Source organism: Coregonus clupeaformis, chromosome 10, assembly GCF_020615455.1.
Source record: "Coregonus clupeaformis isolate EN_2021a chromosome 10, ASM2061545v1, whole genome shotgun sequence".
Taxonomy (NCBI): Eukaryota; Metazoa; Chordata; class Actinopteri; order Salmoniformes; family Salmonidae; genus Coregonus; species Coregonus clupeaformis.
The window spans coordinates 56,204,085-56,348,263 of NC_059201.1; the positions used below are offsets into that span (position 1 = coordinate 56,204,085).

The 144,179-nt window shown below is 43.9% G+C and overlaps 3 protein-coding genes and 2 long non-coding RNA genes across 9 annotated transcripts in view; 2 read left to right on the forward strand and 3 right to left on the reverse strand.

The window, feature by feature from the left end:
* The first annotated feature begins 10,232 nt into the window (after positions 1 to 10,232).
* Positions 10,233 to 34,287, forward strand: LOC121575586 (phospholipid transfer protein-like). The gene is made up of 16 exons (XM_041888773.2): positions 10,233 to 10,396; positions 11,233 to 11,353; positions 11,609 to 11,708; positions 12,222 to 12,350; positions 23,820 to 23,975; positions 24,306 to 24,369; positions 24,697 to 24,760; positions 24,900 to 24,991; positions 25,335 to 25,511; positions 25,925 to 25,984; positions 26,149 to 26,313; positions 26,643 to 26,710; positions 26,840 to 26,882; positions 32,700 to 32,763; positions 32,912 to 32,988; positions 33,358 to 34,287. Exons 2-16 carry the CDS (start codon positions 11,242 to 11,244, stop codon positions 33,451 to 33,453), a joined length of 1,467 nt encoding a protein of 488 aa, XP_041744707.1. The 5' UTR covers positions 10,233 to 10,396; positions 11,233 to 11,241; the 3' UTR covers positions 33,454 to 34,287.
* A 37-nt stretch (positions 34,288 to 34,324) lies between these two features.
* LOC121575587 (lysosomal protective protein) lies at positions 34,325 to 62,224 on the reverse strand. Of its 3 annotated transcripts, none has more exons than XM_041888774.1 (15): positions 62,142 to 62,224; positions 60,711 to 60,871; positions 59,064 to 59,175; positions 57,915 to 57,965; positions 57,314 to 57,400; positions 47,367 to 47,522; positions 45,925 to 46,016; positions 45,522 to 45,606; positions 43,606 to 43,697; positions 40,650 to 40,728; positions 38,859 to 39,007; positions 38,429 to 38,504; positions 38,084 to 38,173; positions 37,718 to 37,819; positions 34,325 to 35,238 (listed from the first exon to the last, which is right to left on the reverse strand). In XM_041888774.1, the coding sequence occupies exons 2-15, from the start codon at positions 60,869 to 60,871 to the stop codon at positions 35,155 to 35,157; spliced, it is 1,416 nt and encodes a 471-aa protein (XP_041744708.1). In that variant the 5' UTR covers positions 62,142 to 62,224; the 3' UTR covers positions 34,325 to 35,154. The 3 variants fall into 3 exon arrangements, with proteins under 3 accessions (XP_041744708.1, XP_041744710.1, XP_041744711.1); XM_041888776.2 differs by lacking the exon at positions 62,142 to 62,224 and adding an exon at positions 61,077 to 62,106; XM_041888777.1 differs by lacking the exons at positions 34,325 to 35,238; positions 37,718 to 37,819 and having other exon boundaries at positions 38,096 to 38,185.
* Positions 62,225 to 66,917: 4,693 nt separating this feature from the next.
* Positions 66,918 to 79,808, forward strand: LOC121575588. Its single transcript, XR_006002363.2, has 3 exons — positions 66,918 to 66,956; positions 79,112 to 79,193; positions 79,360 to 79,808. It is a non-coding gene; the product is annotated as an uncharacterized LOC121575588 (long non-coding RNA).
* Positions 79,809 to 90,311: 10,503 nt separating this feature from the next.
* On the reverse strand, positions 90,312 to 94,418 carry LOC121575589. Its single transcript, XR_006002364.2, has 2 exons — positions 93,892 to 94,418; positions 90,312 to 93,620 (listed from the first exon to the last, which is right to left on the reverse strand). It is a non-coding gene; the product is annotated as an uncharacterized LOC121575589 (long non-coding RNA).
* Positions 94,419 to 94,424: 6 nt separating this feature from the next.
* Positions 94,425 to 144,179, reverse strand: part of LOC121574663 (solute carrier family 12 member 5-like) — a 292,183-nt gene continuing 242,428 nt past the window's right edge. For all 3 annotated transcript variants that reach the window (XM_041887202.2, XM_045223089.1, XM_045223090.1), the window contains 21 exons: positions 142,602 to 142,732; positions 137,215 to 137,462; positions 136,338 to 136,549; positions 135,574 to 135,741; positions 134,993 to 135,091; positions 134,481 to 134,538; positions 134,063 to 134,237; positions 133,471 to 133,589; positions 124,129 to 124,227; positions 123,550 to 123,669; positions 122,787 to 122,891; positions 119,968 to 120,136; positions 119,311 to 119,506; positions 118,736 to 118,905; positions 117,979 to 118,110; positions 117,561 to 117,668; positions 107,791 to 107,922; positions 103,463 to 103,665; positions 103,044 to 103,058; positions 102,556 to 102,689; positions 94,425 to 94,528 (listed from right to left, as the gene is read on the reverse strand). In XM_041887202.2, the coding sequence (XP_041743136.2) occupies positions 94,437 to 94,528; positions 102,556 to 102,689; positions 103,044 to 103,058; positions 103,463 to 103,665; positions 107,791 to 107,922; positions 117,561 to 117,668; positions 117,979 to 118,110; positions 118,736 to 118,905; positions 119,311 to 119,506; positions 119,968 to 120,136; positions 122,787 to 122,891; positions 123,550 to 123,669; positions 124,129 to 124,227; positions 133,471 to 133,589; positions 134,063 to 134,237; positions 134,481 to 134,538; positions 134,993 to 135,091; positions 135,574 to 135,741; positions 136,338 to 136,549; positions 137,215 to 137,462; positions 142,602 to 142,732 (2,885 nt within the window). In that variant the 3' untranslated portion in view covers positions 94,425 to 94,436. The remainder of the gene's footprint in view (positions 94,529 to 102,555; positions 102,690 to 103,043; positions 103,059 to 103,462; positions 103,666 to 107,790; positions 107,923 to 117,560; positions 117,669 to 117,978; positions 118,111 to 118,735; positions 118,906 to 119,310; positions 119,507 to 119,967; positions 120,137 to 122,786; positions 122,892 to 123,549; positions 123,670 to 124,128; positions 124,228 to 133,470; positions 133,590 to 134,062; positions 134,238 to 134,480; positions 134,539 to 134,992; positions 135,092 to 135,573; positions 135,742 to 136,337; positions 136,550 to 137,214; positions 137,463 to 142,601; positions 142,733 to 144,179) is intronic.

Genomic DNA, 144,179 nt, shown 5'->3' on the forward strand with positions numbered 1-144,179 from the left:
GAACCAACCCTGCCCCTGTGGATCCCGATTTGTTCAGCATTCCTGAACAGTTCAGTTGTCTGTGCAACAGAACATGTGAGGCAAAAAGTGACCTAAATCGACATGGCATACACAAAACTTACCTAACATTGCACCAGGTCAATACAACTGGTAAAAATATATGATATAGGCCTACAGTAGCAACCTTATTGGGAAATTCTCACTGTCTTAAGAGTATGCTACAACTATAGCATACCACTGGTTTAGCTCAATCTATCCAAGGGTTGGTACTAGCAAATTTTTGGCTACTGTTATTTAATGAACCTCGTGGCATGGAGTACCTCAAATTACCTTTGAATCATCATACTTTTAAAAAGCAAAAATGTAATTCTCAGAAGAGAAGACAGGTTCTCTCACAAATTAATGGACAGCCTTGCAAAAAAAAAGAAGCTATCTGCAAAATGGGTCCCTCAAGGATGTTTCAGGTCATGAAAATGGATCATAATTTGGGATTTTGCATATACACTTATATGTATTCTAAAATTGGTATGATGTCTGATTATGATTCACTACTCAAGCAAAATAAGGGATGGGAGGGATGTAAGTAAAAAATAAAATAAAATAAAAAAGATTAAAATGGTAAGATAATGTAGACAGACCAGGCAGCTCAGAATTCAATATACCCAGGATTTGATGAGTTGAGAGGACAAAGATTTCTCTGTGCCATCTCCACAATGGCACAAGCAAAGGTGAGTGTGGGTGTATGGCTTTCAGGTATTGTTGAATGTGTTTATTAAATGACTTTAATCAAAGTTAGAAACTAATATCCTGCTAAGATTCATGCTTAGACGCTGCACAGAATTTCTTTTTCCAGACTGGTTTGGATTTGTGTTTTATGATGTGGGATGATACAACAGAGTGAACTATAGCAAGGCTTCACACAATTAGGGGTTTACAAATTGTTACCATTGTCATTTCAAAAGGTATAATTAAGTGGATGTGGAAAATACTGTTTATGTTCACAGTTTAAGCGGTCTGTATTTAAATCCCGTGTTTACTGTAATTATGTTAGAGTAAATCACTTATTGGATGAATTCCAACACTGAGATTAGAGATGTTTGATAAAATGTCAATACATTCTTCTGTTTCAAATTGGTGTGGTGACTGTGTAAATTAAAGCTTAATTGAAAAGGACACCTTTCAGTGGAATTTAAGGTGCTGTGTTTTAGTAATGATAAAATGCTAACTTTGAGATAGATGTTGAAAGAGGAAAAAAAAGACTGATAACTTGAAAAGAATGAAACGATACCCCCTAACCAAAGAAGGCAGTATTGCAGCTCATCTTCGCTCAATTAAAGTAATAATTTGACCAGCAAATTCAGGCCCTGGGGTCCTATAATTAAGCCATAGGCCTATTGAAATAGGACCTGAGGCTATGACAAATCTTTATATAGTGATGTAGCAGGTGCTGAATCAGTCAACTCTGACTTGCTCTGCATAATATCTTATTTCTTAGAGCAAGTGAGGAAACTTGTTACTTGACTGGTATCTAGCAGGGTTGGGGTCAATTCGGAATTTCTCAATTTAATTCAATCCATGAATTTGATTGAATTTGAGTTGGCCACACCTTACAGGAAGCAGAATTTGAATCGAATTTGAATGGAAGGAAATATAATTTAATTCAACGCAATTTAAACCAATTCAACTGAGACATGAAACATGTCATTCGACAAATATTTTATCAAAAGGATCTGCCACTTATTAATGCAAAGCATACACATACCATTACAAATATTAGTTTGATTATAAATCAAAGACCACTTCAAATATCAAAGATTTCAAACAGTATTTTTCATTGTCATGAGATCATTGTTCCCTTTCATACTCCAGTGTTTGATCTAATGCATTCTGGGATATATATATTTTTTACTAATATTTAAAACATTAAGGGAATTATAAATTATTATAGACAACCCACAACATGTTCTTAGAATAGGCCACTGTTGAACAGGCCACTTTGATGATTTAATATAGTTTTAGGACAAGGTTTTTAAAATGAAATGTTTCAACCATATGTTACATGGAATTGGTATCCATACATGATATCAAAATAAACATTTGTATAGTGATGCGTAGAATAAATAAGCCATTTGAATTTCATTGAATTAAATTGTACCTCCTTTAATTCAAATTTAGTTAAAATTCTGCCTCCTGTGGGGTGTGGCCAATTCAAATTCAATTCAAATTCAAGAATTGAATTGGAATTAAAGAGCAATTCGCAACTCAATTCAAAATTGACCCCAACCCTGGTATCTAGCAAGTTTGTTGTTAAGTTTTTTTGGGTGCTCTTTTTTGGGGGGCTGCTCTTGCCTATGTGTCTCCTGAGAGGTTTGTTATTTAAAATCGAAAATTATTTGGCAAACACATAATAATTCAACCTTGTGTGCCACTGCTAATTACCTGTATTACAGTGAGGGAAGAAAGTATTTGATCCCCTGCTGATTTTGTACGTTTGCCCACTGACAAAGAAATGATCAGTCTATAATTTTAATGGTAGGTTTATTTGAACAGTGGGAGACAGAATAACAACAACAAAAAATCCAGAAAAAAGCATGTCAATAATGTTATAAATTGATTTGCATTTTAATGAGGGAAATAAGTATTTGATCCCCTCTCAATCAGAAAGATTTCTGGCTCCCAGTTGTCTTTTATACAGAGATTAGGAGCATACTCTTAAAGGGAGTGCTCCTAATCTCAGCTTGTTACCTGTATAAAAGACACCTGTCCACAGAAGCAATCAATCAATCAGATTCCAAACTCTCCACCATGGCCAAGACCAAAGAGCTCTCCAAGGACATCAGGGACAAGATTGTAGACCTACACAAGGCTGGAATGGGCTACAAGACCATCGCCAAGCAGCTTGGTGAGAAGGTGACAACAGTTGGTGCGATTATTCGCAAATGGAAGAAACACAAAAGAACTGTCAATCTCCCTCGGCCTGGGGCTCTATGCAAGATCTCACCTCGTGGAGTTGCAATGATCATGACAACGGTGAGGAATCAGCCCAGAACTACACGGGAGGATCTTGTCAATGATCTCAAGGCAGCTGGGACCATAGTCACCAAGAAAACTACGCAGTGAAGGACTAAAATCCTGCAGCGCCCGCAAGGTCCCCCTGCTCAAGAAAGCACATATACAGGGCCGTCTGAAGTTTGCCAATGAACATCTGAATGATTCAGAGGAGAACTGGGTGAAAGTGTTGTGGTCAGATGAGACCAAAATGGAGCTCTTTGGCATCAACTCAACTCGCTGTGTTTGGAGGAGGAGGAATGCTGCCTATGACCCCACTGTCAAACATGGAGGTGGAAACATTATGCTAAGGTTGTGTTTTTCTGCTAAGGGGACAGGACAACTTCACCGCATCAAAGGGACGATGGACGTGGCCATGTGCCGTCAAATCTTGGGTGAGAACCTCCTTCCCTCAGCCAGGGCATTGAAAATGGGTCGTGGATGGGTATTCCAGCATGACAATGACCCAAAACACACGGCCAAGGCAACAAAGGAGTGGCTCAAGAAGAAGCACATTAAGGTCCTGGAGTGGCCTAGCCAGTCTCCAGACCTTAATCGCATAGAAAATCTGTGGAGGGAGCTGAAGGTTCGAGTTGCCAAACGTCAGCCTCGAAACCTTAATGACTTGGAGAAGATCTGCAAAAAGGAGTGGAACAAAATCCCTCCTGAGATGTGTGCAAACCTGGTGGCCAACTACAAGAAACGTCTGACCACTGTGATTGCCACCAAGTACTACATTTACATTTTAGTCATTTAGCAGACGCTCTTATCCAGAGCGACTTACAGTTAGTGAGTGCATACATTATTTTTTATTTTTTTTCATACTGGCCCCCCGTGGGAATCAAACCCACAACCCTGGCGTTGCAAACGCCATGCTCTACCAACTGAGCTACATCCCTGCCGGCCATTCCCTCCCCTACCCTGGACGAATTGTGCGCCGCCCCATGGGTCTCCCGGTCGCGGCCGGCTACGACAGAGCCTGGATTCGAACCAGGATCTCTAGTGGCACAGCTAGCACTGCGATGCAGTGCCTTAAAGCACTGCGCCACTCGGGAGTAAGTCATGTTTTGCAGAGGGGTCAAATACAGTGAGGGAAAAAAGTATTTGATCCCCTGCTGATTTTGTACGTTTGCCCACTGACAAAGACATGATCAGTCTATAATTTTAATGATAGGTTTATTTGAACAGTGAGAGACAGAATAACAAAAAAAAAATCCAGAAAAACGCATGTAAAAAATGTTATAAATTGATTTGCATTTTAATGAGGGAAATAAGTATTTAACCCCTCTGCAAAACATAACTTAATACTTGGTGGCAAAACCCTTGTTGGCAATCACAGAGGTCAGACGTTTCTTGTAGTCTCAGGAGATATTTGTCCCACTCCTCTTTGCAGATCTTCTCCAATTCATTAAGGTTTCGAGGCTGACATTTGGCAACTCAAACCTTCAGCTCCCTCCACAGATTTTCTATGGGATTAAGGTCTGGAGACTGGCTAGGCCACTCCAGGACCTTAATGTGCTTCTTCTTGAGCCACTCCTTTGTTGCCTTGGCCGTGTGTTTTGGGTCATTGTCATGCTGGAATACCCATCCAAGACCCATTTTCAATGTCCTGGCTGAGGGAAGGAGGTTCTCACCCAAGATTTGACGGTACATGGCCCGTCCATCGTCCCTTTGATGCGGTGAAGTTGTCCTGTCCCCTTAGCAGAAAAACACCCCCAAAGCATAATGTTTGATCTTTCTTGAATAAGTTTCTCCATTTCTTTTGGTTTTTCTTCTCATTTATTCTGAGCCTCTATGTTACAGTTTTTATTGCTATCTATCTGTTCTGTTAGACCTTCTATTTCCTTTGTTAGTATGGACTCCTTTTACCTAAATTGCTTTTGTTTTCGAACATGAGTACTGAATTGCATGGCCTCTAAAGGCACATTTAAAAGTGTCCCATACAATAAGGGGATTTGCTGTACCTATGTTATGTTGGAAAAAATCTGTTATAAATTCCTCTGCCTAGTTAAAAACAAGTTATCATCCAATATGTTTTGATTACATTTCCAATATCCTTGCAAAACACTTGTTTCCTATCAGCCAAAATAGTTGTCTTGAGACAGATTCCCATAACTGGGGGATGGAGGATGATATACAATAGTTTAGTTTATTAGGATCCCCATTAGCTACTGCACATGAAGCAGCTACTCTTCCTGGGGTCCACATAAAACATACAAATACATGACAAAGTACAGAACAGTAAGAGACAAGAACAACATAAGATATTTCATTAAATATATAAATATAATAATAATAATAATAATAATAATAATAATAATAATAATAATAATAATATTAATACAAGTTATACACTACCGGTCAAAAGTTTTAGAACACCTACTCATTGAAGGGTTTTCCTTTATTTTTACTATTTTCTACATTGTAACACATATGGAATCATGTAGTAACCAAAAAAGTGTTAAACAAATCCAAATATATTTTATATTTGAGATTCTTCAAATAGCCACCCTTTGGCCTTACTGAAGAGCTCAGTGACTTTCAACATGGCACAGTCATAGGATGCCACCTTTCCAACAAGTCAGTTCGTAAAACTGAGCTGGCCTGGTCAACTTTGTCCTGTTATTGTGAAGTGGAAACATCTAGGAGCAACAACGGCTCAGCCGCCGAAATCGTAGGCCACACAAGCGCACAGAACGGGACCGCCGAGTGCTGAAGCGCGCAGCGCTTAAAAAATTGTCTGTTCTCGGTTGCAACACTCACTACTGAGTTCCAAACTTCCTCTGGAAGCAACATCAGCACAATAACTGTTTTCGTGAGCTTCATGAAATGGGTTTCCATGGCCAAGTGGAGGAATAATGGTCTGGGGCTGTTTTTCATGGTTTGGGCAAGGCCCATTAGTTCCAGTGAAGGGAAATCTTAATGGTACAGCACACAATGACATTCTAGATGATTCTGTGCTTCCAACTTTGTTGCAACAGTTTGGGGAAGGCCCTTTCCTGTTTCAACATGACAACTTCCCTGTGCACAAAGCGAGGTCCATACAGAAATGGTTTGTCGAGATCAGTGTGGAAGAACTTGACCGGCCTGCACAGAGCCCTGACCTCAAAAAATTACCTTGGCCTTAGCAAGTCCTTTGCCCTTCTCTTACTCCTATACTAGCTAGCTAGCTGGCTAATAACATTACTGGGATGGCCCCTTGATTGTCGAGAGCTATGGCTATGAAGGTGTGTATTGATTGTAGAAGTGTAATTTTGACTATCATAGCTCTGCATACATGGAAAATAACCTTGGCTTTGGCATGCATTCAATCCTTTGCCCTTCTGACTCCTAGCTATACTAGTTAGCTAATAACAGTACTGGGATGGTCCCTTGTTTCTCGGGAGCTATGACTGAAGATGTTGTGTATGGATTGTAGAAGTGTTATACTCAACTCTTCTGCATGAAAACCCTTTTGGGTTATACATAAAAGACCATGCAGTGAACATTACAATACAATCTTAATAAGTGTTGTGTACATATTTTTTTCTGTAGGATTCTAGTTTTGAAGAGCTGCAGACCATCAAGGGGCACAGGCAGGACTACAGAAAGAATTGGACAGGAAGACCTTGAAAGGCCTGCCCGACTGCAAGAAAAGAGGCTGGCCGAGATGGTTAGTACCATCTACCTGGAGTGATTTCTGACATCATTGAGTACCGGAGAGCTATCCCACGGTCTCCGGACAACCTCGCTGGTGCACCTGCATGAATTACAGGGAGACTCCTGCACATTAAAACACACAACTGCTGCCATTTCACCACTGCAATAGTCAATAAAAAAAAGTATTACCAAGTATGTTTACATAACAGGCTAACACTACACTGTACTTTATTCTTCATTTGGATCTCAATTAGGGAAAATACAAGTCATTTTCTGTGTGAGTTTTGCCTTGGTCTGGTTGATATCAGTTCAGTACTTTATCAGAAGGTTTCCTTTACACTGTGCTTTCCTTATTTTGAGGAAGGTTACAGAGACTACCATGGAGTCTTGTTTATCTCCCTAATAAAACTATTTGACCTGATCTGTGTAATCGGACCGACTTGTTTTGTACTGTATTTACACCAGGGTAGTCAATCCATCTTTCTGGTTATCTACCCACCTGTAGATCTGCTAATTTGAAGTGTAAACCGTCAAGAGCATAGATATCCAGGAAAAGAGAACAGTTTAGTAAATTATTCTAAAACCATTACAAAAGTACAATACTGACGACTATATGCTAGATAAAACGTGCACAAGTATTGTCTCTCACACAAACCTCCCTTATTTATATGCTATATATGTTTGGTTGTAGGCCCACCTCTTTCAACAACAATTCTGAGTACTCTGTAGGTTTTCACACTTCCCGGGAACCACCAAGTCTGACAACAGGGAAAGTGCCAGTCCTTCCCAGCTCAAATGTGTGCTTACTGCACACTGTGTTGCGTGGCAACGTCTCCTCGAAGTTGTAGCAGCTCAGCTGTTGTTTATGGTGGCACTTCAGGGAGTCTTGGGTCATCTGATCTCAGGATCATTCTCCTTGGTAGCCCCAATTGAGAGTCCAGTCTTCTCAACACTGCTCTCTGAAGTTCTGGAATGTCGGTGTAGTTTTCATTGTGTAGACACTTCACCTTCGATACTTGTTATTGTAGAGTCTCCTTTAGCTGAAAGATAGAATAAGATTTAGAATGTTGTGTTGTACAGTAGCTGACTAAAGACAGGGCATTCAGATCAAGAACTTACCTTTCCAGCAGAAAAAAATCAAATTCAGGGTCGATTTTGAATCACTTCAACTCCCTTAGTTCTCTCCACTGTGTGAACGCAAATCCAAGGTTTACTCTTGTCTTGGCCCGGGTTCTATCACTTTCCCTTTTTGCCTGTCTGCTCTCCAAATTTCTCTCTCCAAACACTCATTGTGTGCCCCCCAAAATCTGGCGGAAAAATCGGACCAGACAGGGAAAATGAAAACCAATGAATACAGCGGTTCTCAGGCAGGCTAGAGGCACAATATTGTTACTGTTGCATCACATTGGATGACCACTATTGGAGCTTTTGAACATAAAAACAAATACAAAAAGTGACATATTGCAGCTTTAAACACTTGGTGGTTTACAGTGCCTTCGAAAAGTATTCAGACTCCTTGACTTTGTCCACATTTTGTTACGTTACAGCCTTGTTCTAAAATGGATTAAATAAATACAACTTTTTAGAAATTTTGGCAAATTTATTACAAATTAAAAAACAGAAAACCTTATTTACATAAGTATTCAGACCCTTTGCTATGAGACTCGAAATTGAGCTCAGGTGCATCCTGTTTCCATTGATCATCCTTGAGATGTTTCTACAACTTTATTGGAGTCCACCTGTGGTAAATTCAATTGATTGGGCATGATTTAGAAAGGCACACACCATTCTATATAATGTCCCATAGTTGACAGTGCATGTCAGAGCAAAATCCAATCCATGAGGTCGAAGGAATTGTCCGTAGAGCTCCGAGACAGGATTGTGTCGAGGCACAGATCTGGGGAAGGGCACCAAAAAATGTCTGCAGCATTGAAGGTCCCCAAGAACACAGTGGCCGCCATCATTCTTAAATGGAAGAAGTTTGGAACCACCAAGACTCTTCCTAGAGCTGGCCGCCCGGCCAAACTGAGCAATCGGGGGAGAAGGGCATTGGTCAGGGAGGTGACCAAGAACCCGCTGGTCACTCTGACAGAGCTCTAGAGTTCCTCTGTGGAGATGGGAGAACCTTCCAGAAGGACAACCATCTCTGCAGCACTCCACCAATCAGGCCTTTATGGTAGAGTGGCCAGATGGAAGTCACTCCTCAGTAAAAGGCACATGACAGCCCGCTTGGAGTTTGCCAGAGGCACCTAAAGACTCTCAGACCATGAGAAACAAGAATCTCTGGTCTGATGAAACCAAGATTGAACTCTTTGGCCTGAATGCCAAGCGTCACATCTGGAGGAAACCTGGCTCCATCCCTACGGTGAAGCATGGGGGTGGCAGCATCATACTGTAGGGATGTTTTTCAGCGGCAGGGACTGGAAGACTAGTCAGGATCGAGGCAAAGATGAACGGAGCAAAGTCAGAGAGATCCTTGATCAGAACCTGCTCCAGAGCGCTCAGGACCTCAGACTGGGGCGAAGGTTCACCTTCCAACAGGACAACGACACTAAGCACACAGCCAAGACAACACAGGAGTGGCTTCGGGACAAGTCTCTGAATGTCCTTGAGTGGCCCAGCTAGAACCCGATTGAACATCTCTGGAGAGACCTGAAAATATCTGTGCAGCAACGCTCCCCATTCAACCTGGCAGAGCTTGAGAGGATCTGCAGGGAAGAATGGGAGAAACTCCCCAAATACAGGTGTGCCAAACTTGTAGTGTCATACCCAAGAAGACTCGATGCTGTAATCGCTGCTTTAACACAGTACTGAGTAAAGGGTCTGAATACTTAAGTAAATGTGATATTTCCGTTTTTGCTTTGTCATTATGGGGTATTGTGTGTAGATTGATGAGGGAAAAAAACTATTTAATCAATTTTAGAATAAGGCTGTAACGTAACAAAATGTGGAAAAGGTCAAGGGATCTGAATACTTTCCGAAGGCACTGTATATGTCTGAGGTGAGACACATGCAGCTGCACATGCATATATCCTTGTGTGGTGGTCACTGTTGTTATGCAGAAGACACTGTTTACAATTTCCCCCCAGAAGCAGTTCCTTCTGGGAACCCTCAATCTTTCACCCCATAGAGAGTCTAAATGAAACGGGGTTGGCGGGGGGTTGTTCAGCAGTCCCTCCTAAAACCTTATGGGTCAAGGAACATCCTGCTTTCCTTCAAGCCTTTTAGTTCCTCACCGTGGGGAGCTAGAGCTGCTGCCCCTGCTGTTGAATGAGACAAAGAGCTGTGCAGCTTTACACACATACACACACACATGCTCTCTCTGTCTCACTCTCTCTCTCTCTCTCTCTCTCTCTCTCTCTCTCTCTCTCTCTCTCTCTCTCTCTCTCTCTCTCTCTCTCTCTCTCTCTCTCTCTCTCTCTCTCTCTCTCTCTCTCTCTCTCTCTCTCTCTCTCTCTCTCTCTCTCTCTCTCTCTCTCTCTGTCTCTCTCTCTCTCTCTCTCTCTCTCTCTCTCTCTCTCTCTCTCTCTCTCTCTCTCTCTCTCTCTCGCTGACTCACTTACTCAGCAACCGTACATGCTACAGCAGGGCAGAGAAACTGCAGCATTTGAATTTCACACTGTGGAGATAGCTTAAAGAATACAAACATTTAGGGATTTTCTTTGTTTTTCTCTTTTGTTTGGCCTTCCACAGACCCTCCATCGTTGAGGTAAGAGATTTTGGTGCAGGATTTTTTCAGGGAAGAGAAGTCTTTGAATTCTAACTTGTGATGGAGGTGGGGGGCATGAGAGTGGTGTACAGGACAAGAAGGAATAACTCCATTGACGTTGCTGTTGCGCATGATATCTAGGGACTCTTTTCAAAACATCTGTAAGCAAGGTTGATAATATGAATGCACAGATTAGCCTACAATAACATTTGTTATTGTAACTTTATCACTTGATAATTTCGACACTGCCATAGTATATCTAAATTGCCTATCTTTGTGATAATGAAAGTGGGACAATATACATGTTTGTAAGCGGTTAATAATCATGTCTCTACATTCAGTTTTTGATTCTGTTAACTGTCCCTGGAAAATGGTAATAGAGGAACATTGAGATAGGCAGTGCACAAAGTTTCTCCAAAAGGCATTCATAACCTTTGACTTTAATATGACATTGTGTTTGAAATTAATACCCATTTATTTTTTGATATAAACCTTGATGACCTGACTTTTGGGTCATATTGTGTAATTCAATCTCATGGAATAAAGCGTCAATAAGGTTCATAAGAATTGGATGAATCATGTTATCACCCTAGTTTCGAGGAAGAGTAAAGCAACCCCAGAAAGCTAGTCACCAATGATAAACTGCTCATTTTATGACCGAGAGTGACCGGTGGGAGGTCTAGTATTGAGTAGTTCTACAAGTAAGGCAATACTTACTCTGTTTGGGCTCTTTAGGTCCTGAAAATCGTAAATCAAGTCGGACTTGTTAGTGTTTGAGCTTTGAGGTGGCTGGGTCGTTATCCACTGTCCTTTTCTCTGTTTTGACCCCCCTTCAGGCAGTCGTGATGGCTTCCTGCACGGTGTCTATCCTCTTCCTGTTCCCTCTAATCGCCGCCATGTCAGCAGAAGAACCACCAGGCTGCAAGATCCGGATCACCAACAGGGGGCTCGAAATGTGTAAGAAATTCACCCCAAAAACGCTCTTGTTACATGTGTTCTTAATAGTTTTCAACAGTCTACAATGGTCCCAGACAGTCTTCAATGGTCAGTCTTGACCAAAGGAAGACGTCATCTCCGCTGCATTGCCACTATCAGCATTTTGCTCTACCAAAGCACCGTCATCCATTTAGCCCCTCTCAGTTGTCTGGGTTGTCTGCTTAAGGTATTCACTAGGTAGCTCTAAACTCAAACTCCTTCAAACCTGTCTTTCAGTGAAGTATGAGACCCAGAAGTTTGTGGTTGAGGAACTGAGCAACATCACCATGCCAGAGATGAAGGGCAAAGAGGGCCACTTCCAGTACACCATCAAAGAGTAAGCCCTGGGATCCATCCACGTTATTGCTCAGAAGTTGCTGCCATCCAATTGCTCCAGATCCCTTTTATATGAGTGCCTATCATGGAACTGTGAGCAGAGTCTGCATTGGTTGATGTTCCAAGAATCTGGATTTCTAAAAGACGACCTATAAAGTTTAGCAACTGGACATGATCTTTTAAGAGATAAAGACGCTCTAGCCTCGTAAACCAGACAGATGGCTTAGCTCACTACATGAAATGAAAAAGGATCATAATAATATAATATGCCATGCGCATGGCGATCTGTCTGGTTGAAGAGGCTAGAACTGCTTTATCTTCTAGAAATATGGGTTCTTGGAAAATCAACCCATGTAGAAAGTATTTCTACCTACTCACTGTTTCTGTATTGGCCAACTTCAACCAATTGGCAACCAGGCTACAGGATTCACTAGTACATTTCAAGACACATATCTAGTGACTTTCAAGTATCAGCCCAAGCACTGATCCGAGTCTCTTCCTTCCTGTGGGTCAGGGTGAAGATAAATGAGCTGAACCTGACCTACGCTGACCTGGCCTTCCAGCCTGGCCTAGGACTGCTCTTCGCGGTGCAGAACTCTTCCATCGCTCTCAGCTTCCAGAGACACATCTTATATTGGTTCTTGTGAGTCCTTCTCGCTATCCACTACTGTCTCTCTTTCTAGCCTAGTGCATTTAAGTCCCCCCTCTACCTCAGCTCACTCCTCAACATCTCCAATACCAATAGCAACCTGCTATTAGATATACAGTGCCTTTAGAAAGTATTCACACCCCTTGACCTTTTCCACATTTTGTTGTGTTACCGCCTGAATTTAAAATTGATTAAATTTAGATTTTTTGTCAATGGCCTACACACAATACCCCATAATGTCAAAGTGGAATTATGTTTTTAGAAATGTATACAAATCAGATCAAAAATGAAAAGCTGAAATGTCTTGAGTCAATAAATATTGAACCCCTTTGTTATGGCAAGCCTAAATAAGTTCAGGAGTAAACATTTGCTTAACAAGTCACATAATAAGTTGCATGGACTCACTCTGTGTGCAATAATAGTGTTTAACATTATATTTTAATGACTACCTCATCTCTGTACCCATCACATACAATCATCTGTAAGGTCCCTCAGTCGAGCAGTTAATTTCAAACACAGATTCAACCACAAAGACCAGAGAGGTTTTTCAATGCCTCACAAAGAAGGGCAACTATTGGTAGATGGGTAAAATTAAAACAAAGCAGACATTGAATATCCCTTTGAGCATGGTGAAGTTATTAATTAAACTTTGGATGGTGGATCAATACAACCAGTCACTACAAAGATACAGGCATCGTGCCTAACCCAGTTGCCGGAGAGGAAGGAAACCACTTTGGTATTTCACCATGAGGCCAATGGTGACTAAAACAGTTACAGAGTTAATAATAATAATAATAATAATAAATTGGTCATTTAGCAGACGCTCTTATCCAGAGCGACTTACAGGAGCAATTAGGGTTAAGTGCCTTGCTCAAGGGCACATCGACAGGTTTTTCACCTAGTCGGCTCGGGGATTAGAACCAGCGACCTTTCGGTTACTGGCACAACGCTCTTAACCACTAAGCTACCTGCCGCCCCATAATGGCTGTGATACGAGAAAACTGAGGATGGATCAACAACATTGTAGTTACTCCACAATACTAACCTAATTGGCAGAGTGAAAAGAAGGAAGCCTGTACAGAATACAAATATTCCAAAACATGCATCCTGTTTGCAACAAGGCACTTAAGTAATACTGCAAAAAATGAGGCAAAGCAATTCACATATTCTTATTTACAATGACGGCCTACAACGTGTTATGTTTGGGGAAAATCCCATACAACACATCACTGTGTACCACTCTCCATATTTTCAAGCATAGTGGTGGCTGCATCATGTTATGGGTATGCTTGTAGTCGTTAAGGATCGTTAAGGACTTTTTTCAGGATAAAAAAGAAACAGAATGGAGCTAAGCACAGGCAAAACCCTAGAGGAAAACCTAGATCAGTCTGCTTTCCACTAGACACTGGGTGATGAATTCACCTTTCAGCAGGACAATAACCTAAAACACAAGGCCAAATCTACACTGGAGTTGCTTACCAAGAAGACAGTGAATGGCTGAGTGGCTGAGTTACAGTATTTACTTAAATCTACTTGAAAATCTATGGCAAGAACTGAAATGGGTTGTCTAGCAATGATCAACATCCTATTTGACAGAGCTTGAAGAATTTTGAAAAGAATAATGGGCAAATGTTGCACAATCCAGGTGTGGAAAGCTCTTAGAGACTTGCCCAGAAAGACTCACAGCTGTAATCGCTGCCATAGGTGCTTCAACTAAGTATTGACTCAGGGGTGTGAATACTTATGCAAATGAGATATTTCTATATTTAATTTTCAATGCATTTATAAACATTTATAAAAACATGTTTTCACTTTCTATGGGGTATTGTGTGTAGATGGGTGAGAAAAAAACTGCAATTTAATCAATTTTGAATTCAGGCTGTAACACAACAAAATGTGGAATAAGTCAAGGGGTATGAATTCTTTCCGAAGGCATTGTATCACACTGGTCATTCCCAAAGCATGCACTTCCTTTAGCCGTCATTTATTTCAGTTTTCCGCCTCCAACGACTGGAACAAGCTGCAAAAGCTCCTCAAACTTGACACATTCGTCCCATCATACTCCTTCAAAAACATGAACTGAGCTGCTATCTGATCAAAGTACCTGCTGATAATTAAGTCTGCTGTGTTGCTTTGGACTTTTCTGCTCTAACAAATTGTGAATATTTCTGTATAGTGTGTTTTATTTTTAGTGGTATTGTGTGTTGTCCTGTTCACTGTTGCAATGTTATGCCTCTTGGCCATGTCGTTATTGTAAATGAGAATTGGTTCTCAATTAACTTATCTGGTTAAATAAAGATGAAAAAAAAAAATATATATCAAGAAAAGAATGCAAAATAATGCCTGTGGTTAAATACTGACAATGGTATCTGTAGAGCCTTGAGGAGTTCAGTCATGCAGAGGTACGCTAGATTGATGAGTCATCTTCCATCTTCTTTGACATCAAACTTCAAAGAGGATGTCCAAGGAGAGTGTCTTGGTGTCACGGATTCTGCCGAGGCTGCTCCTCCTCCTTGCTCGGGCAGGCTTCGGCGTTCGTCGTCCCCGGAGTACTAGCTACTGCCGTTCGATGTTATCGGTGTTTGTTTAGTTTTGTCTGTATTGTTTACACCTGTTCGTCATTATGTTAATTGTTTCCCTTATAATTACCCCTGTCTCTCATCTGTACTTTGTGTGTGATTGTTTTCCCCTTCACGGTTGTCTATTTTGTGAGCGGGTTATTTCCTCCCTGCGTTGAGTTATTTTCTGTGTCCTTTTGGATCTATTTCGTATTATAAGTACGTATCCGAGAGTTCTGTGTCCTGCGCCTGACTTCGTTTACCGCATCTCACAGACAGTCGTGACTGAATCACACACCTTACCATGGAGTCAGCAGGAGCGACGGCACCGACTGGATCACCCGAGGAGCGCGTCCTACAACAGGCAGCGATGCTCCAAAATCTTGGTGCCGCTATGGATAACGTTATGAACACTTTGGGACGATGGGAGAGAGGAGGTTTGCCCACACCTCCTCCAACGATACCACCACCATCGGCTACTCCTATCGTCTCACATCCGGAGTCCAGTGGGATTCGGCTCTCGCTCCCGAGGGCTTATGATGGCACTGCAGCCGGGTGTCAGGGTTTCCTGCTCCAGGTGGAACTTTACCTGGCAACCATTCACCCGGCACCCTCGGGATACGAGAGCGTGTCCGCCCTCATCTCCTGTCTGTCCGACAAGGCACTGGAGTGGGCCAACGCCGAGTGGGGAGGGATAGACGCCGCTACTGTGAACTATGCGGAGTTCACCCGCCGCTTCAGGGCAGTGTTCGATCATCCCCCGGAGGGGAAGGCGGCGGGTGAGCGTCTATTCCACATCAGACAGGGGAGGAGGAGCGCGCAGGAATTCGCACTGGACTTCCGGACTCTGGCTGCCAATTCGGGATGGAATGAGAGGGCCCTCAATGCACATTCCTCCTGAGTATGCCGATTTGGCAAGCGCCTTCTGTAAGAAGAAGGCGACTCAATTACCACCTCATCGACAGGGGGATTGTGCGATAGACCTCCAGGTTGGCGCGGCGCTCCCTCGCAGCCATGTGTATCCTCTGTCTCAGGAGGAGACGGCTGCTATGGAGACATACGTCGCCGAATCCTTGAGACAGGGATACATACGGCCTTCCACTTCTCCTGCGTCCTCAAGTTTCTTTTTTGTGAAGAAGAATGATGGGGGTTTACGCCCGTGTATTGATTACCGTGGTCTCAATCAGATCACTATTAAATACAGCTATCCTCTCCCTCTGATTGCTAGTATGACGGAGTCATTACACGGGGCGCACTTCTTCACAAAATTGGATCTCAGGTGCGCTTACAACCTGGTGCGCATTCCGGAGGGAGATGAGTGGAAAACAGCCTTCAGTACCACCTCGGGTCACTATGAATACCTCGTCATGCCATACGGTCTAATGAATGCTCCTTCAGTCTTCCAATCATTTGTAGACGAGATTTTCCGGGATTTGCATGGACAGGGGGTAGTGGTGTATATTGATGACATTCTGATATACTCCGCTACACGTACCTGTCACGGTTTCGGCCGAGGCTGCTCCTCCTCCTTGCTCGGGCAGGCTTCGGCGGTCGTCGTCCCCGGAGTACTAGCTGCCACCGTTGTATGTTTCATGTTCGTTTGGTTTTGTCTTGATGTTGTACACCTGTTTCTAGTTAGTGTTCATTAGTGTCCTATTTAGTTCTCGTTGTGTGTGTCAGGTGTTGTGTGTGATTGCGCTTCTGTTTGGTGTTCTGTGCTACGTGTTTCCCTCCGTGGTTTGGAGAGGTTTTTCGCACATGTTAGTGCGCCTTTTGTTTGACGCCTGTGTGCGCCTTTATTTCGCCTCCGGGCTTGTTGAGCTCGTGTACTACGTGAATATTTCACTAAAGTCTTTTGGACTTAGTTTCTGCGTCCTGCGCTTGATTCCTGCACCACACCCACCTTCAGCACCCGTGACAGAATCACACACCTTATATAATGGAATCAGCAGGAGCAACAGCCGCACCTGAGTCGCTGGAGGAGCATGTCCGCGGCCAGGATGACCAGATCAGACAACTGGGGACCGCTCTACAGGATGTCATCAACACCCTGCACCGATGGGAGTCCAGAGGGGTACCCACACCTCCAACTACCTTGCCACCCCCATCGGTCGGTCCACCAGTCCCAGGTCCGGAACCCAGTGAGATTCGGCTCTCGCTCCCGAGGGCGTATGACGGCACAGCTGCCGGGTGTCAGGGGTTCCTCCTGCAGGTGGAGCTCTACCTGGCCACTGTACACCCGGTGCCCTCGGGACACGAGAGCGTTTCCGCCCTCATCTCCTGTCTCACGGGTAAGGCGTTGGAATGGGCCAACGCCGAGTGGAGGAGGATAGACGCCACCACCATCTCCTACGCAGAGTTCTCCCGTCGCTTCAAGGCCGTGTTCGACCATCCACCTGAGGGCAAAGCGGCGGGGGAGCGTCTATTCTACCTTAGACAGGGGAGGAGGAGCGCACAGGCGTTCGCACTGGAGTTCCGGACTCTAGCGGCAGACGCAGGGTGGAATGAACGGGCCCTCATCGATCATTTTCGATGTAGCCTACGGGAGGACGTTCAACGTGAGTTGGCCTGCAGGGACACCAATTTCACCTTCGACCAGTTGGTCGACATGTCCATCCGTCTGGACACCCTGCTGGCCACCCGTGGACGTCCCGAGTGGGGTCCGTCCATTCCACCCTCCAGCACCTCCGAGCCGAGCCCTATGGAGCTCGGGGGTGCTGGCATTAGAGAAAGGAGGAGAAGGAGCCCGAGGGGGCCTGTCCCCTGCACCAATTGCGGTCGTGGAGGGCACACTGCGGCCAGGTGCTGGGGAGGGTCTCCAGAAGGAGGAGACAACAGGCCACGCACTGGGGAGCCTTCCCAGGTGAGTAGACGCCCCACTTACCCAGAGCTCTCTGTTGTGCACTTTTGTATACCTGTTCGTTTTCCACAAGTTGCACCTCATTCCCAGCATAAGGCGCTAGTAGATTCAGGCGCAGCTGGGAATTTTGTTGATCGGAAGTTCTGTTTAGATTTAGGGATTCCCCTCCTGCCTGTTGCCAAGCCTTTTCCCGTTCATGCTTTAGATAGCCGCCCGTTGGGATCGGGGTTGATTAGGGAAATCACAGCGCCACTTAGGATGTGTGCGCAGGGGGGTCATGAGGAGACTATACAGCTATATCTGATCGACTCTCCTGCGTACCCGGTGGTGCTGGGAATTCCCTGGTTAAGTACCCATAACCCTGCCATTTCGTGGCAACAGAGAGCTCTCAATGGGTGGTCTGCTCAGTGTGAGGGGCGATGTCTGGGTGTTTCCGTGGGGGCGACTTCGGTGGAAAGTCCAAACCAAGTGCCCGCACTGCACATTCCGCCTGAATATGGGGATTTGGCTATTGTGTTTAGTAAAGCTAGGGCGACGCAGTTGCCTCCTCACAGACAGGGGGATTGTGCGATAGACCTTCAGGCAGGAGCAGCGCTCCCACGGAGCCACGTGTATCCTTTGTCTCAAGAGGAGAGAAAAGCTATGGAGACTTACATAGCCAAATCTTTGAGACAAGGATACATACGGCCCTTCACTTCTCCTGCGTCCTCTAGCTTCTTTTTTGTGAAGAAAAAAGATGGAGGGTTACGCCCGTGCATTGATTACCGGGGTCTCAATCAGATTACTGTGAAATACAGTTATCCACTCCCTCTGATTGCGACCATGACGGAGTCATTGCACGGAGCGCGGTTTTTCACAAAACTGGATCTCAGGAGCGCGTATAACTTGGTGCGCATTAGGGAGGGCGACGAATGGAAAACAGCGTTTAGTACCACTTCGGGTCATTTCGAGTATCTCGTCATGCCATACGGGTTGATGAATGCTCCATCAGTCTTCCAATCCTTCGTGGATGAGATTTTCCGGGATATGCAGGGGCAAGGGGTGGTCGTGTACATTGATGACATTCTAGTGTACTCGTCTACCCGAGCCGAGCATGTAGCCCTGGTGCGTCGTATATTGAGGAGGCTGTTGGAGCACGACCTGTATGTCAAGGCAGAGAAATGCCTGTTTTTCCAGGAGTCGGTCTCCTTTTTGGGTTATCGGTTGTCCGCGTCAGGGGTGAAAATGGAGGTGGACCGTGTGTCAGCCGTGCGTAATTGGCAAACCCCAACCACTGTCAAAGAGGTGCAGCAGTTCTTGGGCTTTGCGAATTACTACCGGAGGTTTATCCGGGGTTTTGGACAGGTGGCAGCTCCCATCACGTCCCTTCTGAAAGGGGGTCCGGTGCGCCTGCAGTGGTCAGCTGAGGCGGACAGGGCCTTTGGGAGACTGAAGGACCTGTTTACGTCGGCTCCGGTGCTAGCGCATCCGGATCCCGCATTACCCTTTCAGGTCGAGGTGGACGCGTCTGAGGCCGGTATAGGGGCCGTACTCTCTCAACGGTCCGGCACGCCACCTAAACTCCGCCCCTGTGCTTTTTACTCTAAAAAGCTCAGCCCGGCGGAGCGAAATTATGACGTCGGGGACAGGGAGCTGTTAGCTGTAGTTCAGGCCCTTAAGGTGTGGAGGCATTGGCTTTCCTCATTTTGACTGACTATCGGAACCTGGAGTACATCCGGGCAGCGAGGAGACTGAACCCTCGCCAGGCTCGATGGAGTATGTTTCTCGCCAGGTTCGTATTTAAAATCACGTACATCCCTGGGTCCCAGAACGGTAAGGCAGATGCGCTGTCCCGGCGGTATGACACGGAGGAGAGGTCCGTTGAGCCTACTCCCATACTACCGGCGTCTTGTCTAGTGGCACCGGTTGTGTGGGAGGTCGATGCTGAAATCGAGCGGGCGTTGCGTGCCGACCCTAGCCCTCCACAGTGTCCTGTGGGTCGGAAGTACATTCCGCTCGAGGTTCGGGATCGACTCATTTACTGGGCTCACACGTCACCCTCCTCTGGACATCCGGGTATTGGCCGGACAGTGCATTGTCTTAGCACTAAGTACTGGTGGCCCACGTTAGCCAGGGATTTGAGGGTTTATGTCTCCTCCTGCTCGGTGTGCGCCCAGTGTAAGGCGCCCAGACACTTGCCCAGGGGTAAGTTACAACCCCCTGCCCGTTCCACAACGACCCTGGTCCCACCTCTCAGTGGATTTTGTGACAGACCTTCCCCCTCGCAGGGGAATACCACCATCCTGGTCGTTGTGGACCGGTTCTCTAAGGCCTGTCGTCTTCTCCCTATGTCGGGTCTTCCTACTGCCCTACAGACCGCAGAGGCACTATTTACCCACGTCTTCCGGCATTACGGGGTACCCGAGGATATAGTGTCTGATCGAGGCCCCCAGTTTACCTCCCGAGTCTGGAGAGCGTTCATGGAGCGTTTGGGGGTCTCGGTGAGCCTTACCTCGGGGTACCACCCGGAGAGCAATGGGCAGGTAGAACGAGTCAACCAGGATGTGGGTAGGTTTCTGAGGTCGTATTGCCAGGACCGGCCGGAGGAGTGGGCTCGGTATATTCCCTGGGCGGAGATGGCCCAAAACTCTCTCCGAATATTAACCCCTCGTTCCATGTGTCTCTTCTCAGGCCGGTGGTAGCTGGTCCACTCCAGGAAGGTGAGATAGGAGAGACTCCTCCGCCCCCACTGGACATCGAGGGGGCTCCGGCGTACACCGTTCGGTCCATCTTGGACTCAAGACGCCGGATGGGGGGTCTCCAGTATCTCGTGGAGTGGGAGGGGTACGGCCCGGAGGAACGGTGCTGGGTGCCGCTGAGGGACATCCTAGACCCGTCTCTCCTGTCGGAGTTCCACCGGGGGCATCCCGCGCGCCCTGCTCTGCGTCCTCCTGGTCGTCCCCGAGGCCGGGGTCGGCGCACGGCTGGAGCCGCGCGTCAAGGGGGGGGTACTGTCACGGTTTCGGCCGAGGCTGCTCCTCCTCCTTGCTCGGGCAGGCTTCGGCGGTCGTCGTCCCCGGAGTACTAGCTGCCACCGTTGTATGTTTCATGTTCGTTTGGTTTTGTCTTGTACACCTGTTTCTAGTTAGTGTTCATTAGTGTCCTATTTAGTTCTCGTTGTGTGTGTCAGGTGTTGTGTGTGATTGCGCTTCTGTTTGGTATTCTGTGCTACGTGTTTCCCTCCGTGGTTTGGAGAGGTTTTTCGCACATGTTAGTGCGCCTTTTGTTTGACGCCTGTGTGCGCCTTTATTTCGCCTCCGGGCTTGTTGAGCTCGTGTACTACGTGAATATTTCACTAAAGTCTTTTGGACTTAGTTTCTGCGTCCTGCGCTTGATTCCTGCACCACACCCACCTTCAGCACCCGTGACAGTACCGAGCATGTGTCCCTGGTACGTCGGGTGCTGGGTAGACTGTTGGAGCATGATCTGTATGTGAAGGCAGAGAAATGTCTGTTTTTCCAGGAGTCCATTGACCGCGTTTCAGCCGTGCGTAATTGGCAGACTCCAACTACAGTAAAGGAGGTGCAGCGGTTTTTGGGTTTTGCCAATTACTACCGGAGGTTTTGGACAGGTAGCGGCTCCCATTACCTCCCTGCTAAAGGGGGGCCCGGTGCGTTTGCAGTGGTCGGCTGAGGCGGACAGGGCGTTTAGTCATTTGAAAGACCTGTTCACCTCAGCTCCGGTGCTGGCACATCCGGATCCCTCTTTGGCGTTCCAAGTCGAGGTGGATGCGTCCGAGGCGGGGATCGGTGCTATATTGTCTCAGCGCTCGGGCACGCCTCCAAAACTCCGCCCCTGTGCTTTCTATTCTAAGAAGCTCAGTCCGGCGGAGCGCAATTATGACGTGGGGGACAGGGAGCTGCTAGCTGTGGTCCAGGCCCTGAAGGTGTGGAGACATTGGCTTGAGGGGGCTAACCACCCTTTTCTCATTCTGACTGACCATCGTAACCTGGAGTACATCCGGGCAACGAAGAGACTGAACCCTCGTCAGGCTAGGTGGGCCATGTTTCTGGCCCGGTTTGTCTTTAAGATCACGTATATCCCCGGGTCACAGAACGTTAAGGCAGACGCCCTGTCCCGACGATATGACACAGAGGAGAGGTCCATTGAGCCCACTCCCATACTACCGGAGTCTTGTCTCGTGGCACCGGTGGTGTGGGAGGTCGACACGGAAATCGAGCGGGCATTACGTACAGACCCTTCTCCCCCAGAGTGTCCAGAGGGACGGAGGTACGTGCCGCTCGAGGTCCGTGACCGACTGATTTATTGGGCTCACACGTCACCCTCCTCTGGTCATCCTGTTATTGGTCGGACGGTGCACTGTCTTAGCGGGAAGTACTGGTGGCCCACCTTAGCTAAGGACGTGAGAGTTTACGTTTCTTCCTGCTCGGTGTGCGCCCAGTGTAAGGCGCATAGACACCTGCCCAGGGGGAAGTTACAACCTCTCCCCGTTCCACAACGGCCATGGTCTCACCTGTCGGTGGATTTTGTCACGGACCTTCCCCCCTCCCAAGGGAATACCACGATCTTGGTCGTTGTGGATCGGTTTTCTAAGGCCTGCCGTCTCATCCCTATGCCAGGTCTTCCTACAGCCCTACAAACGGCCGAAGCCTGAGGATATAGTGTCTGATCGGGGTCCCCAGTTCACCTCTAGAGTGTGGAGGGCGTTCATGGAACGTTTGGGGGTCTCGATCAGCCTTACCTCGGGTTTTCACCCTGAGAGTAATGGGCAGGTGGAGAGAGTAAACCAAGATGTGGGTAGGTTTCTGAGGTCCTACTGCCAGGACCGGCAGGAGGAGTGGTCGGGGTATATTCCCTGGGCAGAGATAGCCCAAAACTCACTCCGCCACTCCTCCACTAATCTCACTCCTTTCCAGTGTGTGTTGGGCTATCAGCCGGTTTTGGCACCCTGGCATCAGAGCCAGATCGAGGCTCCTGCAGTGGATGAATGGTTTCGGCGCTCGGAGGAGACATGGAACGCTGCGCACATCCATCTGCAGCGGGCCATCAGACGGCAAAAGGCGAGCGCCGATCGCCACCGCAGTGAGGGTCCGGTTTATGCACCGGGAGATCGGGTCTGGCTCTCGACCAGAAACCTGCCCCTTCACCTGCCCTGCCGGAAGCTGGGCCGGCGGTTTGTGGGGCCATTTAAAGTCCTGAGGAGATTGAACGAGGTATGTTATAGGTTACAGCTGCCTGTTAATTATCGCATTAACCCCTCTTTCCATGTGTCTCTCAGGCCGGTGGTAGCTGGTCCACACCAGGAGAATGAGGTACGAGAGGCCCCTCCGCCCCCACTAGACATCAAAGGGGCTCCGGCGTACTCAGTCCGTTCCATCGTGGATTCGAGGCGTCGGATGGGGGGTCTGCAGTATCTCGTGGAGTGGGAGGGGTACGGTCCGGAGGAACGGTGCTGGGTCCCTAGGAGGGACATCCTAGATCCCTCCCTGTTGACAGAGTTCCACCGGAGTCACCCAACTCGCCCTGCTCCGCGTCCTCCTGGCCGTCCCCGAGGCCGGGGTCAAGGGGGGGGGTACTGTCACGGATTCTGCCGAGGCTGCTCCTCCTCCTTGCTCGGGCAGGCTTCGGCGTTCGTCGTCCCCGGAGTACTAGCTACTGCCGTTCGATGTTATCGGTGTTTGTTTAGTTTTGTCTGTATTGTTTACACCTGTTCGTCATTATGTTAATTGTTTCCCTTATAATTACCCCTGTCTCTCATCTGTACTTTGTGTGTGATTGTTTTCCCCTTCACGGTTGTCTATTTTGTGAACGGGTTATTTCCTCCCTGCGTGGAGTTATTTTCTGTGTCCTTTTGGATCCTTTTCGTATTATAAGTACGTATCTGAGAGTTCTGTGTCCTGCGCCTGACTTCGTTTACCGCATCTCACAGACAGTCGTGACACTTGGAAGTTCAAACCTTTTGATGCTATTTTATGTGGTTGAGATTATGATTATGACGTATGTATGATGGTGATCTGAAAATATTTATTTTCTGTGGTCTCATAGCTATGACTCCGGAACCATCAACGCCTCTGCAGAAGGCGTGAACATCCTCACTGTCCTGCACATGACCAGAGATGAGTTGGGGCGCCTCAAGATCTCCAACATCACCTGCGATGCCTCCATTGCCAAAATGAAAATGAAGTTCACTGGCACCTTGGGGTAAATCCTGTTGATAGTCTTTTTAAAACACTTAAGCTGCTTTCTTGACCAGTGACCACGTATCAAGTGTCTCAGAGTAGGAGTGCTGATCTAAGATCAGGTCCTCCCTGTCTATAATAATCATATTCATTATTATTTAAAAGGCAAAACTGATCCTGAGTCAGGTCTCCCTTGACAAATAGGTTTTTTAATGTTAATCTTGTGTGCAATGGAGACTAATTGCAGTATAATGTGGCTATTGGCAATATTGGAGCATTTTTCAGCTTTTGAATTTTTGAACATGAGTGGGTGTAATTCAATGATTTACAACTCTGGTTTGCTCCGTTTCAGGAGGGTGTATGACTTCCTGGCGACATTCTTGACCACAGGAATGCGCTTCCTTCTGAACCAACAGGTGCTGACAGATCAGTTGATTTCATTCTAGAACACTGGTTACACTTACAACATATGAACACGTATTATTAAATATTCATTGGCTGAGCTGGCAAATCAGCTGTTCACTCGTCATGAATATTTATGATGACCGTGTTAAGCCCACATCGTTCTTTTCAGAATGAACAGGGCAAGTAGGGGTACACATAAAAGCTACTTTTTAACATACTGGATTATAATTTTTGGAAGAAAATCTATTTCGCTCATATTGTACTTCATTATAGGCTATATTTCATTGAAATCTGGGGCACTGGACAGTTACTTTAACATGTGTCTGTTCTTTTCATAGATCTGCCCTGTCATGAACCACGCTGGTTTGGTTCTAATCAACTCTTTGTTGGAGACAATTCCAGGTAAGATAGTACAGTGGTTCATTGGAAAATGCCTTGAGAGATTGGTTATAACATAACTAACGTTTAAAAAAGTTAGTTTTTTGACCGTTTTGCACACAGAAAGATAATTTTGTGTTTGTTTTAATTTGGACCCATCCAGTGCGAACAGAAGTGGACAAGTATGTGGGGATCGACTACTCTCTCCTAAGTGACCCAGTGGTGACTTCAAGGAGTCTTGACATGGATTTCAGGGTGAGTGAGATAGTCTAGCTAGCTGTGCATTAGTCTCATGCATCGTGCTCATACTGTGTGTATATTATGGATGTGTGTTTGGGTAACACATTATTTGAAGGGTACATACATAAGCACTTCATAACACATCCAGAACCATACATTATGCATTCATAAGTCACAGTAATATCACTGATACTGCCTATTATCAACATGCAATTGTTGACATAAACAAAATGCTTATAGATTATAATTGTAATATGAAGCCCTTAGGTACCCCTAAAATAAAGTGTTACCTATTTTTGTATCTCACTCTCATCTCTACAGTATTTCATCTTCCTCTCTCTCTCACTGTGCCACACAGGGCATGTTCTTTGAGCTCGGAAACGAGAGCAACACCTTGGTCAACTATGCCATCAACCCAATTGTGAGAGAGTACGACCGCATGGTGTACCTGGCTCTGTCCGAGTACTTCTTTGACAGTGGGTTGTACTCCTATTATAAAGCTGGCATATTACAAATTAATATCGCCAACGAGCATGTAAGTATGAGGCCTGAGTCCCCCATTTTGTCTTGCAACCGTACTCTCTCCCCTGCATTTTAGCCTACACATGACATGACGCAAGTAATTCTTAGCTCCAAGGTGTAAATTATTCCATATTGTCTGATAAGGCCTTTAAGAATTGGTGTCTGCATCAGAGGTGCTGCCAGACATGTTGACACAGATTTTAATAAGCAGCTGAGTCATGCTTGGTACTGCACCTCTTTACATAATGAGGTGATCTGCCCAATCATTAGGCTGAAAATATATACTAGTGAAAAAGGAGTCTCTGCATACTTAAATCAGATGCAATTTCAGAGTTCTTATTTTTTATTTTTCACAGCATACCAATATTGTTCTGGTAGTAATATGACATGAATATAGTAATTTCTATATTAATACTATGTTTTCAGATGCCAAAGGATCTGGAGATGCTCCTCAGGACGACCTATTTTGGCACCATTATGATGATTGTGAGTATGTATGTCGGGATTGTGACCTAATGCCCCCACAAATAGGGTCAAGACATTGAATTCCACTTTTGCATTCCACTCACTCACTCCTGTGTGTGTGTGAGTGTGTGCGCGCGTGCGTGTGTGTGTGTATGTGTGTGCATGCATTTGTGTGTGTATGTCAGAACCCAGCCCTAGTGGAGTACCCCATCTCCCTGCAACTGGAGTTGAACTCTGCCCCCAAGACAACCATCAAGACCTCCGGGGCCACCGTGGCCATCACCGCCATCGTCACGGTGATGGTGCTACCTCCCGACAAGGCGCCTGTTCAGCTCAGCAGCATGACCATGGTGAGAAAGAAGACGTCTTGTCTTTGTCAGCTACTGATATTTACCAAAAAATAAGAAAGGAAAAAAAGGTGGGAAAATGGTATTGTTTTTTTATCTATTGTATTGCCTTTGACGTGATCCAATAAAAACAACTGTTCACAAAAAAAAGCTTTCTTCCTTTCGTTGAGGTAATCACTGATCCGTAAGTGAGAGGATGGGTGAAAACGTGGTTTCCACCCATTGCTCTCACCAGTTTTACCATGTCAGATCAGTGATTTCCTCAAGGTAAGCAGGAAGGAAAAGTGTAGAGACCAGTGCACTGATAAAGTTTATCTTTCTGTTCCTTGCAGGAGGCCAAATTCAATGCCAAGGTGTCCATGAAGGGCAAGAGACTGGCTGTTCAAGCAGACTTGAGGAGGTAGGCATGCATGTATTCACACACACGCACGCATACATACACATACAAACACACCCCCACACATACACACACAATATCACTGTAGCGACACAGGCAAATTCATTAAGTGTATTCTGTTTTTATTGACAGGTTGAAAATCTACTCCAACCAGTCTGCTTTGGAATCACTGGCGGTAAGATTCTGTGCTCTCTCTCGCTCTTTCTAACAATTCTGACCCTATATAATTTCACTTGCACTACATTCAACCTAATGCCTTAACCAAAATCAAGAATAATAATGAAGACCAATGAAACAACACCTGTTTTCACAAGAGAAAAGTAAAGAGCAAATATTTAATTTTGAGGGGATTTATAAAGAAATGAATTCAGAGAACATTGCTTGATAATGCAAAATATGTTGTCTCTGTCCAGAATCAAAATGTGTATCTTTTGACAGGCATTTCCATGTCAGAATCATCACGTTTTCGTTTGGATGAACTTACAGATCCCTTTGGGGATCTCTTATGGCATATAGGCCTACCCTTAACGTTTTTCTGAGGAAAGCACACATTCTCAGGGAACATTGAGGAATTAAACTCTTTGTAGGAATAATAAAACTCAGAAATGAACCTTTGGATATCTGGGCAGCAGTCATAATCAGATGAAAAAAGGCCATCCGGCAAGCCAAGGTCTATCTCTCTAGCTTGATAGGTGACATAGTTGGACCATGATTTAGTATTGGTCTGAAGAAAGATGTTATTTTCTTTATTAGCACATTACATAGCAGTGGTCTGTTGCATGGTTGTCTTCTCCCCCGGGATCGATAGGATGGCTGTACATTAAACAGGAACTTTACTGACCTCAACAGTTCCGTTATACTCCTTGCTTCTCTCAATTATCAATGCATCAGAAATGGATCCAGCAGAATAGATGCCCTGACTGGTAGAATGAGGTTGTTCCACTGCGCTGGACTCATAAACCATAACAGTCTCAATCTCAAAGGGAGTGTTTTGCCAAGTCCTTCTCATTCCTTACGGAGTCATGGACTTTTCAGGGGCAGTCCGAGTTTGATGGGTGATCCCTTCTTGAATCGGTGTTAATCACAACTGGTTTATAAAACTTCATATTCAAGGTTACATTTCAAATAGACATCATACACATCGGGGTTGTCCACATTGATGCGTTTTAGAATGTAGTCCTTTACACTCCTTGTAAATCAGAGGACTGCCAGAACTGTGAACGTTTTCATCCACCTTGATGCAATGAGGTAGCTTCTGGTTGAAGTGGTTTGGAGGCACAGCATCGTGTGATGGGCCTGCATGGAGATCAACATAGTAAGATATACTACACAAGGAAGTGTATCATTTGAAAAATACGTAAAAGTAGATTTATCTTTGAAATAACATTCATACCTTGACACTTTGCTGGTTTTATGTCTCTTTCCATTCTTGGAACGCCACAACAGCAAATAATCTGGAATTCAACAGAACATCATTCACCATTATCGTTGAACAGTCACAAAGTGTAGAAAATAGAAAGGTCATTCCACGAAATGAGTGCATTTTGTGTCCCTTTTATATTTTAAGTAGAAATTGTGCACCAATATAGATTTTTTAAAGCCTGTTATATTTAATGAAATGCCCTTCAATGTAGACCACATGGATAATTCAATACATCTGAATGAATAAAGACTTGCTAAAGTGACAAAATTCAGCATTTTGACATGTCCCTCCGTGCACCCTCTGTGACTTCTAGGAAGGTTTTAACTCACTTAACCCAAACATTCCTCCACGTTTTCACCTTCATTGTAAAGCCCTATATTTATTTGTTGCTTTGACAAAGTCATTTCAGAAGATTATTATTTATTTATTGTGATTAGTGATTAATTTACAGTGCCTTCAGAAAGTATTCATACCCCTTGACTTATTCCACATTTTGTTGTTACAGCTTGAATTAAAAATGGATTCAATTGTTGTTGTTTTTTCTCACCCATCTACACACAATACCCCATAATGACAAAGTGAAAACATGTTTCTAGAAAATGTTTGCAAATTTATTGAAAATGATATACAGAAATATCTAATTTACATACGTTTTCACACCCCTGAGTCAATCCACGTTAGAATCACCTTTGGCAGCGATTACAGCTGTGAGTCTTTCTGGGTAAGTCTCTAAGAGCTTTGCACACCTGGATTGTACAATATTTGCCCATTATTCTTTATAAAATTCTTCAAGCTCTGTCAAATTGTTTGTTGATCATGGCTGGACAACCATGTTCAGGTCTTGCCATAGATTTTCAAGTAGATTTAAGTCAAAACTGTAACTCAGCCACTCAGGAACATTCACTGTCTTCTTGGTAAGCAACTCCAGTGCAGAGTTGGCCTTGTGTTTTAGGTTATTGCCCTGCTGAAAGGTGAATTCATCTCCCAGTGTCTGGTGGAAAGCAGATTGAACTAGATTTTCCTCTAGGTTTTTGCCTGTGCTTGGCTCCTTTCCATTTCTTTTTTATTCTGAAAAACTCCCCAGTCCTTAACGATTACAAGCATACCCATAACATGATGCAGCCACCACTATGCTTGAAATATGGAGAGTGGTACTCAGTAATGTGTTGTATTGGATTTGCCCCAAACATAACACTTTGTATTCAGGACAAAAACGTAATTGCTTTGTCAATTTTTTTTTGCAGTATTACTTTAGTGCCTTATTTCAAACAGGATGCATGTTTTGGAATATTTGTATTATGTACAGGCTTCCTTCTTTTTATTCTGTCAATTACAGTGGCTTGTGAAAATATTCACCCCCCTTGGCATTTTTCCTATTTTGTTGCATTACAACCTGGAATTAAAATTTATTTTGGGGGGATTTGTATCATTTGATTTACGCAACATGCCTACCACTTTGAAGATGCAAAATACTTTTTGGGGTGAAAAAAACAAGAAATATTACAAAAAAACTGAACTTAAGCGTGCATAACTATTCACCCCCCCCAAAGTCAATACTTTGTAGAGCCACTTTTTGCAGCAATTACAGCTGCCCATTCTTCAAGGCAAAACTGCTCCAGCTCCTTCAAGTTAGATGGGTTCCGCTGGTGTACATCAATCTTTAAGTCATACCACAGATTTTCAATTGGGTTGAGGTCTGGGCTTTGACTAGGCCATTCCAAGACATTTAAATGTTTCCCCTTAAACCACTGGTCAATTTTAGTCTAATCTGACCAGAGTACCTTCTTCCATATGTTTGGGGAGTCTCCCACATGCCTTTTGGCGAACACCAAACGTGTTTGCTTATTTTTTTCTTTAAGCAATGGCTTTTTTCTGGCCACTCTTCCGTAAAGCCCAGCTCTGTGGAGTGTACGGCTTAAAGTGGTCCTATGGACAGATACTCCAATCTCCGCTGTGGAGCTTTGCAGCTCCTTCAGGGTTATCTTTGGTCTCTTTGTTGCCTCTCTGATTAATGCCATCCTTGCCTGGTCCGTGAGTTTTGGTGGGCGGCCCTCTCTTGGCAGGTTTCTTGTGGTGCCATATTCTTTCTATTTTTAAAAAATGGATTTAATGGTGCTCCGTGTGATATTCAAAGTTTCTGATTTTAAAAAATTATAACCCAACCCTGATCTGTACTTCTCCACAACTTTGTCCCTGACCTGTTTGTAGAGCTCGTTGGTCTTCATGGTGCCGCTTGCTTGGTGGTGCCCCTTGCTTAGTGTTGTTGCAGACTCTGGGGCCTTTCAGAACAGGTGTATATATACTGAGATCATGTGACAGATCACGTGACATTTAGATTGCACACAGGTGGACTTTATTTAACTAATTATGTGACTTCTGAAGGTAATTGGTTGCACCATATCTTATTTAGGGGCTTCATAGCAAAGGGGGTGAATACATATGCACGCACCACTTTCCCATTATTTATTATTTAGAATTTTTTGAAACAAGTAATTTTTTTCATTTCACTTCACCAATTTTGACTATTTTGTGTATGTCCATTACATGAAATCCAAATAAAAATCTATTTAAATTACAGGTTGTAATGCAACAAAATAGGAAAAATGCCAAGGGGGATGAATACTTTGCAAGGCACTGTATACTGAACAAAAATATAAATGCAACATGCAACAATTTCAAAGATTTTACTGAGTTAGTTCATATAAATTCATTAGGCCATAATCTATGGATTTCCCATGACTGGGAATACAGATATGCATCTGTTGGTCACAGACACTGTAAACAAAAAAAAGTAGGGGCGTGACCACCATTTGCCTCATGCAGCGCAACACATCTCTTTTGCGAGTTGATCAGGCTGTTGATTGTGGCCTGTGGAATGTTGTCCCACTCCTCTTCAATGGCTGTGCGAAGTTGCTGAATATTGGCGGGCACTGGAACACGCTGTCGTACACGTCGATCCAGAACATCCCAAACATGCTCAATGAGTGACATGTCTGGTGAGTATGCAGGCCATGGAAGAACTGGGACATTTTCAGCTTCCAGGAATTGGGTACAGATCCTTGCGACATGGGGCCATGCATTATCATGCTGAAACATGAGGTGATGGCGGCAGATGAATGGCATGACAATGGGCCTCAAGATCTCGTCATGGTATCTCTGTGCATTCAAATTGCAATTGATCAAATATAATTGTGTTCGTTGTCCGTAGCTTATGCTTATGACAACTCCAGTAGTCAATTGAACTCTAAATTTTTTTACTCTGTGATTTCAACTCTCCTTGATTTACTGTGTAACTATGTCTATGGGTGATGCTGGGACCATGGGGCACTCTGTTCACATCGTTGACATCAGCAAACCGCTCGCCCACATGACGCCATACACATGGTCTGCGGTTGTGAGGCCAGTTGGACATACTGCCAAATTCTCTAAAACGATGTTGGAGGCAGCTTATGGTAGAGAAATGAACATTAAATTCTCTGGCAACAGCTCTGGTCGACATTCCCGCAGTCAGCATGCCAATTGCACGCTCCCTCAAAACTTGATACATATGTGGTATTGTGTTGTGTGACAAAACTGCACATTTTAAAGTGGCCTTTTATTGTACCCAGCACAAGGTGCACCTGTGTAATGTTCATGCAGTTTATTCAGCTTCTTGATATGCCACACCTGTCAAATGGATGGATTATCTTGGCAAAATGCTCACTAAAAGGGATGTAAACAAATTTGTGCACAACATTTTAGAGAAATAAGCTTTTTGTGTTTATGGGAAATGTCTGAGATCTTGTATTTCAGCTCATGAAACATGGGACCAACACTTTACATGTTGCGTTTATATTTTTGTTCAGTGTATTGTGTGACTTGTTAAGCACATTTTTACTCCTGAATTTATTTAGGCTGGCCATAACAAAGGGGTTGAATACGTATTGACTCAAGAAATTTCAGCTTTTCATTTTTAATTAATTTGTAAAAAATTCAAAAAACATAATTCCACTTTGAAATGATGGGGTATTGTGTGTAGGCCAGTGGCATGTTTTCTCTCTCAATTGAATCCATTTGAAATTCAGGCTGTAACACAACAAAATGTGGAAAAAGTCAAGGGGTGTGAATACTTTCTGAAGGCACTGTATCCCTGTCCCTCATTTTAAGGTCAACCCTATTACGTGAACTGAACTCTCGTTTTAATTTGGTGAAACAATTCATAAAAAAAATCAAAAAAAATTCTAAAAGAAACATTTAACATCTAATAGCCAAATCAGTGTAAAAGCAGTTGAGCTGGTTCTACTATTTTTCGCCATTTTCTGTTGTTTTGTGTTGGAAGACTGATGTCGAGCATAACACGCCAACCCTGTTACCTATAGATACACAGGCTATAATGTTTTAACTATTTCACATTTTTGGTGAAGCTTGCATTCAATTGCCACTCCATGCTTCCATTCCCCCTGTCACAAGGGGGCTGATTTTAGATGAACTCAACATGCGAGACAGCCATCCACGGTCTCCCCTACCATTAACCCTTCCAAAGCTTACAGTAATATATCACAGGTATGTCTCTTTGTTCTGTCTCTATAGCTTATTCCCCTACAAGGCCCCCTCAAGACTATGCTGCAGATATCAATAGTACCTATCATCAATAGTGAGTATCCTTTTAAAGCAGATCAGTTTAACCCCACAATAAATACTCAATGTCCATAAAACATGTAACTCAGATAACAAAAACATGTATTTTTTCAATTGATTGTTGACTTTGTATTTTCAAGCCTTCATCCGTAATTCAATTTCAGACTGGACCAAGAGAGGCGTCGCTATCCCTCTTGCAGATGGTATGGACTTCATAGCGGAAGTGGTGGAGTATCATAACGTAAGTCTCAAGGCTTCTGTTACTTCTACTATGCGAGAAGGACACATTTGATATACTAATCAAATTCTAGCTTGTTCAGTATTATCTGAAAGTGGCAATTGTCAGGAATAATTTTGGACAATCATAGCCACCTACATCATCATCTTGACATCTTGGCCAATCAGCAGGGCACAACATTGAGGAACGTTCAGATAGAAATAGGCTATATTATGTAGAACAAACACACCTCTCTGCCATATTGAAATCGGAATCACTTCACCTCTATTCATATTCCTATCCAGTACATTCCATAACATTTGCCTTCTGAATGTGGCCCTGTTGATGAACCGCAGCTAAGCAGCTTCTCCCACCTTTCACTTGACCTTTCAGGGTTACCTCATCATTGGGGCAAACCTACATTTCAGCAAGGGCCTGAGGGAGGTGATTGAGAGGAAGATCCAGGCTGATGCCGAGAACGCCATCTAAAAGAGAATTCTCCACCAGCAATAACCAAGGATAGATATCTTCGATACAAACACACAGCCAATCCGGTGTCTCTATGTCTTCAAGGCACATTCCTTATCTACAACATGTAGCAGGCTCTACCTTAACGAATTCACCAAATCATGCAGATTCAAAATCTTTTAAGGATCCAAGATAATACACTAGGCTGCAACGTTCCAATTTCTATGAGAGCGAATTGGACAATACAAATCATGCTTATGTATAAAGATCACCGTAATAGTACCACAACTTTAGTATTTTTTTCCCCATTTATTGCTATTTTGAAAAGTGCTTTAAAGATACTTTTATACTGCTGCCTATTTTTATAGTGTATAGAGATAATCAACAAAATTCTTGCCTCAGAAGGGCGCATCCTGTATTTGTGAGGGCACTACTCAAAACACTACCTGACCCATGGTCATGTCAATGCCCATGTTAATGTCATGAGAATTAATTGTGTGCTCTTCACCATCCTCTTAAAAATGACAATGCTTAACTGTATAATATATGCTAAACTTAACTCATTTCACGTGTTTCTACAAACAAAAATGCCTTCTTTACTTTACCATTAGTCAAATGAGAGCTAGCTGGTGAGAAATAAAATGTACTGTATGAGATATGAAATGTTTAATGAATGTTAACTGAAAACCTAAAAACCTTACTTTTGTAATATGGCTTCATACCTGCAAAGAGTTTTCAATGATCAAAAGGCTTTCCTTACATGTGTAACTAAGGCATAACTGAACAACATTCAGTATGACAAAATGTTTAATAAATCAGTATTTTTTTTGTTGTAAAAAGACAAAAACAACTACATTTACTTGTAATCTCTGACAAATCACTCACAAGTGAATTATTGGTAAAGAACCGTTTTATTATAAAATCATGACAGAATCAATGTGAATACAGCTGAAGCAAAGACAAGTTCCCTTTTTATCAAAGTGATTCCAAGTATTCATTTCTGTGATGAGGCACATCGATATATCTACTATTATATCGTTGAATTACTGTACATCTAGAGGCGTTTGTTCCTTTTCAAAAGACAATTCCTGACAGTGAACAGATCCCCTTGACTACATAGACTGCGATTTAAGGCAATTACTTAGGGGCAAATTCTAACTTACACTTAAGTTGAATTTCCACGTAGTTATGCATTGATGTCAATGGGAGACTAATGGAAAATTTGACTTAAGAGCAAGTTAGGATTCATCCCATAGTGGATGAACCACACCATTGCCTTGTGTACCATCGAATGCTGAATACATACAATCAACAAGTGCAAACAGCTGAAATCAATGCGATGGTGAATGACAAATCTTGATCGTATTTCTAATCACACAATGGCCTTTATACCTCAAATTCATTTGGCAGGGTACAGCAGCATCTTATCACAGCATGATCAAACACCCAAAGCAGACGCCATACAAAACTCATAGGCTAGGACAACAAAACACTAAACCTGGTCCCAGATCAGTTGGTGCTGTATAGATAGGAGTAGGCTATGGTTGACAAAATGGCATAAACAGATCTGGGATCAGGCTAACGAAATGCTTGGAGGATATGTCAGTGGTCTTTGGATACGAACCAGTGCTTTTCACCATGAGCTAGTGCAAATCAAATGAGATAAACAGTGGAGAGAGAGAGAGTGGGCCATTCCTGTAGGCTTTTTTCACAGGCCCCAGATCAGTAGGGCTGTTTCTTGATGAAGCGAGTGAACATGGTGAAGGCAGCGACGGGCTTGTCTGTGGGGACCATGTGGCCTGAACCCTGTTGATAAACAAAAGTAGAAGATGACTAGCGATCTGCCGGTGAACTGAGTCATGTTCACTAGGGAAGGCAAAGGAAAAATATGAAAAAATAAATTTGCTACAGATTTTTTTGTTTTGTTTTTTTACTTATTGAACAAGTCAAAGAAGTCCCTCCCCATTTCAGTCCGTTTTCATTTTTTGGTGTCTAATGAACACAACCCTGGTTTAAAGCATTTACTTTTATTTTTCGGATAGGAATGTGCTACTAATCTAGATGTTTAGCATCAAGCCACAGATTACATGTTAAGAAAATGGGTGTGTTCTAATCACAGTACCTGCTTCCCAAGAGAGGAATGTTGGGAGCTTTTTACTGCAGTGATTGGGATGTAGGCTACTGCTATAATGTACAGTGAGCTCCAAAGGTATTGGGACTGTGACAAAGGTGTTATTTTTTTTTGGGGGGGGGTTCCAAGCTGACATACATCATTGTTTTAAGATGGTCATACTATGGATAATTTAGCTATTTGATTTATAATTTTTGTATCCCTTTTGGTGTGTGTGTGTGTACATGTGTGTATATATATATATATATATATATATATATACAGTGAGGGAAAAAAAGTATTTGATCCCCTGCTGATTTTGTACGTTTGCCCACTGACAAAGACATGTTCAGTCTATAATTTTAATGGTAGGTTTATTTGAACAGTGAGAGACAGAATAACAACAAAAAAATCAAGAAAAACGCTTGTCAAAAATGTTATAAATTGATTTGCATTTAAATGAGGGAAATAAGTATATTTTACACATATTTAACCCCTTTTCTGGGTAGGCACAAAACGACTTCCAGTTAAAACAAATTTTAACCAGTACCGTTACCTTCAAACGAGTCCTGTGACACTTGTGGAGGTCATAGAGCAAACCCCATAGTGTTTGCGAGAGTCTCATCTTTCCATAGAGGGGTCATATTAGTTTGCTGGCCAAACAGTTCGACGCTGCAGACGTTTTCTTGAGAAGACCGATTTTTGGGATTGTCTCATGGTCTGACAAACACAGCTGTAGCTCGGCCACCTTCCACCGCAAATGCGGAAGGCCGCCATAGCCGGATGTTGTGGATTGAGACGCAGCCCATGCAAAACAATATATCTCTAGCTTAAACTGATGGATTTTTATGGGGATTTTTTTGTTATGTTACTTAGATTGATGCACTGGTGTATCAATAGACTATGTTTATTAAAGTGCAGATATTCAGCTTTAATTTGACGGCATCTTCAATCATATCGAGTGAACCGTTTAGAAATTACAGCACTTCTTGTACATAGTCCCCCCATTTTAGGGGACCAAAAGTATTGGGACAAATTCACTTATATGAGTATTAAAGTAGTCAAAAGTTTTGTATTTGATCCCATATTCCTAGCACGCAATGATTATATCAAGCTTGTGACTCTACACACTTACGGATAGTCCTGAATGAATCATGAATAATGATGAGTGAGAAAGTTAGATGCACAAATATCATACCCCAAGACAATCTCTCACCATTCCAATAACAGGGGAGGTTAGCATTTTTGGGGGTATGATATTTATGCGTCTAACTTTGTCTCTCATCATTATTTAGGATTCATTCAGGATTATGCGTAATCATTGTGTGCTAGAAATATGGGACCAAATACAACACTTTTGACTACTTTAATACACATAAGTGAATTTGTCCCAATAGTTTTGGTCCCCTAAAATGGGTGGACTATGTACAAAAAGTGATGTAATTTCTAAAACGGTTCACCCGATATGGATGAAAAGACCCTCAAATTAAAGCTGACAGTCTGCATTTTAATCTCATTGTCATTGTATCATTTCAAATCCAAAGAGCTGGAGTACAGAGCCAAAACAACAGCAAAAAATTGTCACCATCACAATACTTTTTGAGCTCACTGTATATCTGGCAGCAAAACATAGTGTCTGGTCTAGCAATAATCTCCCCCTACAATCCCCTATTCCTTTGTGGTCTAATGTCTAGGGACGGGATGGGTGGAAGCAACTGTTCAGTGAACCGACGTCTTGCCTGAGATCTGAAGACTTGCATTAGCCCCCCAATTAGCTCAGTGAGCTTATCCAAAGTCTTGTCGTGTGCATGTAAAACAAAGTCTGTTACAATGGCTCCACCTAGTGGGGTTTAGGGGAGCTTACCCAATCTGCCAAGCCATTTACAGGATGGATATGCTAGGGGCTAGTGGAGAGGGCAAGGGGTTCTCTATTCTGACCAGACATTTCAGTACTTGGCTCTGCAATACTAGAAATTAACTCCATTTAAAATTTTTCTTCATACATGTTCTGTCATGTTAATGGGTTTAGGGTGTTTGTTCAGCGTGTTAATGGAATATATGTTCCAAAAGATAGTCCTTGCAGCCATAAATCTGTATATCCACAGATTAACAGGTAATTCTAATAATGGAATACAGATTCCAATTCTATTTCGATGGTTTGAAATGCGTCCTTACCTTGACGGTGAGGAAGGCCAGGTTGGAGAACTCCTTGACGAAGCCGCCCACCTGCTGACTCTCGCCGGTGTAGTAGGTCCATGGCCTCCTCTTCACCTGGACCTGGGGACGGACAGACACAGCCAGGGCTCAAGCCACAGCATAGAATGGTGTGGGGTGAAGCATTTTCCCCAATAATGGTTAAGGTTAGGATTGTGGGAGGGGAATCAGATCCTAGATCTGTACCCAAGGGAAACTTCTCTACGGAGTGCATAGAACCAGACATGACACCAGCAGCCTCATTTCTGTTTAGTTCTGTTCAGTGTTCTCTTTTTCTGTCCTTTGTCACGTAGGGTCTTGTGCAAAAGGTAAAAACAGTTAATGTACCTCTTGCTGGAGTGACTCCACAAACCACTCGTCCCCAAGGAAGTTGCAGGCCATGTCCACGTCTCCGTTGTACACCAGCACTCGGTACTTCTACAGGAGAGACTGACAGACATTTCTAGCACTACTGCCAAGACCACTAATCATCAATCACGTTCAGACCTGGGATCAAATATTATGTTTTCTTTCAAATACGTTGAGCGTTTGATTGAGCCTGCCTGGAGTGCCAGATGGGCAGGGTTTGCACTTTTGGGACTATACTATTGATTTATTTTGCCAGGCAAGCCGAGTCAAGCACAGAATTTGGAAGAAAATGTCTTTGAAATCAGGTCTATTAAACAAACTCACCAGAGCTCCCAAAAGCTTCAGGTACTGCTTCCTCACGTCCATGTACAGACGGTTGTAGTTCAGATTCACCTCAGCACTGTAACAGCATGGATTAACACAATTAAACTGTGGTCAAGATAGTTCAAGATATGTATACACCTACAGGTTGTAAAAGACTGAGTTATTTACTTTGATACAGTGATGGGGGAAATAAGTCCTGTCTGTACCTCACAAACAGCAAGATGACAAAATGTTGTCAATTATACACAATGTTACCCATGACGTTGTACAAACACCTCCTGTCCCGTAAAGGGGTAATCCATATTGGTCAATGTCAAGACCCAGATGTATGACCCGTATCTTGGCCATATAATCTACCCACTAAAAATGTTAACTTGACTCACGTCTCTCTGCCTCATCCTTGTAGCTAAAAATACAATACCTCACTCACCTGCATATCACCCAGGGCAGAGCGGAGGGGGAGATGTGGAGGGCTGCTTTGACATAGGGGTTGTTCAGGTACAGGGTGGACGGAGTGGAGTTGGTGCAGGGAGGGTCCAGCCTCACTCGCTTGTACTGAGACGCCATGGCCTTCAGCTTCTACAAGACCAACAGAGAGGTACACAACTAAGGCTGGATTTATGCTCCACTAGACCAGGGTTGAGGTCAATTCAAATTGAAGTCAGTCAATTCAGGAAGTGATTTAAAATTAAACATTTTATATAAATAGTTTCTCCATTTTAGTTTGTAAAGTCATTGAAAATGTATGCCCTTTTTCAATTATTGAATTGGAATTTCAGTTTACTTCGTGAATCGACTGACTTCAATTCGTATTGACCTCAATCCTGCACTACTTATACTCTGTAAGCATATTGTGACTTACCATGCACCGTACAGAGGGCTCCTCGCAGACATTTTGGTGCATGCCGTAGGTTGAAAGTCTATGCATGCTCTGGTAACGTTTCGCTACAGAGACCGCTTGGTGAAGTACAGTGCCTTCGGGAAGTATTCAGACCCCTTGACTTTTTCCACATTTCGTTACGTTACAGCCTTATTCTAAAATGGACGTAAAAAATAAAATACTAAATCCTCAAGCTACACACAATACCCCATAATGACAAAGCGAAGTTTAGAAAATGTTGCACATTTATTAAAAATAAAAACCTGAAATACCTTATTTACATAAGTATTCATTCCCTTTGTTATGAGACTCGAAATTGAGCTCAAGTGCATCTTGTTTCCATTGATCATCAACATTGAGATGTTTCTACAACTTGATTGGAGTCCAACTAAGGTCAATTCAATTGATTAGACATGATTTGGAAAGGCACACACCTGTCTATATAAGGTCCCACAGTTGACAGTGCATTTCAGAGCAAAAACCATGAGGTCGAAGGAATTGTCCATAGAGCTCTGAGACAGGATTGTGTCGAGGCACAGATCTGGGGAAGGGTACCAAAATATTTCTGCAGCATTGAAGGCAAAGGTTCACCTTCCAACAGGAAAACGACCCTAAGCACACAGCCAAGACAACGCAGGAGTGGCTTCGGGACAAGTCTCTGAATGTCCTTGAGTGGCCCAGCCAGAGCCCAGACTTGAACCCAATCGAACATCTCTGGAGAGACCTGAAAATAGCTGTGCAGCAACACTCCCCATCTAACCTGACAGAGCTTGAGAGAATCTGCAGAGAAGAATGGGAGAAAGATACAGGTGTGCCAAGCTTGTAGCGTCACACTAAAGAAGACTTGAGGCTGTAATCGCTGCCAAAGGTGCTTCAACAAAGTACTGAGTAAAGGGTCTGAATACTTTTGTAAATGTGATATTTCCGTTTAAATTTTTTATAAATTAGCAAAAATTTATAAAATCCTGTTTTTGCTTTGTCATTATGGGGTATTGTGTGTAGATTGATGAGGGGAAAAAACAATTTAATCAATTTCCGAATACGGCTGTAACGTAACAAAATGTGGAAAAAGGCAAGGGGTCTGAATACTTTCCGAATGCACTGTATATACCCAGCCTTACTGATGAGATTTCCAACACAGAAATTCTAACTAAATGGACTGATCGAATAACCAAAACTAGAAATTACCATCATGTACAGCTAATAAATTATTATAACAATCAGCTAGAAGGTGAACATTCAAAGATACATAAAAAATATGTAAAAGTCACAATTGACACATATGTCCTCAGCCGAATGCATCACTTAACAATAAAAAAAGGGAATGTCATTCATATTTACCTGGTTCCACAGCCGAGTCCATTCATGGTTGATGAAACTGTTCCCCAGATCTCGAATCACCACGTGCCCATTGTCAATGCTACAGTGAAAACACAGAGCAAGAGGACATTTACAAATCTGGAGAGACACCTACTGGCTTTACCTGTGCAGGTCTGAGATATTGGTCAGTTAGATTACCATGGCTCTTGTGCGTTAACTAAGGTAGGGGGTCAATTCGATTTATATTTAGTCAATGCAGGACGTAAACTGAAATTCCAATAAAAAAAAATCTCTGTGGAACTTCAGTTTGCTTACTGAATAGAAATTCTATTGACCCAACTTTGGCGTTAACTCTTTGTTGGTGCATTTTCAAAACTACTTTTTGTGTGTATTTACAGTGCATTCGGAAAGTATTCAGACCCCTTGACTTTTTCCACTTTGTTACGTTACAGCCGTATTCTAAAATGGATTAAATGAAAAAAAAATGTCCTCAATCTACACACAATACCCCATAATGACAAAGTGAAAACAGGTTTTTATAATTATTTTGCAAATGTATTAAAAATAAACAGAAATACCTTATTTACATAAGTATTCAGACCCTTTGCTATGAGACTCGCAATTGAGCTCAGGTGCATCCTGTTTCCATTGATCATCCTTGAGATGTTTCTACAACCTGTGGTAAATTCAATTGATTGGACATGATTTGGAAAGGCACACACCTGTCTATATAAGGTCCCACAGTTGACAGTGCACGTCTGAGCAAAAACCAAGCCATGAGGTGGAAGGAATTGTCCGTAGAGCTCGGAGACAGGATTGTGTCGAGGCACAGATCTGGGGAAGGGTACCAAAAAATGTCTGCGGCATTGAAGGTCCCCAAGAACACAGTGGCCCCCATCATCCTTAAAATGGAAGAAGTTTGGAACCACCAAGACTCTTCCAAGAGCTGTCCGCCTGGCCAAACTGAGCAATCGGGGGAGAAGGGCATTGGTCAGGGAGGTGACCAAGAATGGTGACCACTCTGACAGAGCTCCAGAGTTCCTCTGTGGAGACGGGAGAATCTTCCAGAAGGACAACCATCTCTGCAGCACTCCACCAATCAGGCCTTTATGGTAGAGGGCCCAGACGGAAGCCACTCCCCAGTAAAAGGCACATGACAGCCCACTTGGAGTTTGCCAAAAGGCACCTAAAGGACATTCAGACCATGAGAAACAAGATTCTCTGGTCTGATGAAACCAAGATTGAACTATTTTGCCTGAATGCCAAGCATCACGTCTGGAGGAAACCTGGCACCATGCCTATGGTGATGCATGGTGGTGGCACCATCATGCTGTGGGGATGTTTTTCAGCAGCAGGGACTGGGAGACTAGTCAGGATCGAGGGAAAGATGAACGGTGCAAAGTACAGAGAGATCTTTGATGAAAACCTCCTACAGAGGGCTCAGGACCTCGACCCTAAGCACACGGCCAAGACAACGTAGGAGTGGCTTCGGGACAAGTCTCTGAATGTCCTTGAGTGGCCCAGCTAGAGCCCGGACTTGTACCCGATCGAACATCTCTGGAGAGACCTGAAAATAGCTGTGCAGCGACGCTCCCCATCCAACCTGACAGAGCTTGAGAGGATCTGCAGAGAAGAATGGGAGAAACTCCCCAAATACAGGTGTGCCAAGCTTGTAGCGTCATACCCAAGAAGCGGCTGTAATCGCTGCCAAAGGTGCTTCAACAAAGTACTGAGTAAAGGGTCTTATGTAAATGTCATATTTCAGTTTAATTTTTTATACATTTGTAAAAATTTATAAAAACCTGTTTTTGTTTTATCATTATGGGGTATTGTGTGTAGATTGATTAGCAAAAAAAACGATTTAAATCAATTTTAGAATGTGGAAAAAGTCAAGGGGTCTGAATACTTTCCGAATGCACTGTATTGACATGTTTGTGTAACTGACACACACACAAACACAGTTAATGTTTTTAAAAATACATTACCGTTCAAAAGTTTGGGGTCACTTACACATTTCCTGCTTTTCAAAAGAAAATTAAAATAACATCAAATTGATCAGAAATACAGTGAATTGTTAATGTTGTAAATGGCTATTGTAGCTGGAAACGGCTGATTTTTAATGGAATATCTACATAGACGTACAGAGGCCCATTATCAGCAACCATCAGTCCTGTGTTCCAATGGCACGTTGTGTTGGCTAATCCAAGTTTATAATTTAAAAGACTAATTGATCATTAGAAAACAATTATGTTTGCACAGCTGAAAACTGTTGTGCTGATTAAAGAAGCAATAAAACTGGCCTTCTTGAGACTCGTTGAGTATCTGGAGCATCAGCAATTGTGGGTTCGATTACAGGATCAAAATGTCCAGAAACAAACAACTTTCTTCTGAAACTTGTCAGTCTATTCTTGTTCTGAGAAATAAAGGCTATTCCATGTGAGAAATTGCCAAGAAACTGAAGATCTCGTACAACGCTGTGTACTACTCCCTTCACAGAACAGCGCAAACTGGCTCTATTCAGAATAGAAAGGGGAGTGGGAGGCGCCGGTGCACAACTGAGCAAGATGACAAATACATTAGAGTGTCTAGTTTGAGAAACAGGCACCTCACAGGTCCTCAACTGGCAGCTTCATTAAATAGTACCTACAAAACACCAGTCTCAACGTCAACAGTGAAGAGGCAACTTTGGGATGCTGACGACCTAGGCAGAGTTGCAAAGAAAAAGCCATATCTCAGACTGCCCATCTTCATATTTTCTTTTTATTGGCCAGTCTGAGATATGGCTTTTTCTTTGCAACTCTGCCTTGAAGGTCAGCATCCCGGAGTCGCCTCTTCACAGTAAATTTCTAAGTGACCCCAAACTTTTGAACAGTAGTGTATGTAAATTATGAAGTATTTTGTCTGCAATGTATTTTTCGTTATGTGTCGGACCCCAGTAAGACTAGCTGTCGCCATTGGTGTCGGCTAATGGTCTTACCTGACTCTCTGGCCAACCCCTCCAGGACAGGAGGCATAGAGGTTGTACATGTTCAGTCCAGAGCTGTAGACAATATATTGCACCTCAGCAATCTATGGGTAAAAGAAAACAAAAAAACAAAAAGGTACAGTGCCTTCAGAAAGTATTCATATCCCTTCAACTATTCCACATTTTGTTGTGTTACAGCCTGAATTCAAAATGAATTAAATAGATCCCCCCCCCCACCCATCTACACACAATACCCCATAATGACTAAATGAAAACATGTTTTTTTTAATGTTCGCACATTTATTGAAAATGAAATACAGAAATATATAATTTACATAAGTATTCACACCCGAGTCAATACTTTGTAGAAGCACCTACGGCAGCGATTAATGCGGGGTTGAGTCTCTAAGAGCATTCCACACCTGGATTGTGCATCAATTGTCTATTATTATTATTATTATTATTCTACAAATTCTTAAAGCGCTGTCAAATTGGTTGTTGATCATTGCTAGACAACCATTTTCAGGTCTTGCCATAGATTTTCAAGTAGATTTAAGTCAAAACTGTAACTCGGCCAATCAGAAACATTCACTGTCTTCTTGGTAAGCAACTCCAGTGTAGATTTGGCCTTCTGTTATAGGTTATTGTGAAATCATCTCCCAGTGTCTGGTGGAAAGCACACTGAACCAGGTTTTCCGCTGGGATTTTGCCTGTGCTTAGCTCCATTCTGTTTCTTTTGTATCCTAAAAAACTCCCCAGTCCTTAATGCTTACAAGCATACCCATAACATGATGCAGCCACCACTACGCTTGAAAATATGGAGAGTGGTACTTGGTAATGTGTTGTATTGGATTTGCCCCAAACATAACATAAAAGTTAATTGCTTTGCCACATTTTCTGCAGTTTAACTTTAGTGCCTTATTGCAAACAGGATGCATGTTCTGGAATATTTGTATTCTGAACAGGCTTCCTTCTTTTCACTCTGCCATTTAGGTTGATATTGTGGACTAACTACAATGTTGTTGATCAATCCTCAAGTTTTCTCCTATAACAGCCATTACACTCTAACTGTTTTAAAGTCACCATTGGCCTCATGGTGAAGTCTGAGTGGTTTCTTTCCTCTCCGGCAACTGAGTAAGTGAGGATGCCTGTATCTTTTTAGTGACTGGGTGTATTGACACACCATCCAAAGTGTAATTAATAACTTCACCTTGCCCAAAGGGATATTCAATGTGTGCTTTTTTAATTTTTACCAATCTGTGCCCTACTTTGCAAGGCATTGGAAACCCTCCCTGGGATTCACTGCTCAACTGCAGGACCTTACAGATAATTATATGTGTGGGGTACAGAGACGAGCTAGTCATTCAAAAATCATGTTAAACAATATTATTGCACACAGAGTGAGTCCATGCAACTTATTAACCACATTTATACTCCTGAACTTATTTAGGCTTGCCATAACAAAGGGGTTGAATACTTTTTTTAAATTCAGGCTGTAACACAACAAAATATGGAAAAAGTCAAGGGGTGTGAATATTTTCTGAAAGCACTGTAGAGGAATACATTGGGGAAAGATTTTAAAAAGGTTACAATTTGTCAGATTTACCACTGGTCATCAGAATCACCTTTATTCGCCAAGTTCATTTAACAGGCATTTGACCGGGTGAAATGGTGCTGACAAACAGAATATACAGACAGAATACAGACAAGAGAACATACACATGATCTACAGTCATTGCAACTATTGAATATCCCTCGCCTTCTGAAGATTTACATTTCTAAATGTGATGTTAATTTTTTGAGTGACCACTTTCTCTCCATTTAGGGATTTACTAATTTCCATTGCGAGAATCAATGTGCCCCAAACATCCTGTAAATAAATCCCCAAGATCTCTCAATGGAGAATCCATCCAAGTAAATGGACTCACATTGTGGGAACAGTTGGGGTTCTGATTGTGGTAGAAGTCACAATTTTCATCTTTGCAGCAATAGGCCTGCAAGTCAGTCCACAACCTGACAGAAAGACAGAACCATGTTACCAGTCATCATCTAGCCTGACTTTCGCACTAGTCTGTTCGTGCCATGATGCCAACTCCTCCTCACACATGGTCATGCCAAACATGTTTGGCTTGACAATGACAGCGATGGAGTTGACAAGAGCAGAAAGGGATCTGGGACCAGGCCATGAAAACTCACAGTAGACAGGATGTTACCAATGTACTGCATTGTTGAGGGAGCTAGCACATAAGCATTACACTGCACCTTTGATACCTGCAGTAAACTGTGTATGTGACGAATACATTACATTTGAGGAAAACGCCATAACCGTACCTTGTCCCAAGGAGTCCATGGTAGTAAGCAAAGTAGACGAGAGAGTTGTCATTCATCTCATAACTGGACATCCCATTGCCAATTGCAATACCCTGGGAGAAAAATAAATAAACATATTTGTTCTTCTGATTATGAGGAGTTCTGAACATAAAGCTATGCAATAGCCTACAAATAGGCTAAGTAGTTAACCCCCATATTGATTTTGCTTATTCAATTCATTCCGATTTGGAGGGGGAGAGCAAGTTACTGAAGAGAATAAAAAAGTCCAACATAAGCATCCCAAATGGCACCCTATTAAGTGTACTACTGTTCACCGTGTCCCCTAAATCATGTAGGCACATTCCTTCATGTGATGTGAGAGTGCCCTGCAGTAAATGCTTCTGGGACAAAGTTACAAAATTCATTTCAAAGTGCACAAATGTAAGTAGAAGCAAAGCATTTAATATTATGTTAATTAACGATGATAGCGCCTTGAATCTCTCAATAAATCAGAGACGATCACTGCTTGCAGGAAGCACTGCCGCAAAAAAATATGTTTGCTCTTAGATGGCAATCACCTCACTCTCCCCCAATTCACCAGTGGACACAGTTACTATTAGAAAGTTATAACATTGTCAGCGAGAATGAATGGTGCTAGTCAAGAAACAAATCGAGGCCTTTACAAATATACTTGACTCTAAAGAATAATCTCACCTAAAGCCCAACACACAAATAAACAATCTATAAAGCCCAAACACACAAAAGTTTGGACACACCTACTCATTCAAGAGTTCCTTTATTTATACTATTTTTTACATTGTAGAATAATAGTGAAGACATAACTATGAAATAACACATATTGAATCATGTAGTAACCAAAAAAAGTGTTAAACAAATCAATATATTTTATATTTGAGATTCTTCAAAAATAGCCACCCTTTGCCTTGATGACAGCTTTGCACTCTTGGCATTCTCTCAACCAGCTTCACCTGGAATGCTTTTCCAACAGTCTTGAAGGAGTTCCCACATAAACTGAGCACTTGTTGGCTGCTTTTCCTTCACTCTGCCGTCCGACTCATCCCAAACCATCTCAGTTGGGTTGAGGTCGGGGGATTGTGGAGGCCAGGTCATCTGATGCAGCACTCCATCACTCTCCTTCTTGGTAAAATAGCCCTTACTTTGGTTACTACATGATTCCATATGTGTTATTTCATAGTTTTGATGTCGTCGCTATTATTCTACAATGTAGAAAATAGTAAAAATAAAGAAAAACCCTTGAATGAGTAGGTGTGTCCAAACTTTTGACTGGTACTGTATATACACATTTATCTTTTTTACTTTCTTTGCTTTCAGGCCCACGGGGAAGGGTTGGTATTGGGAGGGGCACCCTATTCACTATTAAGTTGACTACTTTTGACCAGGGCTCATAGGGCAATTTGTGTCGCAGGTCATCTCTTTCTCACCTGCAGGTTCATGCTGGCGTCCTCCATCACTCTCTCTGCAAGGGTGGGAATGTAGACGCCTCCATAGCTCTCACCTGTCAGGAATAACTCATTCTTGCTGTACTCTGGGAAGGCTTTGAAGAACTCCTTCAAGGCCAGGTAGTTGTTCATGGACACCTAGACAAGAAAAGTCCATTTTGAACTCACTTAGATTATGTACAGTTCCAACAAGGGTTGGAAAGGGAGGGTATATTACTGAAAACGTTCCAAGTTTACCAGTAAACTACCAGAAATTTGGTAAATTTCTAGGATTTTTATATAATTCTTTACATGTTTTTTTTCCATCAACTTGTAGAAAATACACTTTATGACACCGTCATAAAGCATTGTGACCATCCTGTGTCACTTTACTTGGACTAAGAAAATACACTTTATGACACAGTAAAGAAGCATTGTGACCATCATAATCATATAAGCCAGATAGGCCTATCATGTACATGCCCTTATGTCAGTCATCAGTCAAAAAAAGGGTGTCTTGTCCTGCTACTGAAATCTGCTCCTGCATTCATCCCAGTCTTCATAAACAGAGCATTGGGGTAGGTGCATGTCTGACATCAATGTGTGTGCAATTATAATGATCATTTAATATGGTCAATTTCAGAAAATGTTATATAACTGTTGACAAGTAGGCTATGGTGTAATGGAATGTTTTGCCTTGTGTGGTAGGTTATGGGTTTTGACATATATGTAGGTGTCATAACCAGCCATAAAAATAACACAATATACATCACAACAGGTGTAAATATGTGTGTCATGACAGTGTTATGACCATATGACAGGTTCGGACTGTAACGAAGTGGAATAAGTCAAGGGGTCTGAATACTTTCCGAATGCACTGTATGTCAGCTGTTATGACATATGACATTATGACATGTTATGACTGTGTCATAACGTGTTATGACGCTGGGCGTCAAGTAAAGTGTTACCAAAAAAACAATAAGACGCACACAAATTTCAACAAACATCAATGACATCACACCTGCTCAGACCCACATGCTCCCACCTCAACCACACACATCAATACATTTCTCACAACCACACTCCCCCTCATCCTTCATCCCCCGGAACTTTCCAGTGCTTGTAGCACTCCATGCCATATGGCGTCAAATTGCACTGTTCTATTTTTATCCGTAGCCCACAACCTTTCAATATTGAAATCATAATACATTTGATTCCGTCTTAGTGATGGAGGATCATTTGATTTTAAGTAGAGTTTTTTTTTTCCATCATTGACGAGACATGGTCCACACCATTGGGTATTTCACCGCACCCTCATATGGCATGTCTTGAATGACGGATTAAAAGTAAACTTACATTGCAAAACTTCTGACAGCCAACTTCCTAACGCCGCCCATAACTTTTGCACTTTATTGCACTACCAGAAGGCATGAATTATTGAGTCCTTGTTGGTTTTACACTTAAGACATGACTGCCGTTGTGCTGTAGAATGTGAATTTTGTCTCTTGTATAATACATTCTATACATGAGTTTATACCGTATTAAGCTTACATTTTTGTTAACTGCAATTTTGTTAGTTATGTTTCAACACCCCATCTTGTGCCTATATCAGTTCTTTTTAAGTCTTGATTCCAATAGTTTCTATATTATTATTATTATTTTTTTTACATATTGTCAGTTGGATAGGCTTTCTTCAAGGTTTTGTATATACTGTATTACCTGTCATATGTGTATCCTTTTCCGAGTCAAATAGAATTCCCTCAACATTGCTCTGATGTCCAAAAGATTTCTGGTCGAAATTTCTTGATAAAACATTTAAGTTGCATGCATTTGAAAATGTCTACATTGTTCAGTCCAAAATTGCTTTTTAATTCTGTAATGGAATAATTTTTACAGTTTTCTATGCCTTTAGTTTTTGATATAGGCCAATTTATCAGTGAATTCTGAAAACCTATCCAAGGAGAAGATGGCTGCCGTTTTACAGCCCTCTAACCAATTGTACTATTATGTGTGTTTTTCCGCGTTATTTGTAATTTATTTTGTACATAATGTTTCTGCCATCGTCTCTTATAACCAAAAAGAGCTTCTGGATATCAGGACAGCGATTACTCACCTCGCATTGGACGAAGATTTTTTCTTCAACGAGGCGGTCGCGAAGGATATCCTACAGACACCCGACAAGGCCCAGATCCCCGTCATTCGCGAGAGGAAGAGACGGAGATATCGCGGACGCAGATCCGGGTGCCTTGTAAGGATCCGACGGCGAGCGAGTAAACTGCCTCGCCCATCAATCCTATTAGCCAACGTTCAATCTTTTGAGAATAAAATGGACGATTTAAGATTACGGTTATCCTACCAACGGGACATTAAAAACTGTAATATCTTATGTTTCACGGAGTCGTGGCTGAACGACAACAATGATAACATTCAGCTAGCAGGCTATACGCTACATCGGCAGGACAGAACGTCTGACTCTGGTAAGACAAGGGGTGGCGGTCTCTGTATATTTGTAAACAACAGCTGGTGCACAAAATCAAATACTAAGGAAGTCTCGAGGTTTTGCTCGCCTGAGGTAGAGTATCTTATGATAAGCTGTAGACCACACTATTTACCAAGAGAGTTTTCATCTATATTTTTCATAGCTGTCTATTTACCACCACAAACCAATGCTGGCATTAAGATTGCACTGAATGAGTTGTACAAGGCCATTAATCAACAGGAAAACGCTCATCCAGATGCAGCGCTCCTAGTGGCCGGGGACTTTAATGCAGGGAAACTTAAATCCGTTCTACCTAATTTCTACCAGCATGTTAAATGTGCAACCAGAGGGAAAAAAACTCTAGACCACCTTTACTCCACACACAGAGACGCATACAAAGCTCTCCCTCGCCCTCCATTTGGCAAATCTGACCATAACTCTATCCTCCTGATTCCTGCTTATAAGCAAAAACTGAAGCAGGAAGCACCAGTGATTCGGTTAATAAAAAAGTGGTCAGATGACGCAGATGCTAAGCTACAGGACTGTTTTGCTAGCACAGACTGGAACATGTTCCGGGATTCTTCAGACAGCATTGAGGAGTACACCACATCAGTCACTGGCTTCATCAATAAGTGCATCGATGATGTCGTCCCCACAGTGACCGTACGTACATACCCCAACCAGAAGCCATGGATTACAGGAAACATCCGCACTGAGCTAAAGGGTAGAGCTGCCGCTTTCAAGGAACGGGACTCTAACCCGGACGCTTATAAGAAATCCCGCTATGACCTCCGACGAACCATCAAACAGGCAAAGAGTCAATACAGGTCTAAGATTGAATCATACTACACTGGCTCTGACGCTCGTCGGATGTGGCAGGGCTTGAAAACTATTACAGACTACAAAGGGAAGCACAGCCGCGAGCTGCCCAGTGACACAAGCCTACCAGACGAGCTAAACCACTTCTATGCTCGCTTGAGGCAAGCAACACTGAAGCATGCATGAGAGCACCAGCTGTTCCGGATGACTATGTGATCACGCTCTCCGTAGCCGATGTGAGTAAGACTTTTAAGCAGGTCAACATTCACAAGGCCGCAGGGCCAGACGGATTACCAGGACGTGTACTCCGAGCATGTGCTGACCAACTGGCAAGTGTCTTCACTGACATTTTCAACATGTCCCTGACTGAGTCTGTAATACCAACATGTTTCAAGCAGACCACCATAGTCCCCGTGCCCAAGAACTCTAAGATAACCTGCCTAAATGACTACCGACCCGTAGCACTGACGTCTGTAGCCATGAAGTGCTTTGAAAGACTGGTCATGGCTCACATCAACAGCATAATCCCAGAAACCCTAGACCCACTCCAATTTGCATACCGCCCCAACAGATCCACAGATGATGCAATCTCTATCGCACTCCACACTGCCCTTTCCCACCTGGACAAGAGGAACACCTACGTGAGAATGCTATTCATTGACTACAGCTCAGCATTCAACACCATAGTGCCCTCTAAGCTCATCACTAAGCTAAGGATCCTGGGACTAAACACCTCCCTCTGCAACTGGATCCTGGACTTCCTGACGGGCCGCCCCCAGGTGGTAAGGGTAGGTAACAACACATCTGCCACACTGATCCTCAACACGGGGGCCCCTCAGGGGTGCGTGCTCAGTCCCCTCCTGTACTCTCTGTTCACCCATGACTGCATGGCCAGGCACGACTCCAACACCATCATTAAGTTTGCCGACGACACAACAGTGGTAGGCCTGATCACCGACAACGATGAGACAGCCTATAGGGAGGAGGTCAGAGATCTGGCCGTGTGGTGCCAGGACAACAACCTCTCCCTCAACGTGACCAAGACAAAGGAGATGATTGTGGACTACAGGAAAAAAAAAGAGGACTGAGCACGCCCCCATTCTCATCGACGGGGCTGTAGTGGAACAGGTTGAGAGCTTCAAGTTCCTTGGTGTCCACATCACCAACGAACTATCATGGTCCAAACACACCAAGACAGTCGTGAAGAGGGCACGACAAAGCCTATTCCCCCTCAGGAGACTGAAAAGATTTGGCATGGGTCCTCAGATCCTCAAAAAATTCTACAGCTGCACCATCGAGAGCATCCTGACTGGTTGCATCACCGCCTGGTATGGCAACTGCTTGGCCTCTGACCGCAAGGCACTACAGAGGGTAGTGCGTACGGCCCAGTACATCACTGGGGCAAAGCTCCCTGCCATCCAGGACCTCTATACCAGGCGGTGTCAGAGGAAGGCCCTCAAAATTGTCAAAGACTCCAGCCACCCTAGTCATAGACTGTTCTCTCTGCTACCGCACGGCAAGCGGTACCGGAGTGCCAAGTCTAGGTCCAAAAGACTTCTCAACAGCTTCTACCCCCAAGCCATAAGACTCCTGAACAGCTAATCATGGCTACCCGGACTATTTGCACTGCCCCCACCCCCATCCTTTTTACGCTGCTGCTACTCTGTTAAGTATTTATGCATAGTCACTTTAACTCTACCCACATGTACATATTACCTCAACTAGCCGGTGCCCCCGCACATTGACTCTGCAACGGTACCCCCCTGTATATATAGCCTCCCTACTGTCACTTTATTTTACTGTATATATAGCCTCCCTACTGTCACTTTATTTTACTTCTGCTCTTTTTTTCTCAACACTTTTTGTTGTTGTTTTATTCTTACTTTTTTTGTTTAAAATAAATGCACTGTTGGTTAAGGGCTGTAAGTAAGCATTTCACTAATGTCTGCACCTGTTGTATTCGGCGCATGTGACCAATAAAATTTGATTTGATTTGATTTGATTGTTCCATAGGGTTGTGTTTTTAGGAGTGATATTGGTTCTTGTAGTATACGTTTCATTTTCTTCCGTATTGTTATAGTTTTCTTAACTATGAAGTTGTTAATGTTCTTAGCTTTATCCATTGAGAATAGACTCGTGAAAAGATTGAGGATGAGCATGCGCATCTTCAATATGTACCCATTGTTCCGCGTTAGTGCATTTAACAATATGTTGCAAGTAAAAGCCTTGGGTGGCGAGTTGATACAATTCCAAGACTGGAAGGTTAAAACCACCCTCGGACTTAGGAAGATGTCAAACTTCCCTTTTTATTCTGAAAATTATTTGCCCATATAAAAAGTATCTTATGGCTGAGTATACTTTTAAGAATGTCTTCGGTAGGGTAATTGGTATTACCAAGAATAAATATAAAAACTTTGGAAGCCATGCCATTCTGAAGAGGTTTATTCTACCATTAGGATTTATGGGAAGATTGTTCCATTTAATTAGATCTGCTTATATTGTTGAGTAATGAGATATACATAAAGATTTTTTTGTTGTCACTTAAACGTCCTAAGGGTTTGATATTTTTTGTGGTCCACTTAAAGGATTGTTGTAGATCATTAGTTAGTCTTTTTCCTATTGCCATTATTTTGTGTTTTTCCATGTTCATTTTATATCCTGAGATTGTAATACTGGTCAGGTATATCAGGAGATCATCTGCAAATAAGTTTAGTTTATATTAATGTTTACCAATAGTGATACCTGTTATGTTTGGGTTCTGTCTAATTCTTTCTGCAAGCGGTTCAATTGCCAGTGCAAACAGGAGGGGGGATAGACGACATCCCTGTCTTGTGCCCCTTTCATTAGATAAATGTATTACTTGTGTATATTTTTGCTTTAGGACATTTATAACATTTTTATGAAATGTATTACTCAGCTGGAAAGTTGAAAGCTTCTGAAGTTTTGAATAGAAAAGGCCATTCAAGACTGTCAAACGCCTTTTCGGCATCAACAGCCTTTATTGATAAATCTATATCTTGTTTTTTTGCGTTTTGTATAAAAACTGAAACATGTTCTTGTATTTGTTTGTAAGTGTATTTTTCATAAACCTTGTTTGATTGATACAGTGGGGAAAAAAAGTATTTAGTCAGCCACCAATTGTGCAAGTTCTCCCACTTAAAAAGATGAGAGAGGCCTGTAATTTTCATCATAGGTAAACGTCAACTATGACAGACAAAATGAGAAAAAAAAATCCAGAAAATCACATTGTAGGATTTTTTATGAATTTATTGGCATATGATGGTGGAAAATAAGTATTTGGTCAATAACAAAAGTTTCTCAATACTTTGTTATATACCCTTTGTTGGCAATGACACAGGTCAAACGTTTTCTGTAAGTCTTCACAAGGTTTTCACACACTGTTGCTGGTATTTTGGCCCATTCCTCCATGCAGATCTCCTCTAGAGCAGTGATGTTTTGGGGCTGTCGCTGGGCAACACAGACTTTCAACTCCCTCCAAAGATTTTCTGTGGGGTTGAGATCTGGAGACTGGCTAGGCCACTCCAGGACCTTGAAATGCTTCTTACGAAGCCACTCCTTCGTTGCCCGGGCGGTGTGTTTGGGATCATTGTCATGCTGAAAGACCCAGCCACGTTTCATCTTCAATGCCCTTGCTGATGGAAGGAGGGTTTCACTCAAAATCTCACGATACATGGCCCCATTCATTCTTTCCTTTACACGGATCAGTCGTCCTGGTCCCTTTGCAGAAAAACAGCCCCAAAGCATGATGTTTCCAACCCCATGCTTCACAGTAGGTATGGTGTTCTTTGGATGCAACTCAGCATTCTTTGTCCTCCAAACATGACGAGTTGAGTTTTTACCAAAAAGTTCTATTTTGGTTTCATCTGACCATATGACATTCTCCCAATCCTCTTCTGGATCATCCAAATGCACTTCAGACGGGCCTGGACATGTACTGGCTTAAGCAGGGGGACACGTCTCGCACTGCAGGATTTGAGTCCCTGGCGGCGTAGTGTGTTACTGATGGTAGGCTTTGTTACTTTGGTCCCAGCTCTCTGCAGGTCATTCACTAGGTCCCCCCGTGTGGTTCTGGGATTTTTGCTCACCGTTCTTGTGATCATTTTGACCCCACGGGGTGAGATCTTGCGTGGAGCCCCAGATCGAGGGAGATTATCAGTGGTCTTGTATGTCTTCCATTTCCTAATAATTGCTCCCACAGTTGATTTCTTCAAACCAAGCTGCTTACCTATTGCAGATTCAGTCTTCCCAGCCTGGTGCAGGTCTACAATTTTGTTTTTGGTGTCCTTTGACAGCTCTTTGGTCTTGGCCATTGTGGAGTTTGGAGTGTGACTGTTTGAGGTTGTGGACAGGTGTCTTTTATACTGATAACAAGTTCAAACAGGTGCCATTAATACAGGTAACGAGTGGAGGACAGAGGAGCCTCTTAAAGAAGAAGTTACAGGTCTGTGAGAGCCAGAAATCTTGCTTGTTTGTAGGTGACCAAATACTTATTTTCCACCATAATTTGCAAATAAATTCATTAAAAATCCTACAATGGGATTTTCTGGATTTTTTTTTCTCAATTTGTCTGTCATAGTTGACGTGTACCTATGATGAAAATTACAGGCCTCTCTCATCTTTTTAAGTGGGAGAACTTGCACAATTGGTGGCTGACTAAATACTTTTTTCCCCCACTGTATGTATTAAGTCTGGTAAGACTTTTGCCATTCCTTATGAGCTTTGTTATTATTTTATTGTCACAATTTATTAAACTTATGGGTCTGTAATCAGCAGGGGACTCCAGATTTTCCTGGTTTTAATATAACTGAAATAACTAGTTTGATACATGGAACTAGGAAGCACTGAATTGAGTGACGTTTGTTGTTATTTGTGTAAACAGGAGAGCAACTTTGTCCCAAAATGTCAAATAAAATTATATGGGAAAGCCACCCATACCTGGAGCTTTTCTCCATGTGAATGTTTTAACAGTGTCTAATATTTATTTTTGGGTGATCTCGGTTTTTAATTATTCTATTTTTTTCTGTCCTCTATGTCTACATTTGTAATGGTAAAGGTTTTCATTTGTTCATTTACATATTTAATACATTTCGGTTCTTGAAAATGCGCTTTGTTCATTCTCCATATTCTGTCGCTAAGTGTATTTTCTGTTGGTGTAATTAAGCATGATACAGGATAATGATCCGATATCCCTATGTCATGGATTTTTTTAACTCAGTAAATTATTTAGAGCATTTTTGGCCATAAAAATGTAGTCAATTCTTGAATAGCTTTCCTTACTTTGAGAAGAAAAGGAGTAGTCTTTTGTAGTTGGAAATAGTAATTTCCAGGTGTCCTGTAAATTATTTGTAGAGCTGAAATGTTCCTGCCTTTTTAGAGGTTCTTGAATTTGCCTTTTTTTTTTATTATTGCTATGTCTGTCAATCTTATCTAATGTCTGATTTAGGTCACCAGCTAAAATAATACTTCCTGTCTGGATTTGATCTAATATAGCTTGAATTCTATCTAAAAACACCAGATTTGCCCCTGGTGGGTTATACAATGAAATCAATGTATATTTTTCACTATGCAAGGTACAATTCAACATTAGAAAACAGCCCTCTTGGTCCATGTGCTGGGATATAAGGGAAAAGGGTGTATTCTTATTTTTAGGATGCCTACACTTCTGTTGTTACTACAATAGGAGGCAGCATAGGCCTCTCCAACCCAGCTCCTCTTTAAATATTCAATTAATCTTTTTTTAAAAATAATTAAGTAACTCTTGCAGGAAAAATACATCTGCTGACAATCTCTTTAAGTGTTCAAGAACCATATGCTATTTTTTTTAATCATGGAGCCCGTGCACATTCCATGTAATAAGTTGGATTTTGTTGGTCTTTACTTGTACAAAATCAAAAGTTCCGTCTATCATTGAAGAACCAGATAAAACATTTTAGCAGACATGTCATATGAGGGCGGTGGGAATTCCATGGAATGGGAGAGTCATAGTATGAATACATAGTTATTGTATACATTACATATACAGTATAGAGCGTGTGAGCATGTGGGCTGAGCAGACATTTAACAGAAAAGACCAAAATCATAAAGCAAAGTAGGCGCTATGCCTTTTTAGTGCTTTTACGCTCCAACTCCTCTCCTAATGTACCAAGAGTCTGTGGATAATGTAATTGTAGATACATTGGAGAAAGACTGCCAATTAAATACTGTGGTCAATTTGTATTACCTTGTAAATTATATTAAAATGAAATAGTGAATGGTGGGGGTCTACTTGGGGAGAGTGGGTCCACCGAGAGACTGAAGTGAGATGAGTGGAGGCCCCACGTGAACACCTCAGGGAAGTGTCTGATGTCCTCCGAGCCACCTCGGATAGAGCCCCTCTCCACTCTCACCAATAACCACCATTGAATCTTAGCTATAATGACAAACAAGGAATAATAACGACTCAACATCCTCTCCTAATGTATTCAGAACTCTTATTCATTTTACAGCAGGTTTGCAAGTCACAAAAATAAATTACATTATCCTTCCTTCTCTCTCGCTCTCCCCCAAGCCAAACCCATCCCTCTCCACCTGTTTTCGGCCCGTTTTATCCCACCCAAGGCAAGCTAAACGTGCACATTTGAACAACACTCACCTCAGTGTCATTGGTGGTGTACTTCTTATCATCAGAGTAAGAAAATCCCACACCTGCTGGTGACTCCAGGTACAGCACGTTGGCAATCTAAAAACATACATTTACATTTTAGTCATTTAGCAGATGCTCTTATCCAGAGCGACTTACAGTTAGTGAATACATATATATATATTTTTTATACTGGCCCCCCGTGGGAATCGAACCCACAACCCTGGCGTTGCAAACGCCATGCTCTATCAACTGAGCTACATCCCTGCCGGCCATTCCCTCCCCTACCCTGGACGACGCTGGGCCAATTGTGCGCCGCCCATGAGTCTCCCGGTCGCGGCCGGCTGCGACAGAGCCTGGATTCGAACCAGGATCTCTAGTGGCACAGCTTTAGACCACTGCGCCACTCAGGAGTACACACCTGATGTAACTCTTCAAATGTGTATAAATGGAACACTGATACCCAATGGAATCGTTTTGAGACTGAGATAAGGTATAGCCTGATTGCCAGTCTGTTTATCATTGGCATGACAATGACAGCAATGGCGTTGGCAAAAGCACAAACAGATCTGGGACCAGGCTAGAGAAGATATGCTAGAGGAAAGAAACAAACCATGTTCCAGGAATAGGGGTTGTACTCCAGCGACATGCCATCGTCTTGAATCTGAAATGAAAACAGTAGACCGCGTTCAAAGACTATGCCAAGCCAGTGGTTCTTCAAAACAAAACTGATCCAAAGCATTTTAAAATGGCAGACCGTGTGAATTTCAGTTGTAAGATTGGCCTCTTGACCATTAACAGCAGGAAAATTGAACTAGCAACATTCTAAGAAGTTAGTCATCTAAATTGAAAGTGGTACCTAGATAATTTATTCCATAGACCATTTATACATACACTCAGTGGCCAGTTGATTAGGTACACCACCCCGTTCACGAAAATGGTTCGCTCCAAACCACTCTGGCCGTGATTTGCTATATAAAGCAGGCAGACAGACGAGACATTCAGTTACTGTTCGACTGAACGTTAGAATGGACAAAACGAGTGACGCAAGAGACTTTGAGCGTGGTATGATCGTCGGAGCCAGGCGCACCGGTTCCAGTATCTCAAACTTCCGGCCTCCTGGGATTTTCACGCACGACAGTGTCTACGGTTTACCGTGAATGTTTTTGACAAACAAAAAACATCCAGTCAGCGGCAGTCCTGTGGGCGAAAACAGCTCGTTGATGAGAGGTCGAAGGAGAATGGCAAGAATTGTGCAAGCTAACAGGCAGCCGACAAACAGACAAATAATGGCGCAGTACAACAGTGGTGTGCAGAACGGCATCTCGGAACGCACAACTCGTCGGTCCTTGTCACGGATGGGCTATTGCAGCAGATGACCACACAGGGTTCCACTCCTATCAGCTAAAAACCAGAAGAAGCAGTGGGCAAGCGATCTCCAACACTGGGCAATAGAGGAGTGGAAAAACGTTGCCTGGTCCGATGAATCCCGGTTGCTGTTGCGTCATGCTGATGGCAGAGTCAGGATTTGGCGAAAGCAGCATGAGTCCATGGCCCCATCCTGCCTGGTGTCGACGGTAAAGGCTGGTGGTGGTGGTGTAATGTTTTTCTGGCACACATTTGGTCCATTGATACCAACTGAGCAAAGTTTCCATGCTCCGAAGAATTCAGGCTGTTCTGGAGGCAAAGGGGGTTCCGACCCGGTACTAGATGGGTGTGCCTAATAAAACTGGCCATTGAATGTATCTTGGGTTCTCCTCACCAAGAAAGGCCCATGTTCTGTGAGCAGACCATCAAGGGAGCTGCAGCCAGGTCCACCATTCAGCCAAAGAACCACTGGGCTGCCAGCTGGATCCTTCTGAGACTCCACAAACCTGCATAAAAGGTTCACTTGAGTGGAGCATGTATGACATAGTAGTACCCAAGTGAATTCTGTTGGCATAACTTGAAGATGAGTTTACTTATTTACTTTATTAAATAAACAGCCTACTCAAGCGATAAGCTGGCTGGATGCCAAATTAAGCAGTGCACTTGGCATGTTGTTTGAATAGTTCCTCTTGCAAACCAAGACACTTGCTCAAAGCTAAAGTCATGGCTAAAGTCGTGTGCCCTACACTGCTCCCTTTAGGTTTGACAAAAATATGTAGTTAGTAGTCAACTCACTGAACCAGTACCTGGGCTTGAGGAGACGAGATCTCCTCTGACGCCCAGGATCTTTCAATTCAAAGTACCATTAACTAGCTCTGCAATTGTTATAATGTCATATAACTTGTTTTTGACCAAGTACGCTTGAGCCAAATCAACCTTAGCCACCTCCAAGAAAAATCACTCATCATTATTGCCACGCACAGGTCAGCTGATCCAGCAGCAGTATAGTATCCCAAATGATCATTGATTTTATTCAGCCATTTTTTGGAAGTACATACCGTGCATAACGACAGTAATGATGATTGATAGTTGCTCTGCGAAACTCCATGTTTTGGTGAGGACCTAACTTATTTTGACATAATGTGTGCAAATTTCCTGGTGCATTTTTTGGAGCCTAAATTAGCCATAGCTCTGTGAGTGAGCAAGACTGAGCTAGCATAATGGCGAACACTTGAACAGGATATTTTAACATATATATATATATATATATATATTTTAAATTGTCTTTATACTGTAATTTTGCCTAACAGGGAGGACATTTATGAGTGGGACATACATACTAACAACATGAAACATGTGAAAATAGATACAACTGAGTGTTTATATTTGTTTTCCCACCAAAGAAATGATGAGGCTTCCTGAATGTCATTAAAGAAAACAACCCTTTCATACAAATGGAGAATTACAACAAACGAAGTATTTTAAGGGACACACCAAAAATCCTAAATAAAATAACAATAAATACAAGAATCATGAATAGTGTTATTACATTTTTTTACATTTTTAGTCATTTAGCAGACGCTCTTATCCAGAGCGACTTACATGAGCAATTAGGGTTAAGTGCCTTGCTCAAGGGCACATCGACAGAGTTTTCACCTAGTCGGCTCAGGGATTAGAACCAACGACCTTTCGGTTACTGGCACAACGCTCTTACCCACTAAGCTACCTGCCGCCCCGAGAGAGAATATAAATAGGACTATAAAATAATGAAGAAAGATTTAAAATATGTTATTATAATGGCTTATATTTCTCGTGGAAGTTGATGAATAAAACCCGGGGCCATGGCATCGACTGAAAAAAGTGTTAAAAAAGCATTAAATATCATTTCAAAATCCATATTTGTGTATTTTTAAGGTAAAGGACACCTGATCTTATATTTAAAGCCTTTTGGAATCCACGTTTTACAGTAAGAAGTGATATTTCCTGGGGATAGAAAAGGCACAACATTGCAGGAATCACCTAGCTAACGTTACCCACTCACCAGTAGTGAAGGTGTTTGTTGTCAGCCACATTGAAGTATCCTGAGTACTGTTTGAAGTTAGGCTGCTTTTGAAGCCCAGGGAGGAACTTTATTTGATCTGTTTCAGGTGCCCCAAGAGTCCCCAACGCTCCCAACAGCAGGGACAACACCAAATGAAACATCTGGGGGTAAAATTGCATTAAATGTTTATCAGTTGTTAGCTAACCGTTAACGTCATTACAGTCGAAGTCCCAAACACAACAGTGTGATTGCGACAACAGGCTAGCCAACGGTTAGCACTCTAGCTACCAGTAAAGTAGGCTGGTATGAGTACGCTAAATTATTAATTAGCTGGATAAACCTATTATAATCAACTTTGGCAATTACCTTTTTCGTTCAATTAAGCCGTAATTAGTTATAAAACAGCCACAGTATTACGGAAATGTTTACTTTTGCGGTTGGAGCTCGTGATAGGTTGTCACTAGTTACGACAGCCTCAAAGTAAAAATAGGCTATATCGTAAAAGATAATGAAAACTAAAATGTGTTTGTTGGTCTTAATTCAAGGTTATGCATAAGGTTATCAGTGTGGTTAGGTTTAAAATACGCTTTTAAGAAGATAAAGTGTACAAATAGGCGGGGTTTAGACATAATTATGACTTTGTGGTTGTGATAACGACCTCGTGATGAGCCTCTTCTTCTTCAGTGGGGTTTATCGGCGGTTGGCATCCAACCTATGGTGCATTACCGTCACCTACTGTACTATTTGCAGGCGACTGCCGATTGACTGGTCTATAAATCACCTTGAGTCACAAATAACTATTCATTATTATTTGTAGATCAGTCATTCAGTTGCAATTTACCCATGATACATTATGGTTTTGATGCTCTCCAACTCTGCCATAGAGATAGTGTGGGAAAAAACCATATAAAGGTGTGTAGTAATTTAACCTTTTGTTTTTTGAAAATTATCTATTGCTGATATGAAAGATACGTTCCTCCTTATGTTTCCAAATCTGTACCGCAAGCGTCGGGGCTCTTAACAAAAGTCCCCCGGGGAAGATGATACCTTCAATAATAGGCGCTAAAGGTAGTTAGCGTCTTTGAATGGGCTAGATGTTAGCAAGCTTCATATAACTAGCTACCGTTGGAAACCCGTATTATCGGCATATTCAACAGCGTTTAATAAATATATTACCTTCAACAGTGTTATCTTGTGATCATGCAATCAATGTTTTGTGATTGTTGTCGTAAAAATGTTAGCTAACGGGTTAGCAATTAGCATGTTTGACATTTCAGTGGAAATACAACTATCAGCTTTTTGATAAGCGGTTTAGCAAATAAATACGTCCCGTATTATCTGCATACTGTCCCCAGTTATTGGCCACCTTACTATTTTGTTCAATTACAAGATATATCCGTTTAATTTTGTTTAAAAAAAAGAGACACCAACCTCGTATCCGAAGTGTTAGCTGGCTAGCCTTCAGGTTAAAAAAAAGAAAGACTTGCCTGTCAACATTTCATAGCGTAGCCCGGTGCGCCCTCCGGTGGACTCTTAAAAAATGGTTCTTCACCAACATATTCAGTGTTGTAACCAAATAATGTCTCAATTTGTTTTACAGATTAATCTTATGTTTTGAGAAAGTAGATAACAGTTTAATACTAAAATATAAATGAGTTTGAATAATTTACATCAAATAAAACTTTAATTTCAGTAATGTGCATTGACATAAACAATAAACACTGGAGTTTGTGTTGCAGAGATGCACTTGGAAAGTAAAGGAAGAAATACACAAGATGGGTTGAATAATTATATATATTATATTTTAGACATGTATTTTTTTTGGACAAATAATTTAATATGAAAACAAACAATTAAATCTCGACCTCCATCCCTATATTGTCACAAAAATCACAATAAAAATCCAGCTCCACCGCCACCTCTGGATCCCACTGCACACACTTGCAGTGGAACCAGTGCTGGCAGAAGTCACAGCACACCCATGGCACCTCGGATCTACACTCCTGAGGGGAGCTTGCAGGCGGATCACGCTCCCCGCAGCAAGCACAGCAAGTGGTGTCTTCTTTTGTTAAAAAAAAAATAATAATCAAATTGATTAACATGGTTTTGCAAAATGTAGAACTTCTTCAACAACAATAGTAATTGATACAACTGAGAGAGAGAGAGAAACAGATTATGAAGTACCTGAGAGTGGTGGCGTGACAGAGTTGGCCGGTGGTGCTTTTCTCTTCCTTTTCTGTGCTGCAGTTTGAGAAAAAGTAGTGTTAGACAGAGCATGTTTCATGAAAACCCTTTTCAACTTTTTTACATCAATACCTCTGGAGGATGCTGGAGATGTTTTGGAGGAGGTGGACGTGACTTGAGGGCTGGTGCTATGGACTGTAGATATGTAAACAGAGAAATTCATTTAAACATTGTAGATTTATAAAACAGATAACAAACAGTCATTTTTGTGTGTTTACCTGTGGAGGTGGCTGTATTCAAATTGCAGGGGGCAGGGACACCAGACGAGGCTGCTATGGTGGTGTGACCAGGGGAGACGGAGGAGGCAGTTGGTCCAGAGGAGGCCGCGTTGGTGGTGACTGAGAGGGGGGGTGGTGTGCATCGTGGTGGTGGTCGAAACCGCCGCCGATGGCTTGGATGAGCTGGTGTTTGTAATGGTGGGGTTGAGGGGCCGACGATGGTGTGGCCAGGAGAGTAGGCACGTGGCCTTCTTCTGCAGCTGGGGACTCTGGTGGCTCCTACAGGTGTTGCACACTGGGAGGCACTGGCAGTGGTGATGCAGCTGTCAGGAGTGGTTCCAGCAGGGGGTCCAGCAGAGGCGATGTCGTCAATGGTCTCATCCATGGCAGCCCTCTCCTGTGCCCTCTGTGTGTAGTGGCCACCGGGGAAACACTTGGGGTAGATGATAAACGGGGGGACGTCCTCCCCAGCTGCATTGAAGCAGGCCAGCACTGTGATGTGCTCCTTGGTCCCCGGAGCCTGCTGGTACACATGTTTTGCGCCCCGGGAAGCCAGCACTTTGTGCCTGCTCTGGTCACTACAAAACCCAGACTCATCGCAGTTATAGATTTGTCTGGGTGTCTCCCTCAACCCACTCTCCTCCAAGTGCTTCTCATAAGAAGTGAAGAAGGTGTCCATCGTCGGACGTGTGGCACACTCCGCTCTCCCCCTGTCCAGGGTGTCCGGCCTCCTCATGCTCAGGTTCTTGTGCCTCCTCCTGAACATTTCTCACCACCTCTTCCCCAGTGGTGGGATCGTTTCCCCTGGGTGCCGAAACCTACAATAGAATATAATATATAATTGTCCATCCAGGATGAAAATGTTTGTTTTGGCATCACCATACACGTCCACATTTACAGTACACACATTGAGAACAGTCGGTCCAGCATTCTACATACACACCTTCTTTATTTTTTACTATTTTTTACATTGTAGAATAATAGTGAAGACATCAAAACTATGAAATAACACATATGGAATCATGTAGTAACCAAAAAAGTGTTAAACAAATCAAAATATATTTTATATTTGAGATTCTTCAAATAGTTACCCTTTGCCTTGATGACAGCTTTGCACAGTCTTGGCATGCTCTCAACCAGCTTCATTAGGTAGTCATCTGGAATGCATTTCAATTTACAGTTGTGCCTTCTTAAAAGTTAATTTGTTGAATTTATTTCCTTAATGCATTTTAGCCAATCAGTTGTGTTGTGACAAGGTATACAGAAGATATGGTAAAAGACCAAGTCCATATTATGGCAAGAACATCTCAAATAAGCAAAGATAAATGACAGTCCGTCATTACTTTTAAGACATGAAGGTCAGTCAATACGGAACATTTCAAGAACTTTGAAAGTTTCTTCAAGTGCAGTCGCAAAAACCATCAAGCTCCCGAGTGGCGCAGCGGTCTAAGGCACTGCATCTCAGTGCTTGAGGCGTCACTACAGACCCCCTGGTTCGATTCCAGGCTGTATCACAATCAGCCGTGATTGGGAGTCCAATAGGGCGGTGCACAATTGGCCCAGCGTCGTCCGGGTTTGGCCGGTGTAGGCCGTCATTGTAAATAATAATTTTTTCTTAACTGACTTGCCTAGTTCAATAAAGGTTAAATAAAAAAATTAAATAAAAACTGCCTCGCATGAGTACCACCACAGGAATGGAAGACCAAGAGTTACCTCTGCTGCAGAGGATAAGTTCATTAGAGTTACCAGCCTCAGAAATTGCAGCCGAAAGAAATGCTTCACAGAGTTGAAGTAAGAGACACATCTCAACAGCAACTGTTCAGACGGGACTGTGTGAATCAGGCCTTCATGGTCAAATTGCTGCAAAGAAACCACTACTAAAGGTCACCAATAAGAAGAAGAGACCTGCTTGAGCCAAGAAACACAAGCAATGGACATTAGACTGGTGGAAATGTGTCCTTTGGTCTGGAGTCCAAATTGGAGATGTTTGGTTCAAACTGCTGTATCTTTGTGAGACGCGGTGTGGGTGAACGGATGATCTCCGCATGTGTAGTTCCCACCATAACGCATGGAGGAGGAGGTGTTATGGTGTGTTGGTGCTTTGCTGGTGATACTGTCTGTGATTTATTTAGAATTCAAGGCACACTTAACCATCATGGCTACCACAGCATTCTGCAGCAATACGCCATCCCATCTGGTTTGGGCTTAGTGGGACTATCATTTGTTTTTCAACAGGACAATGATCCAACACACCTCCAGGCTGTGTAAGGGCTATTTTACCAAGAAGGAGAGTGATGGAGTGCTGCATCAGATGACCTGGCCTCCACAATCCCCCGACCTCGACCTCAACCCAATTGAGATGGTTTGGGATGAGTCGGACGGCAGAGTGAACAAGTGCTCAGCATATGTGGGAACTCCTTCAAGACTGTTGGAAAAGCATTCCAGGTGAAGCTGGTTGAGAGAATGCCAAGAGTGTGCAAAGCTGTCATCAAGGCAAGGGGTGGCTATTTGAAGAATCTCAAATATAAAATATATTTTGATTTGTTTAACACTTTTTTTGTTGCTACATGATTCCATATGTGTTATTTCATAGTTTTGATGTCTTCACTATTATTCTACAATGTAAAAATAAAGAAAAACCCTTGAATGAGTAGGTGTGTCCAAACTTTTGATTGGTACTGTACATAAACACATAGAACACCAGATACCTGCGTATTTTGTCGGCGTATTTCATCAGCCTCTGTCTGGTGAAGGGGAACCCATCGCTTGCGCAGGAGATACAGTACTGCACCAGATAATTTTCATCCTCTGGTGCAAGCAATGTGGGTGGTCCACTGCGACAACCATGGGTCACCCGGCCGCTCAGCCTGTCCGCCAGGGTCTGCCGAGGTACACCATGCACCTTGGTAGATAAGAAAATAAAACTGTTACTAGCCGATAAAATTCACATACACATGGTAATCTCCTAAAAACAAAAGATGCCTAACCTTGGCAGCCTGGCGGATAGCCATCCCTGCCCCGCAGTCCTCCATGGCATGGAACATGTCCACCTCACTCCACTGCGTCCTCTTGACTTTCTCTATGCTGTGGTGGTAAATACATGTAGCTAAATAACTTGGCATACTATACACATTTTAGAAAGATAACTCAATCTGAATATGTATAAACATTTACATTTCAAACCTAAGGCATTGAAAGGTGATGATGAAAGTTTTCACAGTAACTGAACGTGTACTCATGTTTTTGTAATGAAAATTAGTGTCCCAATTAGTTTAATATTGATGCATACATTGTAACGTTTGACTAAATACTGCCTCTATGTAGCTGTTGTAAGATGAAACATAGCCAACAGTGATAGGTGTCAAAAAGTTCATGGTTCCAAGTTCTAAATACATTTTTGTAGATTGTGCAAAACACATTACATTTACATTTTTGTCATTTAGCAGACGCTCTTATCCAGAGCGACTTACAGTTAGTGAGTGCATACATTATTATTATTATTATTATTTTTATTTTTTTTCATACTGGCCCCCTGTGGGAATCGAACCCACAACCCTGGCGTTGCAAACGCCATGCTCTACCAACTGAGCTACATCCCTGCCAGCCATTCCCTCCCCTACCCTGGACGACGCTGGGCCAATTGTGCGCCGCCCCATGGGTCTCCCGGTCGCGGCCGGCTACGACAGAGCCTGGATTCGAACCAGGATCTCTAGTGGCACAGCGAGCACTGCGATGCAGTGCCTTAGACTACTGCGCCCCGTCAGAGGACTCCAATTTTGATACGGTAAAGTTTGACAACATTCAGCTGTTTTCGTGATATGTATTATGTAACGCTTACAATTTCTTTCCTTTTTGCTTACTTAGCAGTTCTATCAACATTTAGCAACTAAGCTAGCAACATTAGAAAATCTGTTTGCTATATTTCAGAGGTAAAAAGTTGGATATTAAATTATTATATTTGTGCGCAGTCAAATTTTACAATATACAGTGTCCCACAAAATGTGTATGTATGTATGTGTGTGTATATATATATATATATATATATATATATATATATATATATATATATATATAATCTTACATAAATTGCAATGAAAATCGGTGGTCAGCTAGCTAGAAGGTTGTCTTTAGTCGCAAAACTTTCCGTTATTTTCCAGTCCATTTAAATGTTGAGCTTGAGGTGATTTAGTCCTCCAACCACTAGAGAGTGTCCGATGTTGGGGGAAAATTAGCTAGCTAATGTTATACCCAGCAAACACACAACCACCACACAACGTTGTGTCGAAGTTGTGTGGGCTATTTGTACTTGTACCTTACAACATTTTGACAACCCTGTTGTCACACTGTTAGTAGCTATGTGCATGACTTTTTAACAAGTCCCAACCCAATGGGGTTGATGGGCAGTTAGCTCTGGAGAACCCACATCAATGGGCAGAATACAAATGTGCCATGTTGCAGGGAAATTGTGAGCTTATACAAACTAATTTAGCTTGAGCTATAATTGCACATTTTCTTTGTCAACACAGGACCACTTTGAGTCACAATACGAGTCGAGTCGTTTCGAAGAGGTCTTCTCACAAAGGGGGGGAAAGGACAATTTACAGAAAAACCCACGAATTTGAACTACTTACGAGCCCTTAACCAACAATGCAGTTTTAAGACAGAATACCCCCCAAAAAATCACACAAAAAAATACAATATAAAATAATACGAAATAAAAGGAACAAATAATTAAAGAGCAGCAGTAAAAATAACAATAGCCAAGGCTATATACAGGGGGTACCGGTACCGATTCAATGTGCGGGGGCACCAGTTAGTCGAGGTAATTGAGGTCATATGTACATGTAGGTAGAGTTATTAAAGTGACTATGCATAGATAATAAACAGAGTAGCAGCAGCGTAAAAGAGGGAGTGGAGGGGAGGGGGGCAATGCAAATAGTCTGGGTAGCCATTTGATTAGATGTTCAGGAGTCTTATGGCTTGGGGGTAGAAGCTGTTAAGAAGCCTCTTGGACCTAGACTTGGCGCTCCGGTACCACTTGCCGTGAGGTAGTAGAGAGAACAGTCTATGACTAGGGTGGCTGGAGTCTTTGACAATTTTTAAGGCCTTCCTCTGACACCGCTTGGTATAGAGGTCCTGGATGGCAGTGTCACAAATGAGACTCCCGCTGTTCCTCCTGCTCACCACCAGAGGGAACCCTCTCCTGAGTATTAAACCCCTGAACTTCATTTCCCACATACCTGGCTCTGATTACCGTTGCACCTGATTCCCATCAGTAGACTATTTAGGTGCTCTCTAACTCTCTCTCTTTGCGAAGTCTTGTTAGCCCTGGTGATCATTGCTGTGCGTTTTCGCCTGTGTCTGTCTACCCGTGGATTTACTCTGGACTATTTTTCCCTCCTTGATTGTTTGCTGTCTGCCTTGGATTACATTCTTTACTGGACTGATTGTTGTAGCTTGCTGCCTGCACTGACCTTATGCCTGTACCTGGATTCCGAGTTGCCTTATCCCTACTGTTGTGTCTGCTGGCGATTGACCCTGTTTGTACGACCAAGATTGTAATAAAACTGCAAATGGATCCTCACTCTCCTGGAGCATCATTACAGAAGACTTCGCCAACACACGATCCAGCAGCTCTGGTTCAGATGTCCACGGAGATCTCCACTCAAGCTAACCAACTCGCCATTCATCAACAGCAGCTAACCCATTTAACTACAGTAACAGAGGAACTCGTCAGGACGCTACAGAGGTTGCCGGTGTCAGCTACGAACCCAGCCCCTCCTCAATCGAACGCGAGTGTGGGCGCTTCTCCACCACCGTCACTCACAGTTAACCCACGTCTGGCTCTCCCTGATAAATTCGACGGCAACCCAACTAAAAGTAAGGGATTTCTACTGCAATGTTCATTATTCATTGATCAACAACCAGCGATGTATGTCACCGATGCCAGCAAGATTTCCTTGGTATGCTCACTCCTCACTGACAAGGCGTTAGAGTGGGTGACGGCGGTTTGGAGAGAGGATGGCACTGCCTTCCCATCGTTTGGTACCTTTCTTCAACGCTTCCGGGAAATATTTGAACACCCGGAGGGGAGGTAAGAGAGCTGATGACCGACTACTGGCGTTGAGCCAGGGCAGGAATACCGCAGCAGAATATGCTTTGACATTTCGCACTCTAGCAGCTCAAACCGACTGGGTGGAGAGCACACTTAAACTGCTCTTTCGCAAGGGACTCAGCTTGGAGTTGCAATCCGAACTGGCCTGCCGAGATGAAGGGAGATCGCTGAATCAATTCATCGAACTAACCATTCAGATTGATAATCTGATTCGTTCACGTCGTCCACTCAGAACGGTACCCACCAGCACACAATACCCGGTCACTCTGTCTCAAACTGAACCCATGCAGCTCGGATATACTCACCTGACTCCGGAAGAACGAGAACGCCGCATATCGTCAACATCTCTGCCTCTATTGTGGTCAACCGGGCCATCTGAGGGCGTTTTGCCCCACCAGACCACCTCCTCGTAATCCCTCTTCGGTGAGTCCTTGTGTTCAAGCACATCACTCCAGTTCTTGCATCAAAGTACCTATAGTATTATCTCTAGAGGGCAATCAGATATCCACATCAGCTCTATTAGACTCAGGAGCAGCCGGGAACTTTATGTCTCACGAGTTTGCCCAACAACAACAACTCCCATTAATCTCCTGTGACCCTCAATTGGCAGTGGAGGCGCTAGATGGACGGCCTCTCGGCGATGGGAGGGTCCTGCACACCACCGTGGACCTTCAACTACAGACCGGTACCCTTCACACTGAGGTAATTCGTTTCTACGTCATTTCATCACCTCATAACCCGGTTATTCTTGGACTCCCCTTGGCTACGTCAACATAATCCCCTCATCTCATGGAGGGAGGGTCGTATCATCGAATGGGACCCGTCATGTCACTCCAAATGCTTAACTGGCAGCCCTTCACTCTCCATTCAGACCGTCACGCTAAAGGACGAGCCGGTCCTTTTCCCCACTCTTCCCATTGAATACTCTGACCTCATCGAAGCTTTTAGCAAGACCAAGGCGATGGAACTCCCTCCCCACCGATCAAGCGACTGTTCCATCGAACTATTACCAGGCACAACACCACCTAAGGGCCGAATCTTCCCTCTATCACAACCCGAATCAGAAGCCATGAACAACTACATCGAGGAGGAACTTTCGAAGGGGGTTCATTAGAACGTCGACATCACCTGCAGCCTCTGGCTTCTTCTTTGTTAAAAAAAAAGACGGTGGCCTACGCCCTTGTATCGACTACCGGGGTCTCAACGACATCACCGTCAAGTTTCGATATCCTTTACCGCTGGTACCAGCTGCCCTAGAACAACTCCGCAAAGCCAAGTACTTCTCCAAACTGGACCTCCGTAGCGCCTACAATCTCATTCGCATCCGGGACGGTGATGAATGGAAGACAGCCTTCTCTACCAGCACTGGGCACTATGAGTATTTGGTTATGCCTTTCGGGCTGTCCAATAGTCCGTCCGTATTTCAGTCGTTTATCAATGACGTCTTTCGGGACATGCTTAATCGTTGGGTAATTGTTTACATCGATGACATTCTCGTCTATTCCAACACCTATGAGGAACACGTGCAACACGTGAGAACAGTATTACAACGACTCATTGATCACCAATTATACGCCAAAGCAGAGAAGTGCGAATTTCACCAGACTTCCACGTCTTTCTTGGGCTACATCATCAGCCAGGAAGGAGTCGCCATGGACGAGAAGAAGGTCAAGGCCGTTCTAGACTGGCCATTGCCAGTAACCTTAAAGGAGTTACAACGCTTCTTGGGATTTGCTAACTTCTACCGACGCTTCATCAGGAATTTCAGCTCGGTAGCCTCTCCCTTAACCTCTATGACTAAGAGAAATGCACGACACCTCACCTGGTCAACTACAGCACAGGAGGCTTTCGCAGAACTCAAGTCACGTTTCACATCGGCCCCCATCCTCCACCACCCTAATCCTGAAATCCCGTTTACAGTTGAGGTGGACGCTTCTAATACGGGCATTGGAGCCATCCTCTCACAGCGGCACGGATCCTCACTCAAACTCTATCCGTGCGCCTATTACTCTCGCAAACTTAGTCCAGCCGAACAGAACTACGACGTCGGTAACCGAGAACTGTTGGCCATGAAAGCAGCTATGGAGGAGTGGCGTCATTGGCTGGAGGGAGCTAAACACCCGTTTGTGATTCTAACTGACCACAAGAATCTGGAATACTTGCGATCTGCCAAGAGACTGAATCCCAGACAAGCGAGGTGGGCTCTCTTCTTTACACGATTTGACTTCACCGTTACCTATCGTCCCGGTTCAAAGAACACCAAAGCAGACGCATTGTCATGCCAACACGACGGTGTAGTTCCCACTGAATCCAAGGAAACCCTGCTTCCTGAGTCATTAATCGTGGCCCCTATTCAGTGGGACATCATGACAGAGCTCACCCAGGCCAATTCACAGGAGACCCCTCCTCCCGAATGCCCCCCTAACAAAACTTTTGTACCTCAAGATCTCTGTCAGAAAGTGCTACAGCAAGTTCACTCCGTACTCAGCTCCGGTCATCCTGGAATCGCTGCCACTGTTCACCTGCTTCAGAACAGGTTTTGGTGGCCAACCTTGCGGGCAGACACAATAAAATTCATTAACGAATGCACCACCTGTAACACAAGCAAACATCTCAGACAACTACCATCGGGCCTACTGCAACCACTGCCAGTTCCCCACCGACCATGGTCCCATCTTGCCATAGACTTTATTACCGATCTTCCCAAGTCCAATGGGAACACCACAATACTCACTGTCATAGATCGCTTCTCCAAGGCCTGCCGGTTGATTCCACTTCCCAAACTGCCTACTGCATTGGAAACAGCCGAACTCATGTGCAACCTTGTGTTTCGCTTCTATGGCCTGCCTGAGGACATCGTGTCGGACCGGGGGCCCCAATTCACATCCAGAGTATGGTCAGCATTCTTCCAACAACTCAACATCAACATTAGCCTCACGTCAGGATATCACCCACAATCTAATGGTCAGACAGAACGCCTCAATCAGGAAGTCACCCGGTTTCTCAGAACCTACTGTCATCAGAACCAAGCAGACTGGAGTCGATTCCTCATGTGGGCGGAGTATGCACAGAACTCACTCCAGAAACCCTCCACCGGTCTAACTCCATTCCAATGTGTAATGGGCTTCCAACCTCCCCTATTTCCTTGGTCAGGGGAACCCACCGAGGTACCCTCTGTCAACGACTGGCTCCAGAGAAGCGAGGACATCTGGAGTCAGGCTCACACCCACCTGCTACGTGCTGTCAGGAGACAGAAGTTGCAGGCCAATCGTCACCGTCGCCCCAATCCCGAATATACTCCAGGTCAATGGGTCTGGCTATCCACTCGAGACCTACGCCTCAGACTTCCTTGCAAGAAACTCAGTCCCAGGTATGTAGGCCCCTTCCAAATTGTTAAACAGATTACACCAGTTTCCTTCCGTTTGGCATTACCCTCTAATTATCGTATCTCTCCCACTTTTCATGTATCACTTCTCAAACCCGCTGGTGGTCCGAGAGCGGAGGAGGAGGAGCAGACCAGTGATCAGGGCCCCCCACCCATCTTGGTGGACGGCGAGGAGGCATATCAGGTTCGAGATCTACTCGATTCCAGACGCCGGGGCAGGCTCCTCCAATATCTGGTGGATTGGGAGGTACGGACCGGAAGAGCGATCCTGGGTTAATACAGAGGACATACTCGACCCCGCACTCATGACTGAGTTCCATAGGACGCACCCGGAGAAACCGGCCCCTCGACCTCGAGGAAGACCCCGGCGTCGTTCGCCTTTTCGCGTCAGGAGCCGCTCGCAGGGGGGGGGCTCTGTCACAAATGAGACTCCCGCTGTTCCTCCTGCTCACCACCAGAGGGAACCCTCTCCTGAGTATTAAACCCCTGAACTTCATTTCCCACATACCTGGCTCTGATTACCGTTGCACCTGATTCCCATCAGTAGACTATTTAGGTGCTCTCTAACTCTCTCTCTTTGCGAAGTCTTGTTAGCCCTGGTGATCATTGCTGTGCGTTTTCGCCTGTGTCTGTCTACCCGTGGATTTACTCTGGACTATTTTTCCCTCCTTGATTGTTTGCTGTCTGCCTTGGATTACATTCTTTACTGGACTGATTGTTGTAGCTTGCTGCCTGCACTGACCTTATGCCTGTACCTGGATTCCGAGTTGCCTTATCCCTACTGTTGTGTCTGCTGGCGATTGACCCTGTTTGTACGACCAAGATTGTAATAAAACTGCAAATGGATCCTCACTCTCCTGGAGCATCATTACAGGCAGGAAGCTTGGCCCCTGTGATGTACTGGGCCGTACGCACTACCCTCTGTAGTGCCTTGCGGTCGGAGGCCGAGCAGTTGCCATACCAGGCAGTGATGCAACCAGTCAGGATGCTCTCGATGGTGCATCTGTAGAAACTTTTGAGGATCTGAGGACCAATTCCAAATCTTTTCAGTCTCCTTAGGCGGAATAGGTTTTGTCGTGCCCTCTTCACGACTGTCTTGGTGTGCTTGGACCATGTTAGTTTGTTGGTGATGTGGACACCAAGGAACTTGAAGCTCTCAACCTGCTCCACTACAGCCCTGTCGATGAGAATGGGGGCGTGCTCGGTCCTCTTCTTTTTCATGTAGTCCACAATCATCTCCTTTGTCTTGATCACGTTGAGGGAGAGGTTGTTGTCCTGGCACCACACGGCCAGGCTGTCTCGTTGTTGTCGGTGATCAGGCTTACCACTGTTGTGTCATCGGCAAACTTAATGATGGTGTTGGAGTACAGGAGGGGACTGAGCACGTACCCCTGAGAGGCCCCCGTGTTGAGGATCAGCGTGGCGGATGTGTGTTACCTACCCTTACCACCTGGGGGCGGCCCGTCAGGAAGTCCAGGATCCAGTTGCAGAGGGAGATGTTTAGTCCCAGGGTCCTTAGCTTAGTGATGAGCTTTGAGGGCACTATGGTGTTAAACACTGAGCTGTAGTCAATGAATAGCATTCTCACATACAGTGGGGAAAAAAAGTATTTAGTCAGCCACCAATTGTGCAAGTTCTCCCACTTAAAAAGATGAGAGAGGCCTGTAATTTTCATCATAGGTACACATCAACTATGACAGACAAATTGAGAAAAAGAAAATCCAGAAAATCACATTGTAGGATTTTTAATGAATTTATTTGCAAATTATGGTGGAAAATAAGTATTTGGTCACCTACAAACAAGCAAGATTTCTGGCTCTCACAGACCTGTAACAACTTCTTTAAGAGGCTCCTCTGTCCACCACTCGTTACCTGTATTAATGGCACCTGTTTGAACTTGTTATCAGTATAAAAGACACCTGTCCACAACCTCAAACAGTCACACGCCAAACTCCACTATGGCCAAGACCAAAGAGCTGTCAAAGGACACCAGAAACAAAATTGTAGACCTACACCAGGCTGGGAAGACTGAATCTGTAATAGGTAAGCAGCTTGGTTTGAAGAAATCAACTGTGGGAGCAATTATTAGGAAATGGAAGACATACAAGACCACTGATAATCTCCCTCGATCTGGGGCTCGACGCAAGATCTCACCCTGTGGGGTCAAAATGATCACAAGAACGGTGAGCAAAAATCCTAGAACCACACGGGGGGACCTAGTGAATGACCTGCAGAGAGCTGGGACCAAAGTAACAAAGCCTACCATCAGTAACACACTACGCCGCCAGGTACTCAAATCCTGCAGTGCCAGACGTGTCCCCCTGCTTAAGCCAGTACATGTCCAGGCCCGTCTGAAGTTTGCTAGAGTGCATTTGGATGATCCAGAAGAGGATTGGGAGAATGTAATATGGTCAGATGAAACCAAAATAGAACCTTTTGGTAAAAACTCAACTCGTCGTGTTTGGAGGACAAAGAATGCTGAGTTGCATCCAAAGAACACCATACCTACTGTGAAGCATGGGGGTGGAAACATCATGCTTTGGGGCTGTTTTTCTGCAAAGGGACCAGGACGACTGATCCGTGTAAAGGAAAGAATGAATGGGGCCATGTATCGTGAGATTTTGAGTGAAAACCTCCTTCCATCAGCAAGGGCATTGAAGATGAAACGTGGCTGGGTCTTTCAGCATGACAATGATCCCAAACACACCGCCCGGGCAACGAAGGAGTGGCTTCGTAAGAAGCATTTCAAGGTCCTGGAGTGGCCTAGCCAGTCTCCAGATCTCAACCCCATAGAAAATCTTTGGAGGGAGTTGAAAGTCTGTGTTGCCCAGCGACTGCCCCAAAACATCACTGCTCTAGAGGAGATCTGCATGGAGGAATGGGCCAAAATACCAGCAACAGTGTGTGAAAACCTTGTGAAGACTTACAGAAAACGTTTGACCTGTGTCATTGCCAACAAAGGGTATATAACAAAGTATTGAGAAACTTTTGTTATTGACCAAATACTTATTTTCCACCATAATTTGCAAATAAATTCATTACAAATCCTACAATGTGATTTTCTTGATTTTTTTTCCTCATTTTGTCTGTCATAGTTGACGTGTACCTATGATGAAAATTACAGGCCTCTCTCATCTTTTTAAGTGGGAGAACTTGCACAATTGGTGGCTGACTAAATACCTTTTTTCCCCACTGTAGGTGTTCCTTTTGTCCAGGTGTGAAAGGGCAGTGTGGAGCGCAATAGAGATTGCATCATCTGTGGATCTGTTGGGGCGGTATGCAAATTGGAGTGGGTCTAGGGTTTCTGGGATAATGGTGTTGATGTGAGCCATGACCAGCCTTTCAAAGCACTTCATGGCTACAGACGTGAGTGCTACGCATCGGTAGTCATTTAGGCAGGTTACCTTAGTGTTCTTGGGCACAGGGACTATGGTGGTCTGCTTGAAACATGTTGGTATTACAGACTCAGACAGGGAGAGGTTGAAAATGTCAGTGAAGACACTTGCCAGTTGGTCAGCTCGCGGCTGTGCTTCCCTTTGTAGTCTGTAATAGTTTGCAAACCCTGCCACATCTGACGAGCATCGGAGCCAGTGTAGTACGATTCTATCTTAGTCCTGTATAGACGCTTTGCCTGTTTGATGGTTCGTCGCAGGGCATAGCGGGATTTTTTTATAAGCTTCCGGGTTAGAGTCCCGCTCCTTGAAAGCGGCAGCTCTACACTTTAGCTCAGTGCGGATGTTGCCTGTAATCCATGGCTTCTGGTTGGGGTACGTACAGTCACTGTGGGGACGACGTCATCGATGCACTTATTGATGAAGCCAGTGACTGATGTGGTGTACTCCTCAATGCCATCGGAAGAATCCCGGAACATATTCAAGTCTGTGCTAGCAAAACAGTCCTGTAGCTTAGCATCTGCTTCATCTGACCACTTTTTTATTGACCGAGTCACTGGTGCTTCCTACTTTAGGTTTTGCTTCTAAGCAGGAATCAGGAGGATAGAATTATGGTCAGATTTGCCAAATGGAGGGCGAGGGAGAGCTTTGTACATGTCTCTGTGTGTGGAGTAAAGGTGGTCTAGAGTTTTTTTCCCTCTGGTTGCACATTTAACATGCTGGTAGAAATGAGGTAAAACGGATTTAAGTTTCCCTGCATTAAAGTCCCCGGCCACTAGGAGCACCGCCTCTGGATGAGCGTTTTCCTGTTTGCTTATGGCCTTATACATCTCATTGAGTGCGGTCTTAGTGCCAGCATCAGTTTGTGATGGTAAATAGACAGCTACAAAGAATATAGATAACCTTTCTTGGTAGATAGTGTGGTCTACAGCTTATCATGAGATACTCTTCCTCAGGCGAGCAAAACCTCGAGACTTCCTTAGATATCGTGCACCAGCTGTTGTTTACAAATTAACATAGACTGCCACCCCTTGTCTTACCAGAGGCTGCTGTTCTATCCTGCTGCTACAGTGTATAACCCACCAGCTGTATGTTATTCATGTCTTCGTTCAGCCACGACTCCGTGAAACATAAGATATTACAGTTTGTCCACTTTATTATCAAGCGATTGTAAATTGGCCAATAGTATCGATGGCAAAGGCAGATTAGCCACTCGTCACCGGCTCCTTACCAGGCACCCCGATCTCCTTCCGCAATATCTAATTTTCTTTCTACTGCGAATGACGGGGATGAGGGCCCTGTCGGGTGTCTGGAGCAAATCCCTCTCGTCCGACTCATTAAATAAAAATTATTCATCCAGTTCAAGGTGAGTAATCGCTGTTTTGATATCCAGAAGCTCTTTTCGGTCATAAGAGACGGTAGCAGCAACATTATGTACAAAATAAGTTACAAACAATGCGAAAAAACACACAAAATAGCAAGGTTGGTTAAGAGTCCATAAAAAGGCAGCCACCCCTCCGGCGCCATTGAATCATTGGTGTGCACTGTCTTAGTTTAAATTGTCCAAAATCACCATTGAAAGGGTTGCGTATCACACAGTACGATGTGGGGTTCTAAATCACTATTCAAAGGTAATGCGTACCACACGTGGCGTGTGGGGTACCACATTCACCATATGAATGGTGTGATTGGTAAGATGTTTCCACCTTTTAATGGGGTGATTGTTGTCAAAATCGGGTGGTTGTTTTGCTGCACGACACACACAAACTTCAGTGGAGTTGTCTGAAGGTAACCCAGTACCGGGCTGTAAAATGGCACAAAGTGCATAGAGGGTAAAAATATGACCAAACATGGGTTTACATTTTTTCTTCTTCTATGTTTTCTTATCTCTCAGATATAGGACAGACACTTCAAAACCTTTTTCCTTATTATAATTTTTTATTGTTTTGTCATGTACAAATGTGGTATTTAATTAGTTTCTATGGGCTATTGCAGTAAAGGCCAAATTCAATATTTAAAAATATTTTTTATACGATTTTTTTTATACCTACAGGGATCCTGAAATTCAAAATCAAAAGGCTAAATGATCAATTTTATGGCCATCTTAAAACTATTCCATATGTTAGATCGCAATATCTACTAAGCTAAGGGCTTAGACCTACAGGTTTTTAACAAAGGCCAAAACTGCTTTCAGGTGTATTTCCCGCGATTTAAGAGTTGTTCATTGACTGCTTGTCAGAATACTGGTTTCCCTCCCTATGGCTCTCGCAACTTAAATGTGCCTCAAGGAATATTTATCTCGCACAGAACACAACAAGCTGACTATTTAAATAGGTAAACTATTCTACTATGGGGTTGTCTGATAAAAAAAAAAAGAAGGAATCCCAGATTTCCATTGCTAACATGTTTATTTCTCTACTTCTATACTGAACAAAAATATAAACGCAACATGCAAAGTGTTGGTCCCATGTTTCATGAGCTGAAATAAAAGATCCCAGAAATGTTCCATTTGCACAAAAAGCTTATTTCTTTCAAATGTTGTGCACAAATTTTGTTTACATCCCTGTTAGTGGGTATTTCTCCTTTGCCAAGATAATCCATCCACCTGACAGGTGTGGCATATCAAGAAGCTGATTAAACAGCATGATCATTACACAGGCTGGGGACAATAAAAGGCCACTCTAAAATACTTGGCCACACAGACAGTGGATCTGAGATCGACTAACTTATTTTTCTACCCCTGGCCTAAGTCCACTCTACTTATTTCAGTGTGTCTTAACAGCCGTTCTGTTTCACCATTTCACTTTTATCCTACTTGTTTTATCCTACTTGTTTTCCCTCCATCTCTCTCTGGTAGACTGTCATTGCTTGAAATTGTGCTGTTGCACATGACAACGCTTTTTACGTAAATTCCCACCCAAACCACGATGAGGAGAACGGCACGGAATGGTGCCGTTTTGGATCGTCCCATTATGTGTAAGTTGTCATAGTGGGGTTTGTATGTGTGTGTCTGACATGAAGAAATACTTTTCTCTTTGACGTCCTAGGTTCTTGACTCCAGAGCTGGACAGTCTCAGGAGTATTTGAGGGTCAAGAGGGAACTTGTCGTAAGAGCCGACTCACATGCAGGTAAGGCTCTCAACATTGCCCTCAAATGGGGCTTGAAAGAGGTCCAATATGGCAAAGCTGTGTTTTGCTCCTCCATTTACAGTAGTCTGTTCTGTTCTTGAACTTGAATTGAACTCATAACAGCATAAACAGCAGCACATTGACTGTTTTTTGTCTTCCTCTGCAGTAGCGCATCCCCCTGCGACGGCTGCCAACCTTGAGCCTCCTCCCAGGCGATGCCCCCTGCAGCTCATCCCGGTCACGCCGCTCATCCCATCCTACCTATCCTGCCCATGCGTCACCTCCCCACAGTGCCCAGTCGACAGACATTAGCATACCGCTGGCCCCCAACTCCGCCACTGCCTCCAACCACCAGTAGTAGCTGCAGGCTAAGATCCTCAGCCTGTTCAACAGCAGTGCCCGGGCATCAGCCTCCGCAGCCAGCCCTGCCATGGCCCCCCAGTCCCAGGCCTACAGCTCCACCATGGGCATCCAGTCCACGGGCCTCCCTATGTCCTCAGACTCCCCTGTCCCCAAAATGGCACCCTCACCATCCCAAGCCCCCAACATTATGGGTGCCCCCCAGCGCCCCCTATGGCTATGGGTCGCCCACAGGCCGCATGGCTGCCCCTCGAGGGGGGGACCCTCTCTCAACCACCTGGTGAATGCTGGGAACTCTGCGTCCTCCAGACCAAGGCATGGGTCAGCCTCCGCCCATGTCAATGTACCCCCGCCATTACTGATGATTCCCCTCATAATTTGACCCCTATCCCCCAGTCTGCAAACCGACTTTTGTTAAATTAATTTGTGTAGTTGATGTAGACAGATTTTTTTGTTTTGCATTTGTACATTATTTTAAAGAGGACATTTTTTACCCCAGGTATTGACAGACCTCGGTTATTTAAGACTATTTGAATGTCCGAAATGTTGGGTTGTAACCAGTCTCCTCCATTTTCTGGTTATTGTGTGAATTGTTGTAAAAAGTTAATTGCATGTCTGAAGATATTCAGGATTCTGCTGAACTTGTTGTCCTCAGCTCAACCACGATCTTGATGGATTGATCTGGCGTCTGTGTGGGGCAATTCTACACAGCAAAATCTTTACACAAGTTCATGTGTGATTGTAAATACTAGCAGTGCTCCTGAAATATATATTTTTAATGTGACATATTGTATGGTTATTGCATACTCCTTGAGTAGTTTCAAACATCAAGGCCGGGATTCAATCCGACCCCGGGTTAAATGCTATGCAGCTTTTAATTTAAGCAGACATGCAGCGGGAATGGGATCTCCGCGAATGCGGGAACATTGCCTTTAAAAGCTGCATAGCATGTAATCTACGATCGGATTGAATCCCGGCCTAAAATCGTTATTCCAATGACGACTCAAACAAAGCTGTAATAAAATGGTATTGGTTTATTGCATTTTTTTGTGCTGACAGATCTATAAAATGGAATGGGTATTGCCAAAAGCCATAGAGATAAGCATTTGAAATGTAAGCTAAAACGACCTTTTCCTCTTTTAATGTACCATGAAACACTAGAGAATACATATTTTTATTTATTTAAAATATTTAACTTACACTGACAAAATAAACAGCTCAACACTAATTGTATTTGATTTATTTACAGATAATCCCCTCCCACCCTTACCCAAGACCCCCCAGTACCAAGGAAGAGGACAAAGGTTTTTGAAGAAAACCATGTTCACATTGGGGCCGATTCAGACCCGAGTTATACGCGTGTAAATGGAACTTAATTCCCTTTTATGCACTTTTCTCTCTATGCATATTCTGACGAACTTAGGCATGCCAGCTATTTGTTCGGGTGGAGATCACAGAAATGGAGGTGTGGCAGAGTTGTCTACAGATACGCTGTATTCTGACAAACTTAATTCCCTCAATGTCACCACCTTTACGTGGGATGAAACGATGAATAAGGTCGAGCAACCTGTCTGTTCCAAGTAGAAGTTTTTATTTTTTCTGATAGAAATAACCAACGTTAACCTTTGGGTACTCTTCCAATGTTATTATATACCCCGCCATTTTCTGTTATCTACCATGTTAAATTTGAGCCACTATCAGTATCGACCATCAGTCAGTAGGCCTAATAACCACACATATTTAACAGTCAATGTACTGTTAGTTCCCTTCATTTTGTATCATTCCATGTAATTACATTAATTAATTGCTTCTTTACCTTAATTTGCTTCCTCTAAACGCCGTCACATCCGTGTGGTTGTTGCTGGCTAATTAAATCATTATGAAGCGCCAATCAAGCAGTTTGAACTTTACCCATGGCGCAATACTTGATCTTGTCATCACATAGTTCCATGCGGGCAATAGACCAGGGTATTATACACTATTCTCCCTATTATATATAATTATATGTACACTAATCTTCCAACATTACCATGGGTTGAAGAACTGAATGTGGCAATTTTCAGAATGAATCAAAACATTTATCTTTTTCTTTCATCCATAAAGGCTCTCCAACACATTTTCCCGTGAAAAATAGTGTTTTTGGCTATGCATGGTTCTGAAACGGCGATAAATAGCCTATGCATATGTTTTAATTACTATTTCATTGATGTCCATTCTGAACGCATTCTCCATAGGCTACATTCTAGTTGTACCTTATGATTGCTGGAGACATGTAAAACCAGTCATATAGCATAAAACTTCAGCATATCAACTTTTCCACAGTGAAGTTTATGAAATGTTGGCCTTATAACTTGCAGGGATGAAATTTGGAGACCCAAGCTATAGGCTTCTGTAGCCATGCGCAAAACCTACCGAGTTGATGTATGATTTCTAGAATGTTTTAATTATTTGCCCAGACTTTTCACTGTATTTTTTACAATTTCTATCGTGTTAAATATTTGCCACCATCGGTAGCCACCGTCAGTTATACCCACATACATTTATAACTGTAGTGTTTGTTTCCTTACATTTTGTATCATTCCATTACATAGTTTACCTTTCTTTCCTCTGTCATGTTCGTGTGCTTGTTCCTGAGGATCGGTAGCAATAGTGAATCATATTAGGCGAACATATTACAAGTTGTGCAATATGTTGGGATATGAATCATTATGGAACGCAGGCCATACTTAGCAGTTTAAACCTAGAGCGTTGCGCGCAGTTCATGACTGGACCGTTGTCATCACAGTTCCATGGTTAGTGAGGATTATTAGGGTCGATTTATAGCACTACTGTTCAACCCCTATTGTACACTTTTCTCACCTTCCAATATCTCATGGATTAAACAATTTAATATGGAAACTTTCAGGATGAATCAAACCACTGTATTTTTTTGTCACCAATATACAGTGGGTAGAACAAGTATTTGATACACTGCTGATTTTGCAGGTTTTCCTACTTACAAAGTATGTAGAGGTCTGTAATTGTTATCATAGGTACACTTCAACTGTGAGAGACGGAATCTAAAACAAAAATCCAGAAAATCACATTGTATGATTTTTAAGTAATTAATTTGCATTTTATTGCATGACATAAGTATTTGATACATCAGAAAAGCAGAACTTAATATTTGGTACAGAAACCTTTGTTTGCAATTACAGAGATCATACGTTTCCTGTAGGTCTTGACCAGGTATGCACACACTGCAGCAGGGATTTTGGCCCACTCCTCCATACAGACCTTCTCCAGATCCTTCAGGTTTCGGGGCTGTCGCTGGGCAATACGGACTTTCAGCTACCTCCAAAGATATTCTATTGGGTTCAGGTCTGGAGACTGGCTAGGCCACTCCAGGACCTTGAGATGCTTCTTACGGAGCCACTCCTTAGTTGCCCTGGCTGTGTGTTTCGGGTCGTTGTCATGCTGGAAGACCCAGCCACGACCCATCTTCAATGCTCTTACTGAGGGAAGGAGGTTGTTGGCCAAGATCTTGCGATACATGGCCCCATCCATCCTCCCCTCAATACGGTGCAGTCGTCCTGTCCCCTTTGCAGAAAAGCATCCCCAAAGAATGATGTTTCCACCTCCATGCTTCACGGTTGGGATGGTGTTCTTGGGGTTGTACTCATCCTTCTTCTTCCTCCAAACACGGTGAGTGGAGTTTAGACCAAAAAGCTCTATTTTTGTCTCATCAGACCACATGACCTTCTCCCATTCCTCCTCTGGATCATCCAGATGGTCATTGGCAAACTTCAGACGGGCCTGGACATGCGCTGGCTTGAGCAGGGGGACCTTGTGTGTGCTGCTGGATTTTAATCCATGACGGCGTAGTGAGTTACTAATGGTTTTCTTTGAGACTGTGGTCCCAGCTCTCTTCAGGTCATTGACCAGGTCCTGCCGTGTAGTTCTGGGCTGATCCCTCACCTTCCTCATGATCATTGATGCCCCACGAGGTGAGATCTTGCATGGAGCCCCAGACCGAGGGTGATTGACCGTCATCTTGAACTTCTTCCATTTTCTAATAATTGCGCCAACAGTTGTTGCCTTCTCACCAAGCTGCTTGCCTATTGTCCTGTAGCCCACCCCAGCCTTGTGCAGGTCTACAATTTTATCCCTGATGTCCTTACACAGCTCTCTGGTCTTGGCCATTGTGGAGAGGTTGGAGTCTGTTTGATTGAGTGTGTGGACAGGTGTCTTTTATACAGGTAACGAGTTCAAACAGGTGCAGTTAATACAGGTAATGAGTGGAGAACAGGAGGGCTTCTTAAAGAAAAACTAACAGGTCTGTGAGAGCCGGAATTCTAACTGGTTGGTAGGTGATCAAATACTTATGTCATGCAATAAATGCAAATTAATTACTTAAAAATCATACAATGTGATTTTCTGGATTTTTGTTTTAGATTCCGTCTCTCACAGTTGAAGTGTACCTATGATAAAAATTACAGACCTCTACATGCTTTGTAAGTAGGAAAACCTGCAAAATCGGCAGTGTATCAAATACTTGTTCTCTCCACTGTATTTTGTGCTTAAAGGCTCTCTAAACCGTTGTTTTATTTTATTTAAAATACATATCTAACCCTAAATCATATACAAGATCAGAGTATTTTTTAATCTATCAATTCGTGCTGAAAAGGAGACGAATGTGTGCATTTAGGCCTACATGGTTTCTTTCATTGATCCCTGATATTCTGAACCGTTCTCTCCATATATTCTTGCGAGTCCGTCGAGAAAATTCAAATTAAAAGTTTCACCAAATTGAAAGGGATGGCTTTAAATAAATGTACTGAAAACCCGATTGAATGAAACTTCCACAAGAAAATCGGTTGGCTAGCAAGTGGGAGGGTGTTCAGCAGTTGAATTACATTTATTCAGCGCGTGCAAGGGGACCACGCCTGCAAAGCCCATTACGCACCTTCATAAGGTAAGCCTGAATACCAACTACTGAGAAGTGCATAGGAAAGGCGTGCATAAGAAATGCGTAATTTCCTAACGCCTCGATCACACCGACAGCTTTATTGCGTTTTGGTACACCAGAAGTACATTCATTTACAATGAAACACTGCGTTTGCCTTGCAGCATTGCGTTGCAGAGGCAGTTACATTCTGTGTGGTGCATACCTTATATGCATTATATGCATCAAATTGAATGCATATACTTGACAGTAATAGTAGCAAAAGTTGAATGTTGAACTTTTGTTGCAAACATATCCAGTAAAAATGTTGGATTACATAATTTAAAAAACGAAACGTTTGAATGCAGAGTGTATTACACAGCATTGATACTGTAGGTCTGATCGAGGCATAGTCTGAATCGGCCTCTTTGTGATTAAGGGCTCTATTCAATCTGTATAGCTGAAGCGTTACAGATAGCGCCATAGAAATGTAAAGGTAATTTCCGATTGAACGAACATATGCAGCATTTACCGTGAATGCAGTCTCTGGGAACATTGCCTTTAAATGTCAATCACGCTGTAATGCGGAACTTCCCTGATATGGATTGAATAGAGCACTAAGAGTTGTGTGTGTGTATATATATATATATATTGTGATGTCACGAGAGGCTGTGTCCTGGAGGGACGTTACATCCCCCTGAGGTGGCTGCAAACCCAGACAGCTATGGCTCCATCTGCTGGTATGGTCGGGAACTCCAACCCTCTATGGCCAATCTTCCCACGCAGCTGAAACCAATCAGGAGCTGATGAGCTGAAGGTTTGTTGAAGGGAAGAGACACACTGGGGGTGAGTGTGTGGAAGTGAAGAGACACGGTCTCCAAGCTGGGCTCTCTGGAGGACAAGAGTGCTGCACGTCCACTTCCATGAGTAATATAAGGATTTGGAGATACTTACCTTTGGGAAATACTCACCTTTGGATATATGCACCTGTGGAAATACGTGAGAGACATTTGGAAGGACTTTTTGCTGGGTTGGCCACTAGCTGCAACGTGGACTACAGTAAGGCTGGGGAAAAGTTATTTGAGCGAGTGAGAGTTATGATTTTGGATGTGGAAGAGACATCCCTGAACTGTTAACCCTTAAAGAGCCACAAGAGAACAGAATTGTGTTATACTTTCGTTAGTTTCCCAAGACCTTTAATAAAATCCTTGTTTTGATTGAACCTGGTCTCCTTGCACTACTTGAGCAATCCCGCTGAAAGCTGTGTAGCCTCTCGTGACATCACAGATGGTGGAGAATACAGGCACGCTCAAGCGTTAATAGTGCATGTCAGAGGAGGATACCGAAGGTTTGATCACCCAGTTTTCCAAGTTGGCCGTAGGCTCCCCGCCCGACTGAAATGGAGGACATATTGAAAGCCCTTGTTGCTGGCCAGCAAGCCCAGATGCAAGCAAACGTGGCTCTCTTGGAGGAGCAAAAGAAAGCCAACCTTCTGAAGGCAGAGGAATTGCAGTTGCAGAGACAGAGGGTGGTCCAAAATACCCGCCCAATAAAGGCAAGTGACTTTATATCTAAGATGGGAGCTACCGATGACATTGAGGCATACCTGCATGCATTTGAGGCCACGGCCACTAGGGAAGCCTGGCCCAAGCAACAGTGGGTTGGTCTGTTAGCCCCCCTTTCTAACCGGGGAATCACTGAATGCTGTCCGGGACCTGGGCCCTGACCAGGTTACTGACTATGATGCCCTGAAGTCTGAGATCCTCAGCAGATATGGACTCACAAAGTTTGGTATGGCCCAGCGCTTTCACAGTTGGACCTTCCAACCAGACCAACCTCCTCGGGCGCAGATGCATGAACTTGTCCGAATCGCAAGGAAATGGCTGGATCCGCAGAGGAATACAGCAGCGGCGGTGGTGGAGGCCGTTGTGGTGGATCGTTACCTACGCGCCCTGCCTTATGAGGCAAAACGGTTCATCAGTCAACAGGCCTTGACCACGGCTGATCTGACCGTGGAAGCTGTGGAAAAGTACCAGGCCACAGCGGAGATGCTGAATGCTTCCCGAAAAGACCCCAGGAGTGCGGCCCCACCACAAATGGGGAAAACCCGTCCAAAGGACCCCAAGGTCTCGAACCCCGCCGCGTCAGGACTTATCCCGGCTCCAGGGGGAGCCAGAAACCAGGCGGGTCCAAGAAGAGTACACCAGGAGGGGGAAACTCGACAGTGTTACCGGTGTGGGGAGATGGGACATATCTCCTGGCAGTGTGGGAAACCAGCCGATGAACCGATGCCCACTGCGGAGTCCTCCAGCTCAGCACCCACACACCGTTTTGCCTCGCTCTTGGGAGTCGTAGATGGCGGCCCAGATCGACCCCCCCACCTGCCCGGTAACTGTGAATCACCATGATGTGGAGGCCTTACTGGATTCTGGTAGCCGGGCCACCCTGGTGCGTAAGGATTTGGTGGGCCCAACGTGTTTGACCCCGGGGAAAGTCCTCCCAGTTTCCTGTGTCCATGGGGACACCAGAGAATACCCCATTACTGAACTTACAATGACCAGCACACGGGGAACCATACACACGACGGCGGGGGTGGTTGATTCCCTCCCCGTCCCTGTCCTAATTGGACGAGACTGCCCAGCCTTTTACCCACTCTGGAGAGAGTCTCAGGAGAGGATAACCCGAGTACCTCGGAAACGGAGAGGCAAGACTCATCCTGGGAAGGCTCCGGTGCAATCCTCCGAGTTACTCACTCCCGCCCGGGCTCTGATAGGGATGGCAGGTGCCCAGACCGACACAGAGACGGAGCTACAGAATCTGGACAAAGAACTGTCTGGTCTGAAGGGGACCGCTGAGAGGTATCGTTTGTTAAAGCAACAGTTAGACATGAAGACAGAAGAGTTAGATATCCTCCAGGCTAAACTCCAACAGAGCTCCTTCCCTAAGCAACAGGAGGAGCTGGAGAGGCTGCGCAGGACCATCGAGGAGTGTGAGGAGACCCTGCGCAGGAGTAAGGAGGTCCAGAAGAAGGCAGAGGAGAAGTACAAGGTGTTGGAGAACAAGATGAAGAATGCGGAGGCAGAGAGAGAGAAGGAACTGAAAGCTGCTCAACAGAAGCTAAACTCTGCTAAAACCAAGGCTGATGCGTTCAGTAAGAAACTCAAGGAGAGACAACAGGAGGCTGAGTCCCTGGTCCTAGAGTTGGAGGAGTTGAAGAGAGAGCAGTCTGGCAAGCACCACGGCAATGCGGACGCCCTCTCCCGGCGTGATGCCTTCTTCGCTGCCTTTACCCCGACGAGGACGTCGGTCCCGAGGAGGGGGATGTGTGATGTCACGAGAGGCTGTGTCCTGGAGGGACGTTACATCCCCCCTGAGGTGGCTGCAAACCCAGACAGCTATGGCTCCATCTGCTGGTATGGTCGGGAACTCCAACCCTCTATGGCCAATCTTCCCACGCAGCTGAAACCAATCAGGAGCTGATGAGCTGAAGGTTTGTTGAAGGGAAGAGACACACTGGGGGTGAGTGTGTGGAAGTGAAGAGACACGGTCTCCAAGCTGGGCTCTCTGGAGGACAAGAGTGCTGCACGTCCACTTCCATGAGTAATATAAGGATTTGGAGATACTTACCTTTGGGAAATACTCACCTTTGGATATATGCACCTGTGGAAATACGTGAGAGACATTTGGAAGGACTTTTTGCTGGGTTGGCCACTAGCTGCAACGTGGACTACAGTAAGGCTGGGGAAAAGTTATTTGAGCGAGTGAGAGTTATGATTTTGGATGTGGAAGAGACATCCCTGAACTGTTAACCCTTAAAGAGCCACAAGAGAACAGAATTGTGTTATACTTTCGTTAGTTTCCCAAGACCTTTAATAAAATCCTTGTTTTGATTGAACCTGGTCTCCTTGCACTACTTGAGCAATCCCGCTGAAAGCTGTGTAGCCTCTCGTGACATCACAATATATATATATATATATATATATATATATATATATATATATATATATATATATATATACACACACACACACTTTATATCTACATCCATTCCTTTCCCAAACATTCATACAAAAATTTGAGAACAAACCCAAAATATGACTTTTTAGATGATAATTTTTTATGTTGATCTGAATCGGTGGAATTGTTCAGTTTGATAATTAATTTAAAAGGGACTTCTCTTGTGGCAATAGTCTATAAAACAGGAACATGCATGCTAAAATTGACACCCTAACCCAAAGCCTATGGGTCAGACCTTTGTACAGTAAGCTAGATCATTAAAAGTACATGGTGGAGAATGCTGGCCATGGCTCATTAGATGTTTGTAGTATTTGGAATAGGCCTTCATGATCATTGTCTTCATTAGTATTTTTTATTTTGCAACATTGACCCTTCACTTTTTAAACTTAAATAGTTGTGTATTTCTTTTTTCCCCCGTTGGTAATATAGCTGCCAATTTCTAAAACATCTCAGGAGGCCTTGGTGTGTGGAATCAAGGCGAAAATATGACTTGTCGTCTAAATAATCTGAGTTTGCATTTCATTCATTAGTGGTATATAATATAATTTCACACTAAACACATTTCCTAGTTAACTGAAATATACTTTGGTAATCCATTTATCTGCAGATATATATATATATATATATATATATATGAAACAATCTATATAATATGTGGTGACCTCTTCGACCAATAAAGTGAATAAAAATAGAATCCTGTAACTGATATTCACTAATCTTGGATTCACACTGATTGACCAGTTTAAAGAAAATATACCAAACACAATCAATATTCATTCAGCTTAAGGAAAAGGGTAAATCTAACTAAAAACATATGAATGGAACACTGTTTACCACAAACACTTCAATATATTTAAATACTACACTTTGTTCAGGATAATGTGCATGCGTTGAGTTACACAACAGGCCTGGAGTGGGGCTCTTCTTGCACAGCATGGACAGAATCATGTACACAATCATCAATTTGAAGTGTATAAACACGATTAGTTCGGAATAAGTAGGTGACAGTTAGGCTATGACTATGAGGTTGAGGGGATAACAGTTTAGTCTTGTTGACTAAAACCATGGTTATGGTGAGGCACTCCAAAACTCAATGTGGTTTCTTTCTTTCTTTCGTAGTTTTTTTTGTGTTCGAGTGTCCTCTCGAAGAGACAACCTCTTCAACACAGGAGCAGATACGTTTCAGATCCCTTAATATCCATTTGAGGATGGAGAATAATTCACAATGATCACCAGCGGATTCATCTCATGCTACAATTGTGCAGGCGACCGGTCAGATTTAGGGGTGTTTCGTGAATCTGCCCTAGATGAGACAGATAGATCTGTGTTGGTGCTCCCGAGTTACCCTTATGCCGTCCAAGCAGAGCCAGTACCAGAAGTGGAAGCGCTTGTTTTCTATTCTTTGATTCAATATTCAGAATTATACTGCAATCACATACGTATAGGTACGGTGCTGGGGTGGAGATTTGTGACAGGGGGTAGATAAGGGTGGGTTGGGGTAGATTTGTGGTTTGAGGGAGGCTCAACCACATAGATTCAGTGACACATACTCTAAATCAACCATATACTGTGATTCTTTCCAAAACAATTGGAGAAAATAAAAATAACAAAATAGTTTTACTGCATGCCAAAACTGTCCTGGCACTTACTTAAAGTGCTAGGATGAAAATTAAATGAATAGTTAGTATATAATTGCAGTGAAAAACTGCAGAGTAATGGCGAGATCTGATCTAGCTATCCCGCTCGCATCTCCCAGATCTTACTCCAACTGGCTGCAGTACACACTCATACCACCAGAGGAAGCTATGAATCGGTGCTTAAACTGGGCAAGTTTGTTTTTATTAAACACTGATTATGTCCTCAAACCTTCAATCACAACGAGTATTAGCTCTGGATAAAGTGCTTTTCTGTCTTAGCCACCACAGAGGAGATGAACACAAAATAACTTTATGGTCCATAAGACCTGGCTCTAAACATTCTGATGAGCACACCGCCAAATTGTCAGTTGTTAATGTGTTCCAATGAAAAACATCAATGTTATACAACCAAATGAAAAATGATTCGGCAAGTGAGAAACAATATTGCACATAATCTTACAAAACGCTAAGACTTTGTCCACAGTGATAAAACAATGTACAACAAAGGACAACAAACATCGCCGTAGGCTACAGAGTTTTTGACTGCAGTGTTATATACAAAGCAAAAGGAACATCTCTCAGGCCCATCCATTCAACTCATAAGCTCATATTACGTTACGCAACATTAATTTAGCAAGATTGACAACAATATTGTGAACTCATACTTTTTTTTTGCAAAATACTTGTTTTCAATGTCTAACTATGTAACCATGAGGCAATCATTCTCAGGTTCTCGTCTGTGACCAAAGCAACGTCATGTAGCTTAATCACAGACCCCCAAAGTGAGCCCTAGTGTAGATGGAGGACACTCCCCTTCCAAACCACTTGCCTTGTACATATAAGTCATCACACCATATACCACTGAAACAAATATTTCCACATAAGACCATGCAAACAGTAACTATAAAACACATTGGAAATTCAAACAAACTCATTTCCCATAAATCCTTTTTTTCACCAACATCTGAGATCTTTCCTTTATAAATAGATTAAAGGCTCAGTCAATGCAGGCAATGTTATAGTAAAATCCCAAAATAGCCACGTATTTTGAAAGTTGATATGAGTGTCTATTAATCAAATTTTGTAATAGTAGAGCGTCATATGGTTGTAGTCATATATTGGCCATATGTATAAACTAGCAGTGGCTAGGCCAGTAGCTAGAGTTTGCTCTAGTAAGAGATCTGATGTAACTGGCAGAGAACTACCAGTGAATTACAGTTAACACTTTATTGCACTATTGTTGTCAATTCAACTCGATAAAACTTTCAAACTTGTAGTCTGGGCTCAGAGTTTCTCTAGAATAAATGTGGATTTAAGAGGATGGAATAATCAAGAGTGCCATTTGTGAAAAGAGGAAAAAAGCACAGGGGGGAACTGCCCCGGACCCCCAAACAAATTGCACCCTAATGGTATAAGTATTGCCTCAAGATACTGTATAATATATTCAGGAGAGTTCTCTTCCAAAGCTGAAAATGACTCCTGTCCAGAAAGACTCTCAGGCCAATAGTTAATAGGTAAAGCCAGGTCAAGTCATGGAGGAGACAAACCACCAGCATTGATATGTATTTCTATATATGCCTACCCCTTTTCTGATATTCTTTGTATGTTCCTTTAGACATGTTAATTTACAGTACAAATAAATCTAATAATACTAGCAGAATTCACAACATATGAGTCTGAGTTTCAAACAACACTTTAAACATAAATACTGGTTTCAACAGCTCTATAAACTAGTTTCATTGGTTGTTTTGATTCCTCTATTGTATATATGTATATATTTATATTCATAGTTCAGCTACAAGTGCAACTGACTTTCAAAACACAAAATAAATACATGATGATAGTTGTCCTTGGTCAGTGTGAGATATTAATAAATTCCTTAGACATACGAAATCTACATACAAAATAGATGAGTAAAAAAATTTATAACATGAATATGTGAGACCAAATTTAAGCTATTTCTTTCAAAATGCACTTTATACGTCTTTGTTCTAATTAGCTAATAATCCATTCATTGTCAGGGACATACATATTGGCTCAAATCTGTGCCAATTTTGTGGATACGAAATCACATATTTGGATTATACTGCATAGAGTTCAGTGTTACGGATGGGGTGAGGTTAATAGCTGTGTAACCCTTTTCCATTCCATCACTTTATAGTTATTACTAGTCAATTGCACGCTAACCCTTCAACCTAATGCACAATTTGTGCTCTGTAATTTAATCAATATTAGACTTTCATAGATCTATTTCATTTAAAAAATATTTTTTTATATGGCACATGTAAACATATCTAAATTTGGCAAAACAACATAATATTTTTTTGCGATCATTTAAATGATATCTCTATTATATAAATATGTATAACTTTTGTCTATAAACATAAGAAACAACATTTTGTTTTCTAGGTGGAAAAATAACATATGTTCATTTAATGAACTGGTAAATTCATTAAATCACTTGTTGCACAGTGGCGGACAGTGCAGGTGCAGTACTCGTCAAGGATACAGTGATAGTTACATAGTGATAGGAGCCTAAGCAATCCAAAAGCAGTTTTGAGCCGACCCTTTGAGAGAAGGAACATTTTCTCCACTATAAGCTTTTTAGTAAGTCACAAAAACACTATACTCATAATTAACAACACACGTCAGAGCTTTTACACTATTTACAGTGATCCACACTGGGGTCAAGGGGTGTGGCTGTCTGACAATGATGAAGTCACTGCTCATAATCTATCCCTGGCTATTTTTCGTTTCTTGTTCTTAGCGGAAAGGTCGTCTGACAGAAGAGCAGGGGCTCTTTTTCAATTGTCTTTCCTCGATTCTTTGTCTCTCCTCGGTCCAAGGAGACGAGCAAAGGGGATGGTAGGAGTCAAGGAAAGACAATTGAGAAAGAGCCCCTGCTTTTCTGTCAGACGACCTTTCTGCTAAGAATGATCCTCACAGTTTAACAATGTATCAATATCTAAAACCAAACTAGCCTTGTTGTTTTTGGCACTAACAGTGGCTGGAGCTAGAAGGGGGTCATAGCCACTTAGAAAGGGGGAAAGGGGACAAGTATAAATATGATGACAGTGCGAGAGCAAAAACAAAGTACAGCGACATGAGGACGACATGTTGCAGAGTACTCAAGATGAGGTCAAAGTTCATAGAGCACGATCTATGTCATCACGGAGGCTTGTTTGTTTCTCTCCCATCTTCCTCCAACCTTTGTTCCTTCGTTCACGACTTACCCTGATTAAAAGAATGACCACGTTCTCTTCAAACCACCGACCATGACCGTGGGTAGCAGTCTTTCTCGACGGTGGTCATCTCCGCACTTAATGAACAGGGTTTCCCATAGGAGTTTTTTGATATTCTCTCTTCGCTGTGGTTTTGCAGGGTCATATAAACGACTAGCTACACAACGTCAACGTCCTCAGTTCTCCACTGACCACTGTTCAGTCTTGCGGTAGGCTACTCCATGTTGACAGGTAGGTGACTCCAAATCTAAAACATCCCCTCGAAAAAAACAAACCACAATCGGATGAATGAGACACTTAGGCTGCGTTTACACAGGTAGCCCAATTCTGATATTTTTTCCAATAATTGGTCTTTTGACCAATCACATCAGATCTTTTCACATCAGATCTTTTTCAGAGCTGATCTGATTGGTCAAAAGACCAATTAGTGAAGAAAAGATCAGAATTGGGATGCCTGTGTAAACACAGCCTTAAACACACACACAGGCACACACATCACACTGAACAACCCAGCTCACCTAACCCTCTGTATCCTTGACTCCATAGCCGAGTGACCAGTGGATTGACCAATAGGCAGATATCAACAGCACAAAGGGGGTGGAATTGGACAGTGACGCCTACCTACAATCAGCAGAGGGCAGTATTTCACGCTATTTCATTTCAGATTACTGATTGATAATCTTGCTGGGTGAATTGGAAGTGGACAAAACCTTTCCTTTCTAGGTTATTTGGGCCATGGAGAGGGGGAGGCGAAGTCTCTGAGCCATCTGCTCTAGATGATACGTGGTCTGGATATGAAGCTAAAAGAGGCTACCTCTGACATCCTATAGGACCAGAAAAGGCTCTAAAGTGTGTGAGGTAATCTAAATAGTTGGCATCCTACTAGTCTGAATAGACCGTGTGTGTGTGTGTGTGTTTTAAGGCAAAACAGAAGATAGAGTGAAGAGAGGCAAGGTGAGATGGGGTATTGCTTGGGTGTGAGGGGAGTGTCTTACAGAAACAAATGGAAGGGGGGATCTGTGTAGAAGTGGGGATGAAGGGATTTGGGGGAGGGGGGCTGCTCTCAAGAGTAGATGGTGATGACCTCGCGACCGCCACCGCGAACCAGGAGAACCCTGTTGAGACCTTCAGTCAGGACCTCCAGGAACTCCATGTCTGAGAGGGTGCAAAAGTTAAGGAAAACAACTAACAGGTGCACCTCTGTAGCGCCATGCTTACTTTAATTAGTAGCCAGATACTTATTTGTTTTAATATTTATTTTATAAAAATGTTTTACCTACCTCCAACAATTTTTTATAATAAACTTGATCTCCACTAAGGATCTAGACATTATCTCCCATTTCTTTTAGACTAGCATTTGGTTTTCAAAAACAGAGATTTGTATAAACCTTGCTGCCTGTCTCTCCGACCTTTTCAATATTGAATTGCGATCTACACCGTCCCATATTAAGTGAATGTGTCCGAACGAGACAGACAGCAAATTGAGCTCGTTGTCATAGTAACATACACAACTTTTTTTCAGTTGACAGGCTAAATCGATACTTTGTTGCGAAAACTCAAATGGATGAGTGGAACATTTATTTTGATCTTTTCGGCGGCATGACTATGGATGAATGGGAAAACGAGATGCCAATAATACCCAGGCATGCAGATTTGGGGGATCCTGCATTGAATGACCTAGAGAAAAGCAGCAACGAAAAAAACAGTTAAGAATACAAACTGGGCTGTGCGGTGCTTCGAGGGCTGGCTAGCAGAGAATAAAAAAGTTGTTGACTTCAAAACTGTCACTAAGGAAGAGTTTAACATCCTTCTCCGACAGTTTTATGGAAATGTACGAAATGGGAAGGGGGAGCAGTACAGGATAATTAGCTACCTGGCACTCCGGAGTGGGCTCAACCGGTTTCTAAATGACCCACCCATTGGTCGCAGCTGGTGCCTTATGAAGGACACTGAATTTACCACCTCATGTACAGTATTTCTGGGCAACATCAAACAGCTAAGAAGGCAAGGAAAATATATCACAAACAGCCACACTCCCATCACCGATAAGGACATGGCCCAGCTCCAAAACTCCCAGGCTCTGAATCCTGGTATACCAAACTTCTTCCACTGTGTTCTTGGGGAACTTCAGTGCTGCAGACATTTTTTGGTACCCTTACCCAGATCTGTGCCTCGACACAATCCTGTCTCAGAGCTCTACAGACAATTTCTTCGACCTCATGGCTTGGTTTTTGCTCTGACATGGATTGTCAACTGTGGGACCTTATATAGACAGGTGTGTGCCTTTCCAAATCATGTCCAATCAATTGAATTTACCACAGGTGGACTCCAATCAAGTTGTAGAAACATTTACAAGGATGATCATTGGAAACAGGATGCACCTGAGCTCAATTTCGAGTCTCATAGCAAATGGTATGAATACTTCTGTTTTGTATTTTAAAAACCTGTTTTCGCTTTGTCATTATGGGGTATTGTGTGTAGATTGATGAGGATAATTTTTTATTAAATCCATTTTAGAATCAGGCTGCAATGTAACAAAATGTGGAAAAAGTCAAGAGGTCTGAATACTTTCCGAATGCACTGTTTATGGCTTTACACCCCCTGCTATATTGTGGATTGAGATTTACCTGTCAAATAGAACACAGTGTTCTTTAATGGTAGCCTCTACAACATAATCCAGGTAGAATCAAGAATTCCTGAGGGCAGCTGTCTAGGCCCCTTACTTTTTAAAATCTTTACTAATGACCTGCCACTGGCTCTGAGTAAAGCCTGTGTGTCTATGTATGTGGATGACTCAACACTAGACACGCCAGCTACTACATCGAGTGAAATCACTGCAATACTTAACAAAGAGCTGCAGTCAGTTTCAGAATGAGTGGCAAGAAATAAGTTAGTCCTAAATATTTCAAAAACGAAAAAGATTATATTTGGGACAAATCATTCACTAAACCCTAAATCTCAACTAAATCTTGTAATGAATAATGTGGAAATTGAGCAAGTTGAGGAGACTAATCTGCTTGGAGTAACCCTGGATTGTAAACTGTTATGGTCAAAACATATTGATACAACAGTAGCTAAGATGGGGAAAGGTCTGTCCATAATAAACCGCTACTCTGCCTTCTTAACAACAATATCAACAAGGCAGGTCCTACAGGCCCTAGTTTTGTCGCACATGGACTACTGCCCAGTCATGTGGTCGGGTGCCACAAAGAGGGAATTGGGAAAATTACAAATGGCCCAGAAGCAGGGCAGCACGGCTGGCCCTTAAATGATACGCGTAGAGCTAACATTAATAATATGCATGTCAATCTCTCATGGCTCAAAGTAGAGGAGAGATTGACTTCATCACTACTTGTTTTTGTAAGTATTGACATGTTGAATGCACCGAGCTGTCTGTTTAAACTACTAGAACACAGCTCAGACACCCATTCATACCCCACAAGACATGCCACCAGAGGTCTCTTCACAGTCCCCAAGTCCAGAACAGAGTATAGGAGGCGCACAGTACTACATAGAGCCATGGCTACATGGAACTCTATTCCACATCAAGTAACTCATGCAAGCAGTAAAATCAGATTGAAATAACATATAAATACACCTTATGGAACAACAAGGACTGTGAAGAGTCACACACACAGGTACAAACACACCAGTGGAGGCTCCTCAGATGAAGAAGGGGAGGACCATCCTCCTCAATGAAAAAAAATAGTGAAACTAGATAAAACTATACTAAATATATTAATATGTCACAAAATAATTAAAACACACTGTTTTGCAATGAATGCCTATAGTAACTTCAACAGCACTCTCTGGAGTAGCACCACGGTGTAGCCGGAGGACAGCTAGCTTCCGTTTTCCTAAGCCGGCTTGTACGCCTCTGTTACAGGAGTGGGTCACAGTTCCGGAGCGACCCACTAGGTGTCATCCTCCGACAACCATATGCACCTCCTCACTCACAGTCGGGACTAATCATATTCCTATTGGTGTCACCTGTGTCTATCTGATTCACCTGTATATTTATGCCCTCACTTCCCTGTGTTCCCTTGCTCAGTTTTCTCTGCTAGTTTCACTATGCCAAGCAGCACTAATCAGTGTCTGATCACGGGACGTATGGACAGGTACGTGAGAAGTGTTCTCCCTGTTTATTTATTATTTCAGTCATAGTTAGTATTTTTGTATTTTTGGCTGTCTGCCTGTTTTTTGGAGTCTTATTTGCTCCACCTTTCTTTTTAGTGTAAAGTCCGTTATTTTGTATCCTGGCTTCAGGAACATCAGTAAAGATCATTGTTTCACCATCTCTGCCTACTGCCTACTGTCTAACCTGCACCACACCTGGGTCACACCTCACACCAACCCTTACAGAAAACTGAGCCACTATGGACCCAGCGGAGGCAGCACAGTATCATAGCACATTGGCAACGCAGGGAGCCATGTTGAACCAGCACGACCACAGCCTGCAGCAGATCACAGAGAATCTCCGCCAGCTGACGATCGCCGTGCAGAGCCGGGTGGACACCCGACCAGCACCGGCAGCCGGCGGAGTGGAAGCCGCGGCAGCAGCATCTCCAGTCTCGCCTGCGACATTGCGGGAACCCAGCCTACCACCTCCGGAGAGATAAGACGGACGTCCAGAGGGCTGATATTCAGCCTACAACCCTCCTCCTTCCCGACGGAGCAGGGCCGGGTGGCCTACATTATCACTCTGTTGACAGGTCGGGCCCTTTCCTGGGCAACTGCGGAGTGGGAGAGCAAAACTCCGGCGTGCTCCGATTCCTACCTATTCACCCGGGAGCTACGCAGGGTGTTCAACACCTTTCAGTGGTGTCGGGGCAGGAGGCCGAGAGGCGGCTCACGGCCTGTCGGCAGGGTGACCGTTCGGTGGCGGACTACTCCGTGGAGTTCCGGACCCGGGCTCAAGAGGCAGGATGGGAGGAGGCCGCCCTGGTCGTCCTTTACGCTCAGGGGCTATCAGAGGGGATAATGGACGAACTCTCCTTCAGGGAGCTGCCTGAGCGACTGGACGGCCTCATTGACCTCTCGGTGCGGGTAGACAATTGGCGCCGTGAGAGGGCGCATGAGAGAGGAATGACGCAAGGCGCGCTTCCATGTCCCCCTATCAGCCCGGAGGCTTTCCTCCGATTCAGGGAGGAGACGCCTTAGGAGGAGGCTATGCAGGTGTGGCGTGCTTGTCCAGGATATAGAGGCAGAGGCGTCTGCACCAGGGACATTGCCTGTACTGCGGCCAGACAGGTCACCACTGCAAATCATGCCCGGGAGGGCTCGCTAGTATCGGGAGGGGTGCTAGCGAGCCAGAACTGAAACCCCAACTCCAGAGACTCCCGGACCTTTCTCCCCGTCAGGCTTTACATTTACATTTGACATTTTAGTCATTTAGCAGACGCTCTTATCCAGAGCGACTTACAGTTAGTGAGTGCATACATTTTTCATACTGGCCCCCTGTGGGAATCGAACCCACAACCCTGGCGTTGCAAGCGCCATGCTCTACCAACTGAGCTACAGGAGGGTTCAGTGGGCCCGCGCTGCGTGTCGGGCGCATTCACTGGTGGATTCTGGGGCCGCGGGAAACCTGATGGACGCGGGGCTGGCCCAAGGGTGGAGCGTTCAGTTACTCTCCCTCTCCGAGTCGGTTCCGGGCTACATCACCCGGCGCACTGTTCCCGTGCGGCTACAGACTCCGTCACCGGCCCAGACCTGGCAGGCATTCCCCGGGAGTATTGGAATCTGGGGGAGGTGTTTAGTAAGAGGCGTGCCAAGGGCCTACCTCCTCATAGGCCATACGACTGCGCTATCGATCTCCTGCCGGGCGCCATGCCCACACGAGGGCGATTGTTTTCCTTGTCCCGGCCGGAGATGCTGGCCATGAGGGAGTATATCACATCCGTCCCTCTACCTCACCCGCGGGCGCGGGCTTCTTCTTCGTGGGGAAAAAGGACGGTCAACGACATCACGGTTAAGAACCGCTACCAACTCCCTCTGATGACCACGGCATTCGAGTCGTTGCAGGGAGCACGGGTCTTCACCAAGCTGGACTTATGTAATGCCTACAACCTGGTGAGGATTCGGGAGGGGGACGAGTGGAAGACAGCATTTAACACACCCAGTGGGCATTACGAGTACCAAGTCATGCCGTTCGGTCTAGCCAACGCGCCTGCGGTGTTCCAGGTGTTGGTCAATGACGTGCTCCGGGATCTCCTCGACTACAGCGTCTTCGTGTATTTGGATGATATCCTCATATTTTCGAAGGACATGAGTGAACACCAGCAGCACGTTCGGCAGGTCCTCCAACGCCTTCTCCGTCACCAGCTCTACGTCAAGGTGGAGAAGTGTGTGTTCCACACTGAGACAGTCTCCTTCCTGGGGTTCATCGTCACCCAGGGGGACCTACGGATGGACCCAGCCAAGGTCAGCGCGGTTCCTTGATTGGCCCCAGCCCTCATCCCTCAAGCAACTACAATGGTTTTTAGAGTTCGCTCATTTTTATAGGCGATTCATTCTCAATTTTAGCTCCCTAGCCGCTCCCCTGACAGCCATCACCCAGACGAGCGTACGCTCCTTCGCCTGGACCCCGGAAGCGGGGAAAGCATTTGAATAGCCGCATGTGCGTACTCCCTTAAATCGTTTGGAGAAAATATATTTTCTATTTTATTCAGCTTTGTTCAATTGTATTCTTCATACTATAAAATAATATAAAATAATGACACTGAATTCTAACCAAATCTTGTCTACTAAATGAACTAGTGTAGCCCACAGCCACATGGCATAGCCAGATCAAGATCTAACATAAGGACAACTCAGAGTATGCTGTTCTGTTCTTCTGAAATAGACTACATTTTCTTTATATCATGTTTCTTTAGACCTGTCTAAAAGAAATAATGGATTTATTGTGAAGGTGTAGGCTATATTACACGGATTTATTAGACTTTTTTAAATGTAGATGTTCCAAAGGTCTGCATCAGTGGCTTGTAGGCTATGTGTGGAAGCCAGGAGATGCTAAATGTGTTTATGTTAATTGCCGGTCAATTACCGTGAGACCGACTGTTATTTGCTTGACAATTACCGGCTGACGAAATTTCGTGACCGCCACAGCCCTAGTCCCATCATAGCCCATATAAAACTTCTGTAGAAGTGATTAATCACTTCCATACCTTATAGGGTCCAGAGTTTTCCTGGTTAGGTTAACAGATAAGGAAAAACTCCGGGCCCCAGGGGGAAACAATTGCCCCACTTCTCTGGGCCCTATTGTGCCACCAGTCTGCTTGCTGTTGTCAGTTATCGTCAGGTATGTGGATGATCAGGGCTTTATTCAGGAGCGTTTCTTGGGCTACTTTGATGTGTCAACTTCATGGAGAAACTCGTTGCCCAAACCTACGATGGCACAGCTGTAATGGAATGTGTCTGCTATTTGTATTTACAGCTAAGTCCCCTCCTCCTGTTCCCTGATTAAGAGGTGATGACCACTCCACTACCATTGTCAACTCTGTCCTGACATGAACTGAAGCCACGTCTCATGTGCCCTCTCATCCACTGGCACATTGAATGTTTCCTCTCCAAGCACTGTGAGTACCCCTATCAATTTTCTCTCATTACTGTATGTAGAGTCAATCACACACACAAACACAATCACATTATTACACATCAATGATTTTACTCCTTGCTTGGACTAACTCATTCTTAGCTCTTTTGTCTAACTGTGTAGTATACTGTGTTATTGTTTTTTGTCTTCCCAGTCAAATCCTGTCCTGCCCTCAGTGTTGGAGAAGAGTTGAGCTCTTCTCCAACACCATCCATCCATGATGAGCCTGTCCTGCAGTGAAGCCTATGAACACCTCACCCCCTGTCCTGCACTGAAGTCAAGCCTCTGAACACCTCAACTCATGCCTCATACCCTCATTCAATCACTGCTGTGATCCCTTCCCAACACTGTGTAAGTAGCCTTCTCATTCCCATTCCCCATAATATTGTACTATAAATGTCTTTAATAAATGCTTTAGGTTAAAATAATTAGCCTTTGACGATTTGTCTCCGTGCATTCCGCGCCTATACTGTGCGTCTCCTCAATTGTTCAAGTCACCAGCCTTCACTGAAACACATACAAACACACATAACATACACACTATACACACCTGGATTGTGTGTTGTAGTTGAGTAATGGCCGGAGGGCACACACTTAATGTGTTGTGAAATCTGTTGTAAAATGTATTTTAATGTTTACAAATTGTATTATAATGTATATTACTGCCTTAATTTTTGCTGGACCCCAGCCTTGGCAGCAGCTAATGGGGATCCATAATAAATACAAATACAAATAACCCCATTCAGTGTGAAAATGGACGCCAAGTCCACTTCAGAAGCTCTCTAACAACAAATCTGATTTCGACCATTCACCCTAACCCTAACCCTAACCCTCACCTAAACCCTAAACCTAACTTACAAACAAATAGCTTGTATGCCTGTGCAGGGCTGGCTCCAGGCGTAAGCGACATAAGCGGTCGCTTAGGGCCCACGGCCGTTAGGGGGGCCCCTACCCCCCCCAAAAAAAACATTTAGTATTTTTTTTACTCAGTCGTGTCTCGACTTACTATTGAGAGTAATAATAGTAGAATACACCAGGTGCAATTTCTAAATGTGGTTGTGCATCAGCAGTTTTTCTCTTGTTTTGACAATTAGCCATGTTCATTTTTAGATTGTTAGTTAGTCTAGCCAGCTATCTAAAATTGGCTAAATACCGAACCGGCACACAGGGCACGTGCCTAGTGGCCCTGAAGTCCAGGGGGCCCCCATTGATTTAGTTAGTCATTCTCACTCAGATATCATATAAACATGGCATAAGTCATGGCAAAATGTGGAACATTTTGGGAAATTAGCTTTAAAACTGCAAAAATGTGTATCCACCCCATGGCAAAATGAGTAGAATTGCATTCAATTTGTTATAAAATTTGAATTGTAGAATTGCAGGAAATGCAAAACCACATTTTTTCTTTCTGCTGCCATTAAAATGTTTTGCGGCAAGGTGTGGGGCCCCCCAACCAAATCTTGCTTAGGGCCCCCAAAAGACTAGAGCCGGCCCTGTGCCTGCAATAATACATGTTTGTCTGTTCTAATATGACCACCCTTGGAAGCTCCCTGAGAGTGAGAGAGAGAGGATAGAGAAAGAAGGATACAGTTCTCGTCGCCCGCTCGGTTTTTGGGTGGCCCGGGCATGTTAAGGAGCACCAGCTTGGCCTCTGAGGATTTCTTCACGATGACACCGTTCAGCCTCAGTGCTGTGTGCATGCGTCTCACATTGGACTGGTTTCTGATGGAATAAACAAGATGCTAAGCTCCAAACCAAAGGTTAATTTGTTCATAATGCAGTATTATGTTTAGGCATTCAGTGAAACAAACTGTGGAACTGCAACATTTTTAGGCTACTAATTCACAAACAGCTAAAACAAAATGCTCACTCTTTCACTCATTAAGTCCTTCACTCAAGCATCGACTTTTCTATTCAGAACACTCAAGACATAATCAACCTTTGCTATGCTGACTTGGTCCATGGAATCCTTGATGAAATATATATTAAAAAACACTCTTTCCACAAAATTACTATTTTTTCCAGACCACTGTTTCATGTAAGCTCCACCAATGTTTGAGCCACAGAAATACTTACAGGTTTTCCCACTCACTGCAGCATGACAAGGGAGAGAAACACAAGATTAAAAGTGAGAATGCAAAATGCATCATCACAGTTTTTTCTCTGTATTGAAAGTGCTCTTTTTTAAACTTCACTGCTGACATGGGATTGTATTAACAGTGGATTAATGAACAAAATACTAAAATATAGTTTTGGAGTGAACTATCCCTTTATTAAGATGTTGAATTTCAACATCTGCCATTTTGACACCAAAAATCCCAAGACAAGAAAAATGCCAATCAGAATGTTACTCTTCAAGAACTTTTGGTTCCAACATGGGAGTATACCAGTTTTTTTTTTTTAAGTGAAAATAGACTTTGCATACTATTGACAACGTTTTGACCACTCAGGTCTTCATCAGGGCTCATAAACCAGTTTTGCCAAACCACACTCACGGCTTCATGTTGAAGATGTCTTTGATGCCCTCCGGGGTGGAGGCGCCAGGCGGCTTGGCCGGCTCACCATCAGCCTTTTCCGTCCAGGTCATCTGGACCTGGGCCGACCCTGGGGTCTGGGCACCCCCCTCGTTGGCCGGGGTCAGGGGGGTAGCCGGGGTGGCGGGACTGGCCGGGGTGGTGCTGTCATGGATGAGCTGGACCTGAGGGGGAGGGGACACAGCGACAGAGACAGACTGAGATCACGAGACAGGGTGGGGAGAGACAAGGCAGATGACCCTATGCCTGTTAGCTCTTATGGGAATTATCTTAATACTCCCTCTAACTTTACATTACTAATGCACCTAAATGGTTACAAATATTGACACAAATGACATTTGGGTCCAGGACTCATGTCCTGACATTCTGGTTCTCTCGGAAACATGGTTAAATGGTTCTGTCTCTGATAAAGACATTGATGTAAATGATTATAATGTATTTAGATGTGACAGATTACAGAAAGGAGGGGGAGTGGCCATATATGTCAAATCTAATTTAATGGCGTCCCAATCTTTAAATATTTGAACTCCTGGTTGTAGATGTATCCATAAACCAGAATTTACAGTTGAAGTCGGAAGTTTACATACACTTAGGTTGGAGTCATTAATACTTGTTTTTCAACAACTCCACAAATGTCTTGTTAACAAACTATAGTTTTGGCAAGTTGGTTAGGCCATCTACTTTGTGCATGACACAAGTAATTTTTCCAACAATTGTTTCCAGACAGATTATTTCACTTATAATTCACTGTATCACAATTCCAGTGGGTCAGAAGTTTACATACACTAAGTTGACTGTGCCTTTAAATAGCTTGGAAAATTCCCGAAAATGATGTCATGGCTTTAGAAGCTTCTGATAGGCTAATCGACATCATTTGAGTCAATTGGAGGTGTACCTGCGGATGTATTTCAAGGCCTACCTTCAAACTCAGTGCCTCTTTGCTTGACATCATGGGAAAATCAAAAGAAATCAGCCAAGACCTCAGAAAAACAATTGTAGACCTCCACAAGACTGGTTCATCCTTGGGAGCAATTTCCAAACGCCTGAAGGTACCACGTTCATCTGTACAAACAATAGTATGCAAGTATAAACACCATGGGACCACACAGCCGTCATACCGCTCAGGAAGGAGATGCGTTCTGTCTCGTAGAGATGAACGTACTTTGGTACGAAAAGTGCAAATCAATCCCAGAACAACAGCAAAGGACCTTGTGAAGATGCTGGAGGAAACCGGTACAAAAGTATCTATATCCACAGTAAAACGAGTCCTATATCGACATAACCTGAAAGGCCACTCAGCAAGGAAGAAGCCACTGCTCCAAAACTGCCATAAAAAAGCCAGACTATGGTTTGCAACTGCACATGGGGACAAAGATCATACTTTTTGGAGAAATGTCCTCTGGTCTGATGAAACAAAAATAGAACTGTTTGGCAATAATGACCATCGTTATGTTTGGAGGAAAAAGGGGGTTGCTTGCAAGCCGAAGAACACCATCCCAACCGTGTAGCACGAGGGTGGCAGCATCATGCTGTGGGGTTGCTTTACTGCAGGAGGGACTGGTGCACTTCACAAAATAGATGGCATCATGAGGAAGGAAAATGATGTGGATATATTGAAGCAACATCTCAAGACATCAGTCAGGAAGTTAAAGCTTGGTCGCAAATGGGTCTTCCAAATGGACAATGACCCCAAGCATACTTCCAAAGTTGTGGCAAAATGGCTTAAGGACAACAAAGTCAAGGTATTGGAGTGGCCATCACAAAGCCCTGACCTCAATCCTATAGAACATTTGTGGGCAGAACTGAAAAAGCATGTGCGAGCAAGGAGGCCTACAAACCTGACTCAGTTACACCAGTTCTGTCAGGAGGAATGGGCCAAAATTCACCCAACTTATTGTGGGAAGCTTGTAGAAGGCTACCCGAAACATTTGACCCAAGTTAAACAATTTAAAGGCAATGCTACTAAATACGAATTGAGTGTATGTAAACTTCTGACCCACTGGGAATGTGATGAAATAAATAAAAGCTGAAATAAATCATTCTCTCTACTATTATTCTGACATTTCACATTCTTAAAATAAAGTGGTGATCCTAACTGACCTAAGACAGGGAATCTTTACTAGGATTAAATGTCAGGAATTGTGAAAAACTGAGTTTAAATGTATTTGGCTAAGGTGTATGTAATCTTCCGACTTCAACTGTATAACTTTTTGGTTACTACATGATTCCATATGTGTTATTTAATAGTTTTGATGTTTTCACTATTATTTTACAATGTATAAAATATAAAAAATAAAGAAAAACCATTGAATAGGTGTGTCCAAACTTTTGACAGGTACTGTAGATCAGTCGGGTTTTAGACCAGGTCATAGCACTGTTTCTACTGCATCCCTAGTTATAAATTCTGTGGTTAACTTTATGGATAAAAGGCAACATTGTGCTGCCCTCTTCATTGACCTGTCAAAGGCTTTCGGTACTGTTGATCACTTACTGCTAATTCAGAGGCTTTCCTAAATTGGCCTAGACAAGGCTGCATGCAACTGGTTTAAAAATTACTTGACAGATAGAACTCAATGTATATCTACTGATGGTGTTAAATCATGTTTCCTGGATATTACGAAAGGTGTCCCACAGGGGTCGATCCTGTACTTTCTACTGTTTACATTAATAATATCGACTTGAATGTAAAATAAATAATAATAATCTGCACTTGTATGCTGATGATACTGTTGTGTATGCTATTGCCCCCACGATTGACCAGGCTCTATCTGAACTACAGTCTGCCATCATTGTATTACAGAAAAACTTAATTGACCTGAAATTAGTACTGAATGCAGGTAAAACTAAGTATATGTTGTTCTCTAAAGCGCATAAAAATAAGTCTGATGATTTAAGCATATGTTCTTTGGATGGTGTCCATATTGATCGTGTCCCTGCTTACAGATATCTGGGCATCTGGATAGATGAAAAACTGTTTTTTAAAAAGCATATTGATGAGTTAGTTAAGATGCTGAGAATAAAAATGGGCTTCTTCTTTAGAAATAGGTCCTGCCTCTCGCTAAATAGTAGAAAGCAGATTATTCAGTCGACGTTCCTAGATCCTATATGAACGCAGCAGCCACTTCATTAAAGCCGTTAGATGCAGTTTACCATAACGCACTGTGCTTTATTACAGGCGACAATTTTAGTACTCATCACTGCATTCTCTACCAGAAAGTTAGTTGGGCCTCTTTGATGTCACATAGGTTGATACATTGCTATGTTTTCATTTATAAAGCCCTTTTACCAAAAGTCTCCCTGTACCGAACATCATTACTAATCTTTAGACATAAGAGTTACCACACCCAGTCTCAGGGATGGCTAACTCTGGAAATTCCTGTGGTCTCTCCTGAGTTAGGTAAATCAGCTTTTAATTTTCTTGCACCTTATTTGTGGAACAATCTTCAAAATGTTCTTAAATGTTATGTTCTGGTGCCTCTAGTGCAATTCAGAAAGCTGATTGAGGACCTTATTACTGATGAATGTTTTAGTTTTTTATGACTGTTTTTCTTTCTGCTTGCATTTTGGATGCATATTTTGATGGGTGTATTTTCTGTAATTTCTGTAATTCAGGGCTCATCTGTAAAATAGACCTTGGTCTCAGTATGACTCCCTGATAAAATAAAGGTTAAATGAAAAAAATCCTGGTATCCAATAATTTGCAAGAAACACTGTGACCAGTCGAGAGCCTTCCCTTATCCCTTAACCATTCCCTGACTGTGCCTGACCGCAAAAAAAAGACTGGTAGAGTGGGTTGGAAGTGTAAAAAAACTGACCTCTTAATGTCAACACCAGCGGTTCACAACCCCAACCCCTTAACCATTCATTCCTGGACTGTGCCTGACTGCAACTGTCCTCGAACCATAAAACCTCACTAGTAGAAAAAGTTGGAAGTCTGAAAAACCACCACCTAAGGGTGAAAACCACTGACCTCCCAATGTCAACACCAGCGGTTCACAACCCCAGTCCTTTAATCATTCCTGACCATTCCTTGACCATGCCTGACCGCAATTATCCTCACAGCATAAAAAAGTAAGGAAGTCTGAAAAGCCACCACCCCAGGGTCAAAACCACTGATCTCCTAATGTTTGTACATCAGCAGTTCACAGTCACATCACAACCCCTCACAACTCAATTGACTGCTCTGCTTTCAAGTCTTTGCCAGCGCTGGCCTCGTAGCATTAATTATTAATTATACTCCCTGGTTAGAGTGAATGTGGCTCAGTTGACCGGACAGTAACAGCACCAACCTCCTCCTCGGGTTTCTCCTCCTCCTTGCTGCTCGCACCGGGCTGTTCCTCGGTCACACTCAGCTGGGTGGTCGCAGCCGCCGGGTTCTTGCGCCGGATGGATCCGCGGGATGAGTCTGTGATGCTCTGGATCTGCGGAAGGAAGACAAAGAGCTGAATAAAGCATTTCACACTACTGAGCCAAACTGAACTGAGCCATGCCAAGCTGTACTGGGCTGGCCTGGTTTCGCATCCATCGTAGTTGCTAGGAGAAAATAAAATATGCAAGCCAGCACAGTTCAGTTCGGGTCAGCCCTATAGTGTGAATCAGACATAGGAGTGCTAATATCATCACAACATGATTCATATCTTGTTTGGTATTGTCTACATGGAGACAAAACAAGGATATGAACATTTACGTTTTCAGAACATTGTCTGTGAATGTAGACAATTCAATCACTTTTGGGTGCAGCAATACTGTGCGATGCATTCTTTATGTTCTTCTGTCTTGATTGGTTTACCCAGCATCAGGAAATATATTGGATGTACACACACTGGTTTTACAGTCTCCAGTCTAAATGAAGCATTGAGGAGTGCTAATGTCATTACAACATGATCAATATCTTGTTTGTTTTTCACTTTATGAAACCAAAGCGACTTTTCAGACATGGTTCATTGATGTGTTGCAGAGTGTAACGTGCAGTAGTGGCATGATAAATGTAAAAAATTAAATAAAAAAAGAATTAGCCCATTCTAGTAATTCTGTGTAAAGCGGTACCTCTCTCTAGGGTTGCAAAGGGAGGGTATATTACAAGTAAACTACCAGAATTCTGGTAACTTTCAAGGATTCTATGTTGTTTATCACAAGACATCTAGTGGCCCTTTTTGATACTTCAGATTATCACAGGTGTCTGTAACTGTCTCTGGCCCTCTGTGTGGCCTTATCACATGTAAATTATATCAAATAAGATGATAAAAAAAATATATATTGTGATGTCACGAGAGGCTGTGTCCTGGAGGGACGTTACATCCCCCTGAGATGGCTGCAAACCCAGACAGCTATGGCTCCATCTGCTGGTATGGTCGGGAACTCCAACCCTCTATGGCCAATCTTCCCACGCAGCTGAAACCAATCAGGAGCTGATGAGCTGAAGGTTTGTTGAAGGGAAGAGACACAGTCTCCAAGCTGGGCTCTCTGGAGGACAAGAGTGCTGCACGTCCACTTCCATGAGGAATATAAGGATTTGGAGATACTTACCTTTGGGAAATACTCACCTTTGGATATATGCACCTGTGGAAATACGTGTGGGACATTTGGAAGGACGTTTTGCTGGGTTGGCCACTAGCTGCAACGTGGAATACAGTAAGACTGGGGAAAAGTTATTTGAGCGAGGGAGAGTTATGATTTTGGATGTGGAAGAGACATCCCTGAACTGTTAACCCTTAAAGAGCCACCAGAGAACAGAATTGTGTTATACTTTCGTTAGTTTCCCAAGACCTTTAATAAAATCCTTGTTTTGGTTGAACCTGGTCTCCTTGCACTACTTGAGCAATCCCGCTGAAAGCTGTGTAGCCTCTCGTGACATCACAGATGGTGGAGAATACGGGCACGCTCAAGCGTTAATAGTGCATGTCAGAGGAGGATACCGAAGGTTTGATCACCCAGTTTTCCAAGTTGGCCGTAGGCTCCCCGCCGACTGAAATGGAGGACATATTGAAAGCCCTTGTTGCTGGCCAGCAAGCCCAGATGCAAGCAAACGTGGCTCTCTTGGAGGAGCAAAAGAAAGCCAACCTTCTGAAGGCAGAGGAATTGCAGTTGCAGAGACAGAGGGTGGTCCAAAATACCCGCCCAATAAAGGCAAGTGACTTTATATCTAAGATGGGAGCTACCGATGACATTGAGGCATACCTGCATGCATTTGAGGCCACGGCCACTAGGGAAGCCTGGCCCAAGCAACAGTGGGTTGGTCTGTTAGCCCCCCTTTCTAACCGGGGAATCGCTGAATGCTGTCCGGGACCTGGGCCCTGACCAGGTTACTGACTATGATGCCCTGAAGTCTGAGATCCTCAGCAGATATGGACTCACAAAGTTTGGTATGGCCCAGCGCTTTCACAGCTGGACCTTCCAACCAGACCAACCTCCTCGGGCGCAGATGCATGAACTTGTCCGAATCGCAAGGAAATGGCTGGATCCGCAGAGGAATACAGCAGCGGCGGTGGTGGAGGCCATTGTGGTGGATCGTTACCTACGCGCCCTGCCTTATGAGGCAAAACGGTTCATCAGTCAACAGGCCTTGACCACGGCTGATCTGACCGTGGAAGCTGTGGAAAAGTACCAGGCCACAGCGGAGATGCTGAATGCTTCCCGAAAAGACCCCAGAAGTGCGGCCCCACCACAAATGGGAAGAACCCGTCCAAAGGACCCCAAGGTCTCGAACCCAGCCACGTCAGGACTTATCCCGGCTCCAGGGGGAGCCAGAAACCAGGCGGGTCCAAGAAGAGTACACCAGGAGGGGGAAACTCGACAGTGTTACCGGTGTGGGGAGATGGGACATATCTCCTGGCAGTGTGGGAAACCAGCCGATGAACCTATGCCCACTGCGGAGTCCTCCAGCTCAGCACCCACACACCGTTTTGCCTCGCTCTTGGGAGTCGTAGATGGCGGCCCAGATCGACCCCCCACCTGCCCGGTAACTGTGAATCACCATGATGTGGAGGCCTTACTGGATTCTGGTAGCCGGGCCACCCTGGTGCGTAAGGATTTGGTGGGCCCAACGTGTCTGACCCCGGGGAAAGTCCTCCCAGTTTCCTGTGTCCATGGGGACACCAGAGAATACCCCATTACTGAACTTACAATGACCAGCACACGGGGAACCATACACACGACGGCGGGGGTGGTTGATTCCCTCCCCGTCCCTGTCCTAATTGGACGAGACTGCCCAGCCTTTTACCCACTCTGGAGAGAGTCTCAGGAGAGGATAACCCGAGTACCTCGGAAACGGAGAGGCAAGACTCATCCTGGGAAGGCTCCGTGCAATCCTCCGAATTACTCACTCCCGCCCGGGCTCTGATAGGGATGGCAGGTGCCCAGACCGACACAGAGACGGAGCTACAGAATCTGGACAAAGAACTGTCTGGTCTGAAGGGGACCGCTGAGAGGTATCGTTTGTTAAAGCAACAGTTAGACATGAAGACAGAAGAGTTAGATATCCTCCAGGCTAAACTCCAACAGAGCTCCTTCCCTAAGCAACAGGAGGAGCTGGAGAGGCTGCGCAGGACCATCGAGGAGTGTGAGGAGACCCTGCGCAGTAGTAAGGAGGTCCAGAAGAAGGCAGAGGAGAAGTACAAGGTGTTGGAGAACAAGATGAAGAATGCGGAGGCAGAGAGAGAGAGGGAACTGAAAGCTGCTCAACAGAAGCTAAACTCTGCTAAAACCAAGGCTGATGCGTTCAGTAAGAAACTCAAGGAGAGACAACAGGAGGCTGAGTCCCTGGTCCTAGAGTTGGAGGAGTTGAAGAGAGAGCAGTCTGGCAAGCACCACGGCAATGCGGACGCCCTCTCCCGGCGTGATGCCTTCTTCGCTGCCTTTACCCCGACGAGGACGTCGGTCCCGAGGAGGGGGATGTGTGATGTCACGAGAGGCTGTGTCCTGGAGGGACGTTACATCCCCTGAGATGGCTGCAAACCCAGACAGCTATGGCTCCATCTGCTGGTATGGTCGGGAACTCCAACCCTCTATGGCCAATCTTCCCACGCAGCTGAAACCAATCAGGAGCTGATGAGCTGAAGGTTTGTTGAAGGGAAGAGACACAGTCTCCAAGCTGGGCTCTCTGGAGGACAAGAGTGCTGCACGTCCACTTCCATGAGGAATATAAGGATTTGGAGATACTTACCTTTGGGAAATACTCACCTTTGGATATATGCACCTGTGGAAATACGTGTGGGACATTTGGAAGGACGTTTTGCTGGGTTGGCCACTAGCTGCAACGTGGAATACAGTAAGACTGGGGAAAAGTTATTTGAGCGAGGGAGAGTTATGATTTTGGATGTGGAAGAGACATCCCTGAACTGTTAACCCTTAAAGAGCCACCAGAGAACAGAATTGTGTTATACTTTCGTTAGTTTCCCAAGACCTTTAATAAAATCCTTGTTTTGGTTGAACCTGGTCTCCTTGCACTACTTGAGCAATCCCGCTGAAAGCTGTGTAGCCTCTCGTGACATCACAATATATATACAGTGGGGAGAACAAGTATTTGATACACTGCCGATTTTGCAGGTTTTCCTACTTACAAAGCATGTAGAGGTCTGTAATGTTTATCATAGGTACACTTCAACTGTGAGAGGCGGAATCTAAAACAAAAATCCAGAAAATCACATTGTATGATTTTTAAGTAATTAATTTGCATTTTATTGCATGACATAAGTATTTGATACATCAGAAAAGCAGAACTTAATATTTGGTACAGAAACCTTTGTTTGCAATTACAGAGATCATACATTTCCTGTAGGTCTTGACCAGGTTTGCACACACTGCAGCAGGGATTTTGGCCCACTCCTCCATACAGACCTCCAGATCCTTCAGGTTTCGGGGCTGTCGCTGGGCAATACGGACTTTCAGCTCCCTCCAAAGATGTTCTATTGGGTTCAGGTCTGGAGACTGGCTAGGCCACTTCAGGACCTTGAGATGCTTCTTACGGAGCCACTCCTTAGTTGCCCTGGCTGTGTGTTTCGGGTCGTTGTCATGCTGGAAGACCCAGCCACGACCCATCTACAATGCTCTTACTGAGGGAAGGAGGTTGTTGACCAAGATCTCGCGATACATGGCCCCATCCATCCTCCCCTCAATACGGTGCAGTCGTCCTGTCCCCTTTGCAGAAAAGCATCCCCAAAGAATGATGTTTTCACCTCCATGCTTCACGGTTGGGATGGTGTTCTTGGGGTTGTACTCATCCTTCTTCTTCCTCCAAACACGGCGAGTGGAGTTTAGACCAAAAAGCTCTATTTTTTGTCTTATCAGACCACATGACCTTCTCCCATTCCTCCTCTGAATCATCCAGATGGTCATTGGCAAACTTCAGACGGGCCTGGACATGCGCTGGCTTGAGCAGGGGGACCTTGCGTGCGCTGCAGGATTTTAATCCATGACGGCGTAGTGTGTTACTAATGGTTTTCTTTGAGACTGTGGTCCCAGCTCTCTTCAGGTCATTGACCAGGTCCTGCCATGTAGTTCTGGGCTGATCCCTCACCTTCCTCATAATCATTGATGCCCCACGAGGTGAGATCTTGCATGGAGCCCCAGACAGAGGGTGATTGACCGTCATCTTGAACTTCTTCCATTTTCTAATAATTGCGGCAACAGTTGTTGCCTTCTCACCAAGCTGCTTGCCTATTGTCCTGTAGCCCATCCCAGCCTTGTACAGGTCTACAATTTTATCCCTGATGTCCTTACACAGCTCTCTGGTCTTGGCCATTGTGGAGAGTGTCACGATCGTCTTCAAAAGGAGTGGACCAAGGCGCAGCGTGTGAAACGAACATGACTTTATTATATTAAAGTATCTAAATACAAACAAAACACGACTCGTGAAGTCCACGGTTACACTGACCGCATAAGGAACAAAAACCCACAAACACAAGGTGAACACAGACAGTTTAAATATGGCTCCCAATCAGAGACAACGAGCCAACAGCTGACACTCGTTACCTCTGATTGGGAGTCACTCAAACAAAGAAATACAACAACCTAGAAATAGACACAACAGAACTACCAACATAGAAATAAACACATAGAATGCACACACCCTGGCTCAACATAATGAGTCCCAGAGCCAGGGGTGTGACAGTACTCCCTAAAGGCGCGGACTGCGACCGCGCCTCAACTAACCAAAACAGGGGAGGGCTGGGCGGGCATACCTCCTCGGTGGCGGTTCTGGCTCCGGCCTTGACCACCACCCTTCAATACACCCCCCAATGCGCCCTGGTCCAGTCTGGCCCCGCCCGGCTGGAGCAGGACTGGACTTAACAGGAGCGGTCCTTTCCAGGCTGTCGACTCGCACCCCCTGGCTTGGTGCGTTGAGGAGGAATGGGCCTTACCAGGCTGACTTCTCGCACCCCTGGCTTAGTGCGAGTGGCAGGAACAGGCCGGACCGGGCTGGCGACGCGCACCGTAGGTTTGGTGCGAGTGGCAGGAACAGGCCGGGTCGGGCTGGCGACGCACACCGTAGGCTTGGTGCGGGTGGCAGGAACAGGCCGGACCGGGCTGGCGACGCGCACCGTAGGTTTGGTGCGAGTGGCAGGAACAGGCCGGGTCGGGCTGGCGACGCGCACCGTAGACTTGGTGCGGGTGGCAGGAACAGGCCGGACCGGGCTGGCGACGCGCACCGTAGGTTTGGTGCGAGTGGCAGGAACAGGCCGGGTCGGGCTGGCGACGCGCACCGTAGACTTGGTGCGGGTGGCAGGAACAGGCCGGACCGGGCTGGCGACGCGCACCGTCGGTTTGGTGCGAGTGGCAGGAACAGGCTGGACCAGGACGACGACGCACCCCGTAGGCTTCGTGCGTGGAGCAGGGACAGGCCGGGCAGGGCTGTCGACGCACACCGTAGACTTGGTGCGTAGAGCAGGAACAGGCCGGGCAGGGCTGTCGACGCACACCGTAGACTTGGTGCGTAGAGCAGGAACAGGCCGGGCAGGGCTGTCGACGTACACCATAGACTTGGTGCGTAGAGCAGGAACAGGCCGGGCAGGGCTGTCGACGCACACCGTAGACTTGATGCGTAGAGCAGGAACAGGCCGGGCAGGGCTGTCGACGCACACCGTAGACTTGGTGCGTAGAGCAGGAACAGGCCGGGCAGGGCTGTCGACGCACACCGTAGACTTGGTGCGTAGAGCAGGAACAGGCCGGGCAGGGCTGTCGACGCACACCGTAGACTTGGTGCGTAGAGCAGGAACAGGCCGGGCAGGGCTGTCGACGCACACCGTAGACTTGGTGCGTAGAGCAGGAACAGGCCGGGCAGGGCTGTCGACGTACACCGTAGACTTGGTGCGTAGAGCAGGAACAGGCCGGGCAGGGCTGTCGACGCACACCGTAGACTTGGTGCGTAGAGCAGGAACAGGCCGGGCAGGGCTGTCGACGCACACCGTAGACTTGGTGCGTAGAGCAGGAACAGGCCGGGCCGGGCTGGCGACGCGCACCGTAGACTTGGTGCGGGTGGCAGGAACAGGCCGGGCTGGCGACGCACACCGTAGGCTTGATGCGAGAAGCAGGAACAGGCCGGGCTGGGCTGGCGACGTACACCGTAGGCTTAGTACGTGGAGCAGGAACCGGCCGGGCTGGACTGGCGACGCACACCGTGGGCTTGGTGCGTGGAGTAGGAACAGGCCGGTCCGTACCGGGAACACACACCACTGGCCTTAACCGGGGATCAGGAACGGGCCGGACCGGACTGGTAACACACATCAGTCTCTCACGCCGTGCCACAACAACTTCCCTCCCTCTACTCGCCAATGGCTCCCGTAATCCGGTAGCCTTCTCTCCACGTCTCCCTGTGGCAGCCTCCTGCTGCCCAGCCGCCCAAGCCATGTGCCCCCCCCAAAAAACTTTTTGGGGTTGCCTCTCGTCCTTCCGACGATGACCCTGCTGACGCCTTTGCTCCTCTCTCGCCAGGGCCTTGATCCTCCCCCAAGGTCCCTTGCCCCCGAGCATGTCCTCCCAGGACCACGATTTGCCCACCTGGGCCATCGCCAGCCTCTCGATCTCCTTACCCGGCGCTTCCTCCCATGTCCAGTCTCCTTGCTCCTGGACACGCTGCTTGGTCCTTTTTTGGTGGGTTTTTCTGTCACGATCGTCTTCAAAAGGAGTGGACCAAGGCGCAGCGTGTGAAACGAACATGACTTTATTATATTAAAGTATCTAAATACAAACAAAACACGACTCGTGAAGTCCACGGTTACACTGACCGCATAAGGAACAAAAACCCACAAACACAAGGTGAACACAGACAGTTTAAATATGGCTCCCAATCAGAGACAACGAGCCAACAGCTGACACTCGTTACCTCTGATTGGGAGTCACTCAAACAAAGAAATACAACAACCTAGAAATAGACACAACAGAACTACCAACATAGAAATAAACACATAGAATGCACACACCCTGGCTCAACATAATGAGTCCCAGAGCCAGGGTGTGACAGAGAGGTTGGAGTCTGTTTGATTGAGTGTGTGGACAGGTGTCTTTTATACAGGTAACGAGTTCAAACAGGTGCAGTTAATACAGGTAATGAGTGGAGAACAGGAGGGCTTCTTAAAGAAAAACTAACAGGTCTGTGAGATCTGTGAGATAGAAATTACAGACCTCTACATGCTTTGTAAGTAAGAAAACCTGCAAAATCGGCAGTGTATCAAATACTTGTTCTCCCCACTGTATATATATATATATATATATATATATATATATATATATATATATATATATATATATATATACTGTATACTGTATATACAGTACCAGTCAACAGTTTGGACACACCTACTAATTCAAGGGTTTTTCTTTACTTTTACTATTTTCTACATTGTACAATAATAGTGAAGACATCAAAACTATGAAATAACACATATGGAATCATGTAGTAATAAAAAAAGTGTTAAACAAATCAAAATATATTGCCACCCTTTGCCTTAATGACAGCTTTGCACACTCGTGGCATTCTCTCAGCCAGCTTCATGAGGTTGTCACATGGAATGCATTTCAATTAACAGGTGTGCCTTGTTAAAAGTTAATTTGTGGAATTTCTTTCCTTCTTAATGTGTTTGAGACAATCAGTTGTGTTGTGACAAGGTAGGGTTGGTATATCAGAAGATAGCCCTATTTGGTAAAAGACCAAGTCCATAGTATGGCAAGAACAGCTCAAATAAGCAAAGAGAAACTATATTTAGATTTGTTTACTACATGATTCCATATGTGTTATTTCATAGTTTTGATGTCTTCACTATTATTCTACAATGTAGAAAATAGTAAAAATAAAGAAAAACCCTTGAATGAGTAGGTGTGTCCCAACTTTTGACTGGTACTGTATATATACTGTATACAGCCTCCCGAGTGGCGCAGTGGTCTAAGGCACTGCATCGCAGTGCTAGCTGTGCCACTAGAGATCCTGGTTCGAATCCAGGCTCTGTCGTAGCCGGCCGCAACCGGGAGACCCATGGGGCGGCGCACAATTGGCCCAGCGTCGTCCAGGGTAGGGGAGGGAATGGCCGGCAGGGGATGTTGGTAGAGCATGGCGTTTGCAACGCCAGGGTTGTGGGTTCGATTCCCACGGGGGGGGGGCCAGTATGAAAAAATAAAAAAATATAATGTATGCACTCACTAACTGTGATCCTAAATATAAACCATCAACTTAGTGAATACCATTGGTGTTTAATATGAGGGTTTCAGCATGAAATAACCTTTATTTATTTTTTTACACACTTTTATTTATTTGACTATGTCAATATGTCTTTGTTGAAAATGTTTTGTTGCCAAACTGGTGGCAGTTGTGGAAAAAAGTCAATTGTTTGAAGTGTTGCAGAGTTAATAGAAAATAATGCTTTTGTTGATTAGATGCTTTTTTCATTAATTAGTCTATTTTCTCTTGAACCATATGGTCTAACCACTAGAAACTCATGGACAATATGGACACAGATATAAAAAATGAATACTATATTATGAATACACTTTTTGAAATTACCATAGATTGCCATAGATTACCAACAATTCCGGTAACTTTGGTAAATTACCGGTAACTTTGCAACCCTACCTCTCTCTCTCGCTCGGTCTTGGTCAGGTTGATCTGTTTTAGGATCTGCGATCGCTGTTCCATCACCAGGGTCTTCTCATAGGTGTAGGCTGAGATGTCGCTGTCGTGCTGAGAGAGGAGAAGGCCTGGGTTAGTGTATTGAGGATGGCCAGATACACCAGGTGTCCTATGGATGTCATATGGACAACTTTGTGGTTGGTGTCATCAGTCTACTGGATGGACAGCAGCACCGCAAGGAACATGGGAGACAGCTAACACACTTTCATACATAATACAATGATGATTCATATTATATCAACTATGTCATATGATCCATACAGCCAATATTCAAGACAACATTTTGAGTCAACAATTAACACGTAAACTCCCATAGTGTATCTTTAATCTGAAACGGTCATAGACAGACATGGAGTCTAACCATTTCCACCACTTCAACCTCGGCATCGATACGCAGGTGGTACAGGAAGGTGGTCAGGTCTTTCTTCATCTGGATGCTGTTGTCGTCCATCTGGGCCACGGTGAAGATGCGCATCCTGCACTTCCTCCACACCTATTAGTAGAAAAGACCAGTGTAACCTGCTCATCTTTAACCTGTTATACAGTAATCTGCACTTCCTCCACACCTGTCGGTAGGGAAGACCATTGTAACCTGCTCATCTATAACCTGTCATACAGTATTCCGGTTAGAACCTTCATGACGATGTATAGAAACTGCCATAGCATGCGTATTGATTAGTTAACAAACTGATTGTACGAATGCCCTGCACTATAGTAAAAATGTTACATTGCACCTTACTATAAAACTGAGTGCATGACTAGTTATATATTTAAGCAATAAGGCCCGAGGGGGTGTGGTATATGGCCAATATACCACAGCTAAGGGCTGTTCTTAAGCACGACGCAACGCGGAGTGCCTGGACACAGCCCTTAGCCGAGGTATATTGGCCATACACCACAAACCCCAGAGGTGCCTTATTGCTATTATAAACTGGTTACCAACGTAATTAGAACAGTAAAAATACATGTATACGGTCTGATGTACCACGGCTGTCAGCCAATCAGCATTCAGGGCTCGAACCACCCAGTTTATAAATAGACTTTAATAATGCCTATATAAAACATGGCCAATGCAATGCGACCCATGTCTCAGGGAGGGCGTGTGGTGGGCAGCCTGCCTTGTGCTGGCGCAGAAGGAAAGGCAGCAGCATCAGCATGCCTCCATCATGGACAATCCACCACACATCAATGTGGCCCTCTGAGAAGCGCTCTCCATTGGACGGGAAGGCAGCGATGTTCTTGGGCACCAGCAGGGCCAGGTGGGCGGCTGTGGTCTCCCGAACCAGCTCTACAGGACAGGACAGAGAGGGAAGAGGGGGGAGTTTGTCTAATATGAGTCTGATGATCACTCAATAACCTTTATGGAAGATCTTGTGAAGATCCGATAGTTCATGTAACATCCTGTATAGGTAGAATATGGATTAAAGTGATGATCTTGTGTACAAAAAGACAAAACATAAAGATGATCGTTAATGATATGTCTACAACCTCCCCCAAAGATCCTGATTTGAAGTTCAACCGACAGATCTGATTCTTCATTGTACGGTGCAAAATTGACCAGAATTTACTTAGAAGGGTAACATGATAATAAGACAGTAATAACCTAGATAAATAACGTGTTTGTTTTTCCTACCCCTCCTTTTACCCCCCCATCCTACTTGACCATCCACCCTTGACCCCCTCTGTGACCCACCGATGAAGTCCCTCCAGGTCTGGTGGTCGTCAGCCTGCTTCCAGTTGCGCGGCCAGCTGACCAGGACCGTGTTGTGCATGAGACCGCCCAGTCCACTGGCCTGGAGCAGATGGGAGGTGGCGTCGCGCATGTTGGATGAGATGGTGACCTGGCAGAAGCCCTTCACCTTCTCTGTCTCCATCAGCTTACGCAGAGACTGGAGGGGAAGGGGGCGGGGATGAGAGAGAGAATGAAGGGCAGAAGAGAGAGGGAGGGAGAGGGGGAGGGTGAGTAGAGAGGGGATGAGAGAGAGAGAGAGAGAGAGAGAGAGAGAGAGAGAGAGAGAGAGAGAGAGAGAGAGAGAGAGAGAGAGAGAGAGAGAGAGAGAGAGAGAGAGAGAGAGAGAGAGAGAGAGAGAGAGAGAGAGAGAGAGAGAGAGAGCAGTGTAAGGGAACCAACTAAGCCACAGAGGGCAATAAGGGTCAACAACTTGCCCAGCAATTGAAGGGTGAAATGGACGGTGGTAACACTGATTTTAGGTACAGCTTCATTTTAAGTGTTTTAAGTGTGGATATTGGAACAGAGTCACAGGATCAAGTCTAAAGCAGTCCAGATCGGAGAGTAGTGCTGTTTGTGTGATATGCAGTGGGATGCCATGGGATCTGCCTGGTATCTAACCTGCTCTGCTCGCTGGGCCTGGGGGTGGTTCTCCAGGTAGGTGCCTGCCAAGGCAGTGCCCACGATGGTCAGCCCTTTGCCCGCTTTCAGCTGGTTGGTCAGCGAGAGCAGGCGAGGCTGCTCCACATTCTGCTCCACATCCGTACTGACCAACACCAGCAGCTGAGGCCTGGAGGGAGACAGAGGGAGTTGCAGATGGAAAAGAAGGAAGGAAGGAAGGAAGGAAGGAAGGAAGGAAGGAAGGAAGGAAGGAAGGAAGGAAGGAAGGAAGGAAGGAAGGAAGGAAGGAATAGGAGGAAGGGTTTTAACGTGTTGCAAAACAAATACGTATACTTCTGTCATTCCAGTAAAGCATTTTCAGTTGAATTTAAAGTGTAGCACAGAGATTTGAAAGATAGAAAGGTAGAGAACAAGTGAAATAAAGAGAGAGAAAAGCAAGGAAGAGTGCACTGAGGTTATCACGAGTATGTTCAAAAAATTATTATTGTCTGTTACATGACAGTAGCTCAAAATTTATAAAAATAATTTAAATGGAATGCTACACATGCACAGACATGTCGTTCATTTCCATGTTTATTAGATAGGTGACACAAAATGGCCTGTGTAGTTATTTATGTGGTTTTATCTGCGTACACTGCAGACCTGGGTTAAAATACTATTTCAGGTATTTCAATGACTTTTTATGAAATTTCAAAACAAATATTCAGATAAGCTTCATTTGAAAAAACAAGTAGTTGAATATTGGAATGTATTTGAAAACACTATTTGGAAAGTATTGTCATGTGTTTACCATTAATTCAAATACATATTGTTGGAAGTATTTGAAAGACAGTATTTTCAAATAAATATTGTAATTTAGTATGTATTGTTATTTGGTATGTATTTGAAAATAGGTCTTATTTCACTTTTTAAATCACAATATACAGCCCTTACTTTACATTGGTGTCTCATGAAAGAGGACAAGATGCCATGTTACATTTAAAAAACATCAGGGTTTGTGTAGTGATCTGGTCTGAAGATAAGCCCTCCAATGCTGAAAAGCCGCGCCACAGCTGCAGTGGATGCTGGGACATGCAGGTACTCAGCAGCAACTCTGTTCAGTGTTGGGTATTTGTGTCTTCCAGAATTTCAGAGGATCAGTAGTTGGTGAAGATATGGGATGTAAAGTATTTGAGGGAATTAGAAATATTTTTGGTTTCAAATAGTCTTCCAGGAAAATATTTGAAAATACTTTCAAATACAATTTAGTATACTTTATTTTTATTTTTATAACAATTCAAATACAAAAATAAAAGTATTTGTTTTGGGCTGTGTATTTGAAAATACTCAAATATACAGAAAAAAGTATTTTAAATACCAGATATTCAAATACACAAGTATTTGAACCAGGAGTTGGAACTAGGGTTGCAAAGGGAGGGTATACTACTGGAAACGTTCTAAGTTTGCCAGTAAACTACTAGAATTTTGGTTTCTTTCAAGGATTTTATGTAATCTGTCACAAGACATCTAGTGGCCCTTATGGGTACTTCAGAGCAGGTGTTCCTAATGTTTTGTACACTCAGTGTATAAACCATCAACTTAGCGAATACCATTGGTGTTTAATATGAAGTTTTCAGCATGAAATATCCTTTAAATATTTTTTTTACAAACGTTTCTATATTTTACTATGTCAATATGTATTTGTTGTCAATGTTTTAGCATCAAACTGCTGGCAGTTGTTTAAAACGTCAATAGTTGGAAGGGTTGCAGAGTTAATAAAAAAAAATGCCATTGTTGGTTAGATGCTTTTTCCATTAATAAGGCTGTTTTCTCTTGAACCATGTGGTCTATCTTTGCTTTATCTTGGCCAGGTCGCAGTTGTAAATGAGAACTTGTTCTCAACTGGCTTACCTGGTTAAATAAAGGTTAAATAAAAAAATTAAAAATGTACTAGAACCTCATGGACAATATGTACACAGATATAGTACATTAATACTATATATGAATCATTAAAAAAAAAAGTTATTCAAGTATAAATGACCAAAGTTGCGATAGATTGCCATAGATTTTCTGTTAATTACCAAAATTACTGAAGATTCCGGTAACTTATACTTAAAGTATCGGTAGCTTTGCAACCCTAGTTGGAACATAAATAATGTCCACTTGTTCCGTTCCGAGCAGAACCCCTATTTATTTTCTTCCATTATGGTGTTCCAACCAGAAAATAAAATTCTGAACCGGTTCGAACAAAAAATATGGAATGGTTCATATAGTTCCTTTTCGTTCATCTTTTTACCTGTAAAATCAACCATGTTTTTACATTTAGCTCATTCATTTACTCCCCCAATTAGTGCCGATAGAGAAGCTTGCTGTGGAACGGGTAAGATGGTTGATTGGTCAACTAAGTGCAGGCGCGAGATGCGACTGAAATTTCACGGGTAGAGAGAGAGCAAGAGAGAGGTGTGGACATGGAGGGGGCTTGGTTTAAGACGCTGAACATCATGGCATGACGTGAATTGGAATGTGTTTAGGCTATTACTAGCATTATAACTTCACCGAATCACAGAATTATATACTAGACATTAGGAATATTTGTGGAACTGAAAATAACATTATTAACCAGTTCTCATTATTTGAAAATAACGGTTATGTTCCGGAACACTAGAGATCACTTTCATTCCCAGTTCTGGTTCCTCTGAAAATGTCATTATTTTTCGTTTTTCAGTTCTGTTTCCTGAAGCAGTTCCAACCCCTGATTTGAACCCAGGTCTGGTACACTGTGTGTGTGTTTGTGTGTGTGTTTGTGTGTGTTTGTGTGTGTTTGTGTGTGCACGTCTCACCTCCAGTTTTTGGTGTGCGCCGGCCCCTCGTCCAGCCTCATCAGAGCATATCGGGCGGCGCTGAGAGAAATGCCTCGTATCCCATCACCCCACTCTTTCTCCGCCCTGTCACACAATCACACACCAAGGTTATATTATTCAATCATGTCACAACTAATGGTATTACATAGTGATTATTACACCATTAAAAGTCTAATAACTAGGCCTATGTGTTATTACATGTCTATTACAAATTAAAATGACAATATTATAACATTGTTATTCAATGAACTGCACAGGCTTCTAACACATCTAAATGTCAAACCTATTTTCACCGTCCGGTAGGCTATCAGTTTAGGGAGTCATAAGAATTGTGTGAGCATGGGTCTTTAAAAATCGTCGCTTAAAAAAGTTGTTTAAAAATCAGCCTGGGAGGCATCGCTGCAAAAGTCCCTTGTACCGCTTTAAAGCCTCTCTTCCCATATACAGAATGCTAAGTCGTTGTTAGCCAAGCTCTGTTTTCAACCAGCTTTACCATCAAGTCATGTAATTGCAACCCAAGCCATTGTCTCACCACAACAAGCCATAACACTAAACTGTCCAAACAGTGGAAACCCCAATCAACACATTTCCCCTTTAACTGGCCTGACTGAATGATGGTTGATAGGATTTTTTATCGCCCTCCCAATACACAGACACACACACACACACACACACACACACACACACACACACACACACAGCCAGCGAATCCAATCTGTCTCAGGGGTCACGCTACACTCACCCGTGGAACTCGATATACTTGTAGATACTGCCAGCGATCACCATGGCAACGATGGCGTAGAACCAGGAACAGATGAACATGAGTGATAGACACAGACTCATGCCCAGGAAGGACAGGGCCCTGTAAAGAGACACAAACAGAGAAAGGATTAGATACACACGTACAGAATGCACACACACACACACACACACACACACACACACACACGCACACACACACACACACGCAGACATACAGTACATACAATATATATACTGTACATTAAACAGTATAAAAACACACGCACGCTTGTATGTGTGTGAGTGTGTGTGTGTGCGCAGCTCACCTCCAGTTCTTGGTGTGAGCCAGCCCCTCCTTCAGCCTCATCAGTGCATATCGGGCAGCGCTGAGAGAAAGAACTCACATTTCTCTCAGCGCCACCCGATACAGTCTGACGAGGCTGGACGAAGGGCCGGCGCACACCAAGCACTAGAGGTGAGACGTGCGTGCACGCACACACACACACACACACACACACATTCAAGGCCCTTGTATCATCTCTCAGGAGGCGTTCCTTTGATGGGATTTTGTGGGACTCACCAGTGATAGAACTTGAAGCGTGGCCTCCAGTTAGGCGTCCTCAGGAGGGTTTGCAAGGCACAGGCCAGGTTCACAAACATGTAGCACATCAAAAAGAACCTACACAACAGAAACAAAGCCTTCAGCCATGGCAAAAAGCGAGAGAGACAGCAATGTGGCTTACATACCATTTCTGTTTATTTGGAAACATGTTGTATGTCTATAAGGCACCAATTACTTGCTTATAAACTGCTTATAAGCTTTTAACCAAATAAAAACCATTCTCAGATGTTAATACTATAGTAAATCATGGCATTACGTTAAGTATTATGAACAAAAATATAAACGCAACATGTAAAGTTCTGGTCCCATGTTTCATGAGCAGAAATCAAAGATCCCAGAAATTGTACATATGCCCAAAAAGCTTATTTCTCTCAATTTGTTTGGGGGGATTATTTAAGATACTCTGAAGAGGTAGGGTTTCCGGTGCTTTCGGAAGATGGGAAGGGACTGCTTTCCTAGCTTCAAAGGTAAGCTGCTTCCACCATTGGGGTGCCAGGACAGAGAAGAGCTTGGACTGGACTGAGTGGGAGGGCCTAGAGACCAGAGGTGGCAGAACGGAGTGCTCGGGTTGTGATGTAGGGTTTGAGCATAGCCTGAAGGTAGGGAGGGGCAGTTCCTCTTGCTGTTCCGTAGGCAAGCACCATGGTCTTGTAGTTGATGCGAGCTTTGACTGGAAGCCAGTGGAGTGTGCGGAGGAGCGGGGTGACATGGGAGAGCTTGGGAAGGTTGAAAACCAGGCGGGCTGCAGCGTTCTGGTTAAATTGCACGGTTTGATGGCACGAGCGGGGAGCCCAGCCAACAGCGAGTTGCAGTAGTCCAGACGGGAGATGACAAGTGCCTGGATTAGGACCTGCGCCGCTTCCTGTGTGAGGTAAGGTCGTACTCTACGGATCTTGTAGAGCATGAACCTGCAGGAGCGAGTCACTGCTTTGATGTATGCAGAGAACAACAGGGTGTTGTCCTGGGTCACGCCAAGGTTCTTTGCACTCTCGGAGGGCGAAATTGTGGATGTCAACCGTGATGGAGAGGTCTTTGAGTGGGCAGGCCTTCCCCGGGAGGAAGAGCAACTCCATCTTGTTGAGGTTGAGCTTGAGGTGGTGGGCCGACATCCATGTTGAGATATCTGCCAGGCACGCAGAGATGCGTGTCGCCACCTGGGTGTCAGAAGGGGGGAAGGAGAAAATGATAGGAGAGACCATGTGAGGATATGCTGGAGCCGAGTGACTTGGTGTATAGAGAGAAGAGGAGAGGACCTAGAACCGAGCCCTGGGGGACACCAGTAGCAAGATGGAGCCTGAGAAGCTGGTTATACAGTGCATTCGGAAAGTATTACGTTACAGCCTTATTCTAAAATGGATTAAATTGTACCCCCCCCTCCCCCCCCCCCATCAATCTAAACACAATACCCCACAATAACAAAGCAAAAACTGTTTTATTTTTATTGTTGCTATTTATTCCAAATAAAATACTGAAATACCTTATTTACATACGTATTCAGACCCTTTGCTATGAGACTCAAAATTGAGCTCAGGTTCATCCTGTTTCCATTGATCATCCTTGAGATGTTTCTACAACTTGATTGGAGTCCACTTGTGGTAAATTCAATTGATTGGACATGATTTGGAAAGGACACACCTGTCTATAAGGTCCCACAGTTGACAGTGCATGTCAGAGCAAAAATCAAGCCATGAGGTCAAAATAATTGTCCGTAGAGCTCCGAGACAGTATTGTGTCGAGGCACAGATCTGGGGAAGGGTACCAAAAGATTTCTGCAGCATTCAAGGTCCCCAAGAACACAGTGGCCTCCATCATTCTTAAATGGAAGAAGTTTGGAACCACCAAGACTTTGCCAAACTGAGCAATTGGGGGAGCAGGGCCTTGGTCAGGGAGGTGACCAAGAACCCGATGGTCACTCTAACAGAGCTTTTGAGTTCCTCTGTGGAGATGGGAGATACTTCCAGAAGGACATCCATCTCTGCAGCACTCTACCAATTAGGCCTTTACGGTAGAGTGGCCAGACGGAAGCCACTCCTCAGTAAAGGGCACATGACAGCCCGCTTGGAATTTGCCAAAAGACACCTAAAGACTCTCAGACCATGAGAAACAAGATTCTCTGGTCTGATGAAACCAAGATTGAACTCTTTGGTCTGAATGCCAAGCGTCACGTCTGGAGGAAACCTGGCACCATCCCTAAGGTGAATCATGGTGGTGGCAGCATCATGATGTGGGGATGTTTTTCAGCGGCAGGGACTGGGAGACGAATGGAGCAAAGAAAGACGAACGGAAAAGGGAAAGCGGGAAAGACGAACGGAGCAAAGTACAGAGAGATCCTTGATGAAAACCTGCTCCAGAGCGCTCAGGACCTCAGACTGGGGCAAAGGTTCACCTTCCAACAGGACAACGACCCTGAGCACACAGCCAAGACAACGCAGGAGTGGCTTCGGGACAAGTCTCTGAATGTCCTTGAGTAGCCCAGCCAGAGCCCGGACTTGAACCCGATCTAACATCTCTGGAGAGACCTGAAAATAGCTGCGCAGCAACGCCCCTCATCCAACTGACAGAGCTTGAGAGGATCTGCAGAGAAAAATGGGAGACACTCCCCAAATACAGGTGTGCCAAGCTTGTAGTGTCATACCCAAGAAGACTCAAGGCTGTAATCGCTACCAAAGGTGCTTCAACAAAGTACTGAGTAAAGGGTCTGAATACTTATGTAAATGTGATATTTTCGTTTTTTATTTTCAATAAATTAGCAAACATTTCTAAAAACCAGTTTTTGCTTTGTCATTATGAGGTATTGTGTGTAAATTGATGAGGGGAAAAAACTATTTAATCAATTTTCGAATAAGGCTGTAACCTAACAAAATGTGGAAAAAATCAAGGGGTCTGAATCCTTTCCGAAGAGGTGAAACCACCCCACCCTCCAATACAGCCACTGATTACTAAAACAAGTCACAAATTGCCCTGCCCCTTGATCCTTGTTGATGTGTCAACAATCATCCGCAAGTTATGAGCAGTCAGCACTTCACACACCAAGTAGGCTACTGGTAAGACAGGCAGCACTTAAAGTAGATGGCCCTAGCTAGCAAAAATACTGTACTAGATCACAACAGATAAAGACAAAAATTATACTTATCACGGTCCCGCTTTAAATTACATGCAGATAATAAAGGCTTCATAAAGCCTTCATAAAGTCTTCATAAACATTACATAAATGTGTCACAAATCATCTATAACCGTATGTCATGCTCTATAAAGGGTTCATAAATGTGGGATAACTGTGTGACATAACCATCAATGTCAAATTTGAAATAACCCATTATGTCAAATATGACATAAACCTGTGTTTTATAAAGGGTGGCAGAAGCACTGCATAATAAAGGCTTTATAAATCATATTACATTTAGGCTTCACATTTATAAACTTGGCATGCATCTTGGCAGAGCATAGTGGGTTTTATTCCCGGGACCACCCATACGTAAACATGTATGCATGAATGACTGTAAGTCGCTTTGGATAAAAGTGTCTGCTAAATTGTATATATTATATTATATTACTCTAAAACATTTCTAGGATGGCCCAACCTCTTTCCCTCTTGGGTGCATAGCGAATATTGGACCTGACCTCAAATTTCCCCAAAATGCTGTGCTGCAGGATGACACACTCTCTAAAGTGCAATCAGCAAAAAAGGTTGGTAGGGCCTTGTAAAATCGGTAAAGATTTTTTCCCAAATTCTGTTTCTCGGTTTTGTTTTTCCAGGTTGAAGATTCCCCCCCACCAAAATCTGGTTTCCCCACACTTTTTTCCACACTTTTTTTAAATAGAAAAACAATAAAATTTGATTTTCTGTGTTCACAACAATGGTTAAACCACATCAGGGGACAACGTTTGAGGTCTGGGAAATTTGTTACACATTATTCTTTTTTTGTGTAGTTGCCTTTTAATTCAGTGTGCATGTCCTGCACTGTTGTTTCATTAGCTGTGTTTCTGTAGAGCAGTAAGGGTACATGTGATGAGTTTGCAAATCAAATGCCCACTTGTGGTGCAACTGGACAGCAAAAAACAAGTAAGTTAACCTTTATTAATTGTAATTTAAATTAGTTTGTAATAGTTAAGTGCTGAGTTAGTGTCACGACTTCCTCCGAAGCTGCCTCTCCTTGTTCGGGCAGGCTTCGGCGTTCGTCGTCACCGGCCTTCTAGCCACTGCCGCTCCTCATATCTTCATTCCATTTGTTTTGTCATGTTTATTACACACACCTGGTTCATATCCCCTCATCAATACATGTATAAGTGTTCCCTCTGCCCCCTGGTCTTTGTGTGTGTGTTTGTTTATTGTAGAGGGGATTATAGCTCGGTGGAGCTCGATTATATTGTGTCTCGCTGGGTTGTTCACCCGTGTGCCTTATTTTCCCCAGTGTGCCGTTTGTCCGCACTGGTGTGTATTACGCTTTGCTGCATAACTCTGTTTATTGATTAAACCATTCCGTGGACCGGGTCCGGGAGCATTCGAAGCGATGGATCGGGTTCTCCAGGTCGTCCAACAGCTGGAGGGGAGAGGACCCGACCCTTCAGGACCAGCTGAGCTACCGGATCCAGCCACCCACACCTCAGCACCCAGAGGGATTCACCTTTCCTGACCGAGGGAGCGGGAGAAGGTGTCCGCCCTCGTCTCCTGCCTCTCGGCCAAAGCCCTGGAGTGGGCCAACGCGGTCTGGAGTGAAGGAGGAGCCAACTATGGAGAGTTCGCTCGCCTCTTTCGGGCCGTCTTTGATCACCTTCCCGAAGGGAGAAAGGCGGGCGAGCGGCCCAGCACTGCACGGTATGGCTTGTTATATTGTTGTGTGTGTGTTTGTGTACTGAGGAACATGTAACTTGCTCCCAGAAGAAAGTCACTTTCAATTTCCTTCTCAAAGTAAGTGTTTCTTGGCGTAACGTCGTCCCCAGACTATTGCTATTACAGCACGTACAGTGGGGAAAAAAAGTATTTAGTGAGCCACCAATTGTGCAAGTTCTCCCATTTAAAAAGATGAGAGAGGCCTGTAATTTTTTTTCTCAAGAAAATCACATTGTAGGATTTTTTATGAATTAATTTGCAAATGATGGTGGAAAATAAGTATTTGGTCAATAACAAAAGTTTCTCAATACTTTGTTATATACCCTTTGTTGGCAATGACACAGGTCAAACGTTTTCTGTAAGTCTTCACAAGGTTTTCACACACTGTTGCTGGTATTTTGGCCCATTCCTCCATGCAGATCTCCTCTAGAGCAGTGATGTTTTGGGGCTGTCGCTGGGCAACACGGACTTTCAACTCCCTCCAAAGATTTTCTATGGGGTTGAGATCTGGAGACTGGCTAGGCCACTCCAGGACCTTGAAATGCTTCTTACGAAGCCACTCCTTCGTTGCCCGGGCGGTGTATTTGGGATCATTGTCATGCTGAAAGACCCAGCCATATTTCATCTTCAATGCCCTTGCTGATGGAAGGAGGTTTTCACTCAAAATCTCACGATACATGGCCCCATTCATTCTTTCCTTTACACGGATCAGTCGTCCTGGTCCCTTTGCAGAAAAACAGCCCCAAAGCATGATGTTTCCACCCCCATGCTTCACAGTAGGTATGTTGTTCTTTGGATGCAACTCAGCATTCTTTGTCGTCCAAACACGACGAGTTGAGTTTTTGCCAAAAAGTTATATTTTGGTTTCATCTGACCATATGACATTCTCCCAATCCTCTTCTGGATCATCCAAATGCACTCTAGCAAACTTCAGACGGGCCTGGACATGTACTGGCTTAAGCAGGGGGACACGTCTGGCACTGCAGGATTTGAGTCCCTGGCGGCGTAGTGTGTTACTGATGGTAGGCTTTGTTACTTTGGTCCCAGCTCTCTGCAGGTCATTCACTAGGTCCCCCGTGTGGTTCTGGGATTTTTGCTCACCGTTCTTGTGATCATTTTTACCCCACGGGGTGAGATCTTGCGTGGAGCCCCAGATCGAGGGAGATTATCAGTGGTCTTGTATGTCTTCCATTTCCTAATAATTGCTCCCACGGTTGATTTCTTCAAACCAAGCTGCTTACCTATTGCAGATTCAGTCTTCCCAGCCTGGTGCAGGTCTACAATTTTGTTTCTGGTGTCCTTTGACAGCTCTTTGGTCTTGGCCATAGTGGAGTTTGGAGTGTGACTGTTTGAGGTTGTGGACAGGTGTCTTATTTAATAATTTAAACTGATAACAGTTCAAACAGGTGCGATTAATACAGGTAACGAGTGGAGGACAGAGGAGCCTCTTAAAGAAGAAGTTACAGGTCTGTGAGAGCCAGAAATCTTGCTTGTTTGTAGGTGACCAAATACTTATTTTCCACCATCATTTGCAAATAAATTCATTAAAAATCCTACAATGTGATTTTCTGGATTTCTTTTTCTCAATTTGTCTGTCATAGTTGACGTGTACCTATGATGAAAATTACAGGCCTCTCTCATCTTTTTAAGTGGGAGAACTTGCACAATTGGTGGCTGACTAAATACTTTTTTCCCCCACTGTATAAGCCTGGGATATCAACCATTCAAAGTTGGCCTTAGTAGGAGTGATCATAGAATTCTATGGGAGTGACCTTACTGAGTAAAGTACACTATATATACAAAAGTATATAGACACCCATTCAAATTAGTGGATTCGGCTATTTCAGCCACACCCGTTGCTGACAGGTGTATAAAATCAAGCACACAGCCATGGAATCTCCACAGACAAACATTGGCAGTAGAATGGCATTACTGAAGAGCTCTGTGACTTTCAACGTGGCACCGTCACAGGATGCCGCCTTTCCAACAAGTCAGTTAGTAAAATATCTGCCCTGCTAGAGCTGCCCCGGTCAACTGTAAGTGCTGTTATTGTGAAGTGGAAACATCTAGGAGCAACAACGGCTCAGCCGCGAAGTGGTAGGCCACACAAGCTCACAGAACGGGACTGCCGAGTGCTGAAGTGCGTAGCATGTAAAAATTGTCTGTCTTCGGTTGCAACACTCACTACCAAGTTCCAAACTGCCTCTGGAAGCAACGTCAACACAAGAACTGTTCGTCGGGAGCTTCATGAAATGGGTTTCCATGGCCGAGCAGCTGTACACAAGCCTAAAATCACCATGCGCAATGCCAAGCGTCGGCTGGAGTGGTGTAAAGCTCGGCGCCATTGGACTCTGGAGAAGTGGAAACGCGCTCTCTGGAGTGATGAATCACGCTTCACCATTTAGATTTTAAACCTAACCATAACTAATGAAGGCCAAGTTTTATGCGTTGGTCCACCAGACCGTCCATGCATTTGGGAAGAAGTGTCTGGGACCGAGATTAGGTGTAGTGTGACTAACATGACTTCACTTTAGAGCGTGTGCCATCTTTCAGCACAACATGTCACCCTTTATAAAACACATGTTTATATCATATTCGACATAGTGGGTTATGTCACATTTGACATTGGTGAGTATGTCACACAGTTATGCCAGATTTATGAACCCTTTATAAAGCATGACCTACTGTTATAGATGCTTTGTAACACATGTATGTAGTTCTTATGAAGGCTTTATGAAGCCTTTATAAGCTGAACGTAATTTAAAGCAGGACCCTTATCACTCCTGGAGATATCAGGAGTCCTCTAGCTATAGAATGAAGCACACTGAGATGGAGCCTGAGAAGCTGGTTAAAAGAGGTGAAACCACTCCCCCTCCAATACAGCCACTAAAACAAGTCCCAAATTGCCCTGCCCTTTGACCCTGGTTGATGTGTCAACAATCATCTGCAAGTTATGAGCAATCAGCAGTTCACACACCAAGTAAGGTACTGGGAAGACAGGCAGCACTTAAAATAGATCGCCCTAGCTAGCGAAAAGACAGTACTAGAAAACAGATAAAGACAAAAATTATACTTATCAGGAGTCTTCTAGCTATACTGTTAGTGAGCATTTCTACTTTGCCAAGATAATCCATCCAACTGACAGGTGTGGCATATCAAGAAGCTGATTAAACAGCATGACCATTACACAGGCCACTCTAAAATGTGCAGTTTTGTCACACAACACAATGCCACAGATGTCTCAAGTTTTGAGGGAGTGTGCAATTGGCATGCTGACTGCAGGAATGTCCACCAGAGCTGTTGCCAGAGAATTAAATGTTCATTTCTCTACCAACGTTGTTTAGAGATTTTGGCAGTACGTCCAACCGGCCTCAAAACCTCAGACCATGTGAAACCACGCCAGCCCAGGACCTCCACATCCAGCTTCTTCACCTGGGGGATCGTCTGAGACCAGCCACCCGGACAGCTGATGAAACTGTGGGTTTGCACAACCAACGAATTTCTGCACAAACTATCAAAAACCGTCTCAGGGAAGCACATCTTCATGCTCGTCGTCCTCACCAGGGTCTTGAACTGACTGTAGTTCGGCGTCATAACCGACTTCAGTGGGCAAATGCTCACCTGGCAGACATCATCAAGCGGTTTGCTGATGTCAACGTTGTGAACAGAGTGCCCCATGGTGGCGGTGGAGTTATGGTATGGGCAGGCATAAGCTACGGACAACGAACACAATTGCATTTTATTGATGGCAATTTGAATGCACAGAGATACCTTGACGAGATCCTGAGGCCCATTGTAGTGCAATTCATCTGCCACCATCACGTCATGTTTCAGCATGATAATGCAAGGCCACATGTCGCAAGGATCTGTACAAAATTCCTGGAAGCTGAAAATGTCCCAGTTCTTCCATGGTCTGCATACTCACCAGACATGTCACCCATTGAGCATGTTTGGGATGCTCTGGATCAACGTGTACGACAGCATTATCCAGTTGCCGCCAATATCCAGCAACTTCACACAGCCATTGAAGAGGAGTGGGACAATATTCCACAGGCCACAATCAACAGCCTGATCAACTCTATGTGAAGGAGATGTGTCGCGCTGCATGAGGCAAATCGTGGTCACACCAGATACTGACTATAACTCAGTAAAATCTTTTAAATTGTTGCATGTTGCTTTTATATTTTTGTTCAGTGTATGTGTTTAACTTTATCTTAAGTGCTGAGAACTAATTTGTCCATTGTCAGAAGTATATGTCATATTTACAGTGTCCATATTAGACAGTCCATATTAGTACAGGATGAGTGCACCTCAGCACTCATAAATAGGGCCAGGAGTTTTACCTGGCCATGTGACCTGACCAGAAAAGCTCTGGGCCCTAGTTATAGGCTGTAACTAGGATCCAGAGTTTTTCCCTGGCCAGGTCCTGTGGTGGGGAACAACTCCTGGTCCCGCTCATTGACACTCACATGGAGAGGATGGGGGCCACTGCATCCAAGGAGGCGATGAGGATCCCGATCTCACAGATACAGGCGGTCAGAAGCAGGGCCCAGGTGGGCTCCCCGTTGGCCTTCCCATGGCCAAACACCTGGCGGACACATCATCACACTGAGATGTTAGAGGGTATAGAGTTACAACATACAGTAGTTATTCCATTATTTCAAGGCAGGTTGTATGTAGATGTAACAGAGGTGTTTCGGTGAACCACGCACACGTAAGACCTGACCCTTGCCTGGGACCTGAGGATTAACATGAGTGTACACAGATACACCAACCATCAAAACATTACATGTGAACATTACATTACATGTGAAAGAAATAATTAGTGAGAGAGGGCAGGCAAGTGTGGTGTCCAATGTCACCTGAGACCGATATGAGACATGTTGACAAACCAACATAACAAATTGTCCCAGATCAGGCTTAATGCTGAATGCTGACAGAATAATCATAACAAATGTGCCCAGATCAGTGCTAATTGCTGAACGCTGACAGAATGATGAAAACAAATGGTCCCAGATCAGTCCAAAATGCTAGAATGTTGACAGAATGACTGAGACTGACCCGTAGGATGGGCACGACACCGTCCCTGGAGATGGCCTGCATGAGACGCGGGGCGCCCGTCAAGCTCTGAAGCCCCGCCCCACAGGTGGAGAAGAATGAGCCAATTACAATCACCCACGGGGATGGCCAGGCCAAGGTGCCAATGACCAGGTTGCCATTGACTCCCTCTCCAAACCTGAGGGAGATGGACATGACACCAAGCCAATCAGACATGAAGAAAGGTAGGAGGAGAGCCAATTACCAGGGTCCTATTGATTAGACACCAAACCGAAGAAAACTGACTAAAAAAGGGAGGGACTACCTGGACTACAACTGTAGTTGAATATGAACCAGGCATCGAGTACCTCAGCACTGGTAAAGCTTGACTGAGAAATATTGAAACAATTGCAGAAATCTTTGCTTATTATGCATAACGTACTTGTCCCTTAGTACCACTCCATCGATACAGGCACCGAACAGGACCACAGCGGACATGTCTTTAAGGTCACATTAAGGAAAACAGACAGACACACAAAAATACCTAGCACATAGGGACATATCCTCACTTATCTCTGCAGATTGAGAGTTACATAAAAGCGTCTGCTAAATGGCATATTATTATATTATATTACATAAGCACACAGTTCGACAGTGCTGTTATTGTTGGGTTATGTCTGATGTATTGTGGTACATGATTCATTGCTTCGTTCTGTAACAGTTACTTTGGGATAAAGAACAACATGGTTGATTTAAAATTGCAGTCGTGGAGTTATCATTCTACACATAACAAGCTTTTTCAATCAAACCTAATATATGTTTTTATGTTGAAAAGTAAAATAAAAAAGGTTTGTATAAAATAGTTATTTTACTATTGATAGACAGCATGTGAGCGACAGCTAAAAGTAATGCACTAGCCACTGAAGTCCAGAAGGGGGAGCAGTAAAAGGATACACACTATTGAGGTAGTGGTGATGGCCATGATAGTGCCGATGGGGATGGACTTTTGTGCGTCACGCAGGTCTCCAGACCGGTTGGATCCAGCCATGATCCCTGTGAAACACAAGTAGAGTGGGCACTGTAGAAAAACTCCTGCTCACACAATAACCTCCGCACATTTGCTGTGTCAACGTTTCAGTCTGAGCATTTTCTTCAAAACACAGGCAGAGGTCTATAAGAAAACTCAGATAATCAAATGGTATTCTTAGAAACTCACACAATAGCGTGTGTATGTAGATTTAAAACCTACTTTTCTTTGTCAAATTACCATAACTGAAAAATACAGCAAAATTATCCTTCTAATGACAAACTGCTTTTTGTGTAAAAACAATCATGTCTTCATATTCATCTTTGACAGTATCTTAAAAATGTTCAATGAATTGACACACATCTCCCCTATCACCCCTCTAGATAAAAAATTACCACACAAAACAACACAAAGGGTGAGTATTTTCCCTCGATCCCTTGAGGATGCGAGGAATGAGTTTCAGCTCAGTGTCTCTTCCTCTTTGCATTATCCCTTCCTCTCAGCTGACCTGTGACGGAGGGGAAGTAGATGCCGACCAGAAGGGTGAAGAAGCTGGTGATGTCGGCCAGGACGTAGCGGTTAGAGTTGGTCAGAGTTTCATCGGGGCCCTCCACGGTCGCAACCCCAATCTTGGTCACCAGATCGCCCTTCTCCAGGTAATTCCCAAATAGGTTCTCTGTGGTGGGGGGGGGGGCATGGAAGGGAGGAAGAGGGAGAAGGGGGAGCGAGAGAGGGTTGAGGGACAAGTAAATAGAGAGAAAGAGGTAGAAGGAGAGAAAGGGCAATTTAATGGTAAAGAGAGGGGGGTGGGTAAGAAGGAGAGAGAGAGAATATTATTTCTAATCGCTTGACCTTTAATTCCAGGAGCACAGTACATACAATGGGGCGGCAAATAAAGCAATTGCAGTATGCTTCCCGCAAGAGCACGCGGGTGTGTTTCCAGCATGTGTGTGTGTGCAAGCATGTGTACTGTAGGTACAGTGACCTGAGTGTAGGTGGACCAGAACAGTGCATGTTATTTGTGCTGTAGGTGTAACTGTGTTTGGAAAGAAAAAGTAGATAGCCACAAAAGAATAGCAGTAATAATAATATAATAACATAACATTAGCCTTTTAGCAAACACTTTTATTCAAAGTGAATTTCATACATGCATGCACACATTTTATGTATGGGTGACCCTGACAGGAATAGAGCCCACAATCCTGGCATTGCCAGTGCCATGCTCTACCTACTGAGCCAGAAGAAGACCAATAGTTAACTGTATTTGGTAACCTTTGAGGATGCCGCTCATGACCCCAGGGATGCCTTGGATGAAGGACACGTTGTTGTTGGCAAAGTACTCGTCACAGGTGGCGTTGAGGAAGGGAGTATCGCAGAAGATCTTCCACAGCTTGGTGGTGACTGTGCCGTTGCCACTCTCCAGTGTTTTGGCGCACACATCAAACCCTTTGGAGATCAGCGGGCGATTCCCCAGCATACAGACTCTGCGCAGCAGGGGAGATTTGTTAGTGTTTTAGTTTAGTTTATTAGGATCCCCATTAGCTACTGCACATGGAGCAGCTACTCTTCCTGGGGTCCACATAAAACATACAAATACATGACAAAGTACAGAAGAGTTATCGACAAGAACAACATATGATACACACTACGTGTGTTAGTGTGACGACCGGGAATCGAACCCCAGTTGTCCATACAGATTACTTTAGACTGAGTTAGCCACCTGAGCCGAAGCCTACGCATTGGCTTTGAGAGCTAGCACAAATCTGTGGGTATCAGTCCCCATATTGAACAGAAGAGTCCTCCCTACTGAAAATGTAACACAAGATGAATATGTTCCATTTGTATTTAACCCATCTGCTTATGTGCATTGAACATCATTTCTATATATTTTGAATATACTTCAAATCATCTTAAAATGGGTGAACATGCTCAAATTACATTGCAACAAAAGTCTCAAAACCCAAATTCCCCATATGGGCGAATTACATCAAACCTAATTCACATCGCACCCACATTGCTCAAGTTCGGCTCAGCCCCAATATTGAAGAGTAGCTTGGTCCCACATTCTCATGTGACAATGACCATAGGACTTGACAAGATGACACAAACAGAACTGGGAGCAGGCTAATTGAACAGTAGGGGTCCTTACGGGAAGTCAGGCGGTTCGATGGCTGTCTTGATGACTCCGGCATACACGGCCAGGATGGAGAGTATGACGCAGGCCAGAAAAAGCAGGGCCAGCTTGTTGACGTACTTGACCCCCACGAACACCACCGTGGCCATGAAACTGAGCACAATGGTGCCGTACACACGCATGTTGTTCAGCATGGCCGCCTCTGCCTCGGCCCCCTCCAGACCCTCCATCTTAAAAATGGCCGCCTGGGGGAGGATGTAGATCTGTGAGGGAGGGGAAACGGGGGAGGGGGGGGAGAAAGAGACACAGAGAGAGAGAGAGAGAGAGAGAGAGAGAGAGAGAGAGAGAGAGAGAGAGAGAGAGAGAGAGAGAGAGAGAGAGATGACAGTTACAATGGACATAGATTGATATTGAATGTATCCTAACAATTGTATCAAATGATTGACTTGGAACTCTTCTTGCCAAAATATTGGGCAATGTATATTGTGATCCTGCCGAAGATAGGGAGAGAGAGAGAGAGAGAGAGCGAGAGAGAGAGAGAGAGAGAGAGAGAGAGAGAGAGAGAGAGAGAGAGACAGGATGGAGAGAGAGACCGGATAGAATAGAGACACAGAAAAAAACAGAAAAGAGAGAGAGAGACAGAGAAGGACAACTAGATCAACTGTAGAAACACAGAATCTGACACTTCCATTAACTCCTTTCAAATAGATGGTTGAAGTATCCTAACACACAATCATGACTCTCATTTCATCTCAATTTAATTAAACAACTCAAGCATGGGATTAATATTATAAATGAATTACCATTATATCTTATCACGGGTCAATCTAAAAACAGCCTCGCTGTTAATGAAATCATAACCTCTAATTGCTCCATCATTATCTGTCATCAGATTTCCTGTAGATGTTGTTTTATAGCATCTAATATTTAAGCAATAATGCCTGAGAACCCGGGAATTATGTAAGGGATAATCAACGATGGGTTATGCGTTCAATTGAAAATAATAAATTACATGGAAGGTGTGTTCCACGATGCGCTTATACCAAGGCTATAATTTAGCACATTTGCCACTAGAAACGTGTTCATTTGCCGGTAGAAATGTATTCAACATCCACTAAAGTAGCTAGCAAGTTTACTAGCTAGCTACAGTAGTTGCTGTGGTAACCAAACAAACAGACTTGTTATTTTAAGGAGTACATTTGTTTTTGCATTCTGAAGTTTTTTCCAGAGGGAGATTCAGTTTATGAATTTCCTGCCTGGGCTGCAGGACAGTTGTTGTCCCACAACTCCCGCATATCAACCATCAGCATCCAGGATCCAAACAACCCATTTTATAATGAAGAAATAAGGCCTGAGATGGTGTGGTATTTAAGTGATAATGCCAGAGAAGCCGGTGTTTGGAGGATATATTGGCATGGGTGTTGTTAGGGCCGAGACGAAGTCGAAGGCCGGTAAACCGTGCCAAAATATCCTCCAAACACCGGCTTCGAGGGGCTTTTTTCACTTAAATCCCACCCTGTCTCAGACATTTTTGCTTCATTATAAAATGGGCTTCGAGGGCATTATCACTTTTCTACAACGCGTTACCAACATATTCAAATAATGATTGACATATTTTCATTAAAAATGTTATTTTGCTGAATTTATTCATACTAGTCCCGACACAAATCTAGGGTTGCTACCCAAGCCGGCTGGTCGTTCGTTCTATCGGTTCGGTTGCCAGAGACGCGACCCAGTCGTTCAGTCTTTTTGTTCTGTATCTATGGACGCGACCCAGTTGTTTGTTCTAAATGTTCCATTGCCATACTGGCAGGCAACGTTCTTATCCCTTGCTTGCTAGCTAGCCAACTATGGCTAATTTACAGTCACGTCAAAAAGTGCAGCCAGAATAACAGCAAACTAGCTGCATTTGTTTAAGCTGTTTTCTAGTGACATTTATTTGGATACATCCATAACAATGAGCTAATGAGGCACGATATCGCCTGGCATAGAAAATCTGCTCACTGGTCAGGACACTGTTCTTCAGAGGAGTTAGCCAACAACACAGCTAGCACAATCACTTCAAACTGAAGCTGGAAATACTGCAAACTAGCTGCACTTTGTTTCATTTTACCTTTTTTTCTATTGACATTTATTTGTATATATCCATAAAAATGATGCCATCTGATTCATGATTTCGACTGGCTGAGAAACGCTGCCTGTCTGTCCATCTTGTCCCGACTCCCGACACATTACTATGGGACAGCTGGAGATCAAAATTGAATATTGAAACAATGTTGCACATTTCGGAGAGACAGACAGCAAGGTTTATACAAATCCCGCTGTTTAAAACTAAATGTTAGTCTAAAAGAAATGTGAGATAATGTCTAGATGCTTTTTATAGTGGAGATCAAGTTTATAAAGTGCTTGGCAGGGCTGATGAGACAGTGGATTGCACAGTCAGATGGAACAGAGTAAATAGGCATTTTAATGTCATAGATTTTGCCGGTGGTAACTTGTGGAATAGACACCGGCTGGAATGCGGTTTTAACCAATCAGTATTCAGGATTAGACTCACCTGTTGTATAAATGGCCAATATACCACTGCTAAGGGCTATTCTTAGGCACTATGCAATGCAGAGTGCATGGATACAACCCTTAGCTGTGGTATATTGGCCATACACCACAAACCCCAGAGGTGCCTTATTGCTATTATAAACTGGTTACAAAGTAATAAGAGCAGTAAAAATAAATGTTTTTGTCATACCCGTGGTATACGGTCTGATATACCACAGGTGTCAGCCAATCAGCAATCAGGGCTCCAACCACCCAGACTATTCTCAAAAGTTTTGAGAATGACACAAATATACATTTTCACAAAGTCTGCTGTCTCAGTTTTTATGATGGTAATTTGTATATACTCCAGAATGTTATGAAGAGTGATCAGATTAATTGCAATTAATTGCAAAGTCCCTCTTTGCCATGAAAATGAACTTAATCCACAAAAAACATTTCCACTGCATTTCAGCCCTGCCACAAAAGACCAGCTGACATCATGTTAGTGATTCTCTCGTTAACACAGGTGAGAGTGTTGACGAGGACAAGGCTGGAGATCACTCTGTCATGCTGATTGAGTTAGAATAACTGGAAGACTGGAAGCTTTAAAAGGAGGGTGGTGCTTGAAATCATTGTTCTTCCTCTGTTAACCATGGTTACCTGCAAGGAAACACGTGCCGTCATCATTGCTTTGCACAAAAAGGGCTTCACAGGCAAGGATATTGCTGCTAGTAAGATTGCACCTAAATCAACCATTTATCGGATCATCAAGAACTTCAAGGAGAGAGGTTCAATTGTTGTGAAGAAGGCTTCAGGGCGCCCAAGAAAGTCCAGCAAGCACCAGGACCATCTCCTAAAGTTGATTCAGCTGCGGGATCGGGGCACCACCAGTGCAGAGCTTGCTCAGGAATGGCAGCAGGCAGGTGTGAGTGCATCTGCACGCACAGTGAGGCAAAGACTTTTGGAGGATGGCCTGGTGTCAAGAAGGGCAGCGAGGAAGCCACTTCTCTCCAGGAAAAACATCAGGGACAGACTGATATTCTGCAAAAGGTACAGGGATTGGACTGCTGAGGACTGGGGTAAAGTCATTTTCTCTGATGAATCCCCTTTCCGACTGTTTGGGGCATCCGGGAAAAAGCTTGTCCGGAGAAGACAAGGTGAGTGCTACCGTCAGTCCTGTGTCATGCCAACTTTAAAGCATCCTGAGACCATTCATGTGTGGGGTTGCTTCTCAGCCAAGGGAGTGGGCTCACTCACAATATTACCTAAGAACACAGCCATGAATAAAGAATGGTACCAACACATCCTCCGAGAGCAACTTCTCCCAACCATCAAAGAACAGTTTGGTGACGAACAATGCCTTTTCCACCATGATGGAGCACCTTGCCATAAGCCAAAAGTGATAACTAAGTGGCTCGGAGAACAAAACATCAACATTTTGGGTCCATGGCCAGGAAACTCCCCAGACCTTAATCCCATTGAGAACTTGTGGTCAATCCTCAAGAGGCGGGTGGACAAATAAAAACCCACAAATTCTGACAAACTCCAAGCATTGATTATGCAAGAATGGGCTGCCATCAGTCAGGATGTGGCCCAGAAGTTAATTGACAGTATGCCAGGGCGGATTGCAGAGGTCTTGAAAAAGAAGGGTCAACACTGCAAATATTGACTCTTTGCATAAACTTAATGTAATTGTCAATAAAAGCCTTTGACACTTATGGAATGCTTGTAATTATACTTCAGTATACCATAGTAACATCTGACAAAAATATCTAAAAACACTGAAGCAGCAAACTTTGTGAAGACCAATACTTGTGTCATTCTCAAAACTTTTGACCACGACTGTCCATAATATAGTACATTTTGTCAGATATGCCATTCCAATAAAGTATTCTTCCTCTTCCATACTTTCAAGCCAATCAATTTCAGACAATAGGAACAGATTTTTTTTAAAAGTCGAGCCGCATAACTTGGATGGTCATTACACTAGTGATGTTGAGTTCTCGTGTGGAGCAATGTACAATTGGGCCAAAACTCAAGCTTCAATGTGAACCGTTCGTCATTCTAAATATAGCTGCTTTTTGTGTTTGTATGGAGGGATAAACCAAATTCAAAGCAGCCTTCTCCAGATCCTCTCCTTACAATTCAGAGGGGATTGTTATTCCACAATGGAAACTAAGCCAGCTTTAACCCAGAAGACCAAATGAACCTCTAGGCTAGATCAGAATGTACAGATCCAGCCGAAGCCATTGGGGTAAAACCTATATAGGGTGAATCTCAATTGTATTTCCTTGATTCATTGTGTCCTCTCTCCTCGCCTTCTGTCAAAATGTGTGGGAGGAGATGGCCTGAGTGGAGAAACCTCAGACCTCCTCCGATACGTATTGAGAAGAAGACAAGGAGAAAGGAGGCGAGGAATCAAGGAAATACAATTGAGATGCACCCCTAGTGTGTTGATAACACTGGACCAAAGTGGCGGCAGTTTCAACAAATTATTCAGTCAATGCTTGAGCTCTCCCTAATGCAGAATTTACTAAATTACCCAGCTCTCAATCCAAGCGAGAGGAGTAACAGGGAGAGGAAGAATGAGTATGGAAAAAGAGAGGGAGGAGCGAGGAGGGGGACAGACAAAGATGAAAGATCTTTATATTTATTATAATTCATTGGGGAGAAGAATAGACAGTTGGAGAGGGAGGAAATAGCATCAAAGCAGAATGAGGAGAAAGAGAAAGAGAGAGAGAGAGAGAGAGAGAGAGAGAGAGAGAGAGAGAGAGAGAGAGAGAGAGAGAGAGAGAGAGAGAGAGAGAGAGAGACCGACACAGACAGAGATGGATAGAAAGATAAGTATTTCAAGCCCAGGTTCTTACCAGTAAGAGTTCGATGGACCCCAGAATGTACATGGCCCCAGCGAACGTTGTCCCAAGGTAGAAACAAATGCCCACAGCACCCCCAAACTCAGGCCCCAGAGAACGGGAGATCATATAGTAGGATCCTCCAGCTTCAGACAACAAATAAATACAAACACTCTTTCAATGACATACTTTTTAATGAAATATTAGAAACAAACAGCATCTGCAACTGAATTGATTTGGAATTATATGGATTTGGAATGATATATGCCATTTTGCAGCATTGCCATAATTTTCAAATACATTTGCTTCTTTCAAAGCATCAATATATTTCATGTAATTTCTCTGAGTTTAAATATAAATGATCCAAACCCTGCTATTCCCAAATCAGAGCAGGGTCATGTTCATTAGAGCACGCCACAGAAAACCAAAAAAATAAAATGTTTTGCAACGGAAAACAAACATTCGCTTTTCTTAATGCATAGATCCAGGCAGTGATAGCCGTGGGAAGTAGGGGTGCTGAGGGTGCTGCAGCATCATCTGATGAATCAGAATTAATAAAAAAATATACACTTCCAATCAAAAGTTTGGAGACACCTACTCATTCAAGGGTTTTTACTATTTTTTACATTGTAGAATAATAGTGAAGACATCAAAACTATGAAATAACACATATGGAATCATGTAGTAACCAAAAAAGTGTTCAAAATACACAGTGGCTTGCGAAAGTATTCACCCCCCTTGGCATTTTCCCTATTTTGTTGCCTTACAACCTGGAATTAAAATTGATTTTTTGGGGGTTTGTATCATTTGTCCTGCTGGAAGGTGAACCTCCGTCCCAGTCTCAAATCTCTGGAAGACTGAAACAGGTTTCCCTCAAGAATTTCCCTGTATTTAGCACCATCCATCATTCCTTCAATTCTGACCAGTTTCCCAGTCCTTGCCGATGAAAAACATTCCCACAGCATGATGCTGCCACCACCATGCTTCACTGTGGGGATGGTGTTCTCGGTGTGATGAGAGGTGTTGGGTTTGCGCCAGACATAGCGTTTTCCTTGATGGCCAAAAAGCTCAATTTTAGTCTCATCTGACCAGAGTACCTACTTCAATATGTTTAGGGAGTCTCCCACATGCCTTTTGGCGAACACCAAACGCATTTGCTTATTTTTTTCTTTAAGCAATGGCTTTTTTTCTGGCCACTCTTCTGTAAAGCCCAGCTCTGTGGAGTGTACGGCTTAAAGAGGTCCTATGGACAGATACTCCAATCTCCGCTGGGGAGCTTTGCAGCTCCTTCAGGGTTATCTTTGGTCTCTTTGTTGCCTCTCTGATTAATGCCCTCCTTGCCTGGTCCGTGAGTATTGGTGGGCGGCCCTCTCTTGGAAGGTTGTTGTGGTGCCATAATCTTTCCATTTTTTAATAATGGATTTAATGGTGCTCCGTGGGATGTTCAAAGTTTTGGATATTTTTTTTTATAACCCAACCCTGATCTGTACTTCTCCACAACTTTGTCCCTGACCTGTTTGGAGAGCTCCTTGGTCTTCATGGTGCCGCTTACTTGGTGGTGCCCCTTACTTAGTGGTGTTACAGACTCTGGGG

What these genes read in the sequence shown, in the direction of transcription:
- LOC121575586 (XM_041888773.2), top strand. Translation starts at nt 11,242, where the DNA reads ATGGCTTCCTGCACGGTGTCTATCCTCTTCCTGTTCCCTCTAATCGCC. An exon ending in CAACAGGGGGCTCGAAATGT is followed by an intron (nt 11,354 to 11,608) that starts GTAAGAAATTCA and finishes CCTGTCTTTCAG; the next exon opens with TGAAGTATGAGACCCAGAAG. An exon ending in CACATCTTATATTGGTTCTT is followed by an intron (nt 12,351 to 23,819) that starts GTGAGTCCTTCT and finishes GTGGTCTCATAG; the next exon opens with CTATGACTCCGGAACCATCA.
- LOC121575587 (XM_041888774.1), bottom strand. Translation starts at nt 60,871, where the DNA reads ATGTTTCATTTGGTGTTGTCCCTGCTGTTGGGAGCGTTGGGGACTCTT. An exon ending in CTGCCCTGGGTGATATGCAG is followed by an intron (nt 38,505 to 38,858) that starts GTGAGTGAGGTA and finishes ATGCTGTTACAG; the next exon opens with TGCTGAGGTGAATCTGAACT. An exon ending in TGGCCTTCCTCACCGTCAAG is followed by an intron (nt 35,239 to 37,717) that starts GTAAGGACGCAT and finishes GTTTATCAACAG; the next exon opens with GGTTCAGGCCACATGGTCCC.